The sequence below is a fragment of the Epargyreus clarus genome, unplaced genomic scaffold (genome assembly GCF_041222505.1).
Source record: "Epargyreus clarus isolate Ecla_fem2 unplaced genomic scaffold, WU_Ecla_fem_2.2 ptg000006l, whole genome shotgun sequence".
Lineage (NCBI taxonomy): Eukaryota > Metazoa > Arthropoda > Insecta > Lepidoptera > Hesperiidae > Epargyreus > Epargyreus clarus.
The window spans coordinates 13,250,911-13,395,089 of record NW_027332214.1 but is presented as its reverse complement, the minus strand read 5'-3'; the positions used below and the strand labels follow the sequence as shown (position 1 = coordinate 13,395,089).

General features: G+C 35.0%; 1 protein-coding gene across 1 annotated transcript; it reads left to right on the top strand.

Moving 5' to 3' along the window:
• Window positions 1–29,105: 29,105 nt before the first annotated feature.
• Window positions 29,106–114,012, top strand: LOC140742995 (neural cell adhesion molecule 1-A). The gene is made up of 17 exons (XM_073074119.1): window positions 29,106–29,596; window positions 69,554–69,686; window positions 79,228–79,436; window positions 82,974–83,084; window positions 86,703–86,906; window positions 87,476–87,627; window positions 92,751–92,892; window positions 93,512–93,642; window positions 95,589–95,748; window positions 96,801–96,957; window positions 98,232–98,371; window positions 98,799–98,935; window positions 99,821–99,980; window positions 104,791–104,935; window positions 110,416–110,579; window positions 110,712–110,803; window positions 111,513–114,012. The coding sequence occupies exons 1-17, from the start codon at window positions 29,449–29,451 to the stop codon at window positions 111,621–111,623; spliced, it is 2,496 nt and encodes an 831-aa protein (XP_072930220.1). The 5' UTR covers window positions 29,106–29,448; the 3' UTR covers window positions 111,624–114,012.
• The last annotated feature ends 30,167 nt before the right edge of the window (window positions 114,013–144,179 follow it).

The following is a 144,179-nucleotide window of genomic DNA, read 5'->3' as shown; positions in this document are numbered from 1 at the left end:
TAGAAAAACCTACCTCACCACCCGAACGATCCTTCCCGCATACCCCTCCTGCCGCACCTAACTTACCTCCTTCTCCGTCTTCACCAGTTTCTTCTTCATCTTCACCAGATTCTTCTCCATCTTCATCTGAACCTTCTTCACCACATCCTCCTTCGGCACCATCCAAAATTACCCGTTACGGACGAAAAGTCCGATTCCCTAATTTTTATCGCCCTTAGCCAGGTCTCTGGGGGGGAGTGATGTGGGCTATTCCCACATACACACATACATAATCACGACATAAATACATTTATACATACAAACATACTTACATACATACATACATACACATAAAGACATACACGTCATACATACCATGTGACGAAAATAATATTTAATAAATTCCCGATCGACCGGTTGCCGTGCGCTATGGAGCGGCGCACCTTAGGGTGTACCGTTATCCAAGTCACGTTGCAACCGGCCGCCGCTCGATGCATCCGAGGCGGCGCGCGCGCTGCAGTGGTCTTGTGTCGTTCGTCTATAACGCCCGCGCCGCTTTGCATAATCGCTTGCTATAATATATCGCCGCTTTATACGCTTTACTGAACTTTCTAGTATATAGTGCATTCTGTGAACTTTCTTCTGTGTGTGCCTTGTAACTCTAGTCTTCTATCTTGTGAACTATTGACTTTCTATCCTTCAATATCTATTACTATCGCTTGTACTATTCTCCTTCTTATTAGTGTAGTGTTTGTTGTGTGATTTGTGTGAGGACAATAAACTGTGTCCAAAGGTAATTGTTTCGGACTTATTGCGATATAACCTCAACCTCCACCACACACACCCATCTCCACAATGTTATTGAAGTAGTAAATGGATAGATGACGTGATAAATGTAGTCTACAACGCTTGGGAATCTGATATCAACTCTGAATAAATTAAGCAGTGGTACTCTAATACATTTCAAAAAGGGGTTGGCCACCTTAATATGTATCAAGTTTTGAAATAATTTGTTTTATTAAACCGCAGATCGTCTGACTCATAATAACAAAATAATTTATTTATAAAGAAAGTGTAAACTTTTTTTATCGAATAACTTTTATTTTCTAATAAGTCAAGTCAAGTAAATTAACAGGGCTGTGTTCATTTTTATGACTTATTGAAAACATAACTGTAATAACCTTTTATAACACCAAGAAAGACTGACATTTCTTAAGAAATTATTTCCTATTTTTTATTTACATAAAAAAAATATTTTGCAATATTATTATTTATCGCTCGCACTGCGACCGCCCACCGGTTCACTTTGTAATAGCTTCGTTGCTTCAGTATTGTTCCCATAATGCCGCTCTAGTTTTAAACTGGAACGGAACTAAGACTCCAATCCAGATTTATTGGCGTGGCTTATGCTACATACTGAATATTAATCGCATAAGTCCTCCAACTATTGCGCCAGTCGCGTGTAATGAGCATAAAAACGTTGATGAAACGTTGTCGTTGAAGGTTGCTTTTTGTTATTTTCAAGAGTCAAGCGGCTAATGGTTGTATTAAATGGTTTGATTTTTACATTTTCGAAATTCGCAATACTTTTTAGGTTCCATTTCTGGATATGGGTATTTTTATTGAACAGGGCATATCTGAAGGATGCAGTAAAGGATGCAGTAGTCCGGGGAAAAGTCAGCAGAGGGATGTACGAGGTATTATTATCGCCAATAAGACAGAGACGGTTTAATTACAGCTGTTACTTCATCTGCTCTAGGCTGACGATTAAACTCATGCAACTCCGGACAGCACTCGAGGGTGTTTAACTTTGTAGATCCGTTATGGTGCTCAAGATCTTCACTAAATGCAGTGCGCCGCGCTTTTCCTTTATATATATTTTCCACAAAAACAAATTAACTGACAAATAAAAGTTTAATGGAGTGCTGATAATTTCCGTCGTGGATGAGATATTACGGTGACCTGGTGAAACGACGCCAGATATATGAGCTAATTTTCAGCTTCATTGCTTCCATTACCTGTAGTTTATATGGAGGAAACTTAAGAGTTTATAATGAAAATTATCTTCTATCTGCCATCTTCCTTAAAATAAAACAACTTAAGTTTTTTATTACATTTAAAAAAGCAAATGTGCTTGCAGGTGATTTTATTAAGAGAGATAACTCTCACACATGGACATTTGTAATCAGCTCTTATTAGGATTGAATTCTAATTGGGTATTACATGAAATGTTAGATTCATATTAGTAGCGTTTTTCACTTTGGATTTTTTTCATAGTTGCTAAGAATGATACGAAGGTTTAATTACTTTGTTCATCACAACATATGCAACGTGTTTTAAAAAAATATTCAATTTACACAATTTTTGCCTCCCAAATGTTCAAATACTTTAGTAGCTATAGTCTATACTTTAGTAGCTACTAATTGATTATGATATGTCTTGTTACTCTAAAATATATAGAATTAACAAACATGTAGGTATGTGACAACGGCATGTTAGTAAACATGCCGTTTTCCATGTCGTTGGAGTTTTTACGATGAGTTTCATAACCTCATGTGAACCTGCGTTAAAATACGACAATAGCCAGTAAATTTTCCTATAAACTATCGTTTCATTAGAGCTCATTGGTTTATACATAATGTGTTTGCTTTAAATCCCATTAGGCTTTCGCATTTGAATATTTGCACCAACGTTTGTTGATTCAATGTATTTGTTAAGTACTGACCAATTTATTGTAATACTGGTTAATGGTAAATATTACAATTACAGTGGAATGAAATGGGATATTTGTAAAATTTTAGTAGGTCTATTTGATGATAAAGGTATAATTTTTGAAGGTGGTAGAACCCTTTGTGGTTCGACTACGGCGGCACCACCACCACACCTATTTCTACCTAATAACAGCAGTGTTAGGCGCTGCTGTGTTCCGTTTTGAAGGGTGTGGTAAGGGAGACAGAATTTTCCCAGGAATTCCAGCTTAGTCCTCAAGGGTAGCGGCGCATCTGTGGCCAACCTCAGGTAGGAATATCTAATCCTATCTGGGGCTGATTACAGATGTCCATGGGCGGCAGTAGCCACTTACCATCAGTTGGACTGCATGCTCGTCTGCTACTCCTATGTTATAAAAAAAATGATAATTCATTTACTCTGAAACATTTATATATTAGTTTAATTTATATATTAGTATTGTTTACTTATGCTGTAATTAAAATTTCACCGAGAATAAATATTTTCAATAATGAACGCCCGTAAATTATATTTGTGTATTTCGGTTAAGTTTGAAGTTAAATTTTATGCGCTTTGAAGATATTTCATATTCTGTTAGTGGTTAAAGGTTAAATGATGATGAACATTAAATTATTGTGATAAATTGCTGCAGGTACAATGGTATTTTATATTTTTAAATAATTAAAAATATCAAGAGGCTATTAGAAGATGATATTCAAGGTGGTAGAACCCTCTGTGGTTTGAATCCGGCGGCAACCACCGCCACCCCTAATTCTGCCTAGTTACAGCAGTGTTAAGCGCTGCTGTGTTCTAGTTTGAACGGTGTTGTAAGGGAGACATACTTATCCGAGGAGTTTCAACTAAGTCCTAAGGGATATCGGCGGTGCACCTGTGGCCGACCTCTGATAGAAAACGTTTCTTACCGCAGAGGTTGATTTCAGGTGGACTGGATACTCGTCACTTACCATCAGGTGGACTGCATACTCAAATGTTATGAAAAAGCAGGGTCCTATATTGTTTAAATTACCTACGTATATTAAATGTAATCAATCCACGATCAATGAACTTCAATTACTTTAATGTAGCGCAAGTAATGTTAAGTTGGAAATAAGTCATAGCGCATTTCTTATTTTTGGATGCTATGAATTTAAAGTAAGTTTTAGACATGTAGCTGGCCTTCAAGGCTTTCAAAACTAAGTTTTCTGAGTTGCAACGTTGTGCCAAAGGGGCAGTTGGCTGTTTTAGTGTGAACATCAGTGATGCACGCCTTGTTGTGTGCCAATCGGAATGGCAAGAAGTGCTCGTAAAATCACAGACGCGGAAGGCATTCTGAGTAGTACATTGCACAGAGTTAACAATAAACGATAAGAAAAGTAGAAAAATAATTTTCCACTTTCTTAAGACTGGAGTTTAAGCTCACGTAATAATAACTAGCTAACATGGTGACGACTTGATCGTAAGTGGCAACTGCTGCCCATGGACCTCTGCCATTTATCACAGATACGATTTGAATCCCACCTGAGGTCACAGATGTGCTGCTACCGGTGAAGACTAAGTTGGTACACCACGGATAAGAATGTCTGCCTTACCACACCCTTCTAACAAGAGAACAGCAGCGCTTAACACTACTGTTATTAAGCAGAAATAGGTGAGCCGGTGGTGCTCTGGAGTAGAACCACAAAGAATTCTACCACCTTCAAATTTATTGCAAAAACTTACTTGGCCTTCCGCCTTACACTGAATGTTCGGTACACTTATAATAGCTAATCTATGGCAGCACTCCAATCTTATGGGGTGGATTACACACGACCACTTAGTAGTGCATATTATCAGTAGAACTGCATGTTCGTTTGTTACTTTAAGACAAAATGAAATTTATACTACATGTCCTTTCTTTTCGCCATCTAGTCTATGGTTCCTGAGATAGAGATGTGAATTACTGTGCATTTTAGACAAAAGAGCTATTCTGTGGCGATGTGCTGTGTCGCTGTGCTTGTTATGTTATGCACTATTCAATTACTTCGCGTACAATAACTGTTGCCATATTATTTAGTTTATTTTGTGAAAGTACAATATACGAATGTAGTTTACCTGATGTTAAGTGGTCAATACATATAACATAGTACGTTATACCTTAGGATGGCAGAAGTAATTTAATTCTATGACTTCTGTCGTTTCATGAGAGCACTACTGATTGTATAGACGTCTTCGAAATTATTTATTAAATGTAATACAAGTAACACTTAGTAATAGTAGAAAGCATTTAGATTACCTCGTGGTAAGTGACCACTTCCAATTATCTATTATCAATTCCATACAATACATTTTCTAATATAAATACATAGATCACAGATGCTTTGCTTCCATTGTCCTATACTTAAAAATTAAATACATAAAAACTTAAGACATACTTTGAAGGTGGTAGAACCCTTTGCGGCTCGACTTCAGCGGCACCACCGGTACACCTATTTCTGCCTTATAATAACAGTATTAAGCGCTTCCGTATTCTGGTTTAAAGGGTGTGGTTCCAGCTTAGTCCTTAGGAATAGCGGCGTATCTCTGGCCGACCTCAGGTAGGAATTTATGTCCATGGGCGGCGGTAGCCGTGGACTGCATGCTTATCTGCTACTCCTATATAGAAAAGAAAATATGTATAAAAAATATTAATTAACGTATTATCAGATTATGATAAAATCTATTTATATTCAGATTATCTATTTACTGATCTTCTACGCTCTCAACGTCCGAAGTTCTTTGAGCGGTTCCCCGCAGTATCCTGTTAAATGCAGGCGTAACGGAGATTAAAATCGTTGCCTTCCTTTGAGACGCGTATCTAAACAAATTGTTTCCTTATTAATAGATAGCAACGAATATATAGATCCGAAGTGTTGTTGGAAATTTTTGCCTCATGTATATCGAAATATTTGTATCATAATAAAACCTATTGACGTTCATGCACAGTTCACTGGAACGAATGTTATGGTTTAATTTTTTATGGAAACTTATATTATCGCACTGCCAAATAATCGGTTTGATCATATTTCTATGCATAACATCATAACATCAACATAACATCGAAAATTCATAACATAACTTGAACTCTGAACTTCGGAAGTGAGACAGGGACATTTAATAACTCATATAATATGTATGTTAACTATATAAAGGGATAGTCACTATAAATTTGCATATTAATTTCGCAAGACTCATAAATGCGCAGGGTATGCGAAAATAGTATTCAATATACGGGTTAATGTCGTTTGCGTGACATTCATATTCTGTTTGAAAGTCCTAAACTTAGTTTATGTCTGTTTATAAACTGCAGAACAAGTTTTGAAGTTTCGAATAACGCATAATGTATCCAGTAGGTAACTTTGAGTATTATGGTTCTAGCAATGGAAATAATGTTTAAAAGCAAAGTTTAAATCTATATTAAGTTGTAGTAAGTATTTTAATGAGGACGGAACTTAGTAAACGAGCATACTGTGTTTGTGATGATAAGGCAAGCCTATTTCTACCTAATTACTGCAGTGTTGGCACTGCTGTGTTCCGGTTTGAAGGGTTCCAGCTTAGTCCTCAGGGGTAGCGGCGCATCTGTGGCCGACCTCAGGTAGGAATATCTATTCCTATCTGGGGTTGATTACAGATGTCCATGGGCGGCGGTAGCCATAAGGTGGACTGCATCGTCTGCTACTCCTATTTTATAAAAAAAGAACAAATAGTGATCACTTTTGCGGAAATTTGTAACTAAGTACATACATAATAAAAGAGGTTCTCATTTAGAACCTCTTTTATTACTTATTATTAGTCAATTACGTACATGTTGCTAATCTTGAAGATTAAAATGGTCGCTTCATGTATCAGTATACCGACATGCACACTAGAAATTGGTGGTACCCCTTTAATCGAACTCAACTGATTCTACCACCTCGCAACCTCGTTACAACCTACGGAAATGTGAAATCGACCTGAAATAACATAAAAGGTCTACGTGAGGTCAATCCATTGATGGACGCATCATTATGCATTGTTGCTCCTAAAGAGTAAATTAGAACGTCTCATAAAAGTAAAATATATGTGATAACGGGTAGGTAATTTACTTACCCCTAAAAACCGGTAAAACCGTAAAAATAGTAATTTACTTACCCCTTCATATCGAAGTCTACCCGTTTTTCAATGCTGATATAAAGCAGAAATATGTGTAGCGGTGCCTCTACACTTGAACCATATAGAGATAAGGTAAATCAAATTGGACTACTAACAAATTCTCGTTAACAATATTATAGCAACGTGCAACTACATTTAATAACGTATAACTCCAAACTTAGTAGTACAGCAAACAAAATGTAGGAGACACATCAATAACTTTATACGAGCCGGAATAATATTGTATGCGTGATATTTCTCAGCGCAAATGGATTGCGGCCATGAACCCAGCGATTTGTCACGCGAACTATATGGATGTGCTAGTAGTACGTATTCGAGAACCAACTGTGAGAAAATAAAATTTAACAAAAAAATACAACCGACTTCTATGTCACTACAAAGTAAAAAATAATTCAAATAAATGTTGGTTTAGTACATATTTCTGAAGTCGGCGCTCTATATATTTCGTTGGATAATGATGTAAACAGCGTGTCTAATATGAGCACCGACTTTTTTTCACCCTTTTTAGTGATGACATAATAAAATTTATATTAATACAATATAAAATTGTATAAACGTGATCATGAATTAAGGTATTTATTGGAACCTGAGGACTAGGATTTTTCATATATAAGTCACACCGGCATCCACACCTAGAAAAAGATGTGGTGTTGATACCTCCCCGGTTGTACCATACTGGTCCTATCATTTTTCTGATATTATAAATTATCTGATATATAAAAGGGTTTAAGACGATTGGTCATATTTACGTATCAGTCGGTTATATCCTTTGAATAATTAAAATCTCTCTCTAATTTTCCGTAGACGTTAGAGCCCGAGCGTACTTGGCACTAACGCAATACGTTACAAAGTATGTGATGCATCGAAATTCGTAGCATTCTGCAGTACAGTACACTAGGTACCTGCGCGTGTCACAGTTTCTACGCCATTTTCTTTCCTCCCTATGTAGCAAGTATATTCATTTTTGATAAAGTTGCTGATATGACCTACATACTGTTCACCAAAGAACAATAGATTATTTTAAAGATAGAAGATTGTAACGCTTTCTACGGTCGTAGCGCGATGTAGGATTTCACGTGTTTTGCTTTCGAAATCTTAATTAAAATCAAATAGACTTTTGATTTTAAAGACTTGTTACATTGTATAAGTATAAAAAGCGTGTTAAAAACACGTCAATCGAAAACAGTAAACTATTTAACTAACTCTCTTTAAGATTTTTCTAGTCTGTCAAACCCAGAACTCTGCTTGGTGTGGTGAGCGCTACGCGAAGCCATTTCATTTAACACTACTTGCATACTTAATAAACAAAGTTAAAAAATAATAAGTATCATTGATTCTACGTTAGTTAGTACTAACATTAAATTATTTTTGCATAGAAGAAAATATGTGAAAATAAAATACAATACTTTATTTTTTTGCAATAATTATGGACTAAGTATTGCATAATCTTAGTCCATAATTATTGCTATTAAGTATACTATTAAGTGGTTTCATGTGTAATAAATGTAATGATATTATAATATTCGATGGATGAACAATTTCATAAAATAAATTGAGCATTCCTGTACCATTCGACACTGGATACTGAACACAAATTAATCATCACAAAACAAAGTAAGTACATGTTTAAATATGCGGATTTTAATTATTCACTCTTACGTTATAAATTCCTACAATTTCCGACAATACCTGCTAATGGATTCCTGTTATGGAGTGCGTAGTGTTCAAAATGAAATATAATCATTGTTTTACGTGAAGGATAAAGAATAGTGTAGAGATGACTTTAGTATTATATGTACTTAAATTAAGTGTAGTAGAATCTATTATGGAATGTGGTTCAAACGGTCAATTTATACTAATTAATTAAATTTGAGTGTGATAAATGTAAATAATACATAGCTTCTTTTTTAAATGTTTTTATACGGCGCGTCCCAACTAATATTTTATGAGTAGCAACGAGACTTGTGACCTTCTTCAGGTAGAGCTCTAATTTTGTTTAGAGTTGATTTGGATGCCTTTACACCTTTCCACCAATTGAACTGTATAGTTTGTCAATTCATCAAAAGGCTAATATAAAAGAAAAATGAGAATGAGACAAAAGTAAATCATCTGCTACAATTGCCAAACTTTTAACCAAGTGCGGTGACTAACGCAAAATACTAGAGGTGGCCTGCATCAGGGCACATGTAAAGATGGATATATATGACAAGTTCCATTTCTAAGCGATATGTGATCTGTGGTTTCATGTACAGCAATCTCATCTCTGCGGAATTAATTACCTATAAAATAAGGCTAGGAACAGACGCTTACATTTAATGTAAATGTTACGTTTTGATAGTGTAAAATACATTATTTTAAATGATCAAAACGTCACATGAACAATTTACAATCTGATTAAATATTTGAAAATTAAAGAATATAAGTAGTACATTAGTAGGAATTTTTATCTGAATTAGGAGGGTAATGTTTTTCTTGCGTATGTATGTGTGTATGTATGTATGTCTCATTTTCCGGCGTGTCGTGCAGCCCAAATTGGCCTTAATTGTAGGACATAGACTATTTTCTTAAGCAGTCAGGTTGTTGTTTCTTTTTATAAAAAATCTTTAGTTAGCACCATTTGTGCTATCGTTATAACATCGAATTCTTTGGTTGCTAATTTTTATTATTAAGTTTTAGATTGAGATAATAATAAGATTTTTCTGGAATAAGTGTGGCAGTTAACAGGACATTTCTAAAAGCAAAAAACACATAGACCCAAAACCGGAATCTAAAGTAATTCGGGTATTAATTCTCGAAACAGCCTAGCGACTCGCCATAAATATTACCCGCTTTTTAGCACATTTTTTGCCATTTTACATAGAAATTCATTTAACCAACTTGAACGTCGTAATGGACCTTCACATTTCGTATCTTAGGAACAAGTTTGAATATATTATACAAGTATAATGGGGGGACTCATCCTTAAGGGATGCATACCCACTAAACACCTCCTTTAAGCTATAGTCCTAGGGGAAAACAAGTATAAAATAATATGCCTACTGCTTATATTTAGTAGAACTGACATAGTACCTACGTCTGGAACAGAGCACGAGTGGTTGTGGTTTCCGGTTTGCAGACCGTGTTCCGGTTTCAAGACGAAACTTTTGTAATTTCAGTCACCTCTACTTCAAGTGACCTCTATATCGTTATGCACTGTAAAGCTAAAATCTGTACATTAAATAAAATTGTGTATTTTTATAACTAAAAAGAAATAAAGACTTGTTGCTTTAACCGAAATTCTTTCAATTTCGATTTTCATCCAAATGTGATTCGTTTGCTTATACGAGTATACATAGAATCTTTATATTAAGTATGTTAAAAAGTAAATCAGGTTGGTTAAGTTGGGAGATATTAATATTGAGATACTTTAAGCGTAACTAAGACCTTATCAAGATCTCAAATATAAACGAACCTGATTTAGAAAAATATGCCATCCGTCCGTTTATTCGTTTGTCCCTCCGTCCACCTAGGTTCGTCCGTCTAGGTAACTAGTTGAAATTTTATGTAATGTGTGTATAAGATATAACATTAGCATTATATTTTAGTGCTTACACCATAAAACGTAGTTTTTCCAACATAACAAAAAGTTATTTTAACATATTTTTTTTAATTGTAAGTTGAAAGTATCTTTAACTAAATGATCATCTGAAACATATCCTAATCAATGATAGTATGGCTCCAATAGAGGGACAATATATTTACGTAAGAGAATGACATGTGTGTGGGTTGCATTGTTCAGCAAATTCAGTGGGGCTTCGAAATTCTATTCGTGATTATTGTTGGAGTGTGCGTGTGTGAGTGGACCTTTATCTTTGTAATGGAATTTACTCCATGGAATTTACTGAACCCTAGTTACATTATTTTGGAAGATGGTGGAATCCTTCGGGATGTATCTGCAGTGATATCCTAGTAGTAGGAATTTCGGCGTCTTACTTTTCTAATTTTTTTTCGTGTGTTAACCGAATTATAAAGTAATTAACATTTAGTTTTAAGACGATGGAAAACATTATAATGAAAGCAAGGAAGGAAGAAAAGGAAAACTATTTACGTGAGTGCCCTCTTTAAAAAAATCTGTGAAATTTGTGAATCAAAAGTTTGTGAAATTTACTAAACCGCGCTTGGCTACGGTAGTAGACTCTGGCGGAAACCTTCCCACTTGGGATAATAATGGCTTGATGATAAATTATGAAGATTGAAACAAAAGGCAGTATTGATGTTTAAAGTTCTATTAATTTGGGGTAAATAAAGTAAGTAGATCTTAGGGCAATTAGTAACCAACGAAAAATACCATTTCAAAACTGTGTTAGAAATGCAATGAATTTTGCAATCATTTTCATTTGGAGCTATAATTAAATTAAATAGACAAAAAATTAACTGTCTTTACAGATCGAATGGTGCTGAATTCTTATTTAAGCTCACTGAAGCATTTGCTATTATTCATAGCTCAGTAATAAACGTCTATGGACGTATTAATTCCTATTGCAAACGGAAATCTATAGAGGGATCCATACTATTGTATTCGTCCTCGAGAGAATGAAATCGTATTCAATTAGAGAAATCTAATTAATATTGAACACGAAATTTGCATTTATGATGTTGTTATATGAAAATTTGTTATGAGAGAAATAATGTGAATTTCGCACCCTCTAAACAAACTAAAGAAGTGGGTATGATAGTGTTAAATAAACAAAATTGATTCTAAATTGATTTTTTGAAGTTATTTACAGAAAAGGATGTGTTTGAACTTAGTTGCAGAGGCATGAATGCATTTGTGTTCCGAGGTAGAACTTCTAACTTGTTTGATGTCAGCTACGAATATTCTTAGACGCTGGTGACCACTAATGGTGGCAGCACGTTTTGCTGTTTCTATTAAAGAGAAAATAATTATCATTGAATGAATGTGTAGACGAATCAATGAACGACATGATGATGAATAAAAGTGTTTATTTTTTAAAGTTGTTATGCCGCTACAGGATTAAAAAAAACAAAAGGTATTATTATAATACCACATGCCGATACTACACTCACAAGACTCACATACGCCAAAGAATAGTTATGTTCAGCGTAAGAACACTATGTTAGGTTATGAGCCAAATAATTTATTTAAGATTGTATTGCGCTGTGAAAAAATATTTCCATCGGCGGCCCATTTTTGAGGTTTACTAGAAATTTAAGCGGTTTCAAGGCTTTAACGTGTCCTGAATAAATTTCCCCCGAACCTCTATTTACGCTCTTTGCAAAGGTCTAGAAATTTCCCAGACGTTGCCAATTCCTTCCAAACGAAAACCATGCCAAGTAGGCAATTTACAATTGAGGATAAAAACACATTTCTTATATCGTAAATGTCCTCTCTGATGTCCGAGTTTCTTAGAAGTGAAGCTTTGGCTTCGCAAATATTTACTTAATCTAGAGATGTAGAGACTATTCTTTGAGAGACTACCTGGGTACCACAGTCATAAGTATCTATATTCTATAGTATTAGTAAGCCAGCCGTTGCCAATTGTATAAAGCGCAGCTACTTTCTGATTAAAAAAATATGAAGACATTATATGAGACTTCTCATCTTCTTTTTTAGTTACAAAATAGAATTAGCAAACGAGCATGCAGTCCATCTGATGGCAAGTGCTGCTGTAAATGGCATTAACCCCAGGTAAAGTAATAGTGCAACCTGAGGCGGCCATACATGCGTTACTTCACTTGAGAACTAAGTTGGAACGTCTCGATTGAGTATGTCTCCTTTACCGCAACCTTCAAACCAGAACACAATAGCGCTTAACATAACGTTCTGCGAACTTTTACATCAGACGTAGCAATGCATTTGAAACATACAAGAAACCTTTCATGATCGTCTCTTAATTCTATCGCATAATGGAACTGCTGTGTTCTGGTTTGAATGGTTTGCTAAAACAGAAACGTAATACGAGGCATTCCAACCTAGTTTTCAAGATTAAGAACGCATCTGTGTCCGACCACAAGTAGAATTACAATCCAATTTCGAGCTAGTCACAAGTGTACTGCACAGACCCTTTAGATAAATAGCCAGTGTTGCCGATATCCCGACTAGATACAATATTTCAAAAAAAAAAACAATATTTTTTGACAAAAAAATACATTATTCTACTGACGAATTACAAATTCAAACCAGCCTCTATAAGATTCAATTACCTCTTATAATTGAATTGGTAGTACTTATTCACGACGCCATAAACACAGTGGATTTAAGTAATTGTGGCCATTTGAAAACTTATTTAAATCCAGGGAATTGTTCAAAGTCTGTAGGAAAATTAAATTCTTCGTAACACTGAACAAGAACGTTAGTTTGGTAAATATTGGCGCAGTAGTTAAGCGCAACGAGTTTATCGGCCGCCTTGTAATAGACTGTGTTTGAGTAGCTAAGTCGCTAGACCTATATTTCATACAAAACTGCTATTAATTATTACCTAGTTAGCTAGTTATTAGGTTGATCACATGGTATTAGTTGCATAGCATTTTGAGTGTGGTAGAACCCTTCGTGGTTCGAGTCCGGCGGCACCAACCCCACACCTATTTTTGCATTATAACAGCAGTGTTAAACGCTGCTGTGGTTCAAGGGTGTGGTAAGGGAGACATACTTTTCCGAGGCGTTCCAGCTTAGTCCTCGGGAATAGCGGCGCATCTGTGGCCGAACTCAGGTAGGAATATTTAATCCTAACTGGGGTTGATTACAAATGTCAATGGGCGGCAGTATCCACTTACCATCAGGAGGACTGTTGAAAAAAATTTGTTGAAAGATATTAAATCGCATCTTTACACTTTAATATTTTCTAAAATATGCAATATTTTTCGTAAATCTATACATTTTAACAAACTCTGTAAAATAAATTGAGTATTCGAAATCGTGACTTACTTTTTAAAGGAAGGAGGGAAAGTGTTGGTTTCTTCCAATCTGCGCGGTTCCTCTTGACTGTTAATCCGCCCGCCCAAGACGAAAATTCAACTTAAATGGTCATACTATTCATGTCTCACCGTTACGTAAGTGGTAAAATAGATGCGTTGCTAACCTTAAGGACTAAATTGAAATGCTTCGGTTAAATATTTCGCTCATACATCTATCAAATCGGGACACAACACAACATTATACAAATAGATGTGGCCGTGCCTTCGTAAAACCTGATTTGCCACTTGACGGTGACTTACCATATAAGTATTTTTCACTTACACACATACTTGTTCAGAGTATACCTATAAAATAAACAAATAGATATAAAAATGTAGAAGGCGTTTATTTATATAAACGGGTTTTATGGATGCTATGAACACATACAAAGACGAATACGCAAACACCCAGACTCAGAAAAGATATAAATTCAAAATTCAAATATCTGTCTGGCCGGGGATCGAACCCGGAACCCTTTGCGCATCAATCCTGTATGGTGACCGCTTCGCCCCGCGGGTATACCCATAAAAAGTTTAGCAGAATCTCAAATATTGAACTAGTATCTAGTATCATTGTAGCAAGTAGACGTGAGATGGGTAAATATTAGCGCGGCAGTTATGCTCGAGTTTGTCGGCGGAATTCAAAGCCAAGTGTTTGCGTTGATTCGCTAAGCACTTGCGATCGGTGAAGTGCCAGTTTGGCTTTCAATCTATTAGCAATAGCTTATCGTTCCGTCATTTGGCAGCGAAGTAGTTTATATTTTATCGTCATGACCTACATGGACATCTAATAAACCCAAATTAAGACGAGAGTTCAACCTGAGATTGGCTATAAATTAAATAAAAGATGATTAATAAAGTTAGTCTGCACTTATGCTTTACAATGTCTCTACAATATTATCCACGAGTATAATAGACATTAATGAAGAAAGTCAGAATTAAGAGCAAATAGTCTCATAATTACTATTTACTATACCTATTATTTTAGTGTTCATAACAGCAAATATTTACTGTTTTTCTTTAATTTTTTGTTAACTAAAACGATGTACATTGTACATCCGCTGAACGTGAAAATATTAAAATGTGGACAATATTGTAAGTACTTTTTAAAAATATGGCTGAATGCGATGTGTTTTCTTTAACGCTTGTGTATGAGTAATTACTTTTTTTAATTAATAACATGGTTTGACTTGGGGCTATTAAAGTGTTATATGTACAAAAGTATGTAGAGATAAATAAATGACCGAACATGATCTCCGGAAAATGTTGCAAATCTTTTTTTAAAGCAAGTTACTATGTAATCTGTTTGGAATGATGCAATTATACGAATAACTTTTTTTTATAATTTTGAAGTACGAAACAAGCACGCAGTTCAACTGATCATCCACGAGCATCTGTAATCGATCCTAGATATAATTGGAGTTCTTAGTTAACCACAGTTTGCTTGTACGGATTAAATTAGGACGTAATCGGCAGCGTTTAACATTGTTCTTTTGAGATAGAAATAGGCATGCCACATGACGGTATTGCCTTCGCAGCCAATTCTCGATAGAATCTGCTATCTTCCTTCTACCTTCGCATTTCCTTTTAATCACATAAAACACCAACATACACCTACCGTATATTTAGACCTAAACTTAGTTAACCTTATTATCCGGCGATTTCCTGTGAGGTTCGTTGAACCCTCTAAAGACTGTGGAGCGGCAGTAATTACGGGAACTCTTTAACTATTCATCTAACGCCGTGTTGTTGACTGTACGAGTGGGCAAGGGCTTAGTTAGTTTCACGTTAAAACATTATTTACTTGCAAATTGAATAAAAAGTTAGTGCATGCTTACGGTGTGTGGAGTTATGTTTGTTAAATATGTTATTTATGTTGTGTTACAGTTGGCAATTTAAAATATTTATGATAATTTCCGCCCTCAATAGGTGATAGAGTCGTTCATAATTTAACAATAATTATACAACCGCTTCACTTATTGCTGCCTTTTAAGAGCTATGTGCTAGAGCTAAATACTGCTATGTGTGGGTTAAAGGGGTTAGTACTTGGTGTTGGCACTTACGAGTACCTACACTCAGTCTTTATGTATAGTAGTTTTGTAGTTGTATCAGTTAGAGCTCCAAATCTATTCGGGTTTAATTACAAAGATGAACAGCAGTATCAATTAATTAATCAAATTAATAACCAGAAAATAATAAAAAAAAATCAGAAAATAATAAGAAGTTGTTTGCTTCTTCTATTATATACAAAAAACATCCCTTTTTCGTGTATTCATTTTATATACAAGCCATTATATATTAATTTTTTACGTGATCGGAATATTTTTGATGAAAAAATATAGATACTTTATATTATACAAGTAACGAACGAAAATGCAGACCACGTGATGTTAAGTGGCAATTGCCGCTTACGGGCAATTAAGCGAGTAATGAATCCAAAAAGTACGTAAATATTAGCTATGTGAATCATGATGGATTCAATGTATTTAATTAAACAAATATAATATCCCATTGCAGCAGTGCATATATTGCCTTGTTCTAGTCTGAAAGGTTGGTTAGCATTAAGCTAGGGACGGACAGCTGCCAAAGGCGCAACCTTCTAGCTAGAATTGCCGATTCAAATGAGAAAAATAAATTACCTATATAATCTATATTTAATAGCATTGGCGAAACAAAGGTCGTCACAATTTTTATTTCGAATGATATGAATGAATTAATTAAATCCTAGAAAAAGTCTCAGGTGGCGCAATATTGAAATGCCAGAGCCACTCATCACCCAGCTACGACTCTGTTGAAAAATAAACTGCCAAATTTTTGAACATATATCGTTTTAACGTAGTCAGTATTTACCGTTTGAGCTAACGATGCGAATACCTAAAATTAGTTATACGCCTAAATTAAAATTGAAGCCACGGGCTAGTGGGCTGTAAAAGTTGTTAATCAACCTAATAGCCCGCTGACGCATGATAAACTTATAGTTAAAAATAGAGCCTAATATTTTACACTATAAAATATATTATCTACAGATTACAATTATTTTCATGTATATGATAGGTTATAAGCTAATATCACTTAGCTTTATTATCGTTTGATCGTGTATTTAGGGTTAAATTATTACGATACGACGTCGCATCGTGACGCGTTGTATAGCGATGCGATGTTCTGTCAGGGAAATCTACGACGTACATATAAATAAAAAACGTATATACATATACTATACAAACAAATATACAAAATAAAATTTTTAACAAAAAATACAACCGACTTCTATGTCACTACAAAGTAAAAAATAATTCAAATAAATGTTGGTTCAGTACATATTTCTGAAGTGGGCGCTCTATACATTTCGTTGGATAACGATGTAAACAGCGTGTCTAATATGAGCACTGGGAGACAGACACTGGGGCTGTGTTCTGGTTGGAAAGTGTGAGATAAGGGAGACATCCTGTTCCGAAGCATTTAATAGCATTTTTGTATATAAAAAAATAATGGATTTGTATACACACGATGTTATAAATCATATTCACGTACATATTTTTTCATGAGAGCAATATTAAATTACTGCAGTGTGTCCAATGAAGTCGACATCTATTGACATATTCTAAAGGAACAGTTTACAAATCGATTGCTACTCCTCTTGTGTATCTAATCATCCTTCGAATAAGGCCACTGTATTACACTGCCCCAGTCAACCATGTACATCCAGTTCTATCAAATCGAGATATGGTTTAGGGTGTAACGCACTCACCCGTATGATGTCAATTAACTGTACATTTGGTATCTATAATCAACTCCGTTTGTATAACGGTTCCTATTGGAAATTGATTACAGGTGCGTAGCTATTTCTGAGGACTGAGATGCAACGCACGAATATTACATCTGTGTTTCACCCTTTAAACCCAAACACAAGTGGCATAGAACTATCGTGGCAAGCATATATCAAATTTCTATTGCGATCAATGTCTAAAATTAAGGGTATATAATTATACTTATGCCATTATTACATCTCTGCAAATATATTTATATCCTATTGCTGGGCACGGGCCTCTCCCCAAAACTGGGGAAGACCTGGAGCGTATTCAAATACTTTGCTTCAATGTGCGTAGTGGAGAGTGTAGGATTAGTGGCTCGAGTTAGACGTCCTCATCCGCCCACAAATCTTCCGATCAAGTATAAGGATGAATAAGTATAACAATGGGAACAGTGGATTCACGTACTTTTCGAAGCGTGCACGCGCGGAAGCTCGCATGGAATTAAGTCACTCATTCTTCCAACTCTCGATCGCAACAAAATGCCTAACAATGTTGATCGGTGGAGATATACACAAGTTGTGGGGATAGCCCCATGTCTATTCATGGTATGTATTTATATGGATAGATTTTAGGATTACAAATCTCATTAGTTAGTGTCAAGATTTAATCGACTCACGCAAGCATTAACCCAAAAAGTATTTATTGTATTATATTGTCACGATTTAAGTTACTTTACTGACCTAGTAATCGTTAATTGAATACATTTGTAATCGAAAATTTGACTAACACTTGAGTTATTTTATTTGTAATTTTAATACTTCTATTTGATACATTTAAATTATCGTAAAGTATGACAACGTAAGCTTAGAGCTGTATAGGTCTTATCTGTAAAATTACAAATCCTCAGGCGAGGTCGGGAATTAGATGGGTGACCGCTAGTGGTTTAAGTTCTTCGTGGAAAGTGTCCCGTTCCCAGCAATGCAACGTAAAAGGACACGTTACATCAATTCATTTACAACTAATGATTATTTAATTTTACACTCATAAAATATTAATGACTAGTCGGAGCAGTTACAAGCAGTTGGCCGTTCGAATTGATGATGAAATGAATAATTCAATAATAACATATCGCGTGACCGCGTCAATCGAATCGTAATTAAATTGGAACCAACAAACATGGTGCTTGTTCCTCCTTGGAAGATCCATGAGTGTACACATAACACAGTTGTTAATAATAGGCGGCGACAATCGGCGACAGTCTCCTGCGATCGCCGTCGACGTACTCGCGATTATCTGCGATGGTCGGCGTCCGTTGTCAGCATGTTGGCTGTCTCGCTCGTTTTAGTTGACTGTGATTCGTATGTTATCTCCCTTAGACCGGTATATTTTTTCCATCCAGCGTTTTTTCGCCGTCTTGAGGTCGCTACTTCAACAGGAGATTACTAATTACCTACATTACCAAGAACTTTTTTATCAAAAACACATCGTAATAATATGTCATCTTTTCATCAATTAAAAAGAAACACTCCTGTATATTTTATATTTTTTTAATCTTGAGTTTTTGTGCACTCGTTTGAGTATATGTTTTATGACACACAGAAAAAATCACAAAAAAACATTATTAATTCAGATGTGTGTCTAAGTAAACTGAATAATTTACTCTTAAGGAGCTCGTATCGAGAAGATTGTAAATAAAAATAAAGCATTTCACATGTAAACATGTTCGATTTTGCTTTGGTTAGATTTAGTCTAAAGTGTTTAATTATTTAACTAAAAGACATTAATTATCACTAATAGGTTTTTATTACATGACATAATGTAGCATTACACACTCACTATATTGATGACAAAATGTGTAATTTAATATGTTGCTTCATCCTGTCACTCAATGGCGTAATTAAATTCGTTGCGGTTCGAAATATCTTTGTAATGGAATTGTACACAGTATTTTTATGCCATATTGATGATATATGTTGTAAACTGCTGTAAAAAATTAAAAACAAAATTTATTTGTATTTTTTTGTTATTATTTTTATTTTGTTATTTTTACAAATTATACATTTTATAAGTGGTATTGGGACCCACCTGTTACCTATATTAGCTTTTCCAATATCATAAATTGAGCAAAACTATTACCTATAGTGCATACGCGTAGTATATAATACGCATCCCTTTATACATTTCCAGGTTGTCACATTCACAGGACTGAATTCAACACATTGCTTGAATTTTTGATATTAGTATAATTATGCTGAGAAATTTCTAGGATGACGCAGAGATAATGCCAAAATAACACAGTAGGTACCATAGACCACTGTTAAAAGGCAGAGATAGGTGTGATGGTGATACGTGAAATGTATATACGCAAATAGAAGATATAACCGTACATACCACCTATTGCTAAAGCCTATATATCTACCGTAGATTGATGACAAAATGAATAATTCAATAAACCGCGTATCTGCGTCAGTCGAATCGGCGTAATTAAATCCGGAGCGGCCATAACGCGGTGGAGTGTCTTTGTTGTGGCGTACAATATGCCTCGCTTTTATTTCATGTATATTTACAATAGTTTCAAAATAATATAGAATGGCGGTATAGTTGCTATTCTGTTTACATTTTTTTGGAACTGAAGTACGTGGTCACTATGTAGTCTGGTTGATTTTTAGTGGTCGCTGCTGTATGTGCACATGTTTTTACTTTTTATATTTTTTGTTGACCAGTGGGATATGATCGAAAGGTAATCCCACATAACCACGTGTCGTGTCGTTGTCGTAACACGAGAGCAACACGGGGTTATGTGGGATTTTTTAACGTACTAAAATCCCTACTAAATGAGGATGTCTATCCTCAACACTGCGGAGAACAATCCGGGATCCCCAAAGAAACGCAACCGAAGTCCTCTGAGCGCGTTGCCTCGTCGGGTTGCGCCTAGTTGATCTTGACTCTCGCCACACCATCCGATGTTTACGACGGCAAACGGTCACATGTCTAAATTACAATAACTATTATATATATGAAATTGGTCCTACAGGAAATTGACAACAAATATATTGCTTTGCGGAAGCTTTGAGGAAGCAGGAGCGCGCAAAGGCTGTCTGTCAAATGTCTGGGATAAATATCCTACTAATTTCAAACTAGCACACAGTAGGGGTTAGCACACATCAGGACTTTAAATACGACGAGCTTTATCAATTTAAAAATATATATTAAAGCTGCAAGAAGTACTCCTGGAAAATGCTGGAAGATTAAATTGTACTTATACAACCAACTTAACCTAACCTCACCGCATTTTTCAATAAGTCGCAATAGGTATTAGAAAAACGTATGTTTTGTTTATTTTATAACAAGACATAGCTGTTGTCTATAGTTATAATAAAGGATCATTAAGAATATAACATAAATAGAACGGAATATTAAGTAGGTTCTTCGAAATAAAAAAACAAGCGACAACAGATGAAAATGAGGAAAATATTAATTATTATTAAATGGTTCCGAGGATTTTCCGGGAAATGATGAATGGTGCTTTGTACCTATTATAAGAATTATAAAGTTATTGTGGTTATTGATTAAAATCACCATCACGGTGACTTAAAGTTGTAAAGGTTCAGGATTTAAAATATAAGTAGCTACGTATGTATAATATATTATTATTAATAAAATTGTAGTAGCGAACAAACAGTCGTAAGTGGTCGAAGGTGCTTATAGATATCAGTGGAGAATTCCATAGCGACAAGTGGCTACTAAAACTAATTACAGATGCCCAATATGTAAGTCATCTGTCATCTACACCCTTCAAACAAAACACAGACCAGTTTCATGCTAGAAATAGGTGTTGTAGTACCTCCCCGGTGGAACAATACGGGTTATATCACTTTACTGAATTATTTATTAATTATTATTAGGCAAAACATTGTGTGAAAAATAAATTTCATCGTGTTCCTTATAATCTAAGGTTTTGCGAAGTTTGTACCCTTTTACTTTTTATTTGAGTAAAGTATTACTTTTTACTTGAGTCGTCTTTGTCGAACTCGGTCACACCACCGCCACGCCTATTTCTGCATCATAACAGCAGCGTTAAGCGCTGCTGTGTTTTGGTTTGAAGGGTGTGGTAAGACATACTTTACCGAGGCGTTACAGATTAGTCCTCAGGGATAGCGGCGCATCTGTGTCCGACGTCAGGTAGGAATATTTCATCCTATCTGGGGTTGATTACAGATGTCGATGGGTGGCAGTAGCCACTTACCATCAAATGGAATGCATGCTCGTCTGCTACTCCTATGTTTTAAAAAAGTATCCATTTTATTTTGACTGGGCACCCGTGCCCAATAGTGCGACAGAAATGTGTAGCTAGTGATAACAAAAGTTAGCTGCCTACAACACGTGAGAACTTCCTCGCATCCTACCGGAATTAACCTCTCCTGTTCTTACGGAGCTACGGAGCTGAGATGAATACGAGATCACCTCGCCTTTCAATGTTTCCGTAAATATTCCGTAAATTTGACTGTGCAAGTATTTTTCGACATCCACTTTTTCTTTTTTTGATGGCAATCTGTTGAAACCAGTGTTTTAAATATTTTTTTTCAAAGGCATACTAATTCGACATGTATGTACCATTTATGCTTCTGTAATGCTATCGAATCGAAAAACCGACAAAGTGACTACAGATTTTTATATTTCGACAACGTAAATAATATATTAAGTAGATTCTAAAGATAGAGTGACAGGCAGAAAAAACCACAAACAGGCCGTACAATAACTAGTTACAATAATTAGTTAGTCATATACGTTTGAAGTATTTGTTTATTCCGGAAGTCTGTCTAAAAGTCTGCCGTAAATATTATTTTTAGTTTTATTATAAAAATATTCCTTTCAAAATTTGTTATCGTAAACAAAATAACATATTTACATGTTAAAATAATATTTATGTAAATGTATCACATGCCTCGTTCCCGAAAACAATTGTAACTTAAAGTTTACTATTAACTTGGCTGTTAAGCTTTTTGTAAGCTTTCAATATACTTGCTTTATTTGTTCGCACGAGTATGTATAAACTGTGAGAGCACAGACCTATGATCTATATCTTAATGTGAGAGTCATTTCTTGCCAGTGAATTTTAAACTACTTAACACTAAATGATTAAGCTGAAGTTTTGAATACTAGTTTGACTCGAGTGACAAGGCACGATTAATTTAGTGATGTTATTTTAAACCCAATATAGCGGAACAATTATGTTTTATACACGCCTAAGTTTACGCATAATGTTTTTTTATAAAAAGAATGCAAACAAAATGACTAAAAATATTTTTAATATATTGTTATATATTAAAAGTTATTATGTTTTATACAACTTATTATGTGGGTCATATACGGGTCAAATATTATTAACTACTTACTACTCGAATTACTTATGAGTTATGTAACTTCCATGACAATGCAATAACATGATCTATTGGGATCTGATTTTAGGAGTCACGCAACGCCTCAACCAAGCAAGATATACTCATCATGTACAGGGTTCGTTGGAATCTCGATATTCATCTTGATAGGTACCATTCAATTTATTATCTACATAAGATAAATAAAAGTTTATGAAAATATGAGAAAGAAAAATCTTATTGATATGACAATTTTGTATGAATTATTCAGAATAAAAGTAAAATTTCATACTAAAGCTACGACACATTGTACTTTATATTGAATTTCAGATAGAAAGGAACTAATCTCGTATTCTAAGCATCAAACCAACTGACGTAGGGAACATTAACCTCAGAATACGCTTATCCGAAACGACTGTCTAACACATTGTCAAGTTTTATAGCGATTCAGGAAAGATTCGTACGATGGAGTTTCTTTGGTGTTATGTTCTCGTGGAAAATATTCTCCGAAGCCTACTTACCTATTCTGGTAGCATGACTGCTATGACTATAAACTATAAACGCTTTCTACACTCACAGCTCCACACTAGGATTACCTGTGTCGTGGGTGCCATGGAGACACACATAGACAAATACATAAACACCTAGACCCAGAAACAGAAATCAAAATTCATCATTTAGATAACTGTTTGGCCCGGGATCAAACCCTTTGCGCGTCAGACCGGTATGGTAACCGCTCCCCTACGCGGGTCGGCAAGTCGTGTTCTGCCTTACAACAGCAGTGTTAAGCGCTGTTCAAAAAGTTCAGTGTGGTTGAAACACCACACATTCCAACTTAGTTCTAAGAAGACCGCGTCTGAGATTTTCATAAAATTGAAGTAAGGAACGATTATACAAACACCTTATATTAACTGGTTGTTGCCGCTCATGGACATCCGTAATCAATTCCGTATAAAGCAGGGGTTCTACCTGAAGCCGATCACAGATGAGTTACCTATTCCCGAGGACTAAGATGATTGCCTTATATTTAAGCTAGACGAACACCGAATTTAACCCTTATTCGGGGGTGGTTCATATCTCTGGGCGGCAATGACTACTACACACTACACAGGTGACCTGTTAGTATGGGGCTTCCAATAAAAGGTATTAGGCAAGTAACTTCTTAGTGATAACATAGCCTTAACCTTTATTGGTGAGTAATAACACTAAAAGCGACGTCAATTAACTTTTATTACCTCATTACTGTTGCTCTACACACGTTTCCCAAACTCTACATCACTTAATCTTACTGCAAAGCGACACTTACGGGAAGTCTACTTTAGAACTTCTTTGTAAGTGTTTTATGTAAGCACTTACGTAAATCGTGCTAGCTACAAAAATTTAAAGCAGTCTTAAATATTTTAAATTATGTTATATAGCAGATGCTTTGTAATGATTTCGAGCGCATTTATGTATGTATTTATAAATGTACATGTGTATTTTGTATTTTTAGTATGTCCAAACGGCTTGACGATTTTAATGTATGAGGTAATATTAGATTCATCTAAATTGTGAAAAAAAAGTCGGTTTATTTCTTTGAGTAGTCGGAGTTTTTGTTTTTACAATAATTCTCTAGTTTCGATATAAGTAAATATCTTAAATTACATAAATTTACACAAGCACTTTTGCCTTGATTGTTTTGGTGAATTATGTTAGTATTACAGTCAGGAATCACACGCACTCATGGCCTGAACCCTTATCATTCTGAGATAATACCCTTTTCTAAGATAGGATAAGAGATAAGTGGCGTGTGGGGCAGAAAATACTATTTTTCATCCTTGACGTAGTAGGGAAACAACATCGGAATATAAGCTAGTCTTTTTATTATACTGAAGTAAACTAGCATGCAGTAGATCTGATGGTAAATGAACAGCGTTATAGCCTTGCTGTACAGCAGGAGTGACGCAGTTTGCTCCTGCAACTAATCCAAAAAGGGGCCCTTTAAAACTTAAGCACTTTAAGCACTAACTTAGTCTTCAGGAGTAACAACGCATTTGTACCCGACCTCATCTAGTTGTAATCTTATCTGAGGTTGATGACTGACGTCTATGGTCCTCAGGATCCACTTACCATCAGGTGGAGAATGTTCGTTTGCTATTTCTGCATTGTAAAAATTCTAATACCGCACTGATGAAATTGCTATAAAATAATCCTTTATCGCCCCAATCCTTTTATTCCGAGCGCCTGCGCTTATGGTTTCGTTAAACTGAGGAAGAGCCTCATTAACTCGAGCTATACCTAGCACAATGGCTGCGAAGTCTAGGGTTATTCAATTCCACGATCAAAGATGCAGTGAGTGCTAGTTTAAATAGTTTCTGTTCTTGAGTCTGCAGTAAATCTATCTGAAGTTCTCACTAGCTGTGCATTTATATGTGACTCCAAAAGGATTGACTCTTGGAAATAAATTTGGCGACGTATTCTTGTGTCGTTTTGTTTTCTTATTTTTTTTATACTTACTTAAAGATAAATAATTTAAAGGTAAACTTTGTGGTTCGACTCCGTATGCAGTAAACATTTTACAGGGAATTCTAATTTAGTCATCAGTGGTTGCCTCGCTATTGTAGCCTTTAGTAGGATTCGAAGCCCACTTGGAGTTGATTAGAATGGACAATGGTCAGTGCCCATAACGGGCAGTGGTAATTTGCCATCAGATGGATTGCATGCTCGCTTGCTACGACTATATTATGTATAAAATGTAATCAATATTCATAAAGGATGCATTTCAATATAGCATTCCAAACTATTACCGAATCTTTTGTGCATTCCATTCCGTTCCAGTTCTAGGTAATTCGAGACTTTGAATATAGGTACATACTTTAGTTTATTAAAGTCGAACAAGTATGCAGTCCGTTTGATGTTCATTGGATGCAACCTTTACGATCGCATTTTATTTAAATAAGACAGTCGTTCTACTTAAGATTGATCACAAAAGCTATTAGAATATTCTTGTGAGTTTTTGTGCGAATCTTTAAAACTCGTATAAGACATGTACCGGTGATGGCGCAACCCTTAACGATCTCTAGCTTTTTGATTAAAATAAAATCAAATCTGAGATATTTACTGTGTGACGACTTACCTCTACTCGTCAAGAGATGGCGTCACGAGTATTCTGAATCACGCTATCGAAGTTTTCTCAGCATCACGGCCCGGCGGGAGATCTCCCTCTGTCAACACTGTATAGATTGCATATACTTGGAAACGTTTGGTGGAGACATCAGCTTACACCAGATTAAATAGATGACATCGCTAAATTGTAAAAATTCAACTTGCTAGACATTATTATATATATTTATGTGAATGGTAGAAGAGTTAATTATTTTAAAAAATTACATTCAAAACTTTCTTATTGAATTATGTAAACTCAACATTCGATGAAAATCTGTGGAGTAAAATTTTGTATAAAATTCCTATATCAGTACCAAGTGCAGACTAAGCGCAAAGCTAAGAGGGACGCAAGAGCTTTGACGGTGCGCAGAGCTTTATATTTGAGCTTTGACCTAAAAAATTTAAAGCACCGAATTCATAATTACTTACTTTCAATTTCATCTTCATGAAATGTGACGTAATAGTTTTGAAACGAGTTCAAAACTTAACAGATGAATATAATTGTAAGGCTTTTGTTTTTTTTTATTTCCTACATTACTCTGCATTTTATATTTAAAAGGATATTTGTGTGTCTATATGAAAAGGTTTCACTTCAAACCTACTCTTTTATTTTTATTTAAATATACATACTACGTAGTTAAGTACTGTTTTTTTTGTAATTTTAGAATTATCGCAATTTTAACTTTGTTATTAAGCATGAATGTAAAATATAAAAAGTATGTAATACGAGTATACATATGTATGATGTTGTATGGGAAAATAGTATGTATTTTTGAATCGTGACGAAAATCTTATGTTACGAAGATGTAACCCAGTAAACCCGAAAATCAATAATTAAGTCTTGCAGTAAAATCTGTTAAATGTTGAAGGCAGAAAATTCTAGAAGGTAGTAAATAAATGCACGGACAATAAGCCGAATAACCAAGAACATAATCCACGAACGATACATCAAGGCTAAGTTAAGTGGCCACGTGTAGAACACAATATATCACGGGTAAGCCGAGCGACCGAGCGCGGAACTTACCCAAGACAAGCGGCCGACTTGAGAACTCGCAATCAAATCGAGCTCAAATTATCTGGAGCTCACGAGTATAATCCACGAGCTCATTGCTTTGCGAGTTAAGCATATAGCGTACATGCACTTTGGTTTGCAGGCAGTTACTACATTGAAGCTAAAAGGAAACTTTGAGTTTGTATGGGATGTTCGTCTTTTGATTGGATAAAGGATGCCTTAATGGAGCCTTAACGTTGCTTTAAGATAATATTCCTTTTCCTGGAAATTGCAAATATTACAAGTAGCTCTAAGGGTCTAAAAAAATTTACGATAGTACTGAATAGATGGTAATTTTGGTATTATCTATTGGTGATTCGGTAATAGTACTTCTCGTATAAAATGTAAGATGTGATCTAGCTCACAGGATTTCAAGGTAAACTTCAAATATGTGTTTCTGCTCCGAAAGCCTGTTAAGACGTCTTGAGTGTCGTTACCAGGCTGGAGTTGTGTTTAGCATTGCTTTTATAAGGCAGAAATAGGTGAGTTGATGGTGATGCCGAGAGGTACCAACACCACATCTATTTCAAGCAGTTATTGCGTTTGGTTGAAAGGGTGAGGATGTAGGTTGATTTACATATGAGGCTCAGAAATGGCATAGTCCTCAGAAATGGCAACGCACCTGGGATCGGGTTAAGGTTGTTTTATATGGAGTTGGCTATAAAATGGGTGGCAATGATTGTGATAAGTATCAGGTGGGCTGCAAGCCCGTTTGCAACTTAAGCCTTATTAAAATAATAAAGATATAGTAGTTCTACCATAATTGGGTACTTGTATATAATTTCATGATTATTTATATGGAACAGTAGATCAGCTCAATGTAATGTTTTAAGCCAAAACAGAACACAATAATGAGCACAAAGACGCTTTTGTTTCATAACAAACGGGCACAGATAATGGCGTTGGATTTTTACCTTTATTCTGTGTTATGCCCGATAAATAATTAAATTTATTACCGTGTGAATATATACGCAATTATTGTATTACCGTAATGAGTTTTGGAGGTGATAATTAATAGGTTAGTTACCTATTTTGTATACCCCAATATTTTTTATACTATTTAAATTAAATTTTATGTCTACGGGATATTTATGTATACGAGAGTATTAAACACCATAATTTATGTTTGCACAGTGTGATACAGGTAGTAGGTTTCTTAGCCCTGATTTCAAATTAGGGGACAGTAGTTTCATATGCAGATGGATCTGAATTTATCCCCCAGGTAAAGCATTTAAATGATTTATGCAGATTTCAGTTTTTTAGATGATATTTATGTAATTCTGTATTTGTAAATACAGAATTACATAAATATCGTCATAGACTTAGACTAAAAGTGAAGGAAGGGAAGAAATATATGATTACAATACACATTGTACGTACAATAACCATAGGCAACTTATATTTCCCTATAATTTTTGTAGGGTTATTTGAATTAGTTGTGTCTATGAGAGTATGATAATTGAAGTCCGTTTGTAAAACAAAAACGGGAACGAACGTACTTGTATCTGAAAGCTAGAGGAATACCTTAATTAAATAATGTATTAAGGCTTCAAAATAATTAATTTCATTGAATGTGGCGTATTATATTGAAGTTGTATTCGAAGTTAAGTTTTTTAATTACCTTAAAAGTATGTTTTATATTGTATTTATATTGCGTTACTATTTAAATTTATTTTATAATATGGAACAAAAGAAATATACGTAAATATTTTAAATGCACCAAAAAAGCGGTTTGTGAAATCTGTATTTTTTCTCTCGTCCTTAATAATCGTTTTCGTGGCCAGTGGCGGCGCTACGCCGAAACCCGGCCGGGTGCTCATCCGTGATTGTTGGCGGAATAGAAATTACACTATTGCCACAGCCGACATGGTTTCAAATTTCGAATTTGGTAGTTGGATTTATTTTTCGAAGCGTTCCCCGCATATCGCTTTTCGATCAGTGCGCCCCGTGACGCTGAGAAGTACGCACGCCCGCGTCCGCTTTCGATCACGTGTTTATCAAGTCGATTTTGTTTACAGTTCACAAACACGTGCATTCCGCTTCGTGGATCGGCTATAACCGTTCAGAAAACATAACTAACTGAAGCATGTGCCCTTTAGTGTTATGTGACTGATTTTTAAGTTGATTTGAAAATCGAACCTGATTTGGATTTGCAGTGCAGATGTGTTGTGGTATCCTTAAATTTGAAATTAGAACACGGTATCCTATTTATTTTTTAATTAATTAATGAACTTAATAGTCTACGATAAATGTGTTTGCGGCCAATACGGAGACCGTGCGAAGTTGATGTGTTTATATGGAGCTTTCACTAAGTTTGCCTGTGAACTTTTCGCGGGCGAAGCCTGGAGGCGGACTTATGCATCTCTTAGTTTTCGTAGCGATGGCAGCCTTGAGTCAAGGGGTTGTTGAAACTGAAGAGTTCATTAGCGACCTCGACATGCCGAGTAAGTAGATTTAGTTATCATTTTGTACATGCTTCCTAAGAAATTAAGAAAAGGCCTAGATTTATCTATGACTGTACAGAAAAATATTATTAGGTTGAAGCATAGATTTATATTTTATTAATATATGTGCTGTAGCTAGCTAAATATAAACATAATTATGTGACCTCAATGAAAGGTCACATAATTTGATTGTTTGAATATTATTAATTTTATTATTAACATCTATAATTATTAGAAAAACTCCAGATAATTTACTTTGCATAAACATACATTTATTACTTTTATTTTTCTCAGTGTATTGGGTAATTCAATTGTGCTCTAATCAGTAGCGTAAAGTATGGTAAAGCCCTCCCTAACCGTAGGCCCCTTAAGCCCAACAGTGGGACAGAAAGGATTTCAGTTAACTATTATATTGCATTCTTAACCTTACTATGGTGCCTACAAAAGTATTAAATATAAGAGATGGGCAGCAGCATCTTCTCGTAACGTTATTCATCTACTTCGCTTACGGTCAGCAACAGGCAAAACCAAGTGGGCTATCTTCTCCTCTCTCCCTTTGGGGAAGGTCCACAAGTGCGTCCAAGGTGCTTCGGAGGGCTGATAAATCAATAAGTGTCTTATTCTCCAGGTAACTAGGTAAGTACCAGGTAAGTAAATAAATAATAAGTAATAATACAAGCATAATAATTTAGTGTAATAAGCTGCAGGATTTCATGTAAGTACGTACTAAATTTTAAGCTCATTTGTTTATACAGAGTCACACAGGGCTTAACAAGGTAACATTCTCCTTAAATAGGTTACGGTAAGAATACAGCCAAATGAATATAACACTGTACTATGTTGTATTGCGGTTATTATTTAGAAGCAATGCGTCTATGATCAATTTCAAGAAGAACAAAGACTTCTTTCCTATTGGAACACGACGATTCGCGTTGGCGACTACTTTGACCCTTCAAAACGGAACATAACCGCGCTTAACACTGCTGTTATGATGCAATAACATGGTGGTGCCCACGGATACGAACGACAGATGGTTAAACCTCCTTCAAATGTCACCTTTAGACGTGGCGACGAGCAGATGACTCTACCACCTAGATTTTTAGAGCTTTGACGTTCATCTACGGTGGTACCTATTTCTGTACAATTAGAAATACTTCAGCACTATTACGATCTTATTTGAGGGGCGTGGTAAAGTAAATTTAACTTTATTAGTCGTTCTATTTCAGTCTTTAGTCAAATGTTTTGACGCATTTAAAAAAAGGTAATTACTTGTCTTACAGGACATTTATTCTAAATGACCATAAACCGACACCACTTAAAATAAGTGAGTGTGTTCTTTTAATATTTGTAAATGATAAAAAAAACTGAAACTTAATTTGGCAGGGTAGTTAACTTTATTTTGACGACTTTCCTTATTTTAATGGAAACCTTTTACAGGAAGCCGTGAGATACGTGCCATTTCGTGTTTGTATTTACTTAATGTTTCAAATTTCAGTTTCACGGGAACGCGTTAAGTGTTTCAAATGAGGGTAGACGGTTACTGGGGTCCTGGGTCGAATAAAAGAGAGCTGTCGGTGCATCCGTGATTTACGTTTGTGCGAAGAAGGAAAACGTGAGGAAATTTATTTGCGTCTGTATTCTTTTCAAATTTGTGTGATGTCAGCCATAGTGGGTTATCACATAAACAGAGCAATCATATTATTATTCTTGGTTGGCCGCTTTTTTATTTAAATAATTTGCATGACATCAAATGTTTGTGGTTTTATGTTTTAAATCATTAGCCTTACAAATTTTAACTTTTTGTGTTCCAAGTACACGAACGAGACATACGGCACTCTTTGCTACTGCCCATAAAAGAACTAACTATGCCCAAAATTCGATTGTCAATAGGCTTCACAAAATCCTTACTAATCCTTACTAATATTATAAATCCGAAAGTAACTCCGTCTGTCTGTCTGTCTGTCTGTCTGGTTGTCTCTTCTTCACGCCCAAACCACTGAACCGATTTTAATTAAATTTTGTACAAAGATAGTCTGAGACCCAAGAAAGGACATAGGAATGTTTTTTATCCTGGAAATCCCACGGGTACTAGGGAGGGCGATCTAAGATCGATTAATCGGTGAATCGATCTTTTGCACCCAAAACATCGATTATTTTAATGGATATTAGTAAGAATTGAATCGTAAACTATGCATTTGATCAAGTTATGATCTTTAGCAAAGTTGAAGGTACGAATTTTCAGTTTTATGTATGTTAGTATGTTATAATATTTTCTTTTAAACGCGGGCGAAGCCGCGGGCAGAAACTAGTTTATAATAAAACATTTAATACAACTGATATCTTTCACTCTAGTAAAGCTTCATTCAAACGTGAAGTTGCCAAGGTACTCGTATTTTGTAAGAATTTTTCAAATTATAAACGAATGTAAAAACTTAAATAGTTGTAATACCATAAAGGCAAAAGAGTTTATATAGCAGGTACTTATTTGGATACATATACATTATATTATTATATTATAATTATAATTTTATTAACATCATGTTTATATTTATTTTAAAATATCGTTATATAATTAAACTTTGTTTCACGTTCACTCACTCACATACACACATACACACTCTTCCACGTTTAAAAAAAAAAATCTCGAGCGCTTTGTTTATTTATATATATGTTGAAATATATAAATATATATATATATATATATATATATATATATATATATATATGTATATATATATATATCTCATGCTTTTATTCTTAAGTAATGTGGTGAATACTATGTGACGTTTTTTAGCTTAATAAGTATATTGTAAATCCGTAATTGGCTTCAAGACCTATATTATAAGTTTAGATTGTAAATTTATTGTTACAAGCTGTGGATTTTGTGAATTAAATAAATAAATAAATAAATCATTAATAGCGGACGTTGTTTGTCCAGGATTTATGTTTTATTGTTGTTCGAGTTAATTAAAGCTAATGTTCAGATCATTCAAATAGAAAGTCACGTTGTTATGCGCGAAGTTTGCGGAAGTTTGCGAAGATGGAAATTTAACATTTAAGCTGTATGACTTCTTAGTCGAAACTGAGTGATTTCTATCGAATTTGTAAAAAATAATCCGACTGCTTATAATATAACCTATGCTACTCCCACGATTTAGGCGAGTTTAACGACACTTCATATGTTAAATTCGCTCAAGTTGTTTGGACTAGGGCTTGTCACAATAGAGACGTACATACAGTCGAAAAAAATAATAATGGCAGTAACTTAGAAGCCAACATAATATTACGAGTATAACAGAATTAGGTGTGACATTGACGCCTCCGCAAAATCCTAATATACGTTTAAATATCGACCTAGTAACAGATCATACAATAGCTTTGTAGTGACACACTGAGTTTCATGTAGGATTTCATTAAATAGTTCATGAGGTATATATGGCGGTATCCTTAGGCGGATTAGTAGCAGGCTATAGGCGTAACCCGGACAAGTGAGGTCGAAGTTCGAACATCATAGGTTCGTTAGCACATCCGGGAACGCTGGGACTCTGAATCGTAAATAGCTTTAGTTTCGCGAAGGACTAATGTTGCGGTGAAGGATATGATCTGCGGCTTGCCTTAGACAAACGTCATGTAATGCTTTTGGGGGAACAAAATAGTCTACCAACCAATATTGCAAATTTGATTTTAAGTTTTCTATACTAATATTATAAAGAGAAAAACTTTGTTTGTTTGTTTGTTTGGTTGTAATGAATATGCTCAAAAATACTGGACCGATTTTAAAAATTCTTTCACCATTCGAAAGCTACATTATCCACGAGTAACATAGGCTATATTTTATATTAAAAATATTTGATAAATAAAGATAAGATCGAGAGGCCGAGTTTCTTAACTGCACTAAACTTTAGATTAAGTGGGGTTAATTCAATTAGATGTCTTTAAATGAGAAAACTAAATCGTAACGGTCACTGAAAATAAACAGACTGAAACCAAGTCATGTTATTTATTAACATAATGGGCAGACAACTATAAATAAGAGCCTGACAAAGCCAGCTGAAAAAGTTATTATATTAAGTAGCCTAAAGGTTAAGCTTTAATCCTAAGAAATTTAATCTGACCTATTTGAGTACACCGAAGATATCTTTTTGCTAAATGTTGTATATATTTTCATTAAGATCTTGGGTATATTTTATTTATAATATTAATACTAATGTACCTAATGTAATGTCCAGCTAGTAACATATACAAAAGCTGCTATTTTTCATGACATTATTTACAAGTTGATCTCCCTGGTGTCACCCGGTTTTAAGAATGTAAATACTCTGTAGATTTTATGGTTCTTAATTTTGTTTCACGGAACCCTACTATTTTCCCTATAATACAAGTAGCCTAAGTTACTTCTTATTACGGCAGCTAGATGGAAGTCAAACTCCCATCAAAATCGGTGCAGCCGTTTGGGAGATAAGACGACCTAGAATCAGACGGACAGACAGACAGACAGACAGATAGACAGAAAAAAATATGAGAGTACCGAACATACTTTTACATTAATTTAGTAAATATGTATTATTTCGTCATTAAAAACAGAGACTTTAATTTTATTTATTTTTATTATAAAGTACAGATTAAGCAAATTTATACAAAAATGCTTGTTAAAATTACGTTATCGGATTTCCATTTAAGCGTGTCTACAGGTTTAAATATATTTTTATTCGCAATTACCAAAGTTAGGTTTGTAGGCTATTAGGATGGTATTGACAGTGATTCAGTGGTAAAGTTTGGACATCAAGCGGCCGTTAGCGCGTATCCGAGCACCGATCTGTGATACAAGATCGCGACATCAACTTATTCCAATAATTCCGTTCAATGTGTCATTAGAAATGTAGTACCATTTGGTACGTGACCAGTTTGATATTTTGTCGTCAACTCATTACTTTCCGACTGCTGGAGCAAGAGACCCATGCGTCTCTTCTCAGGGCTATAGTTTAACGCTGGTCGAGCGCGAATTGATATATTTCACAAACTTTTTTTAAGAACGTATTCTTCAACTTTTCTAAATCGGGAGCATGCTTGGCACATTTAATGCATGCATTTAATACATTTCACAAAATTATTGGTACTGAAAAAAAAAAAGTTGTCGGCTGTTGTTATCACAGGTGTTAGCTATCTAAGTCATGTGAGCCATTTATGAATATTATAAATTGTTATTTATTTCATTTTATCGGGAACATTTGTCTTGCCTGGTTTAAAGATAGGTGTAAACCAGGAGGAGTCTCGCCTCTAAAGTAGGTTTAAGCTATTTGGCAAACTCGTGTTCGTAGCTACATACGAATATCTTTGAGGACATTAAAGTGAACTCTCCCGATATATCTACTATCTTTGAAATGATAATTATGAATGAAATGAAATATATTTACTTTGTATAGGCCAACGGCGGCACTTACAAATTGTCTACAATATTTGAGATATTCTTACCTGAGGTAAATAATGACTTATTTCAAGTTTTAAAAACTGTTCAGCGATGTTAAGATCTATAATGGATACTTGAAAATAAAATAGAATGTCGGCACTCAAACCTCGTGAGATCGTCTGACCTATTAGTTTATAGCAAATCGATGCTATTTATGATATAACATGAAAAGTATTTTTATGTTCGCACAACAAGAGATATTTCGCACTAAGTAAAAAAGCACTTGAGCTGGGCCTTTTTATTTACAATATTTATTACTGACAATATCGTGAAATAGATTTTTTTACGCATCTCCTAGGGTAGGCATTTTTTGTATTGATTTCGTCTGAATTGCGCTCGAGTGGTTATATTTTTAAATAGTTGGATTTTGTTTTCATAATAATCGCTAGTTTTCGAGTACTAAAACAATATTTCGATTTGTTGTCTAATACAATAACAACATTTTTTGTTATACAAAAAATAATAACAGACTAAAAAAATAAGCATGCACAAAAAAGTGTTGCCTGGTTTAATTGTTCGAACGTCATTCAAAATTTTGGTACATATGAAAACTTTAATTACAAAACACGGCTAGTTCACCATGCATTTATAGTTTACAGTTACGAACAACTGTGCTCGCAGTTTTCAAATTTTACACAATATCGTACATGTTTTAGCCATACTCTGCTTTAGTGTCCAATCTGTTAGAAAAAAGTAAAAAAATAATTCGGGTTTCATGATTTTCGGTACAATTTTTTGTAAGTTGAAAAGATTTTTGAAAGTACGATGGATTTCTTCATGGTTTAAAGTGCCTTACAAAGTTTCTGTCTTATAGGTAATGGCATCATTAATTTTGCATTCTGATTAAAGATAGATTTAAGTCAAAATACCTCGTGTTTAGTTTTAATCTTAGTTTTTAACTTTAACTTAGTTATACTTAGTCTTAATGGATAGCAATGCATCTAAGGCCAATTTCAGGTCGACCGCCCATTCTATTTACCCTTTATTGTAGATAATCATTTTAAGTGATGTGGGCTGCAAGCTCGTTTACGATTTAAGATTAATAAAAAAGCTTTATTTTATTTTATTGTTTTTAATATAGTAAAAGGAGACGAGCCAGCAGTCCACCTGACGGTAGATGGCTACTGCCACCCACGGACATCTGCAATTAACCCCAGATAAGATAAGATTTCCACTTGAGGTCGGCCACAAATGCGCTGCTACCACTGAGGACTAAGCTGGTATGCCTCGGAAAAGTATGTCTCCCTTACTACACCTTTCAGACAAAGTGTAATACAGCAACAAATTATGAACGCATCAGTGCTTAACACTGCTGTTATTTGGCAGGAATAGGTGTGGCGATGGTCCTGCCGGTCGAACCACAGAGGGTTCTACCATCTTCAAAGTCATTTAGAAATTATAAACAGACATATAATTTTTTGTGACAATTGTTTCAACAAATACCTTTAATTATACCTCAGCGGGACGCAAAGGTCAAACATAACTATAGCTAACTAGTAAACACGGATTCTGTTCGCAGAGAACTATTCCCCTGTTTGTCTCTAGGGAACCGTAGAATAGCTAATTTTCACTTGGACGTGTGCTCAAACTAGGTAACTACATAACAGACTTATTGAAGCCTTAGCTCGTAAGTAGCTCTCTTATGAAGCTTTCAACACTTATATTATGTAATAGGTTCACTGTATCGAGTGCCATACACACACTGAGACGAGTTTGCGAACACCCAGGTGTCTAAGACCATAATGGTGTTTGCTTAGCGGAACCGAACCTGCGAACTTGACACTTATACATTTAATGAATATGATTATAATTTCATCTAGTTATTATTCTACAATGAGTTTGGGTGACAGTTAATACTTTTAGTATAAATTTAGTAATAAATTAGCATTCTTGTCTTTTCCTATAAGGTTCATGAAGTTGAAATAAATTAATATTCTTGGAATAAGAAGTTTTTTATACTGTAGGACACATAGCGCTTTAAAAGTAGGATAAATAGAAAGTCCATAAAAATCACCTCAGTATCCTTTAAAATCATTTGAGAGCGCAGCGATCATATTATCTGTCTCACACGCATTCTACTCGACTCATTAAAGATTTCTTTTTTGAGTATAAGTGTTGTATCTTTATGTTTATATGTGTCTATGATCCCCCAGAATAAGTTTAAGAGCGCTTTTCAGTATTGCACGACTCATGATGCGAAGCATCAGAGAGTGCTTTTAGATACTGATTTTTACATTACAAGCGACAAATTTTTTTTTTTTCTAACTTCCCTGCTGTCGAAGCTGTATAGTTATTGATAGTGCACAAAACGAACATTGTTTGTAACGTTTCTTTGTACGAAAGCAGTTCTTGGAAATCGCCCTATTAAGGCCCGTACCGTCTTTGTTCTCTCAGATGAATGGATGTGAGGCAGGTGGCCTTATTACATACGTGTCTCTGACATAACCCTGCATAGAATAACTTTCATAGTATGAAGTCTACTCTTATTTGTATAAGAGTAGACTTCATACTATGAATACTTTTTGTATTTATCTGATCAAAGTGATAATACTAAAGTAAAGTTACTTTTTCGTTTGAATGTGTGGGTTAGTATTGGAAGTGGTCAAAATGATTTTCATTGTTTTTTTTAAGCTAGACTTTACAGGATGTACTTTTACTCTGAAAGTTCAGGGTTATTTATGTTAGATTATAGTTCTGCAATATAACTTTAGTAATACTTACTAATACATCCTTACGTAAAAAATCTGGATAGAAAACAAAAAGTGACTTGAGAGAAGATATTACTTAATAAAAATCGATTTTTGTGTGTCATAGAGTTTCATTCCCTATTCCTTAATTCTTTTCCTTTAAAAAAACAAGTATGTTCGCTATATTATTTCGCTTATAGAAAACTATGCCCGTCAGTTTCAGTTGTACGTAGTCAATCAATGTTTTAAGAAGTGGATATTTTATTAATATTATCATGAAAAAATATTAATAACCTGATGGTATTTCCTCCTTCAGGATGAAGAATACTCGGCAGTAATCGTATCGAGATACAAGAATAACTTTTGCCCACCCCTATATACTAGGAAGCTAGAAAGGCAAGGAGGCAGGACGTCCTCGTAAACATAGCCGTTAAATCTTCTCGGAGGTCGACCGGTGGTTTAAAACTTTCTCCAGGCACTTTCTTACCAAATCCCGATGGGAGAAAGAATGAGTACGGTCCAACTTTGGGTGGATTTTTTATAATCCTCTATTAGCTTTCTTATGTCGTGTATTTTTCATTCCTAATCCTGAAGTACATCCCGACCATTTCTTATTTTTACTCGGCTGTGGAGGGTAAAGTTTTTCGTCCGTATCGTACGTGTATGAGTATGTATGTCACATTCTTTGACACGCTCTACTTCTTGACGGACTTTAACATAATGAGGTGTTTGGATTCGTCTAAATCGTGGCAATATTTTAAGCAGTCGTTTTTTTGTTTTTATAATAATTTCTACTTAAATTTGTTAGGGTCTTTATATACTTATAGTTTTTTTATATTAATGTTAGGCGTAGAATGTAACACTTTCTTTTAAATAGTCTATATTACACGACCGTATACATTTCATTATATATTTCACGAATTATTATATCATAAATAGAGATTATAAAAACATGTATGTTTTAAAATTATCATCCTGATATGTGATCGCGAACGAAGATGCGGGAAATAGCTACTCATTTATAACTTATAGACACCATTTTGATATTAAAGAGACTTCTTAGAGCGGCTAGTATTTATAAAGGCCGCTGGATGTTTTTATCCTCAGATCGATGGTGACCCAATTAATTTAATAACGGTGAAAGCCCTCAGTTCCCTGAATCAGAGATGAGATATCGGGATTCGGAAACAGAGCGCCTCTGATAAGACTTCGTTACGTATCATATATTGCGCTGATGGAAATCGGTGCCGTATGAAAGCTCTGCGCTAGGGCTGGCTCAGTAAAGTATTTTGTCTATACAAATTCGGACAAAATATATATTTATATAAGGACTTGTCCAAATTAACTGATTGATTGGCAAAGTCCAAACTACTCAAGCTAAAGTGTCAGTCAGGAGTTTAACTCGGGAGATTTTGAGGCTTTTATTCATTTTCACGGAACCCTTCAAACTTTATCTAAAATAATAGTAGCTAAAGTCATCAACTAACTTACAGGAAAACTCCTGTCAAAATTATTCGAACCGTTTCGTATTTTAGCCGGATGAAATAGACGGACAGACAAACAAACTTTTTAATAATTGCTTTTTTTGCAAACGCAATTTGGGAAATCGCAAGTTTTGGTAGGTATAATTTTACCCTCGTAACCCTCATTATTTTTTAAAACAAAGTAGCTTAAGTTACTACTTATAACATCAGCTAACTGCGAGTGAAAGTCCTCTAAAAATCGGTCCTGCCGTTTTGGAAATTAGCCAGAACATACAGACAGACAAAAATTGTAATAATTGTTTTTTATTTTAAGTACCATATATAGTTTTTATGCAATTAGTAAAAAGCTGTTATTGATATTGAAAAGAGAAACTTACATTTTATTTATTTGTATTCATAAATTATAGCCCCGGGAGATTCGAGTCACTCGAGTCCTAACTGCGCGTAACGAACGAATGATATCGGATACAGGCACTAGTTTACTTCTAACTTCCATTTGGTTCATGTTACAATCTAGAAAAATTGTGATAATAGACGAAATTTCTACTACTGAGCTATTTCTGCTTGATATTTTTTTCTTAATAATTCAGATGTTTGCTTAGATGTAGGACAGATTATACATATATCCATAATTACTCCATATTGTCAATTTATTTTGGTTTGTGTTCTTCATCGTTCGCGAGTGGATCCAGCCTGAATATCAGAAAGCTTTTACTCTTGTCTGTGATATGCATGATGATAAGCGAAATTACATATACTTGTCGTAGAACTGCATCAAATTGCGGTTCCCTGAAGAATGATGCTCTAATCAACCCGATGTAGAGAATAATACTGTGGGTTTGATTGTGAACAAGAAACAAAGTATATATAAAAGAAACTTGTGAATCAATTCGTTTTAAAGAAAACCTTTGCCATAATGTTCCCACGACTGTGTCAAGATTTTTTTTGAGCGACGGAGAATGACCGAGGTGATATTCCGCCATGCTGTTCGTGCAGATTAGTAGAATTAATTACTTTGGTAAGGTGTCTACACAGTTTTGAAAAAAAACGTGATTATATCGATATTGTTTATTCGTGAAACATAGTCAATTAATTCAGAAAATTTTCAAAGTTATACACGTGTTACAATGCGGCCTTAAAATTAAAGGTACATGTTTGGAATTGGATCCTTGGACCCCAGTGTGTTCTAAACTTAATATTATTAACTGAACTTAAACTTACACGTATGTACTCGTAAATTTCTCCGTAACTCAATTCGCTCGTACGAACCTACCGAGTTACCTACGTATTACCACGGGATTAACTATCTAAATCTTGCAGGATCACGAGTCTTGTACTCCCCCTTAACACTTTAGAATTTAATTTACGAGAATTTTTAATATTAAAGACCTATTATACTGAGTTTGGTAATATTGAATGGATAATATTGAAGCTCTAATTTTAAAGGCATTTTAATTACTTATTTGAAATCAGTCAAGTATAACTATTTATTAAAATACTTCTCTCATTTTAGTTTCTGAGAAACTATAAGTGTTTTGCGCGGTTAGGTTTTTAGCAAGTATCGATAAAACAATCGAGAACGAACTCGATAGTTTGAAAATATTCTATTCTTAAATATTGAACTGAAAAAATGTTACAACAAAAATGCGTTGAAACAAACTGAGATGTGTGTAAATTTCTAGCAAGTAGGCAGTTGGGCACTAAAAGTTCACGCGTGCTATATTCTAAGTGGGTTCTCAGCTCGGCGTTTACAGTGTTACCGCTAGTAACGCAACATGAAGACTATTATTGCAGGGTTGGGATAAATAAAAGGTGTAAACCGATTTACGCAAAAAGTTATATTAGTTTAAACTATCTTTGATAATTGTACAAAAAGAAAATAATAAATTTCATTTAGATTTTTTATTACATAGTATAAAAAATTGATACTTTATACGAATATTTTACGTGTGTTTTACAAACGTTTAGTATATTTATCCTATAAAATGTTATAAGATTTTGAATTTTGTTTGTATACATTATTTCTTCAAAGCTAACTTTATTAGTCGATTCAGTACGCAACTGCCGTAATCGAGCGACATTTCCGTTACTCGCTTTAAATACTCGGATCAATTCCTTCTTAAGTTAAAAATAAAACTTCAAAAATATTAAGGTAGTGTTTTACTAGAAATTAATGTCTTTACAATGTATGGGTACCATAAAGTTTCCGTGGAATATATTCCAACTGGGTCTGTATGGATGAATCATGAGGGATTAGAAATATTTGTGAGACTTAAGTATCTTTGCATACAATTAACGAGCAAAATCTGGTTGAATGGAATATTTCACCGCAAAATTTTACTCAAACCCCCTATAAAATATTAAGTACTACAATTTACTATAAAATATTAATTTTCATGTAATTGTTAACTAATATTCTCTTTGTAAATTAAATTAAATTAAATGCATGTTTATATTCCTAACCTTAGTATAAAGTTGACGCTTAACATTTCTAAGTGGCTCCTAAGCCGAGCTTCACACTATTATGACTTGATGCAAGTATGTTACCACGCGCTAAGACAATCTTACAGGCTTAAATAAAGACTTTGATATTTGTAATCCTATTGTAGTGGGGAGATGCGAGCAGTACTTTATTTTATTTTTGTCTTCAAGTAAATACTAATCTCTTAGGGCGTTCAGCCCACGCAATGTTAAAAGGTCACTTCAGATGGAGGCTTATCGATGTTCAATACGTTGCTATGTCTTACTTTAGGATTTATTTATACCAGAAATCTCAAATTAGTAATTAATATTAATGTATGGTAAGGATATACACATACATATAAATGATTCCAACTTAGTTATAATAGGAACGCATCTGTAGCCGATATAAGATAGGACTCTCAAATCATCTGGCAATAACCACTTACCATCTGTTCAGTATTTAGAACTGGTCGAGATACTGATTAGAAATAAAAGGAGTAAATTCAAAATTTAAAAGGTTGACGTTTCTGTCATAACACACATTGTACATACAGTCGGTATTCAGATTTCGTCACGGGACGTATAATATAATTTATATTTATTACGGGGGTCCTGGGGACCTATTTGGAAGTCGCGAGTGTGTGTGCATCACGGTCGATCGGTCGCCGAAGGGAGCACCGCACAGTTCTACGGTATTTATACATTTATTCACCTACATTATTGTTTCTAGCGCACAAGGGTTCCAAATTATATCTCGGATTAGAAACCAGCGACCTAAAACTCTACATTTTGGTCCTTCGAGCCGGATTCGGGTTTCCGTGCTCGCAAGTATATTCTTGTGTGTTGGTGAACAGTAGTGTAGACATCGGCACACGTCCACGTCGTTTGTAAATACTTTGCCGGATCATAAGTATTTACAGCGGCTGGACAAATTCAAAAAACTGTGTACTCTACAATTATTACGTAGGGATACACGTATTTATTTCGGTTACTATTTTATTTATGTACATCGGGTACTACAAGAAACGTCAACGGTTTTAGGCGTTTTTTTGGATTATTATTAGTGTTTCGGTCGGGCTTGTATTGAGCATTCTCCTGTTTCGGGTTGTGTCGGTTGAAGGTGGTAGAACTCTACGTGGTTCGACTCCGGCAGCACCACCGCCACATCTATTTCTGCCATTACAGCAGTGTTTGGAGCTGCTGTATTTTGGTTTGAAAAAGGTGTGGTAAGGGTAAGATATACTTAATCGAGGCGTTCCAACTTAGTCCTCAAGAGTAACAGCGCACGTGTGGTCATTATACCAGGTGGAGGTGGACTGCATGGTCGTTGGCTACTCTATTATTTCGGTCGGTTTTATTTCGGTTTAGATTTTTATTATTGCGGATTATAATTTACATTCGGTAATATTTTGTGCTTTCATATTTGTAAATTCGGTTGACATATAATTTTGTGACAGCGTTCTATCGGTTTAAATTTAATTTAATTTTTTTCTTATTTCATTTTTTTGAAATGGCTCCTAAATCTAAACAAAGGTTGAATAAATTAAAATACGATTTAGCAATTCATAATTTGGATTCTATTTACGATCTTTCTCAGCGGGAACCTAAATCTGAAATAGATAAAAATAATTTTAAAATACGGTATCATGATTTGGATCGTAATTATGAAGAGTTTACGTCGATGTTTTTGGAACTGCAATCGGAATTGGATGAAGGCTCTGATGTGGATTATTCGGACGATTTTAAAAAATATAATGGAATATATTATGATATCAAGAGGAAGTTTTTGGAAATATCATCTTCGGAGACTGAACATGGTTCGGAGTTCAGGTCAATGGATGATGGTGACAAGCGGAAGCGGGTGGTTTTACCACGGATACAGATTCCTACATTTTCGGGAAAAATAGAAGAATTTGTTTCATTTATGGATTTATTTAATTCTTTGATATGTGAAGATAATGCTTTATCTGATTCGGAGAAAATGTATTATTTATTAGGTTCATTGGCTGGAGAACCAAAGGTTTTATTGCAACACTTATCTATTTCGGGAGATAATTTTTCGGTTGCTATGGATCTATTGAACAATAGATATAATAATAAAAGATTGTTAGCAGATAAACTATTTTATAATTTGTTTTATATTTCACATGTCACCAAACATTTAAGTTCTATTAAATTATTTTTAAATACATTATTAGAAAATACGAAAGCGCTAGAAAAGATGAATTTTCCGGTTGATCAGTGGACTAATTTATTATTTTACATTAATTTTCAAAAATTAGATAATAGTCTAAAAAAAGGTTTTGAAGAAAGGTTTACAGGAAAGGAGTTTCCGGAATTTAAGGATTTAATAAAGTTTTTGGAGAACGAACTTAGGATTTTGGAGTCAAGTGGTGATTCACATCGGACATGTGGCACTACTAAAACTCATGAGGCATTTCAGGAAAGTAGGCAGGTAGGCTGCAAATGTTGTAAAAAGGGAATAATACATCATCTTTCCAAATGTAATAAATTTTTATCTTTAAGGGTGGGTCTTAGGAAAGACTTTATTAAAGAAAATAAACTATGTTTTAGATGTTTTAACTCTCATAAGATAGCGGACTGTCAATCTTCATGGGTTTGCTTGAAGTGTAAGTCACCTAAGCATCATCATCTTATTCACATGGATTTACCTCACTACCAGACAGCATCGGGCAGTGCAAGGTCGGCGGCGACACCTACTGTGACCGGTAACAGTAGGGCACATGCTACTAATGTTGTCACGGATAGGGTGGAGGATAATCCATGTTCTGCATCTGTTAGCGGATCTAACAGGGCAAATATTACGGTTTCGAATCAAGGTGGTGCTTCGTTGACTTCTAATATGATTGAAGGTAACATGTTTAATCGTACGGTTCTTTTGTCTACGGCCATGGTGCATATTAAGGATGAACATGGTCACTATCAAGAAGCGCGTGCGTTATTGGACAACGGTAGTCAAGGTAGTTTTATTTCGGAGGGTTGTGCCAATAGATTAGGTTTGAGGCGGTTTAATACGAATGCTTCTACAGTCACGGGACTGAGTGGCATACCAGTGGATAGTGGTAGAAATGGGGTTAATTTAACGCTTCGACCGCGGTTTTCACGTCGACCGTTATTGGTATCTACCGCTACTATTTTAAATAAAATAACTAATCAGTTGCCTACTTTCAATTTACCTCAAGAGATTTGTAGTCATTACAAAGGACTACCTCTTGCGGATGAATATTTTTACCTTAGTCGGGAGGTTGATATTTTAATCGGTGCGGATTTATTAGGAGAGGTTATGCTCGGGGATATTGTTAAAATAAATAATAATTTGCCTCACGCTATACAAACTATTTTTGGTTATGTATTGTCCGGGCCTTTTTCATACGCGGTAAATAATGATAAAGGTGCCCAGAATATTAACGTTTGCCAAACTTTCACGAATATAAAATCGGATAATTTTGTACATAAGATTAGGGACACTAACGACAATTCTAGTGCCATTGCGGATTGGAGACATTTGGATCAAAAAATTTATAATAAAAATAATCATCAACGGGATGATACACGGCGATATGCGGTAGGTTCGCCATATTTACCAGATACGTTTACGGTAAATAGTTCTTTTTCATCGGTGAGAAAACGGTTCTCTATCATGGATAGACGACGTACGGTTAATAAATTTCGGAAAAAGATATTAATTTGATTTAGCGGTTTTACGGTTTTATTTTAGTTATATTTTTTATGGCTTTAGTTCTATTATTATTTTTTATTGGGAAAGGTCTATTGTTTTCATTGTAGAATATTTTGTTTTTTGGTCAAATGGATTGACACATTTAATGGTTTCGTTACCTACGGATAGGGTGAATGCCACCGGGCTATTTCAAACGGATTTTGCTTTTCTTTATTTTAAAGATTTTCTTTTATTATTGGGGTTTCGCGGTTAAGGAATCCTAAAGCCTTATGGTGTATATCTTTTTGAGTTTTTCTTTGTTCTTGTGCAAAGGTTGTACAATGAACATTAAGTGTCAACGATTTGACGAAGGAAGCCTTTCTTGTAGCATTAACTACATTTACTTCTCGGCGGAGTCTTTCACATGTCATTCGGTTCGACTGTGGGACAAATTATACAGCTGAAAGAAAATAATAGATTGAAGAGATGTTAATTGGTGCAAGCTCTTTATCAAAGATTTCGGAGAAGACTGAGTAGTATATATCTTCACTTGCTTCAAACTAGAAGTAAAAGGACTTAACCTGGAGGATCACCTAAAATTGGAGATTTAGTTTTATTAAAAGAAGAAAACTTGCCTTCTTTAAATCGGAAAATAGATCGGTTTTTGGAGTTACTGCCTGAGAAAGATGGTATTATTCGGATAGTTAAACTGAAAACAACATCGGTTATATTTATTCGGCCTATGGTTAAGTTTTGTGGGCTGCCTTTGGAATAGGGTTGTCACAAACTTGTTTGTGGTAATTTATGTTTATTATATGTTCGGTGTAAGCCTTTATTTTTTTGGATTTTGGTTGATAAAGGCTTGGCCTTTCTCGGGCGGGGGTATGTTCAGTATTTAGAACTGGTCGAGATACTGATTAGAAATAAAAGGAGTAAATTCAAAATTTAAAAGGTTGACGTTTCTGTCATAACACACATTGTACATACAGTCGGTATTCAGATTTCGTCACGGGACGTATAATATAATTTATATTTATTACGGGGGTCCTGGGGACCTATTTGGAAGTCGCGAGTGTGTGTGCATCACGGTCGATCGGTCGCCGAAGGGAGCACCGCACAGTTCTACGGTATTTATACATTTATTCACCTACACTATCGTCACTAGCGCACAAGGGTTCCAAATTATATCTCGGATTAGAAACCAGCGACCTAAAACTCTACACCATCAATCTGCATGCTCGTTTGCAACTTCCATGTAAGTAACAAAACAAAAACTATCTTTTCGCTTATTTTTATATTCGGAGCATACATAAAATTTTGCAGTTCATATATTATGATTGAGTGAAAACTGAAAATTGTAGGTATGGTCGAAAGTTAAGCCTCGCAAACTATTCTTGGTATTTCGTTATGTGACACATATCGCAATGATAAAATTCCTAGACGAACTGACTATCACGTAGCTTTGCAAATTAACAGGTTGAAGTCACACTTGTCTTGTTACAATCGATGCCAGATTTGGAAGCCACTCCATGGAAAGAATTGCCCTGAATTCTTGTTCATGCCTGAAGTCAATCTGAGTATAAATTGTATTCACATTATCTTCAAGGCTTCGCTTACCTTGGAAGGGAAACTTAATTAAAAGATGATTCATTATTTAATATTTATATCTAGAAAATTATTATAAATACAAAAAATCCAGTGCTTAAACTATGGTCTATGTCATACTCACAATTTAGAAGAACCCAACAACACCTCGGGTTAAAATCCAGAAAGCAATTTTGGCTGCAAAAGAATAAGACATACGCTCAAAAATTATTACCTGGCAGACAATTTATCATCAAACTAATTATTACTTTATTTTTTTCATAATCTTCATCAATCCATGACTCTACAGCTATTGATTCATTTACACGGCGAAAAGTTATTAATATCCCATCCTGGCCAATTACGAAGAGAGTTCTCAGGATTGTATGTTGATCTATATTAGAACAGTAATTAATTTAAAACAGCTCTAATAAATTATATTGTTTTCGAAAAAATTGAGACGTTGAGGCCTTCGATTTAAACCAAGATACTAACAAAGAATGTCGATGTAATATCATACATTATAATTAATTTATAAAACATCAATAAATGCATACTTCGAACGGGCGTTATACTTAAATATTATAGATACTTACATAAAGGTATTATCGTCAAACAGTAATATTACTTTTTCTAAGCCTCCTCAAAGATATTTCTTAGAAAGTTACTCGTAACTTTTATAAGCATTTACTGGGAAAACCAATATCCAAAACCCACTATTCACTAGCCTTTGCTATAGAAACGTTGACAACATGTAACTAGGAATAAATCTTACTCATTCTGAACGTTTCTTGTAGCATATTAAGTATCTCTGGGAAAACGTCTGTAACATGTTTAAAAAGCGAGATTTATGGAGATGATGAAATAGTATTGAGAACATGGAAACGAAACTAACATTATTATTGGCATTTAAAAATCTAAACTTAAAACCATTAAAAATAGAAAAATAACATTAGGCCCAATATTTTTTTTCTAAAAGCTCCTCGTATTAAGAGATTGTATCTTAAGAAATGCCAAAAAAGCCGAATTACAAGCTTCTAAGCCTAGTCTAGAAATCGTTTTATGGTAGTGTAGGTATATCGTATTCTAAGAGAATTGTCTCGTTAGCGTTAAGGGTACAACACGATAACATTGCACATTAATTGCCGCCCGACTCGTATGTATTGCGTCTGGCTCAAGAGCCTTAATCCCGCAGGATTAGGAGCAGAGAACTAAGAGGATTCCACTACTTGGGCTTTTAGTACATAGCAACATAGGAATCTTAATGAAAAATACTGATTTGGCAACAACGAAACAAATCACATTGTATTCGATAAAAACCAAGATGATAATTGAGATACAGATAATGAATGTTAATTGTACGATCTCAAGGAAGCGTGTGATATATAACCAGTTTGTCTACAATTAAATAAACTACAGTAACGTTGGAGTAAAATTTGTGTGGTGAGTATATTTACGCACTAATTGCGATTCGCGTACTGCCTCTGGCTTGGAAGTCGTTATCCTCCGGGATTAAGAAGACGAAGGGCTCGAGAATGTTCAGTACAAAGGCTTTTAGTGCGACTAAATGTCGATATTACTATGTGGGAAGGATTAAACCTGATGTTCATAGTTACTTGCGTGTTGTTGTGTTTGTAAAGTTTCATTGACTTGGTAGAATTTTATTGATTTCTGAATTAGACTTAAATAAATTAATAAATAACTCTCGTGCTAATTTTTTTTTTCAGTCAGTCATTGGTTCAAATTAGTTCTTGAACATATGTGGCCAATCCTTCATGCTGTTTAAGATTGATAATAGCAGCATTGACCATTTACCATCCAATTGACAGCACAATAATTTACTGTTTTCATTTCACAAAAAAAAAATGTCTGACATACCTTGTAATAAAACGTCAATCAAATACCAGCCTATGAAATTCGTTTACTATTCACTGAACTACGATATGAAATTCATCGACTATTATTTTTTTAGTATAGCTTTGGATACATGGCGTCATAACTGCAACACCGATGATCTTATCGTAACAAATTTGTAAACAATAAAATAGTATAGTTCTCTTCGTCGGTATATTTTAGTAACGATTTAATTATTTTCAACACAGCTCAACTTTTGCCGGCCGTCTTACTTCAGTTACTTCTTTCAACAAATGGCGCACTTTTGTCAGCTTTTGTCGGAGCTAATCAATGTACAGTCTTACGATCGTCTGTTGATCTTGTTGAAGATCTTAAAGTTGGTGCTTAACTTATTCATTTTGAAATTATAACCTAAGGATTCTATTTTTACGTTTTTGCCATATTCGATTCCTAGGTATGAAAATTCTCACGTTCTAAAAAGGCATTCACGGTGTCGCTGAAAGGACGCGGCGAGATAACGATGCACACTAATTACGAGCCGTGCACCACAGTTGCTCGTATCCTATTTCATACGTGAGGCCTGATCCTGTTAAAGGCTGCCTATTTCATGTGCAGCGCTTGATACTGTTAGGATAAGGTGAGCTATTTCATACTCGGGGCTTGACACTGTTGGTTTAAGGTGATCCATTTTGCACGTGTGCTTGATGCTGTTAGTATAGGTGTCTAGTTCATAAACATATATATTGAAGGTGGTAGAACCCTTTGCGGTTCGATTCCGGCGGTACCATCTCCACACCTATTTCTGCCTGTGTTAGGCACTGCTGTGTTCCGTTTTGAAGGATGTGGTAAGGGAGACATTCTTTTCCCAGGCATTCCAGCTTAGTCCGCATCTGTGGCCGACTTCTGGTAGCAATATCTAATCCTATCTGGGGTTGATTACAGAGGTCCATGGGCGGCAGTAGCCACTTACCATCAGGTGGGCTGCATGCTCGTCTGTTACTCCTCTATTATAAAAAAAACTTACTTTATGTTCTGTTTTTGATCATTTCTTACGCGATATTTTTAATTCTAGATAACCCATCTAATACGCTATACCAATAATCTTAATACCGATAGACAACCAGCGCTGTTTCGAATAGAATACATGGTATAACTACGGCGAATCTTCTGGAAGAGTAGCGTTCCAAGGGCTGATTGTTTGAGAGTACATTTTATGAACAGTTACTTAAAATAAATAAACTGTTTGCTGTTAAAATTTCTTGGCTATAGCTCATAATGAAATGTATCACAATTCTAGGCACGTAGCTCATTGGTTTTATCTTGTTGATCAACATTAACACTTGGTCAAATATATCACAAGGCTATCTTATTCAAAGAATTAAACTTTCTGATGAAGTATCTATTTATCTTTTCAGATGAAGTTAATTTGTAAATGAAGTTATTGTTAATAACTATCAAATTATCTAAACTGATTGGATTACTCGTAGGCATGACATAACATACAGGACTCAGTCAGGATCATATGATTGTCCTGAATTAATTCTTTGTAGACAAAAATTATCCATTTTTGCACTATAATACTATGTCGATTAGTAGACGAATAACTTGGCAGAAAACCGTTGTCTTCTTCCCTGGGTTGTATGTCTTAGTCCTTGGAAAACTTAATAACAATTAAACAAAATGACGAAGCAATAGAAATAAAAAAAAAAACAAGTATTATGGTAGTGTTGATTACGACTGGGCCGCTGTTGTCCAATTGGTGTTTGCAATATTCCGTGGCAAGAATAATAGGGCATTCCGCCATTGCCTTTCCTATTTCACACACCGAGAGACTATGAATTATTGATGAAGTGTTCCGATTTCGATGCTTCCTTTTTCTTTGCCGGAAGCAAGTGATGAATACGTATAAAGAAAATCTATGTAAACATTTCTTTTTTAATAAATATGAATCAGTAATTTCGACCTGTGTTTGGTTGAAACTAACTAGTACGCAGCTACACTTTATGTCCTTTATGTTTTTTTTTAATTTTTCTTATAGTTTATTTTTAACCGACTTCCCAAAGGAAGAGAGGTTATCTATTGGATACGTTTTTTTATGTATGACCAGCGATTTTTTCGCGATGCCGCGACCCATCGACATGATTCAAACGCCATTGTGTGCGGCTAGTTTCACAGGGGGTCCCATTTCGTGGAAATTTGAAAATTTTTGCCAGTTTTCCCGGACAATTGGAATAACACGATTTCTTAAAAACTTAAATCTCTCGAGTATTTCTTAACCAATTTCATTTTTCTTTTTTTCATATGATTCATATGATCAAGGGTGTTTCATTGCGGTACTTTCCTACCTTGATACAATGATGATCTGATGATTAGAACTTTGAGTTATGGGATGGAACTCATCATCACTACCCCTATTCTTTACAAATTTTATGATAACTTACCTCCTAGCCACCCTATTCTCATGAAACTTAAGATTAACATTGAGTATCTAGATTAACATGATATGATGGAAAATTTGACCTTCAACTCTTCAACCCTGATAATGCAGAGGTGCCTCCTGCCTCAACCATACAAGATAGGCATTTGGAGCTTACGAATATTTAATAAAGTTGATAAGCAGAGATATATGATGGAAAATTCGACCTTCAACTCTTCAACACTGATAATGCAGAGGTGCCTCCTGCCTCAACCACAGAAGTAAGACATTTGGAGCTTAGGAATATGTAATAAGGTCCTTGTATGAAAACATATGATGGAAAATATGACCTTCAAATCTTCAAGCCTGATGATGCAGAGGTGCCTCCCATGTAAAGTATATAGATTAGACATTTGTTGTAAAGAAATTGTTAGACAGAGACATATGATGACAAATTTGTCCTTCAACTCTTAAGATCTCATGATGCAAAGGTATCTCCAGCCTAAACCACATGAATAAGCCATTTAGTGCTTTCACACATATTTTATAGTTCCTAAGCAAATACATGTAATGAAAAAAAATTACCTTCAACTCTTTCACAGGAGTTTCATAGGAGTTAGCCATTTTGTGCTTTCATATATGTATTAACGTGACTACAAGCAGACACAAAGGATGAAAATTTTAACCTTCAAGGTCTTAATCCTGATAAAGTAAGGTTACTTCTCGCCTAAACCGTATGAGTTATACATTTGATGCTTTCGGATATTTATAAAAAGTATCAAAGCCAGACTTTGTAGTGACATATGATATAAATTTTGACCTTCAAATCTACAATCCTACTGATGCAGGGACACTGCTGGTCTAAAGCACAGTAACTTGACAATTACTTCTTACAAATATAAAATATGGTAAACGTATACGTTATAGTTTTTCTTCGTGAATTGGACCTATTCACTCGCAGAGTTTTACCACTTCGTTTGATTTATTTACTTTTCTGTTTCAACCTAACCTAGCCAGTAATATCGTATTTCATAAAGCCTTACCTATAGTGTTTCGTATTGAATTGGTTAGGTTAGGTTGGAACATATAAGACAATATAAAACTAAGCTCGCGGGGCGCGGCAGCGCCCTGCGAGCGGGTGGGTTCAGTCCAGACCTTACCTTTATTCATGATCACGTTTATACAATTTTATATTATATTAATCGACTTTAGTATGCCGATTAATCGACTTTATTAGTAGTAGGTTTTATTTTTTTGTTAAAATTTTTTTTGACTCCACGAAGCACCACCGTTACACCTGTTTCTGCCTAATAACTGTGATCTACTTTGGGGTGTGGTAAGGGAGTCCCAAATATTTGTTTGAGGCATTCCAATTTAATCTTTAAGCAAGTCGGCAAAAATTCTCTTCAATTTTATAACTACGCTGAAAAAGTTTTAGTAAGAAGTGAAAAATGTTACTTCAAACTTTATAGAAAAATGTTAGATTTCAAACGTGACATGTTTGTTGTTGGTCTTTAGGCAAATTTATAGCGGAGGGTGCGGACTTAAAAAGTGTCCGTTTTAGGATTTATTTTTATACGCCGCTAGTGTATTTATGTATGCTTTTACGTCCATATGTCTTCTCTCTAAATGTTTATACTTCTTGTAAACCGCCCCTCAAGTCTCCGGCTGTTTTCACCCCTTTTATTCTCTATTCTTGTTTAAATTTTAACCGATATTTGGATTCTGAATTACAAACATGTAAATAAATGTAAATTGGCTCGAATTTTTTACTTAAAGTTGTTTTCTAATTAAGTGTTTTTATATATTTTTTATACTGAAGTTCTCTCGAAATACAAACTGAGTCCCAAGAAATCGTGGCAAGTCCAGCCACGATTTCAGCCAGCCATTTTCAGCCAGCAAGTTACATATTATACGTCATTGGGAAAAGTCACCACTTTAAATCAAACGATGTCTACTACTACGATAAACAGACAGAAATACACAAAAACATGAAAATTGACACATAAAATATTTTGGTTTAGTTTCGTTCAGATCGCAGTTATCCTTCTCAAACCACAGACACAAACATGCTAAAGTTTATTTGAATATTGTTTTTTCTAGTAAAATTTTTGAAGCGTTTCTTTTGTCGGGGTGAGTACGACAGCGTATAATACATCACGTTCACATGTAGATTGCCGGAGACGAGCACAATAGTGGGAGCGTGCGACTTATTATCGAATACCTATTGGAGTGGATTTGAATTGCTTCTGTAATTCTGTGCAGAGTTTGCTATTTGGATTTATTACCCAGCTGCTGTATTATATTTTTCTAGCGTATATATGTATGTCTCATTCTTTGACACCCTACGGTCCAAATGGTTTGACGAATTTTATAAGAAGTCATTGGTCTTGTACATTGTGGGAATTTGGTTTTTATAATAATTATGATCATTATCGTATGTTCTTCTCGGTAGTAACGTCACACTTATTGCTGCTACTCGTAGCAGCAATGTAGCGTTGGAATGAAATAAGTAGCAAATGTACGTCAGGAGTGATTTTAAATTTACGAAATTTTTTTTTGGAAAATCATTATTGTATTAAATTGCTTTTTGGTACAATTATTATTGGTACTATTAGTTCTATAACTGAATTGTTAGTATTCTAGTAACTATTAATTTCAAATGGATACTTGGAAGCTGAGTGAATTTTAATTGGCCAGTGATTGTTTTGTGAAATATTTGGACCTGTTCTATTAATATAATTATAAATAACAAAGCTTGTTTGTTTGTTCATTTCGCTTTGATGGCTAAACTAAACTTGTTAATAACTTCTGCCTGAAATTTGGTGCTTTAGTTACTTTTGATTCCGATTAATTATACAGTCAAAATATCCGAGCTAGGGATGATCACGGTATTTGAACACGCTAAGGGCTTTGAGTTCGATTACCGGCCAAGCATATCTAAATAGTAAATTTAGATTTCTGTTTGTGTTTAGATTTTGAATCTTAGTCTTGGTTTATGTTCTTGGCAGTACAGTATGAGTGTAGAAAGCGTTATTTTACTTATACATACTTAAAGTTATTGAGCTACTCGCTTGAGTACTTTATTTTTTATTTTATTTGATATTGGTTTCAATTTACATTGCTTTGTTTCTAATAACTCACAGTTTGTTTCGTTACGAAAGTGGAATATTGAAAAGTGAAATTCGGCAGCCCTAGGTACTGTCAACTGATAGCAGTCGCATAGTATCGTGTTCACGAAGTTTCCTGAGTCTATATTTGATCCAATCATTATTCGATACTAACTGTGCCCGCGGCCTCGTCTATGTGAACTTTGAGGCGGGAATATTATTATTAAACTTCTGTAAGGAATTTATAAATAAGTTCACAAAAAAGTATCGCTTATTTTCTCTTTGTGCTTAAAGGTTCAGTTTTTACGTAAATCATCGAACACAGGAATCATTTTTCGACACTGCCAAAACACATACAAAAGTATAAAAACAGTAAGTGGGTAATAAAATATTTCGTATCCTTCATACATACTAACTTAACACAAATTTTCATATAATTTATAAAATTTGATTAAAATTCGGTCAGATGTAAAATTGGGGTTAAGTTCGCATTCAACGGGAATCATCCGAGTTTCTTCGGGATTACCTACCTATTACGATTACTAATAGCTCAATGGTTTTTGAGTTCCAATTTGGTCTAGGACAAAATGTCTAACACATGCGACAAACTCCCTGTGTTATAATAAAATTGCTTTTATTTGTTATAGGGAACAATTATAGGGCAGAGGGGTGACTGTAACTGGTGCAGCTATTATTAGCTTGTGAAGTGGAACGACAAAGGGATACCGCAAAACTTCCATTGTTAACTTTACTATGACCTAGATTCACTTGTGACTTAGTTTTATATGACTTTGAATTATTGTTTGTGACATTGCGTTTTTACAAATTAATAAAGGGTGCTAACACACGTCGCCCATCGCCAGCAACAGTCGTAACCCGTCGTCGGCAACCACGATCGCTGACGTAAAGCGACAAACGACAATCGTCCGTCGCGGCCTGTCGTCAGCTGCCGCCGTTCGTTGCCAGCGATCAGCGACACAAACTATCAATTTTGTATTAGTACGCTCCTATCCTTTGTTGTCCTCCCATATAGGAATGAAAAGACGTGTCGTGAAAATGATTTCTTGCAAACTCCTATATTAAAATGCTCTTATGTCGTGCTAAATGGCAAGACGTTCAGAATATACAAATTAACCACACCATCAAATTATTTACAAAGATATATTATATGGCATTTTGGTATACAAATCGTGTATATGCCAAAAAGTATTTTAGTAACATGGAACTTTCCAACTTAATTCTCAAGGGTGGCAATGTTCGTACATTAGGCGGAACTTCTGATTTATTTGGGGTAGAAGTCCGAGGGCTGTGGAGACCACTTTAATAGGTCGCTTGTTTGACACTTAATTATAGAAGGGTTTGCCTTTCCGCTGAGACTATAAAGGAAAAACGCGGTATGTATGAATGAATGCTTCGTCTATATCTATAAAGGGAAGCACCGAAATATTAAGGGTCGCTTTGAGCCTTAAGAGATTTCACAATAACTGGTTTGTCTATTTAAGATTTTTGTTGTTAAAAATATTGCTTTTGATTAAAATTGAGTTTGGTCTCCAGAATGGAAAACTTTTAGACTCTATTACTTTTCTTAAGACGTAGACCATAGATTAGTAAAGATTACTCACTCCTAACAAGAAAATGTAACCAGTTAACAAATGAAATTATCACTGTCATCTATTTTCATGTTTGAAATATATTAAATGAAAGTAGTTTTTAGATCATTTACGAATTAAGCGATACTTCTCCGCACTTTTCTTCGATTTCGTGCTTTTGCACCACTTAACTGCACATGTCGGCATTGTTCCGCGTAAATTACACCATGACAGCCATTAAATGAATGACACATTTGTCAGCCGTTTAAACCATTTAATGGCTTCCTTCGGCGGTGAGATATCTATACTTATGTATGGCGTAGACTTGCATATTTTCGAAATTTCGGACAGATATTCCTGAAAATGTCTTTGATATTGATTCTCAAATGAAGTGACCATATTTTTCTATTTTTAAATCAAAAATGGATTTTAATATTGAATCTCGGACCACAATGCAATGTGTTCTAATTCCACTTACGAATTCCACCCTTTGAAATTCTTGAAATTGTTACGAAGGTAGATCCAATTCAGTTTAAGCTGGATACAAATAATAAGCCTTGAATGGTACCAGAATTGGAGGTGCGCGTATTCAGAGGAATTTACAAAGGCTATCGGATCAGGACGGAAGCTGCGTCCAATTCGTGTGGAACCTTCGTTTCGTTGTTATTGCGATGCTTCCTGTTGGATAGTGTAATTAAAGGTGCAAATGGAATTTCAGGTTCGGAAATGGAATGATAATGTATTTATTTTACAGTAATTTGTTTTAGGTTGTTGGTGAGTATGTGAATTTTTAAGTTTTTACAATCTCTATCTCAGGTCTGGATTTGAAGGTGGTTCTACCATAATACATTTTCATGCGGTACAAAACTCAGTTAAAGAGCACTTTAGCCGATTTGTTCTTCTATAGTTAATATTATACTATTTTGTATTTTTTTTTAATATAGGAGTAGCAGACGAGCATGCAGTCCACCTCATGGCAAGTGGCTACTGCCGCCCATGGACATCTGTAATCAACTCTAGGTGGGATAATATATTCCTACCTGAGGTCATGCGCTGCTACCCTTGAGGACTAAGCTGGAACGCCTCGGAAAAGTATGTCTCCCTTACCACACCCTTCAAAACGGAACACAGTAGCGCCTAACATTATGCTGTTATTAGGCAGAAATAGGTGTGGCGGTGGTGCCGCCGGAGTCGACTTCCACAAAGGGTTCTACCACGTTTATGTACCATTCGGTTATTTTAACACTCATATACGCCAGTTGTTAATAATCTATCAAATGTTGAGTAGATTGACAAATATTGAAAACGGGGATAGTCAACTAACGGTAGACAATGTTTTGCCTAACAAGATGAAAATTAGACAATTTGTGTTTTAGACATTGTGAAATTTCTATGTTTGGTAGGCGAAAATTGTATTGACTGATGTTATTAATAACATAAATGTGCTGACACCTAAGGCCTAACATTGTTCAGTCACTTCGCACTGTGTCGGTTGGCAGGGTTACCGCCTTTATCTATCGAGAAGCGTCAAGTGTACCGTGAAGACTTGAAGAGGTATTTGACCTGTGACCCAAATGTTAGTAGATTGGTCAGTATCAATATGTAATATTACTAGTATAAGTAAACCATATTTATAATAGTGTCTACACGGAGCAGGTAAGAAGAAGAAAGAGGCACAGGACAGAAGATCTTAAATGCGTCCACTCATAATTTAAGTTCATGAGTTGCTATGCTCTGACTTTAAATCCGACTATACTTTATTCTTGATTTTAGTATTTTTATTGTAGCAACTATTATTAATTGAGAAATTATAAAATGTCTACTTGTTATAATGAAAATGCTAAAATGTACCTACTCGTTTTTATCCATAGGTACTCATACATAAACCTTTTTAACGTTTTTCTATTTTGTACCTATTTGTTTTATAGCAGCCATATTAATACATTTTTTCTCTTGTGGAAGTGACGAATCTATTGCCCCTTCTTAGATATTATTGCAAACGTATTTGCGCGATTCTGCACGTGCACGAGTGGCGGACTTAACAACAGGTGGATCTCTTTTGCCAGTAAATTTTATAAAAAAGTGGTATTGATTATCTTAATAATACGCACAGTGTTCATAAATATATTATTGTCCTACTGCTGACCACGGGTAATCTTTCAAAGTGAGTAATATTAAGGCCATTGCCCACCGATTTGGCCCCTCGACTCAGAGGCCGAATTTCACCAGGCTATCATTGCTTATTCTTATATTCACTTGTATTTAATTCACAGCCGGGTAAAAAGCCGTATAATGGAACACACAGTAGTTGAAATATATAATAGAATAACCATACCGTATACATAATATTATTTTGCCTGTTCATGTTTTATACAGGTTCCACTGAATGATAATAACGAACACGACCGCGACCGCGACACTACCGTTCCGCAAGCTCTTATGAAAGTTGATTTTACAATTAAGTGGAACTTGTGCGGTAAGTATCACTTTTAACAGTACCTGTGATATTTAAACTTTCTGTGAACTGCTGGTATTTTTATTTTATGAAAAACACACAAATATTCGTATGTAAAGGAAAAAAAAACATTTAGTAAATAATTCTTAGTAAATAGTTTTAAACCTATTTGAAGAAAAATATATGATTTAAAACGTTTTCTAAATGTATAAATAGTTCACTGGAACAACTACTTATCTACAGTTCGGTTGAATTTTATCTCGATGTTGACGATACAGTTTTAACAAATTGTAATATTACAAATATTATATTTTCTTTTATATTTTCAATCGTCCATGTTTTCATTTTATTATTTTCTCAGTTTTCTCTGTTAAAGATTAATTTTCTCCGTCAAAGGAAGCGACAGTTAATTTATACGCCTCGAAATTGTTTAGATACGAATTCGGGTCAAATACAGAGTCGGCTTACTTACTGCTGGGCTATCTGCTAAAGTTTAGTATATTAAAGTAATTCTAGGCATAGCAAGTGTACATAATAACAGATGAATAAGACGTGGTCCCATACTCCATAGATGAGACGCCAGATATGAATAGAATGTGTAGCTCTGAGCGTATTAGAATTAGGGTTGCCAACTTTACTATTATATAAATAGTATATATTACAAGCTTACAGTATGTATACAGGTAAAAAAGCCATATGTAACACAAAAACATTATATTTTAGTTATTAAGATTTTTTATTACATAACATAAACATTTGCTATAGTAAGAAACCTCTCTTGGGTGCGAAAAGTGCAAAAAAATATGTTTCATAAAATATTTGTAATTAACATGTTTTGTCTTTTTGATATTTTTCATAAATGCTATATTTTGTTGGAGAGATACGAAATTCCAAAAAAAATATGGCTTACGTTGAGAAATACTACAATCGACGTAAAAATTGGCAACCCTAATTAGACATCTCCCGTCTCCCTCGCACGCTTACCATTGTTTTGAGCACGCTACTGAGCTTTAGGAATATCCCCATCGACCCAAATTGGGCCTTATCTGACTAGTAATTGGGCTGATTCTATACTAGTGATACCATTCGAGCGATCCAATCAAAGTTTGGAAATTCGGGACCATCCGAATGCTTGGTCGTTGGTGCCGAAAATATGTGAATATTACCGCCATTTTCCCTAATAAACTTTGATTTTTTCAGCGAAAATTACAAGGAAGTTTTTCCTAAATATGTCGAGAAAATGATCGGAAATCTCGTTGATTTTTAATTTTGAACGATGGGAGCCGATTTATATTTACGAATTTACCATTATTTTTGATAATTAGTACAGCTCAATAATTTTGATGAAAATTGGTAAACGGGTTAATTCGATGTCGAATGTTTGTGGTTTAAAGAGGCATTTCGGCTTTCGCAAATCGGATTTACAAAATGGCACAGAATATTTGGATAAAATAATGATTATATACAGTACATATAGACATACAGTATACGATAACATACAATATAGTATGTGGAAAGGGAGACATACTTTTCCGAGGCATTCCAGGTTAGCCTACAGGGGTAGCGGCGCATCTGTAGCGAACCGACGAACGAAAGCGTTCGTCCTATGCCGCGGCGTGACTTCGCCGCTTGGCGCAGGGTCTACGGGCCTCGAGGGATCCCTCCTTACCCGGGCAATCTCCTCAGTGGGTTCACTGCCCACCGGTGTTGTGAGCTGCCGTGAGGCAGTGGTGCAGCGGTCGGTCCTAACGTGACCTGTGCTAGGCTGCGTGTGCAGATTTTTAGTCCTCCAGATGGTCGGAGGACACCTGCCCCTCGAGTTCACGAGGGAGCGGGCGACCGTCGGGGGGTCGAGCGTGAAGGGGCGCGAAACCTCTCAGATGGGCATGTGGCCCATTGTCGGCGCATGCGTACATACGATGCGCCAACCTGGCCACAAACCTGTCCACGGTCGGAACCTTGAGGTCGCGCTCCAACACGTCGACCGTAGCGAACCTCAGGTAGGAATGTAATAGTTAATTGTATCGGGCGTTACTTTGCGGAAATCCATGCTATTAATGCTGTTAATATTAATACTACTGCGCAACAATCCGCTATACATATACAGGGTGAATTTTTCAAATGGGCCTTCAGGGTCAAATCCGAAACTATAAGGATTAGCGAAAAATGCTGAAAGGAGTTACGAGGCCGATTTTGATGAAAACTAAAACTGCATCATTACTTTTTTAAAATAACTTTTTCCCTAGCCGGGAATCGAACGAGTTCATTTTGAAAATAATTACACCCTCTATATTATTCCACTATCTGATAGTGTTGCTTATAAGGATCAAAATCTGGGAAGTAATGATAAATGACAAACTTAAGGAAAAGCCTCAATTTTAAGAAAATACATATTTTTTCATATTAATTTGGCCGTTAAGTTCCCGCCATTCATCAATTTAAACATCTCCCGTATTAACAATATTTTTGGCTCAATGTATCAAGTCATTTGAAAGCGGATGTTTTGTTCTCCAAGAATTTAAATTTTTATGTCCGACTTAGTTAAGGTTATTTTTAGGACCATTATAATAGATTTCACTTGCTATGAGCGGAGTTTCGTTTAATACAAATGTAAAGTTGACAATTTGCGAGAATGACTTTTTCGAATCAAATCTGAGTGATTACTAAACAAAGAGATATAGAAAATCTTATTGAACGTTGAAACGAAGTTGTAAACAACAAACAATAAGAATTTACTATTTAATCAGTGATCCATTTTTATTAAAAAATAAATCCTAAAAACGGCGGTAACTTATTTGTCATAACATCGAATAATTAGTTGATTAACCGACAAATTCTTCAATGGTATGACTTATGTATGTTTCTAGAGAATTATACATAAATCATTTATTATGTATAATCCTTATAAATTAGTATGCCAATGTATGAAAAAATATGTATTTTCTTAAAAAAAATCCTTTTCCTTTAATTTGTCACATAACATTACTTCCCAGAATTTGATCCTTATAAGCGACACTATCAGATGGTGGAATAATATAGAGGGTGTAATTTTTTTCAAAATGAACTCGTTCGATTCCCGGCTAGGGAAAAATATATTTTAAAAAACTAATGATGCAGTTTTAGTTTTTATCAAAATCGGCCTCGTAACTCCTTTCAGCATTTTTCGCTAATCCTTATAGTTTTGGATTTGGCCCTGAAGGCCCGTTTTAAAAATTCACCCTGTATATGGTGGTATATATTTTAAACCATGCACCATGTACCATCCTCCCTCCCACAAAGGATGCGTGCAGATGCAAAAAATTAAAAATATACACCACCATACATACCACCACCTATTAATCTAATGTTACTTGGGATTCATTAGAGATGTCCATGGACGGCAGTAGCCACTTACTATCAGGTGGATTGCATGCTCCTTTATTATGAAACGTCTTTTGGTAGTTTAGGCTATTGGCTCAACGTCGGCCAAGTGCGTGCTTGTGAAGTTAAAAAGGCTTGTAGAATATAAAGAGTTTTCTTGGAACGCATTCAATTGGATTCCTCTAGTAGCAGTGTCCAATGAACAGCTTGTAACAGTTCATTGAACAAACGCTGCTTTATTAAAGAATTGCAACAAAGAGAGAAGAAAATAAGAGATTACACTTTCTTAAAGAAAATCTTTAAAGAAATCTCCTTAAATAAAATTCCTAACTGACGTTAAAGAAACATTATGTATACTAGATTTTTTTATAAAACAAAAAACCGCATAAAATATATCGTATGTTAGTTACTCACTCACAATGTAGAATCCAATAACATATCATAAGTTAAATTCCATCAAGCCATTTGGGCCGTAGGTTCAATTAATGAGCCATAAGTACATACGCTGGAAAACACATTACCCTCCACGGCTGGGTAAAAATATGTATGCGAACCTGACACAAGCTATATGGTTACTAAAAAAATATAGCTATTGTTTTTGTTATAACTTTACCTCTAATAGTTAAAATAATAAAAATATAACAACGCTGCAGCTAAATCCCAGATATACAATTCTACAATCTGACTTTTAATGCTGTTTATGTGTAAGAATGACATATGCTTTGTTTTCCTTCTATTGTCCGAGAAAGCGTCTTCAGAATAATGCTAGAGGAAATGTTTTCTCTTTTTAGGTGACACGGTTTATGGAGACTTCACGTGAAAAATCGTGGAGTCAAATGTAATGGCAAACTGATGCTTACAAATTCTTACTGTTGTTATATGAGCAATACGGACAAAGCGGTGATAGTGATTTGGCTTTAAATTCGGCTTTCAATCGGGAGGTTTTTTTTTTTAAAATAACGATTAACGGTGAAGAAGGTAAACGTCGTTAGGGAACCTACATGTCTGAGAGTTTTTATAAATAAAGTTCTTTGAGGTGTGTGATGTCTACTAATTCGTACTTGCAAGCGCAGTGGTCTTTGTCCTAAACATCTCTCGGTCGGAGAGGAAACCCATGCCCAGAAGTGGGGGAGGTAGAGGTTGACGATGAATAAGTAATCAATGTATGGATGTGGAAGTCATATTTCAACTGTGGTGATACTACACCTACATTTACTAATAGTGTTAAGTACTGTTCTATTCTAGATTTACGTGTCTGGTAAGGCAGACACATTTACAGAAAAAATCCACCAAGGCTTCAGAGGTTCACGCACGTATATTCAAAGAAAAAATGCTTTGACAACCGTCACGTCATGTCATGTTGTACTAACAAGATAACATGATAGTAGGTAAGAGTTTTGGAAGGATATATGTCTAATAATGCGGGCCAAATTTTGAAAACTTCATCATCCCGCATGAAAGTGACTGAGGACTGTCATCTTGAATTTGTCTTTAAGCATATACATATTGTCTAATCTGATAAATCTAGGAGATCTCTTACAAGGGAATACATGTTGATAAATAAAATAAATAAATAAAATAAAAAGCCGTTTATTCCTTACATTAATATTATATAAAATTTATTATTTATTTCATTGTTTTGTTATTAATAGTTTTTATTTACGTTCAGCGTTCAACGACAGTAGATATGTAGATATGTAGATAAACTGAGTACGACATTCACGAAAGTGTTTTTGTAAGAGAACTCCATTTAATGAAATAAATGAGACCATCCACGACACGTGTTTTGTCAGAGGAAAGACATCATCACTTTATGTCGGTTAACCGTTAAGATAAAATAATTCGTTTTATTGATTACAAGCTCACCTGTCCGGTGTGGAAGGACAGTGGATATTGCTATTTAAAAATCTATACTGTAATATATATATATATATATTATAACAAGAGTCTGGATAACGTCGTTTAATCAAAAATAAGCTACCTTTGCTCGGTATTTTATTTTTGATGAAACGACGTTATTATAAAAATGAAATTTGGCTAGATCGATTTATCGCCTCCGAAATGCCCTGCACTTTAAATTTCATGAAAATCGTTGGAGCCGTTTCTAAGATTCAGGCTATATATTATATAAGTGAATTTTCCGTTTGAAGGTATTAGATTATTTCCACAAAGTAAAGCTTCGTACTAAAAATCGCTTTCACACGGACCGTACTTCGCCGGAAAGCGATCATTAATTCGCCGTGTCTAATCGACGAATGTCTGTTTGCTGTTCGGGCGACGTTTACTGCTCGATTCGCGTTAGCTTAACTGTGTACATTTTTAACTACTGCTTCCTTAATAAACCGTTTGTTTTGATGTGCTACGGTTGCAGGCGTGTATATCTTTGCGTAACGATGTTCGTTATAATTCATTATGATTTGTTATAAAAATATAGACGAAAGGAGCAGGCAGTTCATCTGAAGGGAATTGTCCACTGGCGTGGATAGGCCATATGTTATTATTCCCAAATAGGGCTAGGGTCCTGAGGTGGACCTCAGGTGTGTTGTTATCCTTAAATTGGAACGCTCCGCTCTCGAAATATGTCTTACTTACTATACCAATCAAAACAGTGCTTAACATTGTTATTAGGTAGAAATAATGGTAATCAAGTGGGGACCATCTAAGGAAGAACAGGATGCTCCAAACCAGGTAGATTGACCACTACAAGAATACTAAGAAAAAAAATAATAAGATTAGTTGGTGTTTAGTTTTTATTTATTCAAATTTGTTGTATCACTTTTGTTTCTAATAAATAATTCAAATTAAATTTTTAATAGTAGAATCGAATTTAACACTTCTTGTGTTTACTATGGATTGCAGTGAGTACTTTCTGCTTCACGCGAACAAATATACTGCAGAAACTAATATTTTACAAAATTTCAATTCGTGTAAGCTTTGTTGATACACCAAATATTAGTTTGATATGCATGAAATAACCATTACGGGGAAACCGCTAAAAGCAAAGGTTTTAGCAATTCATTGCTACTCTTAAATATAAATGGATATTGCCTGATTTATAGGTGGTAATATTTTTGCAAATGGCTTTGCGCTTTTTGTGGTTTAATTTTTGAACAGAACGTTGTACGTACCGGTCTATTAGGTACGTTACGTAATGCAAATGGTACCCGTGGGAACTAAGTTGGAATGCCTTTTGTGCCATTTCGTACCCCTTTCAAAATAGAGCTGTTATAAGAATACATTATGTTCACAATTAGTACGGATAAACCGCAAAAAAAATAGTGACAATGAAAGTGGGTGTGATTCCGAGTAATGCATTCTAGTACAAACATTTAAAAATAATTTTAGTTATAATTTAAGGTCCAATTTTTATGATACATTTTTAATTATGTAGAGACCACAGATGTGGTAGAGACCTTTTAAAGCCGCACATTAAGGTGCATGTATGTGTATACAAGAGTACTTATCTATAAATATTTGTAGCGCTGGTTTCCTTAGAAGTTTTTCTAAGAAACGGTTTTCTTCGATGTAAAGTCAGGATATATACTAAGCTAACAGAAATTTATTGAAAACCGTATTCCTTACGCAAGGTTCCCTTACACCGTAAGGACATAACAAGCATTTATATTCAAACAGATTTTGCCCGTATGTCGTTTAAGTTAAAGGCGATTATTGCTTGGAATAAATGGGAACAAGAATTGGCAGAAGATCTAAGATTAAGGATTCAAATGTGTTTTCGTGTTCTGAAATCTGTGCAAATGAATAAAATTGAAGTGTCGATCGACCTCAGATAGGAATCTTCTATTTGGGGCCGGGTACAAATATCCACGGGTGGCAGTATTACTACAGTACTACTTACTACCACGTGGGCTGTTGTTACTAACGTTGAATGCTGGTTGTGTGTATGTGTATGTGTGTGTGTGTGCGTGTGTGTGTGTATGTGTGGCTGTTTTCATCTTTCTTAATTTACGTCCAACGCTGAATGACTAACAACATTCGAAGGTGGTAGAACCCTTTGTGGTTCGACTCCGGCGGCACCACCGCCACACCTATTTCTACCTAATAACAGCAGTGTTAGGCACTGCTGTGTTCCGGTTTGAAGGGTGTGGTAAGGGAGACAGACTTTTCAGAGGCGTTCCAACGTAGTCCTCAGGGGTAGCGGCGCATCTGTGGCCGACCTCAGGTAGGAATATCTAATCCTATCTGGGTTCATTACAGATGTCCATGGGCGGCAGTAGCCACTTACCATCAGGTGGACTGCATGCTCGTCTGCTACTCTAATATTATAAAAAAAAAAAAAAAAAAAAAAAAACGCACTTCAATCAATGGATCTCAAAGCAACATATTATTTTCTACCGAAGTTCTTTAAATAGAGTAGATGAGCACCACTATTTAATGCTCTTGAATGAAATTTATTACATTTCATCCTCTTACAGAATTAAATAGTTTCTTTACATTAAATAGTCCGGTAAAATTCTTTAATTTCATCCTCTTACGACATTTAATAGGAGCATAAAATTGAAAATATTTTCACTCATAAACATTTTCACAGATTATTTTTCAACGCCAGTAAATATGCTACCAGCGCTTCTCGAGGCGTTCGTTTTAGAAGTAGCGTAAAACTCCATAACACCTGTCTTCTCTGTAAAAAAAAAATAATTATGGTGTTATTATCAACATTGAAATTGTCGATTCACAGGTCTGGTAATGGATTCATGCACCGACTTGGGAATCGCAAATGTAAACAATACGTTTGGTCCAATTTATAAGCGATACCGGGTAATGTGAATTTGGATTAATTTTCGATCTCAGATGCATAGCTGCGTAAGATTATTTATTTCCGTATCTTATGACCACTCTCTACATATGTTATTATTGTAGCACTACACTAGTGACATTTATATAAAAGGTGTAGTAGAAAATATCACGGTTTATGTTACTGGACTCTGAAGGAATTTACGAAAGGAGTAAAAATAAACTTTAATGAAAAATTGCCAAATTGATATTCATTATAAAGTGTGAATGTGGCTATCTTATTGATTTTACTTTTATGCTTAAAAATAAGATTTGCCTGTATTTTTAAAATACATATAGAAGTAAATACATAAATCCGTATATACGTATAGGTAAGTTTTGTACAATTTTCCACTTTATAAAACCAAATAACATTATTTGTTTCTATAAATGGCTATATTTATTAATTTTTCATCCAAATTTACCTGTCAGTAATGCCTTTCGGTACACCGGAGTGTTCATTACAAATACGATATAATACATCTTCCGTGAAATGTCTGTCACAGTTAAACCCAATACCGAGCGAGGGCTTAAATGACATCGCCGGAAAAGTAAACAATATCCCACCAGTCGTTTGCAATGCAATAAATTGTAATTATCCTGTAACGAGTCTACGTGATACGCATTTTAAAATTGCCTATATTTCGTTATTCGGACATTAATAACCTTGCTTTTTAACAAATGTAGAAAATTGTTATTTTGCACCAACGCACAGATTATCATAATACCATTGAATAATTCTATATATTTTTAGATTGTTAATGCTAGATTTATTTTAATCTGCTTATTTGTTTTGGGTGTAATTTTCTAAAGAAATCCTACTCCTCGGGAAAATATTAGGTTACGCTATGTTTTTACTACTAAATTGAAAGATCCGGGATTTACTAAGGAAAGCTCGTCGCATCTTTTGATAGGTATTGCGTGTTTTTAGTTTTGTATTAAGGTGGTAATCATATTTTGCTCATTAGGTGTATCTCAGGCTTCGATTTAATAAAATTGTGTTCAATTTGTTGGTACAAAAAAATAATAATTTAAAGTACAATAAAGTTTTCAAATAAATTTTATATTATATCTACACATTAAAATCATACATAAAATAAATGAGCCAAATCGCTGTTCCGTGAATGTGTGCTCAAGATACTAGCAGCATTACCTCATTATGTCATATTTTCTCTGAGATAACTCACAAATTCTAAAAGCAGTTACCTGTGTCTTGTTCCAAGCTGTAGCTCAGTAAACATTCTCGGTCAGTGTTTCTAACTGGCTGCAGTCGTACGATCTTACTGCAGCTGTTTGCGATGGAACCGTCGCGACCAATGAACATTTGTAAAGCATAATTGTAATGTAAACGTTTAAAGGGATGTAGAAAGATAGGAAAATTAAATATTTCATGACTTTCCTCTACTAACAGCTATTTCGAAGAATTTTATTTCACGAAGAATTCTCTAATACCTTTATCCTTATTTATTTTGGCATTAAAGCAGGTAGCCAACTAGCATGTAGTCCAACTAATAATACGTATTCACTGCTCATGGATAATTATAGTAAATTCCAGATAGATTAGATTAGAACCTAATTGGAATACCTCCTGTGCCTCTCCCTTTTCACACTCTCCAAACCAGAACACAAAGCGTCTAACACGGCTATTAACAGGCAGTAATAAATGTTTAGAAACAAAATTTCATTAATAAAACAAGCAAGCGTTAAGCAGTCTTCATAAAATTAGTATTGAGCGATACCTTACTAAATTATTATTGATGAGTAACTTGAATATATTGTTTTCACCTTCGTTATACTCAGAGAGGTGAATGACTCCATAAGTGTTACATAGCAACACACTTATAACGAACTTGATACAGTTAGCAACTATACATCGAATTATTATCTCTACAAGTATCATGCTTCGATAAATAACAAACGTAATTATTTTGAACAAGTTTATGATTAGGTTTCAGGTTAACAAGTTCGGAGTCAAGTTTAGATGGAAAAGTTGTGCCAAGATCGAGCTTTTGTGTATTGAGTATTTGTTATAGAAAATTAAAAGTTTAAAAAATACACTTCAATGAACAGTTCTCTAAGCACAAACACTAAGGCACAGAAATCTTAATTCTTAATTTTGATGTCTGCTTGGTCGGAGACAGAATTTGGAACCCTCTGCGCGATAGAGTAGTATGATGACCGCTTCATCTCATAGAACACCTATGAGATGAAACGGTCATCACACTACTCTATCGTTAAAAGTGTGTTAAAGTGTCGTTCAATACATTTTTTCTTACATTTCTGATTATTACATCAAAATTATAATAAAACCAGGTCCATATTGGAAATAAAATTTAAAACCTATAATATACTTTAAAAATCATATAAATTCTATACTTTGCTGAGTCTGTTCCATCAATTGCTGAATCCTATCAGTGAAACCAGGCGACAACCTATAATATCCAATCGTGGTCTGATTCCCAGAGACAGGTGTCACCCGATCTCGTGAGAGGTTCCGGTCCGGCGCGCGTCAGGCTTTGCTGGCTGCGAAAGGTTGATTGATCTCGCTTTAGGTGATCTGGGTATAAAAATAGAAATTCAACGACCTTAGCGATATTTATATGACAACTAAATGAAGCACGTGGAGTTTTCCTCTCATTGCAATTTATTGTTATAATGTAGGAGTAGCAGACGAGCATGTAATCGATCTTATGGTAAGTGGCTACTGCCATCCGTAGTAATTTGTAATCCACCCCAGATAGGATTAGATATTCCTACCTGAGGTTGGCCGCAGTAGGCAGGTTAGGTAGGCACTAGCCACTTACCATCAGGTCTGCACGTCTGCTACTCATATATTAAAATAAAGCTCTTCGAATGCGCAACGCTAGTTAAAAGTCTGCCTTTTAGTAATAGAAACGCACATGCGACTGTTATAAACAGAAGTATTTAGGTGGAGCAGAAATAATGCAACAGTCAAACTTCAAATTCTATCCTTCTTTATTTTCTTTCCATTCTTCTCCAACTGTCTCTTGTCCGCAGTACCGACCGCGCACGTGGCGGGCGTGGTGGGCAAGAAGGCGGCCCTGCCCTGCGACACTCAACCCTTGGCCGCTGACGACCGCGCCGCCATGGTGCTCTGGTTCAAGGAGGCTGATTGGGAACCGCTGTACAGGTCAGTATCGACAGTATAGCACTGGAGGCGGTTAAATATAATAGATAAATCTAAGCTGATTCATTAGCTAATGAAACGAGTGTTAGTAAATTTTAATAAAAAATCCTTCCTTCCGTTTTTGTTCACACAACCTTTTGATTTTTACCAAGCATATTTATAAAATTTATACTTTAATTGTAAATATATTTTTTAATCTGCTATTTTATTTAAATCTATTTTTTCCATAAACATATTTATTATAAAAACAAACCACACTGACCACACTGATTAAAAACAAAGCTTTTGTCATTTTCACAATTTCGATGAATTCAACGACACCTTATCCTTATCCTTATTAATATTATCAATCCGAAAGTAACTCTGTCTGTCTGTCTGGTTGTTTCTTCTTCACGCCTAAACCACTGAACCGATTTTAATGAAATTTGGTACAAATATAGTCTGAGACCCGAGAACGGACATAGGATAGTTTTTATCCCAGAAATCCCACGGGAACTAGGGATGGCGATCGAAGATCGATTAATCGAAGAAACGTACTTTTGGACCAAATAAATCGATTATTTTAATCGGTATTAGCCCACGAAGGTTTCAGAGTTGTTACGACCAATTTTCGCCAGATGGCGCTACTGTCATTCCAATGAAGGTACGAATGTTTAGTTTTATGTATGTTACTATGTCATATTACTTTATTCTAAACGCGGGCGAAGCCGCGGGCAAAAACTTGTACAAAATACGTCAATATCTGACAGGGCGTTTGAGCTGCACGGGTCCGAAAATTAAGCAGACATACATTAGTCCATTGAAGTGTTACAATTTAAGGACCGAATATTGCATTTTTTAGAGGACACAATTTTATTTATGGAAAATATTTGTGGGGGGTCAATAGAAGCTTAACCTCAAGTTTGAGGGGTCACCACCCTTGTGCCCCTGCCGCCATCTTGGAAAAAGGGGTGAAAACACTTTTTTGCGATATCTCGGAAACTATGCGTCTTACTTAAAAATTGTAGTCATAATTTGTAGCAAATTGTTTTACTAGATATGTCTATATAACTCTTTGCCCTAAATAAAAAATTATGACTTTATAAATTTTGTGGTGTGTTTTGTGTGTGGGGGACACATGTCCCAAAAATAAAATTGCATCCTCTAAAAAATGCAAAGCTCATGTAACAATTTCAATTTCAATGGTCCATGCTCCCGAAAAACATTACCGTCTGTAGTCAGATAAAAATATGCTATAAAGGGTAACGCTTCTATATCATCATCAACCCATTACTGTCTCACTGCTGGGCACGGGTCTCCTCTCAGAATGAGAAGGCTTAGGCCATAGTCCACCGCGCTGGCCAAGTGCTTATTGGTAGACTTCACACACCTTTGAGATTTTTTTTTATGAATCTCTCACGTGTGCAGGTTTCCTCACGATGTTTTTCTTCACCGTTTAAGTAAGTGTTCATTAATTTATTATTTTCTAATACGCACATAACTTTGAGAAATCAGAGGTGCGTTCCTGGGATTTGAACCTCCCCCTCGATCGAGAGGCCGAGTTTCTTAGCCACTAGGCTTACACTGCTTTTTTTCGCTTTGATATTCTACACCTAAATAAGAAACTAACATACATTTTCATGCGTAAAGTTCCAAAAGTTCCAAATATTCCCCTTCGCTAAGTTTTGTGAAAGGTTACAAGACAAAGTGGCGATACGTATTAATTAAGCGGTACCAATCAAGTGGGTTCGGCGTTACAAAAGAGAACTTGCACAAAGATCGTTAATTGATGTTCGCAGCGCCGAAGTAATGGTGGTTTTATATGTACTAGCTGGTGCCCGCAACTTCGTGTAACATAATGTTACATAAACATTCAACCTCTATTTTAGTCCCTTAGGGGTTGATTCCAAAAACGTTGAAACAGGTGTTTAATTATTTGAAATTTGGCAGATTTTCAAACAAACTTTCACCTCCTTTCACGTATTTAAGTCCCTCAGTACCTATATTATATTATGTACAATGAATCCGTAATTCAAATTAAAATAAATGTACGTAAAGAAAATAAAGAACAGTATATAAAAATTAAAAAAGCTACAGTCATCCTCATATATAAGCAACGTTCATTTCAACCTTACTAACGATTATACAAAATTAGATTTTGCCCGCGGCTTCGCCCGCGTTAAAAATAAAATAATATGAAATACTAACATACATAATACTGAAAATTCGTACCTCCATTTGAATGACAGTGGCGCCATCTGGCGAATATTGGTCGTACCAACTCTGAAACCTTTGTAGGCTCATGGACAACAACTTTGCTAAAGATCATCACTTGATCAAATGCATAGTTTACGATTCAATTCTTACTAATATCGATTAAAATAATCGATTTTTTGGTCCAAAAGATCGATTCTTCGATTAATCGATCGTAGATCGCCATCCTTAATTCCCGTGGGATTTTCGGGATAAAAACTAACCTATGTCCTTTCTCGGGTCTCAGACAATTTTTATATAAAAGTTCATTAAAAGCGGTTCAGTGGTTTAGGCGTGAAGAAGAGACATACAGACAGACAAACAGACAGAGTTCCTTTCGAAATTATAATATTAGTAAGGATTAGTAAGGATAACGTCAAACTAAGTTTGATTTCTTATTGTATAGTTCTATTTAGCAAATTAAAATAAAACAACAAACTCCGACCAATAGTTATTTTTGTAAAATGCTTAAAGATCGCAAGTAAATTATTGATTTTGTCATTATGTCACAACGACGGGTACATAGAGGAGTCGGGCTAGGAGAACAAATATTTATCCGCCACAACGTTTGTTCCGGCCGGAAATTGAACCCGGACTCTATTGCAGGCGGCAGGAGGTAGTGTATGTTGCGGGTTAAGCGTTCAATGAGGCTTTATATGAACTCACTGGTATAGTTGAAAAACTGACATTGTTTAACGTAACCTACAAAACGTTATATGTTACGAAATAATCTGCAATAAAAGTAGACATGAACAATGTACTCGTAGCTCATCTGGATTCAGATCTTCAATCAATTACGCATTGGCTTGTTGTTCTGCCTGGGGTTTTACCACTAATGATGTGCCGAGTCGGCCATTTTTGGTATTCGAGTACTTTAGTACTCACAAAAAATGATCGAGTTAGGACTATTCGAGTCCAGAATATTCACAATTAAGGTACTCGAGTCAGCATGAAGTATTCGGGTACTTTGTAACACACAGTCCCAAATAGTACAAAGTCCAAAAAAGGTCACTCACTAAACAAAATTAAACAAGTTTTAACTTGCACAAATCCAGCTGTTTTTACTCGTTTACCTATATAAGGTACCTAAGACTCGAGTCTGTGTACCTTTAGTATTCGAGTATCACTGGTACTCGTGTGATTATTTATTAGTACTCGAGTATGCGAGTTTATGTAAGTACTCGAATACTGACTCGAGTCTACCTGACTCGGCACATCTCTACTTACCATCCAGAGGTTTGTAGTTTGCGATAAACTCCAACCGTGCGGCATGACATTTATATTTTTAAGAACAACTTGTCAATCTAGAGAAGAAATATGTCTAGAGAAATAATATACGAGTAATATCTAGGTTGAAGAAGAAAACGATTGCTATGGCTATGACATAAAATTGTATTCAAAATAATCGTTTTAACTCTTGCTTCTCGGTGAAGGAAAAAATGTGAATGTTACCAGTCAGTCAGTGTCAGTGGACTCTACACTCTGATAGTCAGTTGGTGAGCTGGACACCTTGATGGACTAACTCAAATATTTATAGTTAGAACCTTGGCACAAAAGTGGGATAATAATCTGATGACGATAACTAAAAGGTTTAGAGTCAAATGGAAATGTTCATAAACCCTTTAAAGTCTCAGCTTAATTTAAATCCAATACCTGTCTGGAGTAAACATAAATTGGACTAACGGCGAGATCTCTTTATCTTCCTCTAAATTGTAGAGCAGCTGACAAAGACAGCTGTAGTTAATAGTTTCAGGCATTAGTTTGCGGATATCCATTCTATAAAGTTAGGATAAAATATTTCGCAATAGTACAGTAACATATGTGAATATTAAACTATGCAGTATGCACTCTGATTCCCACATACGATACGTACGTAAATGAAAAAAATGGATACGAGTACGAACATGTGTTACAGTCCATGTTGTGGGGTTGAAATATATACTATCATACATCTTTGAACATGTGTGGCAATATTTATCCGAGGCATTCCAAGTTAGTCCTCAGGGTCAACCTCAAGTAAGGATCTACTCTTATCTGGGGTTGATTACAGATGTTCATAAGGAGCGGTAGCCATTGTGTTCTCGTTTGCTACTTTATTATTATAAAAAAATGTTAGTAGCGGAATTTTGTGGTGTATTTTTTTCCTAACTTTAGAGATTCTTACGAAATGTTTTTAGTTAAGGAAATCCTGTGTAGCATCAAAACAAATAAGTTTAATCAGGCATTCTATGTTGCCGTCTAACTTTAAAATTAGTCATCACGCCAATTTCCAAATACAATACGAGACGTGGCGTTCATGAATTAGTTATTATGCAATTAGACATAGTGCTAGTTTTCGTATTCTAGTCCATTGTTTGTACAATAAATTCATCACAGTCTGCTTCTCTGTGTCAGTATATTGGATTAACTCAGATTCAAGTTAGAATTCTTCATAGTTCGATCACGACAGCTCCACCGCTACATCTATTTGCACCAAAATTTTTATCTTATAACAGTTGAAGTGCTTCTGTGTTCTGGTTTAAAGGATATGACTAGAGAATGATTATAACAAGGACACACCGACTGTTTCAAAATATAGCCTATGTCACTGCCGTAATTTAGAGAAATCAAATGGCATTTTGCTTTTTCAAATCGGCCAAATTATTTGGGCTAGGGTGTGCCAAAGAATGTGACATATGTACAAAATAATTACATATGTATAATTGTACATATGTAAATATAATTGTATAATGTTCTTCGAGCACAGGTATATCCTGTGCTCGAAGAACATTACGTTCCGCAGACAGGTAATAAAGTAAGGTTACGATGTATCTGTGGTAGACTTTAGGTAGGATTCCTGTTATTTTTGGGCTTGGCTTTGGATTCATTATACATGTTGATGGATGACAATAACCAGTTATCAACATCCCAACATGATCATGATGATTGTGCTATTTCCATTTCATAAAAAAATAATGCGGTGCAAAATCATAATTCACACAAAGGATAACTTCATGAACCTTAATTAAAAGTTGTTAAACTTACATAATTGCGTACTAAGGTCGCGAAGGTGAGTACTTCAGAGGTCAAGGGCCCAGGCTTGAACATTATGGGTGAATAGTTTAGCCGCTAACAGCTGCTGCGTGTGACCTCTGCTTCGCAATTTTGTACCCCCTTCAGGCTAATTGTTATTGACGGCTCTCGGCTGTCTTTGAAGTTTTTTGAATCTGTGTGGTATTAAAAACTGTAGACTTTAGATTTTCTTTAGTACTATTTTATATTACTTTGTAGATATCATGTAGTATTACCATGCTCAGTCAGCACTATAATGGTTGCGTACGGTTCGATTTGTTCCATACTAACTACTTATATTAACTTATATATAAACGTCGTTCATGCCTATAATTGGCACTCATACGAGCCTTATTATTATGAAGGTTCCGTACTATATAATGTATTGTGTGTGTTGCTGTTGGCATGTAAATAAATAATTCAAATAAATAAATAAATGTGGTAATCTATCGTGAAAATAGCAATTTATGATCAACGTTAAATGAACACAAAAATAGTTTCCAAATGATATTTAGTAATTCAAAATATTTTTGTGATAAAAGTATTTGTGATTTGAATATAATATGCTCAATAGTTTTGAAAATTTCATACTAGCTTAAATATGCGAGTTATATATAAATTAAATACATACGATAAGTGATGCGATACAGATAAATTAAAAACTCAATAAATAATATTCATAATATATAATAGACAAAATAAAATTGCAATGTTGAAATGCTTTAAGCGTTAAAATTAATAACTGCTCGAAAACACTCGTTATTTATATGTATAATACATTTCAGAGAGGAAAACTTTTAAACTAAAGATTTAATATAGAAGGAATCTCTTAACAAAATACTTAGACTGAAGTTTAAATCTTATGTCTTTTGGGAATGCTTGACTTCTCAAGTTCTTTGTTCTTTGATGTCAAGAGTATGACATTCGTGCTCGTTCACGAATTTCCAAGATATAATTTGAGATTATAGAGTATGTGCCGATTAGAAATGTCTAAGCGGTGATTATGGAAAGAAATTTTATAAATATATATTGATTTTAAAGTGGGTAAGGCTGCAATCCTTATTTTATCTGGGTGTGATCTTCATCTGGCAATTGAGAAAGGCCGTACTGTCAGTCTGCTTTATGAAAAAAGTACGAAATAGAGACCAGTAGCATTACCATGAGTTGGCATAGAAACGCCACTATAGAAATGGTAAATAGAAAACTATTGTCATTTTGCTAGTGAATAACATAACTACTATCGTTACGGTATTTCTTGACAACGTCTGTCAAATTAATGACTCATGGGACCGAATTTGTATGGCAATAGATCATAATGACATTCGCTAGCGATTTGATTTCGATAGGTTTTTTACGTATCGAGTTACGTCACTACGGATTTTAGTTCTACGAGTAACCACCAGAGGCGCTGTACAATTTTTCATACATTTATTTTACGCAGTCGCTAGCGAGTAATACTTTTATAAACTCATGGTAGTCCTACAGGCCACATCCGTAAAACAAATTAAATTAAAATAATTTCATAAACTTAATATGATTATGTACGTATTTCTTTCAGATGTCCAAGATTTAAGTACCTACGTAATGTTTACGTTGATGACTTTGATTAACCGACTTCAAAAAGGAGGTGGTTATCAATTCGGCCGGTATCTTTTTTTTTTATGTATGTACACGAATTACTCCGCCGTTAGTGGACCGATTACAATAATTCTTTTTTTATTGTATAGAGACGAGCTGGAAGTTGGTCCCATTTAAATATGGTTAGGATCCATCGATGGGTTCTAGAGAAAATGAGGGGAACTCCTCCATCCATGTAAATATAACAGCCATAACTTCGCCGTTTATGAACCTATTTTAATGCCTTTAATTTCGTGTGTGTACAATTGCTACAAGTTGGTCCCATTTAAATATGATGAGGATCAGAGTGGGTTCTGGAGACAAAATATGTAACTCCTCAACCGATGGGTATAATTGAGTTTTGTTTGAAGTTATTTGGTGTAGGTTCTAATAAAATTGCGAAACCAGTTTATAATTGACTATTTAAGGCTCTGATAATGTGGCTCAGAGTCAAAATATGTAACACCTCAACCGATAGGAATAATTGAGTTGTGTTTGAAGATATTTGGTGTAGGTTCTAATGAAATTACAAAGCCAGTTCATCATTGACTATTTAAGTGTCTGATAATGTTGCTCGGAGACAAAATATGTAACTCCTCAGCCGATGGGAATAATTGAGTTATGTTTTAAGATATTTGGTGTAGGTTCTAATGAAATTGCAAAGCCAGTTCATCATTGACTATTTAGATAGGTTAGGTTGGAACATATAAGACAATATAAAACTAAGCGAACAGGGCGCGGTAGCTCCCTGCGAGCGGGCGGTTCCAATCAATGTAAACTCAGACCTTACCTTCATTCATGATCACGTTTTTTACAATTTTATATTGTATTAATATAAATGTTAGTATGTCATCACTAAAATGGGTGAAAAAATTTTTACTTTGTAGTGACATAGAAGTCGGTTATATTTTTTTTGTTAATTTTTCTTTTAAGTTTCGTAACTTTATTCCTATCTCTAATAAAACAAAAATATCGGTAAGTAAGAAGGTAATATCCTTCTAAGTAAAATTTACTAAAATTACAAATATACTGCTAATATTGAGGATTAAGTTGGAACGCCTTATAAAACTTTATATACTGCATAAGGTAGAAAATGATTTTTTTTATGACAAAGGAGGAAATAAAAAAGTAAGTATGCAGCTACCTGAATAATATCGTTGCCCCCATGGAAATCTCTAACCAAATCCATAAACATAGATGGGTAAATTAGGATAATCACACGTGTGGTGCTACTTTAGAGGACTGAGAAAAAAATGCTTCGAAGAAGTGAATCAGCCTTACTACCCCCTTTCCACGCAAATACAGCAACACAAAAATATTACTATTAAGCATCTGGCATCATCAGTTTATTGCTAAGCTAGTTATTTTATCAAGAGCCAATGCCGAAGAAATAGTAGACATAAGCAAGACAACTTAACTGCAGTTTGTAATATTACAGATAATTCTGTTAAATTACTCGCTCAGTAACTTTAAGCAACTGTAAAATCCATTAGCACACCACGATGAGTTTTCTCACGAGCGCGCTCTAAAGAAAATAAACAGTCAGAAGTTATGATGTGAATCAACGGCTGATCATTAAAAATTTCAATTTACGAAGTTTTGTACGTGGAGTGGTTTCTACGAATCACGAGTACTGTAAAAGCTATTTGAAAAGGGATGTAAGAAAAGTGTGATCCATATATAGATAAAATTTAATTATATCATATTTTTTCGATGAAATCCATTTCAGCCGCCAGGAAAAAATACTTTAAATTTTGATGGCTCGAAATTTAGATCGCAATGTACTCCCAATATTACACACACACTGTTATTTACAGCGCAAAACCACGTTATACTCAAAGTTCGGTTTAAAAACTTCGTTCGTGTACCATCTTGTCCTGAAAAGAGCACGATATCTTTAAAGTTTCTATCATACACGTTGTTTACGGATTGTTGCGAAGAATTTTTATTCAAACTTTGGATTTGGCTGCAACTCTTTTTATATTCCACTGCTGAACCAAAAACTGGGGAAGGCCTGAAACTGCCTGAACTAATGGAGAAAGTCACAGGCGAGTGGCCAACTCATGTCATCGATACTATATCATTAGCAATACCTTTTGAAGGTGGTAGAACCCTTTGTGGTTCGACTCCGGCGGCACCACCGCCACACCTATTTCTACCTAATAACAGCAATGTTAGGCGCTGCTGTGTTCCGGTTTGAAGGGTGTGGTAAGGGAGACAGACTTTTCCGAGGCGTTCCAGCTTAGTTCTCAGGGGTAGCGGCGCATCTGTGGCCGACCTCACGTAGGAATATCTAATCCTATCTGAGGTTGATTGCAGATGTCCATGGGCGGCAGTAGCCACTTACCATCAGGTGGACTGCATGCTCGTCTGCTACTCCTATATTATAAAAAAAAAAAAAAAAAAACCTCTTACGAGAATCCATGATTGCAATCGAATGGTAACAATTGGGATTGGCGGCTGCACGTGCTCGTTTGGAAGCATGTAAGGCTGCACGTTTGGAAGCATGTAAGAAATTTGCCTACTAGCGATCAGCTATCCAACATCCAACCACGTTTGACATTGATTGAGATTTACACAATCTACAGTGTTCCCGCAAGCTTCAATTTAGAATTGCGATCTTTAACACTTACTTCTTCCACAGTTATGACGTCCGCGGTCGCACAGCCAACCAGCCGAAGCTCTGGTCTTCTCCGACGGGGTTTGGGTCCCGGGCGTACTTCAGGGCAACTGCATCACCCGCCACTCTCCTCATCGATAACGTCAGCACGGATGACACCGGCGTCTACCGCTGCAGGGTCGACTTCAGAAACTCCCCTACTAGGAACTTAAGGATCAACTTTACTGTCATAAGTAAGTTCCGTGAATTCTGATAGTCTAAAAAATCGACTACGGGGTTACGATCATACTATACCTAATTTAGCAGCATTTGTAACTCATTCTTCTAGTTAGGATGTAGGACGTAGGTTATTTAAAACATTATTATTTAATCTTACACATAATTGTAATTCACTTTTGCTTTATTCAGACTTTGTAATAAAGTCCATGATAGGCTGCTTTGTTTTAAGTAAAGTTAACAACACTTATTTATGTAAAATTCAGAATCCGACCAAGCGTACATAATACAAAAACCAATCAACAGTTGCTTATGAATTGGCTACGTCGTTGGAAAACTTCATCAAAAGTAACAATATAATTTCCGAAATCACCTCGAAGCAATCGCTACCGGAAGAAATACAAAAGAAAATGATTCGGCACTTCTAATTTAATAAAGGACGTTAAAAATAGAGCGGGGACTGTAGAGCGAAACGAAAACCAATCAGCAGACGGAACGGGATTCGAAATTCGAAATTCTTGCTAGGGTTCCATGTTTAAAAGGTCAAATCGAATTGTGCTGCTATACAGTGATCGGCCCTTTTTGTAACTAGCAAAACTATCAAAGATTATCTTTATTTACAATATAAAAGGAGTTATAATATAATTAATTTCAACTAGAGTATGTACGTGATAACAGTTCATTAGATTGAATGACAAGATGATAAAGGTAAAAAAGATTTTGATAATAAATTGAATAGGACTCAAATTAATTAATTTAATTAATAACTTAATTTAATTTATTTAAATCAAATTAAATTAAGTGTTGTAACTCATATTGTTAATTCTGAAACCGTTGACATTACGGTCAAAAATTCCCTAAAAATGTATACGGTTACACCAGTATTTGAAACTAAAAAACTAAGAATACATCTTGTACGCGTAAATACTGTTCAGCCGTTCAGGTTTTATCATGACAATTTAATGGGCAGCTAGTGTTTAAAATATATTTAATAAATTATTTACATGTTTCTATTTTAATGCTGATTTATGTTAAAACTTTGGCAAGATAAACATGCATTATTATTACTGTTTATAGTCTACTATTGGATCAGAACTATGTGAAGATCTACTGAATATGCAGCAACATCACCCCCTCACACTTTGAAATAATAAAAATTTACCAAAAGGAAGAAGTAGTATTTGTAGTATAGTAGTAGATTTTCTTCAGCCATAACATAGAACAGTCATATAAAGGCGATCGCACCTACTAATCGGACCATGCCCAATCGATAGCTGAGGCACGTTTTGGATGATATTCTAACAAAATTAGTTCGTGAGCGTTACGAACCATCGGAACGTTAGAAATGTGATCATAAAATAAACGTTACAATTTTTTCCACGCTTCAATTTCTTTCATTCGCTCGTTTTAAAATTTATTGTCAGTTTGTGCTAAATGGCTGGGTATTTTTTGGGGATTGGTTTCACAAAAATGTTTCTGTAATGGAGGAGGCTGTGAGTAACTTTGAATTGTTTGAACTAGATTCAGGGATCGAATCTAAAATTCTTTTCATAGTAAATTCGTTAATTGTTTTGTGGAGGTCGTTTGTTTCGCTTTACGTTTCAATTGATGTCGGAGTAATCACAAGGTATGAACTAGAACGACTACAAAACAATGTCGTAACAGTTATCATTTTTTCGAGCGACGGATTAAACATCAAACATCGTTTCATGAATTATGTAAATAACTACAATAACTTAAGCATATAAATTATGAAAATTTTATAATAAACCTACAATGACAAGTATTACATTGGCTTATGTATAACTAGTGGTTTAAAGAAATAATATGACATACATAAAACAAATAAGATAATTCTAGTGTAATTTAAAAATTTAATCATATTTAGAAGATTAAATAAAGCATCGCTCGTAAACTGTATTTTTTCGTTTTATCATTCACTAATAAACAAGTCTTGATTATTTTATTGTTGTTATAATGAAAAAGGGATAAATAATGAATTATTGGTAATTCTAAGATTCGATTATGGTTTCTTACGAATGGTTTGAAGTCGCGAGCTCTAGTGGTCACGTGGTCGTAAACTCCCTACTAAAAAGTTAGTTTAAAACATTATTGACATTAGGATGACATGTGTCAAAATGGGCCTATAGAATTGTGACGACTATATGCACGAATTAAAAATTTATTAAAAAAACCTTTTCCCACGGACTAAATTGTGTATCTAAACCATTCTCAAGTCCCCTTGAACACACAGAACAAATTTCATCAAAATCATTCCAGTCGTTTAGGAGTTCAGTGACATACACACGCACATAAGAAATATATATATATATAAAGATATCTCAACAAGTCTCTCTACTCAGTCTACGAGTATGTTGCTAACCAACCTCATATAAAATCACATGTTTTCATACAATTTTTACTATTTATTGTACCAGACCCAACGTATATTTATTTACTTAAAGTTTTTACGTTACGCAAAAAGCAAGTTCAAAAATTAATTCGTCTTTAAATCCGACAAGGGCACTTTATCTCGGCTCGGCGGCTCAACCACAAAACATTGGAGAGAATCGGGAAATAGGTCACTACGGTTACAGGGAATAGATAGGTACTTAGATCTCAGCGACCTACCGATGTAATAGAAAAGTGTTTTAAAAACATTTATTTATATTTTGTTGTTAAGCTTAAAGTAGTACAGGTAATTCTCCTCTACTGTGATTCAATTTGAAATGGTGTTTGAAAGTAAGTTTAGAAGCTAATCCGTTTCAAAGATTTCTAGACAGGTCATAAGGTCTCCGACAAGGTTTTACGATTGCTATCCATTTTTTTAATTGTATGAAGTACCAAATGAGTAATAAGGTATAGTTCTCGCCAAACTGCTAGTCCTAATACAATATAGTCTAATTTAAGGTTAATGAGTAATCCTAGGCAACAATCTGCTAATAAACTGCATAATGAAGGTGGCGTCCTCTGTTTTACTTTGTTTTATCACATTGTTCTTCTGTTCTATAATGTTCACTTATTACTATTTCACTATCACTACGCTGTGTCATGTCGCTAGCTCAAAGGGCAAAATGCCATCCAATGCTATCGAATTTAACTATTAGCGGCCACCCATGTAAATCGCTCTCCAGACCGGACCGTTCTCGTTCCATAAATAGAAATGCAACTGATCGTGGAAACAAACTTCAATAGGTGGCAATATTATAATGTAATAAATATATCTAAAATCATAGACCACTATTAGAATTCCATATTACACACCAGTGTTAGTAGTTATAAAGGAGACATAGGTGTGTCAATGGTGCCAACGGAATCGAACAACAAAGGGTACTTATATTTTCTGAATATACCATCATGTAATGGATGCTATGAACACACGCACAAACGAGAACTACACATACAAATCGAGAATAAAAATGTTAATTTATCTTTCAGCCGGGGATTAAAGGTATACAATATCATTATCTGTTTGTTTAAATCCTCCACAATAGCGAATCCAATATAAATTCCAATGAAGGTATAAAAGGTAAAAATATCTTTCTTTTATTCAGCTCCACCTAATCGCCCAGTTATTATGGATGCGAAGACCAGGGACCATACTCGTCTGTTGGAGCCGTATGATGAAGGAGATACCCTCGAGCTGCTATGTGAAGTGTACGGGGGTAAGTAATCTGATTATTTATTTTTTTTCAATGTAAGCCTTAAAATCTTTTTTTAGGAGCGATCATGTTATCCACCTTTTTTATTATATAGGAGTAGCAGACTAGCATGTAGTCCACCTGTTTTTTTTTTTGTTTACGAGGGGGAAACCTTCAAAAGGTCCCCGACGACGTGGGAGCGACGCCGGGTTATGTGGGATTTTTACCGCACTAAAACCCCCCCGGTGGCCGTCCTCAACGCTTGTTCGAGAACTCCGGGATCTCCGAGGGAACACAACCGGAGTCCTCCAAGCGCGATGCCCCGATCGGGCTCTGCCCTGGGGGAGCACATTTGGCTCCTCCCACACCATCTGGTGTTTACGACGGTATGCGACCACACATACCGCTCCCACTCTTGCCGTCCGCAACCCCGGAAGCCCCCTTTTAGTCGCCTCTTACGACAGGAAGGGAATACCGTAGCCCTATTCTATTCCCGAGACTACAGGGACGAATGTAAGTGGCTACTGCCACCCATGGATATCTGTAACCAACCCCAGATAGGATTAGATATTCATACCTGAGGTCGGCCACAGATGCGCCGCTACCCCTGAGGACTAAGCTGGAACGCCTCGTAAAAGTATGTCTCTCTTACCACACTCTTCAAAACGGAACACAGCAGCTCCTAACACTGCTGTTATTATACAGAAATAGGTGTGGCGGTGGTGCCACCGGAGTCGAACCACAAAGGGTTCTACCATGTTTACAGATGGCATTTAGCTATTGCCGCCGTGGACATCTGTAATTTAGCCCAGATTTGAGTTCAACTCTTTGTATGTCCGTTATTGTGAAGTACATGGGTAGTAGTAGATAATTATGTGTGTGCCTTTATCTCACTTACATAGATTCTAAAAAATTGTAAGTCCATGGGGACTTACAATTTTTTACGACGCATGGTAGCAATCTTTTATGTTCGTCCTATGTCCTGACATGAAGATTGTGGTAAGTGAGATCAAGGCACTTTCATGGTACTTGCTATTCTATTATATGTTTTTAAGAACGAACACTTTAGAATACTTTTTCTCTTTTTATATTAAAATATAATTCTACTCCTCTTCGTTAATATTTATTTTAGACCCGATAAAGGATTAAGTGTTCATAACAAAACAAATTAGTCGTTCAATCCAATATAATTTACGGATGATCCGAAGTAAAAAAATCTTTTACGGTTCTTAATTACTAGATTTAATCCTATAGGGACAGGTTACACAGCCGGCGAGGTGCGAGATAAGCGAACTAAAACTCAATAATATGAATGTAATGTAAATACAAAATAGTGTTAAGAAACTTTGCATTATTATGTTTTGATCACTTATGGGTTATGATACAGTTAATTTCAGAAATGATTCGGTGATTATTAAACTAAGCATTAAAATTTACCTAGATCGAAAGCTTCAATCAAATAATTATAAATTAAATACTTATTACTTAATTTGAATAACTGTACTAATAAGGCTGTATGATTTTTTTTAAACATGTAACATTACTTTGAGTACTTCCAAGTAGACCTCTGATAGAATTCTAATCTTATCTGGAATTGCCTACGTATGTCCATGGGCGGTAGCCAATTAGGTGGACTGTATGCTCATTTGTTATTTCTATATTATTAAAAAATGTCTCATTTGGAATATTAATTAATGAAAAAAATCGGTTATCTATCGTTCAATCTCCATGTGTCAAACACTAGGTTACCGGGCGTCGGGCTGTATAGCGTCACCCGGTGCCTCCCTACAATAATACCTACTATCGAAAACACATTACGTTCACTCGAAGCGTACGTTGCAGCCAATTATATGTTTAAATATTTTATTTAACATTTCTCGGAATGAAGTTACGTTTTTATCGGGCTTTGTTTAATTGTTCACTTTGTAGGGCTTCTGTTATTAACGTATTCCACGTTTTGTAAAGGATAAATATAATAACATGTTACAATGACACGTCTGGTCTAGGTGGTCTACTTGAATGGGTGACCGCTAGTAAATTTTAAATTAGATGTCTACAGACGTTCAAAATGTGGGCCATCATACTATAGTACTTAGTGTCTTCTATGTAAGTGAGATAAAGGCACATACACATAATTATCTACTCTTAGAATAACCTAAGATTTGAAAAAAAATAATGGAATGAAATTAAAGGAATCGAAATAAAACGACACGACACGAAATGTTAATAATTTACAGTAACGCAAACAACTTGTTTGTAGATCTTGTTTTACATATTGTCGCATTTCCCTATGCTATGCCTACTTATAAATTAGGTGCAGGGAACAGTCGCGCTCCTATATCATGTGAATGTTCAAACGCATTGTTCCGACAAGCTGTAGTTTGTAACAAGTATACCTTTTTTATAATATAGGAGTAGCAGATGAGCATGCAGTCCACCTGATGGTAAGTGGCTACTGTCGCCCATGGACATCTGAAATCAACCCCTGATAGCATTAGATATCCTGAGACAACCTGAGGTCGGCCACGGGAGTGCCGCTACCCCTGAAGACTTAGATGTCTCGGAAAAGAATGTCTCCCTTACTACACACTTTTAACTAGAACACAGCAGCATTTAATACAATTATGAAGCATAAATGACAGCAGATATGAGACAGAAATAACATCAAAACTAATACCTATAAGGGTTTTATCATAGCGATCTACAAGCATGTTGTAGTACAGTGAGCTTACCGCAACAGCGACATCGTTACAGAGTAGTGTTTTATCATCGGAATCCTGTAACCTACTGTCCAAAATTCGAATTGCATTTCACCTGCGCGCCTCACCGCTTCCCTGGAAACACGTTTGCAAATCGCCGGAGAATATTATAAAGGCTCCAACCCTTTTATGTCCCAGTTGCCAGGAACTGGGGAAAGCCGGGACGATACTCTATCCCTCTCACCGTGCTCCAATTTGGTTAATAATTTTTAGGCATATAGATTTTTAAGATTTACTTTTAAAGTGATATATTCAATATCAAAATTTTAAAAAGGCATGTGTCGTACCCGACACCAACAGAATAAAAATACTTACAATATAGTTGTACTTTCGTCTTCTCACGTTTAAGTTCCGTGGTTCAAATATTAAGTATGTTTGATACTTTGATGTCTCTGAAATAACAAAGAAGCTCTCAAAGGTGCATGACGTCTAGCTACCAATTTGTACTTGGCAAGCGAGCCCCAAAAGGATCTCGGTCTGATAAATTATCTTTGCCTAGAAGTTGGATCTAAATTAGTCGATGTATTGATTGTCATCCGTATGTGACGATTTTATATAATATAAGAGTAGCAGATGAGCCATGGCCGTGGCCGTGGTAACTTACCATCAGATGGACTGTATGTCCACGTGACGGTAAGTGGCCACTGGCGCCCATGGACATCTGTAACAACCCCATATACGATTAGACATTCTTACCTGAGGTAGGCCACGGATACGCCGCTACCCTGACGACAAAGCTGAAACAGCGTTTAACACTGCTGTTATGATGCAGAGATAAAAGTGGCGGTGGTGCTGCCAGAGTCGAACCAAAAAGGGTTCTACCACCTGTAACAGATTTATTTGCTTATTGTTTTGTGCATTTTTTAATAAAATGTTTCTACAGGTGATCCCCGTCCCCGAGTGACCTGGTACCTGGAGAACACAGTGATCGATGACTCGTACGAGCAGCGGTCAGACGGCGTGACGGTGAACACGCTGACCTTCCCCAGCGTCGGGCGGCAGCACCTCAACGCGCGGCTGGTCTGCCAGGCCTCCAATACAAACCTGGCCCCACCTCAGACCAAGCTTCTCATATTGGATATTAATTGTGAGTACAGAGGCTTGAACGTTCTTCTTGTTTACTTTGCTTCAGTCTTTTGTACTTACTTTCGTGTTTTTGTGCTGTGTGTGTCGATATAAAGGTCCAATTTAATCCGGCTGGAGTTTGCAGCGTCAGTGCTGTTGACCAAAATTTCCTTCTATTCGATTTTCGTAGTGTATCCTTTTAAGACAGAATAGTCGTGTCAAATTCTCGTTCCTGAAACGAAACGAATGAGGTAGAATGACAGACTTATTTTTCGCTATGCTCTCAATGCACGAATGGCTATTATGGAAAGCTTATTTCGTACCATTTTTAAGAGTTTTATCTGAGAAAGTGTTTATAAACCTTTTGCAAAAAAACAATTCTAAGTTAAGTCTTCGTGTGACTGTGGTACCAGCCATATATATTTAGGACCCTTTAAAATGAATGTATTTTGGTAGTTTAAGAGGATACTTATAAATATTCAGTTTCAAAATTTTTCCTCGGATGAGGAATTGAAAAGACAAGATACTTAACTGGTTTATTTTTCTTAGTTGTTCTCAACCATGTTTTCTGGAACTAGCTTACTGTTGCAGTAAGGCCACTGACGGTCCAGATCCTGAACAAGAACAGGCAGCTGTCAGCTGATCGGAGCTACGATGTGCGCTGCAAGACCACTGGTTCCCGGCCTGAGGCGCAGGTCACCTGGTGGAAGGGCACGAAACCCCTCAAAAAGGATGTTAAAAACGTACGTTGGTAATACTATCTGCACGTTTCGAATTCATGTACCCTATCGCCGTCGACTTCATTATCGTTCACTTTATAAAGCTAGTAAATTTGGAACTCGTTTTAAGTTGACAGAACTTTTTTGGGTTGGCGTCAACATCACCACACCGGCTTCAATCTTTTTAACGGTATTTTTATCTTTATACTGGTATTACGAGGGCTATGTATTCATTTGGAATGGGTGGCAAGGAACGAAGTATTTCAAATTAGTCTTTATAGATTACATTAAGGAATGTGACCGACCTCAAAGAGTACTCCAATTCTATTTGGGGTTGATTTCATTTTATGTCAAGTAATTAAGTTAAGTAATTACTATTATGTAACGGGTACTCACGATATGCGTTTTTTATTGCCGATATTTCGACCCAGTTGCATGGATCGTGGTCACGGCGAAACTGAGGTGGAGGGGAGAAACCGTTGACAAGTACTAGTGGTAGATTAATCTATCTACCCTACGTCTAGTTCGTTTTTCTTTTCTAGGTTTCATATCACGACACACAACACTGACAATATCCTTACGCACCGTACTTTGCACTATTTGTGACTTGCATAAACTAACCACTGGATTCCACGTTTGGGCTAATTTAAAACCATCTTCTCTATTGATCCATGCAACTGGGTCGAAATATCGGCAATAAAAAACGCATATCGTGAGTACCCGTTACATAATAAAATGTCTCAATTCCGCGATAATTTTAGTCTAAAATCATATAAGTAATTACTGCAGCCAAATTTAAATGAAAATGAAAGCATCTTTTCAACGCGCAAATACAAAGCTAGTTTAAAGATTCACCTTAAGGAGGAAATAGGGCGGAGCGTCAAAGGTCGGCCTACTTATCAATGAAACAAAGAGACGTTTTAAGGCCTCGTTTAGGTAACTAAGCATTACTTTGCAAAATTACATACAACAATAAATAATGATTTTGAGCTCGCAACATAAGTAAAAGTAATGTACTCGTATGTAAGTACTAATAGGCACAAAGATTTACTTCATCAAGATAGAAAATTTCGAACCATTAGTCATCTGCTATTTGGTTTCCTTTGTTTGTCTGTGTGTCACGTTCGATATTTTAAAACTCAGCTTTGCAGAAATTCTATTTTCTTTATTGGCATCGCACACAAAATATATTCTAAATTTTTAATTAAAGAATCAGCAAATTGTGTAATAAAACATTCAGAAACTACTTAGGCGCGTGTAACTCTCAGACATCACAGCGTAATTGGAAACACTACAAATTGATTAATTTTGTAATATTAAACCTAGAAAGTCCCTTTCTAATGAGAAACAAAAATAATCACATCAGTGTTAATTATATTTTCATTCGATTAAATAAAATACATGAACAATTAGACTGGTGTGGGTGAAGTGCCCACATCACTGGTGGTAATATAGGCACCGCGGTTGGTAAGAAAGTGTTAGAATAAAAGCAGTGTTAAGCGCTTCTGTGTTACACTTTAAAGGGTGTGATAATGGAGACATATTTATGTAGACATATTTACATATGAGACGTTCCAACTTAGTAATCTGGAGTCTCTATGCATCTGTGGCCAACCTCAGGCGGGATTCTAATCTTATCCGGGATTAAATACGAATGTTTGAGGTTGGCAGTACCCACTTATCATCTGGTGGATTGCACACTTTTATGTTCTATGTTATAAATGGTACATATTTCTGTGTTACGTAAAACCCAATTAAGGGCTTTAAAACTTAAATTCAGGCACAAATACTAACAAAATCGGTCGATATCAAATAGAAATGTAATTAAATTAGATATTAAATGTGAAATTCGGGGAATATCTCAAATTTCCAAGAATTACTGAACAGTAGAGCCTGAGGTTGACCTCGGCAATCGAGTATCGGAATACATAAATTTATCTGAAACCATTTGAATGTTTTACTATTCAAACGGTAAAATGTAAACAAAATAAAATTGAATCATCGATGAGTTCTCCGAATAAAAAACAAGAAATACGAAACATATTTTTATCGGGAATTTCCAATAAATCGTCTGGATTGTTTGTGGGCGTGTGAAGTGTTTTATATTGCAATTTGTGATGACCAGTGAAGCGAGAATTAGGAATTCTAAAGCGCATAGGCATATAGTAGTAAAGATTACTCGCTCCTGACAAGAAAATGTAACCTTTTGACAATTGCCACTGTCATCTATTTTCGTGTTTGAAACGATATTTCTTCGCACTTTTTCTTCGATTTAGTGTCTTAACTACACATGTCAGCATTGTTCCGCGTAAATTACCATGTCAGCCATTAAACGGCTGGCGGAAACGTCAGATATCTATACTTATCTATGCGCATAGGACTCCGGGTTGGATCCGGCCAGGTACACGTCAAAATGACTAGAGTTCTGTTCTCAGTTTATGTTGTTGGCTTTGTGTTTTTCCACGGTAGGTAGGAATTCCTAGCATGAGACTATTGTTTTCGTTTATTCATATTATACAAGTGCGGCAATTAGTTGGCGATACTTATGATAAGTTGTTGTGTACGATTACCCCATAGGAGATATTTTTTGTGGAATACACAAATCTTGCAGAAGTATATTTGAAACCATTAAAACGCTTTTTATATCGTCATAAATACTCCAAATATTTCTGGGACGATTTCAATAATATTTTTAATAACAAACAGGCTAGCTTACGATATTTATATATAAGTCCAAATTTAACATATTATTGTTTATACTATTTCTGACGATTCGTATAAATAAAATGTCAGATTAACCAGAAATGTAACACTAAACAGTACATTACGATACGAGTGGCTTAAGTTTTCTATTCAATCTTCAATCAATGACACTGAATACTTTGTCATTTGAACCTTTATTTGATTTTCATACGATGTAAAAAATACTAATTAGATTACGGACAAGAGTGGCTGTGGTTTAGGTCACATAGTAAATATAGATAAATATGTATTGAGTTGCCTTAGTAATATTAAATGTACTTCTTTAATCCCTTAGGGTACCTTGTAAAGCCTGGAAACCTAGTTATAATTTATAAACAATAAACAAATAAATGATAGCCTGACGCACTGATAGCCTAGTGGTTAAGAGACTCGGCCTCTTGATCGAGTGGTCCTAGGTTCGAATTCTATGCACACACTGCTGAATTTTAAAAGTTATGTGCGTAATATACATTAATTATTACTTACTTTAAACGGTAAGAGAAAACATCGTAAGGAAACCTGCATACCTGAGAAATGTTAAAAAAAAGTTTTCAAAGGTGCGTTAAGTCTACCAATTCGTACTCGGCCAGCGCGGTGAATTATGGCTTAATCCTTCTCATTCTGAGAGGAGACCCATGTCCAGCAGAGGGACAGTAATGGGTAGTTGATGATAATGAACCAAATGAATAAATAGTTATTGTAAGACGAGTTCTACACACGCGTATTTTCAATAATCTGAGACGTGTCTTAAAATTGAAAAACAATAACAGGAAACGTCAGAGCTGCCGTATTGACGGGCTAGATTAAAATATATTTCGTTTTACATACCCGATGTTTAATTAAGACACGGCCCATGTTTGAAATCGCTCCATCAATGTAGGAGTACTGACCGATTTGTTGATAAAAGAGGAATTTGTTTTGGATATTTTGGTTGTACTTGTACTAAACGGACTGTGACTGAGTGAAAAAAACGATTGCTTTCATTTTAACCGAGTAATCAATTATTACACATTTTAAGATACACTTTAAGATATATTTTGAAAATATACAGAACTAGAGAATTATTATAAAAACAATTTGAAGGTAGAACCCTTTGTGCTTCGACTCCGGTGGCACCACCGCCACACTTATTTCTGCCTCATAACAGCAGTATTAAGCGCTACTGTGTTTTGGTTTGAAGGGTGTGGCAAGGGATACTTTTCTGAGGCGTCCAAGCTTAGTCTTCAGGGATAGCAGCGTATTTGTGGCCTCAGGTTGGAATAAATCCTATCCTAATCCTATCTGGGATTGATTACAGATGTCTATAGGTGGCAGTAGCTACAAACCATCAGATGGACTGCATGCTCGTCTGCTACTCCTACATTATTTATTTATTATTAGGTACATCATATTCACTAACATTACATGAATGCCTAATTTGTTAGTAAATGTAGTCCAATACATATATTATTCATTACTTGTAATATTCACATAAATATAAATATAGCCTATGTTACACCCTAAAAATAATAAGATACTTGTACCATTTCTTTATTGTTCTTAACTATACGAGTAAAACGTTTCAAGTCTATTTCCAGAAATAACATAGATATCTATAGATAGACACGTACCTACAATTAAAGTTTGTACTTAAATTGAACAATGTTTAATTAAGATGGTCGATTTGTTTGAGATCACTCCTCCATTTTAGGAGTATTGACCGATTTGTTGATGAAGGGCGGTTATTTGTTTGTTAAGGAGTATTTTCGGTCTCGTCCTGGGCGAGGGAATGTTCGACGAAATGAGGTGTTTACAAATAAGTGTTTGTAACTTAAGTACTGATAGGCTAGTGGTTGTAATGCGGCCTGTCTATCTACATGTCCGAGGTTCGAATCCCAGGTTCATCTATTATTTTTTTTTAAAGTTGTGTTTATATAATACCTATTTGTTTAAAATTTTGTCAAGATTCACAGCACCTCTTCAACCACGATAGAGATAAACCATCCAACTCCTGAAGGACGATCCTGACGATGTTTAACTATATAGATCGTTACAAGCCGCGCGGTGCGAGTTGACTGGATTTTTGAATTGAAACCTTCTTTAGCGGCGTTGTGTAATTTTTGTGATAGGTAAAAAATGTTAAACTCGCGTCAAGGTCACCTGTCATGATCGAAAATTTAACACCGCAACTACGAGCTGCACTGAGTCAAGTGTCATTCGGTGTCTGCATAGAAATATAGAAATATATGTCAATGGTTGTCAGTTTAATTTTTGATTTATTATATAATATTTTATTATTCAGGTTAATTTTCCAGTATTGACTTTTGCCGCCACTCCCGGGTACAACCCGATTTTCTTTTTAATCGACTTCCCAAAGAACAGAGGTTATTTTTATTAATTAACTCTAATCCTTTCTCTTCCACCAGTTTTCCGACACAAACACGACGACCAGCGTCCTCTCGTTCACACCAGAAGCGGAAGACCACGAGACGGCGCTTGTGTGCCGCGCTAATAACCCTAGAGTTGCTGATGGCATCATAGAGGACACGTGGAGGCTGAATGTGCATTGTAAGTAGAGACGATAGCGATTGTGGTTTTCTTTTCTAATCCCGGAATTTGGAAATTCTCTAGAAATCCCGGGATCCCGGGACAGTCCCGGGATCGTAAAGAGTTAATGAAAATTAGAGCAATAAATAAATATCACGTTTTAATTATCTTATTACTTTCAATTCACAAACTGTATTATTTAGTTATTTTATTAAATATTAAATTTTGGAAACTACATCATTCATTTATCTTTCGTTACTTCTATTATGCATTGTTACAATATTTGATCATTCGTATGAAGGTTATAAATTTTATATTCATTTACAAGTCATCTATTCATTATTTTGGTGATTCATTCATTCTTCAGTTACTCAATCATTTATACAATCACTAATACATTCATTTTTTTATTCCTTTAAAATTATTAAAATTAACTAGACGTTTAGTATTTCTGATAATTGGTTTTCCGATATATTTCTTGACTTAAAGAGAGAGGGAATTTTGAATTCCAAAAGGACCCCCAGAGTTACATACGAAGTTTCAATGACATTATTAACTCTTACAAATTTCGTTAGTGCACTAAAAACTGTTGAAATTTTGATATATTCCGAACTGGAACTAAAGCAATTGAAACTTTCAGACGTCCCTATAGTAACGTTGAAGATGGGATCGAACCTCAACCCCGGCCATATAAAGGAGGGGGATGACGTGTACTTCGAGTGCGAGGTGCGCGCCAACCCTAAAGCTGATAGACTGGCTTGGTTTAAAGGGGTGAGTACTTTAAATGTAATTTAAATAATATGATTGAGTGAGTAGAAATGTTTATAACTTTGAGTATAAACTGAGTAAAAAACCATGTCTAGTATTTAATTGGCGAAAAGCTGCGGTCCGACATGAAAAATTGTGTAAAGAAATATTAAACACAAAATGTAATCGACTTTGGTATCACTTAAAAGTAAAAATATATAGACATATTTGAAAATAATGTTATTTTTGTAGTTAGTTCTGAAGTCGATATTCAACAAACATTTAGCTTAAGATTATGATATATAAAGATATAACACACGACACGAACTAAATATTTATTTATTTGGATGATAATTGAACACGGAACCATCCGTGTGAGGCCCGTGTGATACTGCGCCACGCGTGTTACCACTGCACTTATTTTTAAAATGTACTTTAATCTAAATATTTATTTACATTTACATGTTAGTTCAAGTCTGAAATGCAAACATTTATTTGTATTTAATGTAGCGATTAGATTAGTCATATTTCGGCCCATTTGCACGGATCGTGGTCTACACTATTTACTGATGGTTAATTAATATACATCAATAATGAAAATACGCTAATGTGATTGCATAATGTATTCTGATTGATATATCTCTAATATTAACTGACAGATAACATAAAGCTTAAATACAGATGCGTGTAAAAGTGTAAAAATTATGCTTTTATATTTTCGTAATCTTGCATTGGAGTTCAATATGTCACAGGCTTGCACAAGAGATGTCTTTAGAAAATTTGTCCCCTAAGGGATAGAATGAATGGTTATACGTTTAAAAATGTGTTCCCTAAAGGATATTAATTCTTAAACTGGGCGGATTTTAATGTCCTATAAAATCATATGTAAATCTACAACAGCCTAACCTATATCCTCTTTAAATTACAAGTATAATATTTTAAAACTTTAAAGGACATTAGGCAAATATACAAAAACATGTTATACATTGACATCCACTGAGCGGTTTCAAAACCACGAACGAACAGTAACATGTAACTTAATATAGCAGTAAAAGTTATGACAGTTTTATTTTAAGTATATATATTTTATTTTTTATATAACATAGGAGTGCCAGACAAGCATGCAGTCCACCTGATGGTAAGTGTCTACTGCCGCCCGCGGACAACTGTAATAAACCCCAGACAGAAATAGATATTCGTACCGGAGGTCGGCCAAAGATACGCCCCTACTTCTGAAGACTAAGCTGGAACGCCTCGGAAAAGTATGTCTCCCTTACCACATTACATAGGTGTGGCGGTGGTGACGCCGTAGTCGAACCACAAAGGGTTATTCACCTTCAAATACAATACAAAGCACGAAGTGTTTTGAGTATGTATTCAATACGTGCTTTCATAAAATATTGGCTACGTTATTACAAGCCGATCTGTGATTTGGTTATTGACATTTACTACATGTCCGAATGCTCTACACGGTGTAATCGGTTTGATATATTTGTGACACTCAAAATAAATACAAAAGCGCTTTATTTACTTGTTGAGGTACAAAATACGCGTTTAATTAAAAACGACCAATACAAACATTTGTGGCACACTTTCTATATAGGATTATTTTATTTTAGTATTAGTTCTGCGAATTCTTTTACAATATAATCATACTCCTAATTACGAGTACTGCCCAAGAGTACTGTTATAAACGCCGTAGTTTGTAGGGTGTATTTTTTATTGAAATTGAACTGAGATTGTTAACGAGCACTTGAAATTAAATCTCTTCTGTAAACATCTTACCAGGCAAAGAGGTTCCTGAGGATTTTCATCGTCATACGTTTTAATGCCTTGTGCAAGTATCTAAGTAAGTAATAAGTAAACAAGAACGTAGCAGCACTCAACGTAAGGAAGAAATAAATATTAATACCTACCACTTCAGTGGAATAACGGAGAGTTCTACCTCTCTTACAAGTTACGTACTTTAGACAGTGGAGATCCAGCACAACGCGAGCTCGGGCGTCATCCTCAGCGACCACAGCCTGGTCATCCAAAACGTGAACAGATCTTCTGCCGGGGACTACAGTTGCCTCGCTCACAACCTCGAGGGTTCCTCTACCAGCAACCCAGTGTCTCTGCAAATCATATGTAAGTATTGCTGATGTAGGTTGTATGGACAGACATCCGCGGATTTTTATACATAACAGTAATCTCATTGAGGCGTATAGACATCTATACACGAGGTCTGCCTGAAGGCGATCAGATATGTTGCCACTTCATAGGAATGAAGTAATCGTCTCATAAAAGTAAATCAGTCGGTATATATCCAAGCAATTGTGAGCGGTGAGCAGTGAGCAATTGGGTGGATGACCGCTAGTGGGTAAATAAGTGCCCTTCACTACTTTAGTGGGCATCTTAAGCCATCGGTCCCGATTACCATTATTTAGCTGCTCAGAAATAGTTTTAAGCAAATGCTTAAACAAATTTATAAAACAGGTTAAGTGGTCTTCAACGAAATATTCTAAAGTCATGTAGAGTGGTTGAATTTACTTTGGTAAGAATTGTAATGAATGAAAACATTTCAATTTCAAAAGAGACTTGTTTAAGAATTTTGGATAACTGACATTTTGAAATTTAAATTTTAAGAGCACTAGCTGAATGAGGACTGTGATGTTTAACACTTTAAGGCAAGATTTAAGTCAGCATATTAATGAGCCCAAAAAGTACTATCTGTAAATAAAAAAAAATTGTTCTCAATGTGTTATAGACTTCATATTTTTACATAAAAGAGTCTGATTCGTGATTTATTTTTATCTGAAAGAATTATCAAAAAGCTTGACGTCCACGTCAGTGGTCTCTGTCACCCATAGACATCGGTAACCCGTCTAATAGAATATGGGTAATACTTGAAATCTTCTCTTAAAATGACAAGAATTTGGGCATGGTCAATTGCGCTAGCCAAATGCGGATTGGTAGACTTCACCTACCTTTTTTACTTTTTTAAATATATCTTAGTTATGCAGGTTTTCATTACAATGTTTTCCTTCATTAAACAAGTGATAGTTAATTTATAACATGCATATATGTGGAACATCAGAGGCCTGGGATTTGAAGCTCAGACCTCCGATTGAAAGGCCTTGTTTCAACCATTAGGTTATCATTGCTTCTACCAAACGCTATAATTAATTTTATTTTCGCAGATGCACCAATATGTTCAACTTCCCATGACGGTCAAGTCTATGGTGCGATGAAGCAAGAAATTATTCTATTGCATTGTGTAGTCGATTCAAATCCACCACCGTCCACCTTCCTATGGACTTTTAATAGCTCCGGGGAATACACTGAGTTACCACCTAGGTAAGTAAAGGTGAAATGATCATCATTAATTTCTTTAATTTTACTATCATTATTATAACCATTGATATCATTATCATTTTCGCTATCACCATTAATACCATTACAATTTTCGTTGTTATCAATATAAACTATATAAGTGTCGAAATTGTTCAATTGACATTATTACACCTAGAAAACTTGGTAAAAACTTTTTATGTTTCGACGGCGGTGGCAGTTGTATGTTTCGTTATTTCAGCTTTAGTGCCATAAAAACGATCCATATGTTATATTCATTAATAAATAAGTGTGAGCAAAATATGACTGTATTTTTTACCAACATTCTGCAGACAGTTGAGTCATAAATATAGTCAATGTCAACGTACTAAGTAATTTAAAACCGATCTTTCATTTTCGACTTGAAAATATATCCAAATTTGAAATCTCGCAGAAAAATAATATTTTGTCTCTAGAGACGGCGGTCAAGGTTATCTTCGTGATCATTTAGTTAATAAGTTGGGAGACTGCCATCAAAATGTTATGGCACGTGAAAGAGCCCACGAGTATATTGTAACTTTACTAACTCTAAGCGGAGTTTTTATGGCAGTTACTGATGTCTTAACCAAGGCATTGAAGGCTGTTTTGAATAACATGTCTATTAAAGAAATCCCTTTAGAAAGAAATCTTTATTAAAATATATATACGCTATTAATATTTCAATTAAATATTTGATTGATTAGCAATTCGTTTTAATTATACATCTACAATTATTAAAATAGTCGGAGAAAATTAATTGCTCATTTGATCCACATTGATTTTCGTAGCAACATTATTATAATTACAAATTATTTCAGACTCATTATTAAAATTAATTTACCCCGCATTTTATATAAATTTGACTTATTAATTCACTTTTGTCTTGTTTACAATAATGTAATGTTTACAATAAAATTATATGTTTCCATAAAATACTTCAAAAATCTTTATACATTTTGAGGTGAAATTGAAGTTAGTTAAGGATGCGTTACTCTCCAGGAGTAAGCTGGGACGTCATGTGTCTCTTCTTCAAATCAGAATACAGCATAAACAAGAAATAGGCAGTGATGCCGTAATCAAATATCGAAGGATTCCTCCATTTAGGGTATAAAGAGTAAGTCAAGTCAAACCAAACGAAAACTTTTATTCGCATAAAAATTATTCCAAGATGTCGTACAGTCAGGTGGTACAGTCACGTCTATGTTCCTGGTCCTACTTATATCTTACAGTTCCTGGTTTGTAAATGTTGTTTATTTTGCCAGTTCGTATACATCGACGGGTTACACGTCGACCCTGCGGTACACGCCCAGCTCGGATGTGGACTTCGGCTCCATATCCTGCTTAGCCATCAACGTTGTCGGGAGACAGGAGATACCGTGCTTGTATAGGCTTGTTGCTGCTGGTGAGTGCAGTAAATTTTATCCATCATGTATTATCATTGTTCTGCATATGAATGGTTTAGGCCTCAAATCCTCAAATCTGATTGAATGTTGTTTGAACTTCTTCTTCTTCTTTAATTCTTAATTTTTAATATAGGGAGCCGTCTTTCAGACTGCTTTTTCTTAATTTTAACGTAAAAGTTAATCAAATTTCTAAGTTGATAATTACATTTTTGTCAATACACATAACCTAGGTATATTTTATTTAAAATATTTTAATGTACTTACTTCTTAGTTGATAAATATTCTCACTAGTACTTTTTTATGAAAATAATGCAGCATTTAATTAAAGTTTTAAATAAGATTTTGTAAAAATTTGTGGATGTTTGGTGGAAAGTCTAGTGATTATTAAGTGAATAAAGAGTTATTCATTTATTTGTTTTTATATAGATCTACCATCAGCGCCTCGGAACTGTTCGGTTCTGAACCAAAGCAACGATGCCTTGCAAGTGGACTGTAGCGAAGGCTTCGACGGTGGATTGCCACAGACCTTCTACATGGAGGTGCTTGAGTTGCCGTCCATGATTGTAAGTATATTTCTTTTTTTTCATAATATTTCAATTGTTTATTCATCTATACTAATATTATACAGAGGAAAACTTTGTTTGTTTGTTTGATTGTAATGAATGGGCTCAAAAACTAATGGACCGATAATATGAATTTAAAATTCGATTTTTAAAATAAGAGTGTTTCACGTATAATGCGGCATTTTCAATTACTACTGTTAGAAAACAAATATACTTTCGCAAACACTTCTTTATTTGACAGTTTATTGCTCTTCCGTATTTTCTAACTTTTTTCCGAACTTGTTGCTTGTTGCCAGGCGCGTAATCTGAGTATGTATCTTCCTCGAGATTTTAACCGACTACGGAGGTTATGTTTTTCGAGCACTTATTTTTGGCACGACCTATACCTACATCTACACGAAATTTGTCTAAATTGTGGGATTAATGTAATTTTGCCTGAATGCCTAAAAACCCGATTGCTTAAAATACTTCAGGCAATTAGGTTTTTGTTTTTATCGTAATTCATCACCATCAGTCAGTTAATTTTATTCTTAAACAGGCAGGTTTTACGTTTTTAAAATTATACTTCTTTAGGCGCGTTATGAAAAAATGATGAGAGTGAAATTTTAAGATTCATCACACGATAGTAACAGTATGAAGTTGCAGCGGTTGCAGTCTTGAAACAAAAGCTACCAACAAAATAGAAATAGAACCTCTATTGGTCGCGCAAGTTGGCAACATCGTCGCCTCTGTTCACTGTTTTAATATTTATAGTATTTATCCACATGTTTCTAGTGTCTACGTTCAAACACGTGTTTCAGTTTCATATAAGTGCGATTTATATATGTGCTGATAAATTATTATGATAATCAATAGTGGCTGTTCTAAAATTGACATTTGTTCCAGCTCCGCTTAAACGTGACGAACAGCACGCCCACATTCGAGGCGGTGCGAGTGAGCAGCAGAGCGAGTTACTTGCTCAACGTGTACGCGGTGAACGCGAAGGGCCGGAGCGAGGCGGCCACGCTCTACCCCATCGCGTTACGACCGCCTGATAAATATACCAGTAAGTAGCTGAATTGTAATATAAAAAAATAAAGTAATATATATTTTTTTTTTATTACACTTTATTGACCAATAAAAATGTAGTGGTACAATAGGCGGACTTAATGCTATGTAGCATTTTCTACCAGTCAACCTTAAGGATGTGCAGAAAATATAAAGGCGGCGCAAGATACCTGTTAATGTTAATAATTGAAAGAAGAGAAAGAGAAAAATAATAATAATAAAAAAAAAAGAATAGAAGGATAGAAAGATAAAGTCAAACATGAGAATATAAAGAAAAGAGAGAGAAAAAAAAAGGACATGTAAATAGATATATAACAATTAAATAGTTAACTATGATAAACAAAGAGCAAATATAAAATGTAATTATTTAAGTTTTTTAAAGAAATGAGCAATAACTTTCTTTTTAAACGTGTATTTGGAGCACACTTTTCTTACTTCCTCAGGAAGAGCGTTCCAAAGCCGTGTTGATTGAATCGTGAAAGAGTTGGAGAGAAACCCAGAGCGATGGGGTGGAAAAGACAAAGCAAGGGAGTCCGAGGAACGGAGCTCCCGATCATGGAAATCACGGAGATACTGAAATTTACGTTTTAAGTACTCCGGTGCAACGGGATCAAAAAGTATTGTAAAAAGAGAATTAAGCAAGTGAAGTTGTCTACGTTCACGAATTGGAAGCCAATTAAGCTGGCGACGATACGAGGAAATGTGGTCGAACTTACGTAGACAGAATATGAAACGTATGGAATAATTAACAAGACGTTCAAGTTCAAAATTCCCTTATTTCAGGCAACTAAAGACCCATATGTGTTTAGTAGATTACTTAGAAGCTATAATGATGGCCTAATGATGGCTTCTGTGTGGTGAAGTCCGGAGTTAAGTTTCGTCCCATTGATTTTTCATGGTAATGGTATTATAATTAATTATTATGTGATTGATATTGAGCTTTCTTTGTTCGAAATGGAAAATATCGTGACAAGGTCTGCGAATACTCTAATAAAAGACACCAAAGTTGTGTCCAATCCGCCCTGGATCAGCGTGATGAACAATGGCCCTTTTTTTAAAAGAGAAGATTTCAGAAATCTTCCAGATTTCGGAGAACAAGTTAAACTCGAGCTCATGATATCAAGGCATTGTAACTTTTTAGGTGCCTTGAGATTTACTAATCGCTATTTTTCACTGCGATTGAGACGTGTAAATACATTCTAAGCATATAAATATCCACATTGTTTTTTCATTCATATTATTTTGTACCTTAATGGGTCTTTTAAAGACGCGGCATAATCATTCTTATAATTATTTTGGAATAAGTAATTATTTATTAAAGTTATTCGTAATAGCAGCCTCGAACTCCGAACCTTACTTAGCTATCCTAATTAAAATTCCTACAGAACTATACATTTTTTGATACTCGCAGTAAATCTCTATTTAAAATAGTTAAAACAACTCAAAATTATCCGCAACCACGTTGTTACGCACGTGGTTTGCAAACAGGGCGGCAAACTGTAAGTTTATAATTGGACAAATTATCCCCGCTAATGTTGCATATTGTTACTCTGGACGTTTTAGTTTAAGCTGGTTAGCAAGTTGGGGTTCAAGTTAAGTTAACAGTGTGTTCGAAACACGATTTACTTGGCGTATTAAAAATCGGCCAAGTGTGAGTTGGGCTCGCAAAAACGGTTCCGTACTACCAATAGACACTTGTGTGTATGGTCATCTAAAAAAACATGTCTGTTAAACTAAAGATGCCTGGGAGTTGAATGACGGACCTCCACTTAGATATCAATATCCTGATTTTTGGGTTATACAATATTAAAATTCGTACCATCAGACAATATCATTTTAAACACTCGTAGTAAACACAATATGTAAAATAGTTAAAACAACTCAAAATTATCCAAACAAGTTACCCGCAACCACATTACTATGCACGTGGTTTGCAAACAGGGCGGCAAACTGTAAGTTTATAATTGGACTAATCATCCCCGCTAATGTTGCATATTGTTATCTTAGACGTTTTGGTTTGAGCTGGTTAGGAAGTTCGGGCTTAAGTTAGAGTTAACAGTATGTTCTAAGCATTTACTTAGCGTATTAAAAATCGGCCCAGTGCGTGTCGTTACAAGGTTACACGTTATTAATATTTCTATTATTAATATCGAGCAAAAGTAGCTAAAAAAGTCAAAAATACATTTTAAGTAAAATTGGGTACTAAACCCTAAAAATAGGACAACATCATTAGTGACAAATTTTCATACAATATTCCAAGAAATATTTTTTGTCTAATGATACTCACATTGGTGGCATTGCCTAAAATCCCCATATTCATGTTAATATGTATCTTAATTTATATATTTCTCTGTTTATATATTTTATAAATGAATCGAAAAATATCCTGAGGAAACCCACACCTTTACACTTTTATTCTCCTTTGTTCACAAGTGGGTCGATCAGGAATATCAGAATTTCCTTTTACTCTTGTATGTCCCGTGATATGTAAGATCAAAAGCGAAATTACAAAGGCTAGTCGTGAAGTTTTGAGTCATAGTTCCGTATCCAGTCGCGGTCCTGTAATGCTCTAATGGACCTTGGTATAGAATAATACCACCTCGGAAATGAAAAACAGGAATAAAAGTAAAAGTGTATAGTATAGTAGTGTATAAGCAAATAAACAAAGTATAGAATCGGTTCGTTTTAATAAAAAATCCACACGACTGAGAATCATATAAAAAATGTTTTCAAAGGTGTGTCAAAAATTCTGGCCCGCATAATAGACTATAGTCTCAACCATTGTCATTATCAAAAAACTCATGTACAATATTGAATCACTTTCATGATGATGAATCTTAATTTAACCAGAGCTTACAGGTGTTGTTTCATAGTAAAACGTACTCTGAATACGAATTTACACTTCAGCGTAACGAATAATTAGAACAATGTAGCACATTATTGCCCAGTTATCTATTGTAGGTATGGTTTAGTTTAAACTGCTTAAAACATAACGTCCTCTGGTTTCCACAACTTTGCTCCAAATTGTTAGTAACACTTTATTAACGAGATGGTTGTTGTTATTGCATGTTTTTGTTATTGTGTTACGTTCTATTACAACAAATCGCGTTTGGACTTAGCCTGGCCTATCGATAATGAAAAGTTAAACTTCAAACTCAAGGTTTTCCGACCACCAAGTTTGCACATAGTGTTTATTTGTAGTATTTCATCTCATATCGGGCAAAATATTGCATGTATTATGAAAATTTGAGCTGCGTATCTAATACGGTTCAATAAATAAAGCCAAATAGCCGAAATTGTATTTTGAACTATTTTAATTTTTTTGTTATAACGGTTACCATTATATATACACTGTAAAAATATGAAATGTCTATGAATAACGGTTAAAGAGATAGAGCACTGTACTGCACAGACAGACAGACAGTGAAGGCTCAGTAACAGGGTACGGTTATTTCAACAATAGCCGAATTCGAGTTACACTCGTGCATTCATAGTTTCGTATTACCAGTTTTGATAGTTTTACATTTGCTGTGTATTCTTTGTTATTTGTAAACTGAAAATTGTATTGTTTTTCATTTACTTTAGGAACTTTAGTTGAGTTGGAGTTTGGCTGTTGTGATTTTATTTGGTCCTACATTAAAGCTAGTACAATAATGACATCAAGAGTGATGTGTGCGTACAGTTACGGAATCGTTCGTAACATTAAACAGTTAACATATAACGCGTATCTAATTTTACGCCACAAGACACAAGTATGTAAATATAAACAATGACAGTTTCACATGAAGCTTTGTTTCGCTCATTGTAAAGAAGTAACAATCAACATAAGGCTCAGACCACACGAAGCGTTTTTCTGCTGCGTCAGAGCGCGGACATGGAGTAACTGTTTTTTGATTTGTAATATTATAATGTAGATAAAAGATAGTATTCATTTTCAACGCAAAAGGCGGCTTCCACGGAGGCGGAAGAAAAACGCTCCATGAGTTTTCACTCTACAGTAATTGCGCATAGCAGAAAAAACAGGAGTCGCGAACGAAAGTTTGTTTCACACGTTTTTGTTTTGGTCTCGTATTCATATTTCGTTTGTTTCATGTCGTCCAACTATATAGTGAAATGAAACTAGTTTTACTCTGGCATTTTAGTTCGGTATAGTAATTAAAATTCATTGACTTGTAAACTAAAATTTTGTTAGTGTGTATGACAGTTAAAAATGTTTAACTGTTTTGTTATAGTATTTTAAATAGTTTAAAATTATCATTTTTTGAATGTATGTAAGGTCGATAGAATATAACGTTAAACATTTTTTTTTATAAGATTTTTTATAAATATAATAAGTAAACAAGCAAGGTGCTTTACTGATGGTAAAAAAATCTGTAGCGTTCATAGAGATTATAATATAATATCTAAGGAGGACTATGTTTAAATGCATAGTCTTAACTATTTCTAGCCTAACCTTCCAAATAATTTTGATTTATATTGCCAATATGAAGGTGGTAGAACCCTTTGTGATTCGGCTCCGGCGGCACCACCGCCATACCTATTTCTGCCTCATAACAGTAGCGTTAAGCGTCGCTGTGTTCTGGTTTGAAGGGTGTGGTAAGGGAGACATAGTTTTCCGAGACGTGCCAGCTTAGTCCTCAAGGGTAGCGGCGCATCTTTGGCCGACCTCAGGTGGGAATATCCAATCCTATCTGGGGTTGATTACAGATGTCCACGAGCGGGCTGGAGCCACTTACCATTTGGTGGACTGCATGTTCGTCTGCTACACCTATATTATAAAAAAATATATATTGTACGTTTCCCACTAGGTGGCAGCACGATCTCGGTGTCGCCGATGCTGGTGGCGCTGCTGGCGCTCGCCGCGCTGCTGAGCGCCGCCGTGTGCGCCGTGCTCGCGGCCGTCTACCGCCGCCACTTCAGCAACAGACATGGACGGAAACATCCCGCCTCCACGTAAGTACTTGAAGGATTGTTGTGTTAAACTTATTTAAAAATTTGCTCTACAAACCACTTTTTAGATACCTCCTTTTTGTATGAAACTCCCTAGTTTAGAGAGGTCAATCTCGGAGTTATATTGGAGACTTATTGCATTCGTTTAAAAAAACTTATTTTAATCATTAATTTATTGTCTATGTTACTTGAGGTTAAATTACCTAACATATTAAAAAAAGATTTATTCAAATCGAACCAGTAGCTTCGAACTCTATTCAATGCAAACAAACAAACAATCGAATCTTTCCTCTCTTTATAATAAGTATTAGTATAAATAACAGAGTTAGCTTCAGGAACCTATACCTACAATCTACACCTACAATCTACATGCTTTTTTTTTTTAATTGCACAAGAAAACGATCACGCAGTCTACTGCTGGTGACAACTACCCCCCCCCCCCCCCCCAGATACGGTTAGGGTCCTGCATGAGGTCGCCCACAGATGTGTTACTACACCTTACGGCGTCCTAAGTTGCACCGTCTCGGATAAGTACATACTTAGGGAGAAATCTCCCTTACCTTATATTTACGTACGTCAGTCGTTTGGACAGAAAAAAATATAATCATAATAGGTAATTACATCATTAAGTGAGCAAATATAAGTTAACATTACAGAAAAAGTTTAGATTCACATAATCTATGAAACATTTATATGCGTTTTGTTTATACGCGTTTATATTGTTATATAGTTCTATCCGTTATTGTATTTTCCCTTCCAAATTGATGTAAACTGTTATTAATTAGTTGGCTTAAAGTACAAATTAACGTTATTAGATTAATTCTAATTTGAAACTAAATCCAAATTATTATCTGCTAATTACATACAATAACTATTACCCTAATATTGATGCTAATTTGTGTAATTAATTAATTATAGTTTGTTCAACCTAAATTTGGTTACTATATTTGCTTTATGAGCTGTACCTCACTGGGCAGAAATGTCGACGTCGCTACCTAGCCAAATTATTAAAATTGAAATTTATAGATAATCGGCAATGACAGCCTAGGGCCTCATGATCGAGGGGTCCGAGGTTCCAATACCACGCACGCTACCCTACCATTTTGGTAATACATCGTCCTTTAAGGTTCTAATTGATATGGTATGTAGCCTCGTGACGAATTTTAATTCCTATATCTATTAATGAATCCTATGTCTATCAATGATTCCGTCTATATGAAAATAGCACATTTATCCGACTGCAACTGTCTGTAAAGATTTTCGAGCGTATGTATATCTCGTTCTTTAACATCTCCTACAACCCAAACGGATTGACAGAATTTAACATACGATGTATTCTCGGATTCGTTTAAGTTGTGGAAGTGACATAGGCTATATTTAAAGCAGTCAGGTTTTTTTTATATACTAAGTCTTTAGTTGTTGCCTTTCTTGTGAACATAGATCACAGTGCAAATCCAAACTTTGCAATAACAAACAAACAGTTCAAATTAATTTATATTATTTAAACACAAACAGCGCAGTTGTACGTATAAATAAATAAATTACACAAACAATTGTGCGGTCAGTTTGTTTAAGTTCAACATCAATTTAGCGTCACAAAAGAATGCTCTGCTGAGGGAGTATTGCTGTGATTTTCAATTTAGCTCCCGAACAAATAGCTAGTTTTTATCCTTTTTATTTACTGCTAAAACCAATTGTGTCTAGGGAACGGCTGGGTCACAATTTCTTTTTAGTTTTTCTGTAGCTAGATGTGTAGAAAATTTAAATGGGATGAATCAACAGTACAAGAGCCGCCATCTGTTATTGTGTGTCGAAGTTGCTGCATCTTCGCACAACCTTCACACTTCTGGGTAAGAGTTTCTTCTCAGACAAAAGGGTAAGGCCATACCGGTCTACCGCGCTGGTCAACTGCGTATTAGTAGACTTCACGTACCTTTAAGAACATTTTTTAAAGATCTCTCAGGAATGTAAATTTCCTCACGAGGATCCTTCACAGTTAAAGAAAGGTATAGTTAATTTCTAATGCGCATATATGCTTGAAAAATCAGAGGTAGAAAATACAATACTTAAATAAATCAAATTTAGTGTCTGATTATTTCAAAAATCTTGCTTAGGAATTCTTAATCTTAATTTGATGTTTGAAAAATTTCAAACCGTTAAAATCCGTAATGTTTTTTTACACTTTTAATGAGATTTTCAGGAAAACATGATATTTTTAAAGCTTTTTTTTGTTTTGATAATATTTTTGCGATAAACTGATGTACACGAGCAGCGCCTGGTGTAGACGCTAGCTTACAACGCAACTGCCTCACAAATAGTTTCCCTTGTCTTTTATTTACTGCAAAAGCCAATTGCGCCTGGGGAGCGACCGTGCTCCGATTTATCTTTAGTTTGGAGTTTGTGTAAGCGGGGAAACTTCAATATGTGATATAACAACAATACACGTGACGACATCTATTAGAAATTACAAGGTTGCCCGGAAAAAACAATCATTAGGTATACGGTTCGCTAATCAGAGATCCCGCAGTTCTTCAACAAGCGTTGAGGACGGTCACCGGGGGGGTTTTATTGCGGTAAAAATCCCACATAACCCGGCGTCGCTCCCACGTCGTCGGGTACCTTTTGAAGGTTTCCCCCTCGATAAGAAAAGAAAGGCATGCGGTTCATTAACACAAATGGATACATAAATAAAATATTTAAAACCTATTTAACCGTTCTTAGTAACAGCATTGTTTTTGTATTCTTCTTAGAAAACCCTTTCAGCTGATATTGGCTACATTGGGGTGCATAAAATATCCTAGGTCCTCGATAAGGGGGCATCCGCCATTTTGGATGTAGAAAGACGTCACTAATCTTATATTGCTTTGTCAATCATTTCTTAGCAGAGATAGCCTAGTGGTTAAGAAACTCGACCTCTCGATCGAGGGGTCCGAGGTTCAAATCCCAGGCAGGCACCTCTGACTTTTCAAAGTTATGTGCGTATTAGAAATTAATTATCACATGCTATACGATGAAGGAAAACATCGTGAGGAAACCTGCATACCTGAGAGATTTTATAAAAAAAATCTCAAAGGTGTGTGAAGTCTACTAATACGCATTTGGCCAGCGCGGTCGACTATGGCCTAATCCTTCTCATTCTGAGAGGAGACCCGTGCCCAGCAGTGGAACAATAATGGGTTGATGATGATGATGATGCGTTGTCATTCATACCAAGCGTGTACCAATGGAAATTCTCGTTCATATTAAGATTTCAGTTTAATTTGGCATTAACTGGTTTCAAATACTGTTGCAATATTTGATCCTCACATACGTACGAACTAACAAAGCAAGTTAAATAAAGGCTTGTAATAATTAATAATGTTTTTTTAATTGAATTAATCGTACATACATATGTTTATATTTAATATTAACAAAATGTACATTCCCAAAACTACATTAATTAATATATCATCTACCTAAATATTAACTACTAGCTGACAAACTTTGTACCGCTTCAAAATCCATTTATGAGATATATTTATACTAATATTATAAAGTGGAAAACATTGTTTGTTTGTTTGATTGTAATGAATAGGCTCAAAAACTACTGGACCGATTTTAAATAATCTTTCACCATTCGAAAGCTACATTATCCACGAGTAACGTAGGCTATATTTTATATTATTTTTATACTTGTGGATAATGTAGCTTCCGAATGGTGAAATAATTTTTAAAATTGGTCCAGTAGTTTTTGAGCCTATTCATTAGAACCAAACAAACAAACAAAGTTTTCCACTTTATAATTACATTTCAACATAATTTGTGCTCTAATTTATGTAAGAGAAACTAATTTCAAAATAAAATAAATTTATCCGTTATTTTGTTCTTGTAATATGTATTGGACATCTATGACCACCTTCATATAGAAACGGAGTTCTGGTTTAAACCGATCATAGATACATTGCCACGTCTGTAATGATCCCTACATTAGTCCTCAGTAGTCGTCCAGGAACTTTAACCAAAACGCAAGAACTGCTTTACCCTTAAAATGAGTAGTAGTCCAGTGAGTGGTAGGACCCTGGTACCTTTCAAAATTAGCATTGTTATAGATTATACATCACAAATTATAACGAAATAATTATATTTCAAAGAGAACCAGTAAAAATGGATATAATTCAATCCGTGTAAAATACATGTTTATTGCATCTGTATTTTTCCAGTTTGATTATGTAAAACAAATATTTTGGTGACATTAACTTTCTGTTAATAAAAACGTATTTTATCCTAATTTAACCAATAAATATTTTAGAGAATGCTTTATAATATTAGTTTAGATTTATTGGCAATCTAAAAGCAATCGTTTTATCGTGAAAGCGAAATGTGAACCGTAAATTATATTTCAAATTGGAGCAAATAATTGATTCGGTATCGGAATTCAACAAATGCTCCCAAATTGATGGTGCATTTCACTGTAAATAGAAACAAGTCAGTCGGAGTTAATACAATATGTCAATATGCATTGCGTAAAATAGAATATCGATTCATTTAAAAGGTGGTAGAACCCTTTGTGGTTCGACTCCGGCGGCACCACCGCCACACCTATTTCTACCTAATAACAGCAGTGTTAAGCGCTGCTGTGTTCCAGTTTGAAGGGTGTGGTAAGGGAGACAGACTTTTCCGAGGCGTTCCAGCTTAGTCCTCAGGGGTAGCGGCGCATCTGTGGCCGACCTGAGGTAGGAATATCTAATCCTATCTGGTGTTGATTACAGATGTCCATGGGCGGCAGTAGCCACTTACCATCAGGTGGACTGCATGCTCGTCTGCTACTCTTATATTATAAAAAAAAAAAATTACAAAACACGTGTTGTGGATGGGCTTTTTGGTATATAAGAGTAGCGAATATGTTCTGATATTAAGTGGTGACAGCTGCTAATGGATAACTGTAACAAACTACTGTACTGTAATTCTAATATTACAGACCTTTTACAATACAAATACAGGTCTGCGTTTAATATAGTGAAATACACTACATACGATCAGATAGGCGAAGATAAAAGTGTTAGAATCTTCATAGTTTGTAGCAACTCGAGTATTTGCCAATTGTAAGTGCTAATATGTTCTACTTGGAGTATTTCATGGGCCCATGGGTTGTAGGAATGAGGTGTTCCAAGTTAGTCATCAAGTGTAGCAACATATGTATATGAACGGGCTTACTTCTTTCTGCTGCTGTGTTCTGGTTTTAAGGGTGTGATAAGGGAGACATACTTTTCCGAGGCGTTCCAACTTAGTCCTCAGGAGTAACGGCACATCAATGGCCGACCCCAGGTAGGAATATCTAATCCTATCTGGGGTTGATTACAGATGTCGATGGGCGGCAGTAGCCACTTACCATCAGGTGGACTGCATGCTCGTCTGCTTCTCTTATATTATATAAAAAATACTCGCAGCTTTAGATCAGATAAACATTTTGATAGTAAGGAATTTCTATTTCTTTTTCCAACTAGGAATGCGCTGTACTCCGAAGATAGCGTAGACTCATTCCCAAAGCGTGACAACGTGAACACGTACGCAGCGTCCCCGAAGGTGGACTACAGCAGCCAGTACGAGCTGAAGGTGGACTGCGAAGAAATAGAAGACACGGACCCTGATATTATAGCGGTGCACTATGGTAACTGTATTAAGTAAACTAAGTTTCAAATACTTATCGGAAGTTTTTCACAATTCCAGTGTCGTTATACTTAGTACAGATTTGATTGAATCTAAATTTTGCTGTTGTTTCTATATTTATGTATTGTTTTAGAGAAGAAACCAATGCAAGACTACACAAAATCTCCTTTGACGCCAGAAAGCGATCACTTGAATATTTATAGTGACCATTCGCTGCCATGCACTGTAAGTATATATAATTTCTTATGTACTAAACATTTCATGTTTTGTAGTTGAAAGTCATTTGGTCATTAAGATGTTCTTGTCGTCTTCATCTTCGTCTTCTTGTGTTGGTTACATTTTGTCTCTTCATTTTCTTTGTCTGTCTATATTTTAATATATTCTATATATTTTAATCTTCGGTAGTTATTAGTATTGAGTTCCTGTCTAATCCATTTTTTTTTGTGTCCTGTATTCTCTTTTAACTTTCTTCTGTATTTTACTTCTACTTATCTTTGAAATTGATTTCTTCTTGTTATTTTGTCTTCATTTATTTCTTCTGGAACGCCACCCGGTGCGCATGCAACGTGATGCACACGCGCCCCGGCATGGCAGGGTCGCCATGTAGTGATGTCGCAGGCAGGTTCTTAGTTAAAGGCGTGTTGATAGGATGAAGGCTTTATTGTAACTAACTTAATACTAAGCTAATCCTAACTTATATAATGAGGAGTTTTACGCACACTAGAAACCTGGACAAGTAGATTATCGTATTCTCTTAAGCATAAAAACGTACATAATAGTTTAGCCACAGTTTCAAAGTTCATAGTTAAGCCACTCATTCAAATTCCGATAGCATTTGAAGTTACTTAACATTATAGATCTGTTTCGATCTAAACAATCCGTTTAGATATACGAATCATATTATAAAATACATTAATGTGATATTTCCCCACAGAATATGTTAATAAACAGAGGAGTCACAGCAAGAAGCGCTGACATCGCGGCGGCGCGGCCGAGACTAGAAATAGTTACCGCCACTAGGAAAGTACGCGAGAGTTGCATATAAGTTTGTTTAAATTTAGCTACATTATCAACATCATATCCTTACATACAAATTAGTTAATAAATTCACTTGCACATATTAAATAAGTTCTATCCATTGATTTACTAAGTTTACTTTGGGTCGAACACTAAATTTATGAAAAATAATTCGCGAAGAAAATATTATTTCATCAAAATATAATTTTATTTCATGTTTTTGTTTCTATACTTAGTGTAATTTTGGCATACTTTTATTTCACGAAACGGAATTATTCATAGACATTGCATAGCTGGACCGGCCACCTTTTTTTTTTGTTTTTGGCTTTAAATTCGGTCATATTTCCAACCTTTTTTTAGACCCGAAGACTTGGTACGTCAATGGTCGTATCTACGTTTTTTTATTCTAAAAATCTTCAATTTAAACAGTTGACAAAAACTTACCAAATTATAAGGTTATATAATATGCACTAAGTGTAAAATCCTAATTTGAAAAGGTTTAAGAGCTTTAAAATTTATTTCAAAAATAAAAAAAAAACGATATCAAATTGTTAAAATTTGTGTTTGAATGTAATATGTTGCTATTTTCGCGCAAATATATAATGTTACTAAGTATATATCATATTAAAATATGTTACACATTTTTAAAGTGTATAAAGTTAGTGAGACTAAAAAATAATGAATAAAACTCAGAGGGATGTGGATTTGATTAGCTTTTAACTCTGAAAGTCGAGAAAAAAATTATAGAGAAAATAATAAAATTTAAATAATTTCGCTCTATACGAAATGGCTGCAAAAATCAAGCGGCATGGATAGCGTCACCAAATTCTAGTTTAATATAACATTTTTGTTGTCTTTTGCATAGATGTTATAAATGATTTGCATTGATGTTATAAGCTTAAGCTTAATCCTGTTTCATATCCGGACATGCATATCCTTTTAGAACGAGCCATAGTCCATCACGCAGGACCACGCTGGTCATGTGCGAAATAAAAAACTTGAAACGATTTAAAAATGATAATATGAGCATGAGATAACTAAAGATTTGAAATTAATGACACGATTATACATTGTACAAGGTCTGGATTCATTTGCAATATGCGTATGAATACATTTTTTTCGTTAGCAATGGGTTTAAGTACAAACTTGTAGCTGTTAATAATAGTTTATATTATTTCAAGCTCTTATTAGTAAGGCTAAGATTTCACAACATCTACTGCGGCAAGTCGGTCATAATTTACATATTTTGTATATTTGAAAACCAGATTACAGACTTAATTAATTCCCGAATACTTCGTAGGAATAATACTAATATTGACTTAATTTCATGTGGATAGGTAATGTTATGGCCACAAACTCAACTGTAACAATATTTATATGTCAATATTATATTTAGAACCCTTCGTAGTTCGAGACACCGCCATTACACCAACTTCTATTTTATAACAACAGTGGTAATGTTGTTGTTATGGTAAGGATATGGTAAGAAACAAACATGTCTACTCGTATAAGACGAACAAATTCAGACCTCACACGAAAAACAACAGCTGAAATCTTAGATGGGGCTTAGCAGATGACAACGGATAATTAATTTTAAAGATACCTGGTGTAATTCAGTCTCTCAATTGTGAAGTCCTGGGTCTGTAAGGTGTTTAACCCGCACTTGATCAGCGAGGTGGACTATGGCCTTAACCCTGTTTACATTAAGAGAAAATGCGTGCCCAGCAATGGAAAAATTACAATAATTTGAATAAAATGAAGTGAAGTGCTCATTAATTTGTGGTATTGGCGAATTGCAAGTAAACCGCAGTAGCAACTGCAGATATAATGAGATGAATAGTGGCAAATTATCATTAGAATTATATTGCTAAGAGGTTATATATTTATCTAGTACATATCTGGCAGCTTACTGATAACAGTGGCAGTAACCAGGGTGTCTGAATCGTAACTCGGGTATTCATCTATACGTTTAGCTGTTATTTTGAATAAATATTTGCGAAACTGCTCTTAAAATTATGCTAATGATTTAGCACCTCTCTGTATATTATTATATAGTAAAATATTTTAGCTAGTTAGATAAATTATAAATAAATATGAAAATAAGATTGTGAAATGTGAAAATCGACGTTTATACACACTTTTGGCTGAAAAATGTTTATATTGTTTTAACTGTTTGTCAAAAATATTCAAAGTGTTATTTATTTAAAGACCAATATTATAGGAATGCACTTCCATATAACCATGTATATAATGAATATGATTAAAATTTGAAACTATATTATAGTTAGGATTTTTTAATACAAATAGTTGCAGGTATTCATAGGAATGCTGTCAATTATTTAGAATAAAATTATATAAATAGTATAAAGTGTATGTAATAAGTGACTTTTAATTTAACACAAGACAAGCAAAATATTTAATTTCAATCTTAATTCCTTTGTTCGTTCGTATTGTTCGTTACTAGATGGCATTGTATTTCATAATGCCATCTTCTTTCTCTAATTTTTTTCAATGTTTCACCTGTGTCCTTCATGTGTAAATAAGACTTAGAGGGTAAGGATTTACTTTCAGGAGGATGGCTGTTAAACTAAGGGCCTGGAGACCTACTTGTTTACCATATTTATTGTGACATATCAGGTACATAACCAGCATTATTGCATGACACTACACGAATAAGCTATGTTAACTAAACAGGTTAAGTTCCGCTGTTTCCTTTAGTTTTATTATATTTAATCAGGGTACAGACCATACAATATTGAACACTATCACGTGATCTAAGTGACTTATGACATGGAGGATTTTTCTTCAGATCAGAGTACCCTTACCATGAGTTTTTACGTTCTGATCTGAAGAAAAATCCTCCATGTCCGTATCATGTAAGTTTATGTGCACTATCTCGCTCTGTTGCTGTATAGTTCTACATTTACACTTATTATATTACTTATCAAAACAGAAATCTTGGCTTGAATACTTTTGAAAGTCACATTAAATAAGTATAGTATTGTAACTGCCAGTTTTGTAATAAATGTGAAAATTGTTGGTTGTTGAAAATAAGACGTTAATTTTAGGCAAAATCGACTGACTGTTCTACGAGTTTAGTGATAAAGATGATTGTGAATTGAATAAATTATTGAATTTACGTGTGGCTTTGTTTTCATGATGTTCTTTCTTTTACTGTGTTCCTTCTTTTTTGAAGGTGGTAGAACCCTTTGTGGTTCGACTCCGGCGGCACCACCGCAACACCTATTTCTGCCTAATAACAGCAGTGTTAGGCGCTGATGTGTTCCGTTTTGAAGGGTGTGGTAAGGGAGACATACTTTTCCGAGGCGTTCCAGCTTAGTCCTCAAGGGTAGCGGTGCATCCGTGGCTGACCTCAGGTAGGAATATCTAATCCTATCTGGGTTTGATTGCATATGTCCATGGGTGGCGGTAGCCACTTACCATCGGATGGACTGCATGCTCGTCTGCTATAATCAATGAAAAAAAAATCGATGAAAGAATGTGTATGTCAGCTGCCTTTCACATAGGCGACCTTATCTTAGTCCTTAGGAGTGTCAACACTGTCATGGCTTTAGGTACAAGTAGAACCCCTATTTTACATGGCGTTACTTAGATGTCCATGGGAAGCAAAGGTTACTTGGACTTCGAGTATTCGACTGTTACTACAATATTATAAATAAATATAGTTCAAAAAACTTAAAAACACGCTTTTATGATAAAATCAACTAAAAAGTAGAAAATAATTTTCAATCTAAGAATCAATTAAGGAACAGCAAATAGTGGAAAACGCGTGGGGTGCTCCATTTATCAGGTTCGAAAAGCGCCCCACACTTTTTCCACAGTTCCGTTACTCTGTTACATACATACATACATACAACCCAAGCTAGTAAAAGCGTGTTAAAAAAATGAAATACTTGTACTAGCAAACACTACACAATTATTTTATTATTATTAAAACGCGCATTTAGAATAACTGCTATACAGTTAACTTAATAAGTAAACTTTACAACATTTAACCTTACGTTAAAGGCTCAATCTCTGACTTCAATAGCCAAGGTTACCTCACCCTGACATTTAAATCTAAAGGAATTACGCTTTGATGAGTTCGTAAGGGTGTAAAAGATTAAAGCTATTGCTTTCAAAAAGGTGTTTAAAGTCAGTATTTAATTTAGTCCCTCAATTAAATTGCTAGAGTGGGGTTTGAACAAAGGAGGCCATTACGCTCACTTATAAAATGCAAAAATATATTTAATGGTCTGCGGTTAGATTGTTATGGATCTAATTGAAAAATCTCCTAGGTGAAGTAGTAAACACGTCTTTTTATATGAGTAGCAAAAGATCACGCAGCCTATTTGGTGGTAAGAGGTAACTGACATTTCTAAATATTTCTGATTAACACCAAATAGGATTAGGTTTCTAACCGAAGTCGTACACACCTTTGAGAAATAAGTTGAAACACTTGGTTTGAGTGTCTTCTTCACCATGCTCTCCAAACAAGAACGAAGCAGCACGAAATATGTTTTTCAACCTATAAAGAATAACTAACAGATACAAGTATTTTATAGGGTTTAAGGCAATATTCGAATCGAGTTGGAAGTTTTCGAAGCCCTCATAAGGCCTCAACTTGCAGAAGTTAAAATACAAGTGTGGCATATTGCATAAACTTCTAACATAATTTTCAAACTTTTTAACAAACGTTTAAACGATTTCACAGTGTATGCAAGTAAATACAATATAATTTAAGACGTTGTTAAAATATAAATTTCATACTTAAATAAGTACTAATAATTCAACTGTCTTATCCACATGTGTATATGAGCTCCGACAGCAATCACGGTTTAATATCCAGTTGTCGGTCACCTCGGGCGTCGTCTGCGGTGTCATTACCGTGCAACATCGCGCAATGAAGGGTTGTGTTAATATGACATGTTAGGTCGCTTTTCCCATCGCGCGTGTTAACGCTGGCACACGCATGGGACGCACGCGTGCCTCTTGCATTCCATATTTATATGCAGACGCATGTTTGAAGAACGTTTTAATGAATTCACAAAGTATGTAAGTTAACACAATATACATAATTTGAGACATTGCCCAACGGTCTTATCCATATATTTAGATGAGTTCCAGCAATCACGGTTTAATATCCAGTTGTCGGTCACCTCGGGCGTCGTCTGCAGTGTCATTTCCGTGCGACATCGCGCAGTGAAGGGTTGTATTATATGACATGTTATAACGATATAACGTTGTAACGCACGCGTTCCTCTTGCATCCCATATTTACACGCAGACGCATTTGTAGAGCGTGTGCGGGCGTAACACGCCACAGTAAAAGTCTTCTTATTGTAACCAAAAATGTTAAGTGTATGTAATCTAAGGTAATATAAATTAGTACATGATATACTTCAGTCTTTTCAATCATGTCTCATGAACATGAAGATTTGGCATTTCTTTGAAATCCACTAGCATCTTGAGTCACATCTAGAGAAATCTAAATGTCTATTTTTCCTGAAGTTGAACCTGAGACGCAACTTGCCAGACACTTTTGGTGGACCGCTTCATAAAGCCAGCGGCTTTATAAGATTTCATAAATCTTTTGGAACATTTTCTTTATTGTTATAGCAATTGATTAATTAATCTGTATCAAATCAGCATGATGGCGTACACTCTAAAGCTTTTCCTGTTAGAAGAAGAGTTAAAAAACGAATTGCAATTAACGCAGAGACCTCTCTATCATAACGTGAAAGGCCGAATTACAAGCCACTGGCATATTACTGGTTTCCGTCGATTCCTTACCGTTTCTAATTACTATGCATTAAAAATCAATCCCGTGCCAGACAGCGTTGTCATTCCGAAGGGGAAATAGCCACGACGTCACCAATTAACGTCAAAGGGGTGGCGGTGTCGACGCGTTTCAACGTCACTCATAATCGCTTTGAGGTTTTCAATAGAGGTTACATAACTATAGGCTATTGGATTTATTGATTCAGTTTCCTATTAAGGTGAGTCACTCTTAATTATTTTAAAGGTGGGTAAAATATTTGACGTGAAGCCACGATTTATAGATATTTTTTTGTTGTGTAGAGACACTGTGTTCCTGTTTAGTGGGTATCTGTAAGCTAAGTCCTCTGTACACATAAAGCATATACGATCATAGGTAAGACTTTTAATCCTATTCGATACTTATTACAACTACAAGAAGAAAGGGAGTGGTCCCTACCTAATGTTCATTTCCACGACAGAGATTTCATGTAGTAAAAAAACATTCCTTCCTTCCAGAGGCTTCCGCACCACATACATTATTCTCTATTTCAGTCTAGCTATTTTTTTTTACTTATTTTTATTATTTTCAACAAAACTTAGTAATGTGATACAATAATAGATGGCGTTGGGGTGATGATGAATGGTACGTAAATAACGGATAATAAAATTAAAATATGTTTTACCGGAGATATAGCCCTGTGACAGACGGACAGACGGGCAGACAACGAAGTTTTAGTAAAAGGGTTCCGTTTGTACCCTTTGGGTACGGAACCCTAAAAATCAATTTATTATCTGATGTAATAAGATTACAATTGTGTACAAGGACATCAATTTATTCAATGACATGTAATGTCTTCTTTGTACACGCATGGCATGGGTAATACATCTATGCATAGCATGCAACAAGCCGTCAATTCAATTTTAAATGATCACTGCCGCCCATGAACATAATTAACCCCCACCAATTCTGAACAAACATTTTTAAATTACCTGCATGAAATAATTAGGTATATATTATCTCGGTAGCTACATTACTTAACTTTTAGTAGCGAGTAAAATAATGTTCCAGCTACATTGTGTTTAAAACATGCAGACACCAGACATCTGTATTAAAACTTCGTTGAAATATGAAAATGTGAGAGGATTTTAAAAACATTGTATTTCGAAAAACATGTAGCTACTTTATAAAAGATCTTTTTAATATGAGACTGAGAGTGGAATTTTTCAAATTCACATTTTAGATGAAGTAATATTTAGTGAAATGCAAATGCAGTGCATCCGGTGTTATGCGGTCACTAGATTTGTGGACACCTTTGAATAAGAATGTTCAGGTTGGTTACCTATTTTTCTGTATAACTGAATGAACTGAAGCAAATGAATTTAGTAGTCTCCCTGCTTTGTCTTTTGAAGGTGGTAGAACCCTTTGTGGTTCGACTCCGGCGGTACCACCGCCACACCTATTTCTACCTAATAACAGCAGTGTTACGCGGTGCTGTGTTCTGTTTTGAAGGGTGTGGTAAGGGAGACAGACTTTTCGGAGGCGTTCCAGCTTAGTCCTCAGGGGTAGCGGCGCATCCGTAGCCACTTACCATCAGGTGGACTGCATGCTTCTCTGCTACTACTATATTATAAAAAAGTCTCCCTGCTATTAAGTGGCTTATAACACATGTGCTACCAAATCTATATAGAACAGTAGTATTACTTGATTACGAGAACATATGTGTTATCACTTCTGAGAAATAAGATAAGTTGCTTCAAAAAATAGAATCACTTTAAAAATAAACAATTATTCGAACCGAGTACTGTCGCTCATGGACATCTGTAATCAACCTCAGATAAAATTTAGTCAGCCACAAATGCGTTCCTCCTCCTAAGGAATAAGTTGAAACGGCTCGAAAAAGTGAGTCCTTCTTACCACATTCAAGTATTAAGACAGTAAGGCACATACAACATTTTGCAAATAAACCTGCTTAAATAAATTCGACTTAATGTCACCAACAGTCGGGTGACAAATGGTCGCACGACGTGACGTCACGTCACGGGACGCGCTGAAATAATATAGTGTATGAGATTTTAATGCAATTCGAGGCGCTTTATAAAGAGAGCACTTTTTACAAAAATGCAGGCGTGAAAAGAATATTAATCTGTTGGGTTGGTCACAATGTTGATACGAATGAAATTAAGTAAAATATTATTATGAGTAGTATGATTTGCGTTTTTGATTTGCAGTGAAATACATAATTAAACTAGCATAAATTGTAAGTTAATATGACCAATGGAAAACTGTAACCAACTCTATATAGTATAGAGGTCATCTCTGAAGCCGATCACAAATGCACTACCACTCCTGAGGATAAAGATGGTTACCTCATATGTAAGTCAGCCGGCGTCCACACCCTTTCACCAAAACATAAGAACTGCTTTACGCTAAAATTACACATGACGATGATATTATGCCGGTGGAGCCACATTGGTTCTACCACCTATATTTTATTTTACTCGCTTTGTAAGTTCGTATGTTTGTGAGAGTAAAATTTTGCAAGTTAAATTTAACCCACTTCTCGATATCTGATTCAGCTGACATTTTGCCACACGTTTGGTTTGCATTGTATGTGCATGATTAAATTTGTTACGTTATACGAAATCCAATATGGTGGACGCTGCAATATGACATGCCATTATTTTTATCCTAAAAGCAAGCTGACGTAAATAATCACGACGTATAGCCTTTTTATTTTTTTAACACGCTTTTATTAGCTTGGGTTGTATGTATGAATGTATGTATGTACGTAACAGTAACGGAATCTTTGATCCCGATTTCTATCAACTTTAAACGTCCAGTTTAATTTAAAAAATTGAAAAATTATCAAAAACCTATGACAATACACGATTTTAATAATTTTGTACCATTGTCCTTATCAACATCGTCAGAATTAACGATTTTCGAGGCAAGAGAAAGCGCCTTAGGGAGAGTTCAGGCAAAGTTACTAGATTGATTTTTAGTTTTGAAAAATAATAATGTTATTCCCTATAACTCAAATGTACTGAAACATATTTTTAGGATTCCGTACTCAAAGTATAAAACGAAACCCTCCGCTGTCTGTTCGTGAGTCACAGGGCTTCATCTCTTAAACCGTAATAGATAGACACTTGATTTCTTTAGAGACGATGCATAATCATGATCGCTATAACAACAAATACTAAAAATTAATAAAATAAATATAGGTAGTTCAAAAAACTAAAATACGCTTTTATGATAAAATCAACTAAAAAGTAGAAAATAATTTTCAATCTAGGAATCAATTAAGGAACAGTAAATTGTATAATTGTGAAAAAAGCGTGGAGTGCTCAACTTATCAATTTTCGAAAAGCACCTCATACTTTTTCCACACCTATACAATTTACTGTTCCTTAATTGATTAATTGAAAAGCGTGTTTTTTAGTTTTTTGAACTATATTTATTGTTATTCTTATTGCGAGGCACGAATGCTCCATTTAATCCAGTATAGTCTACAATGCTGGCCTAATAGCCAAGGAATACTAAATCTAACTGGAGCCAAACAAAGGAAGTACCCACAACAAAGGGTGCGCATAAATTTTATTGGAATATATTTCAATTTTCATATTTGTAAAGTCAGTTTCAATGACAAATGGATGCGCGACGTGACGTCACGTGTCGTGTCCATATAATTCATTTATTATTGCGGAGAAAATAGAAATGTCCCCGTGGATCTATAAATAACAGGTCAAAGAATGGTGTAAAAATATCAGTGGTTTTTAAGTGTGTTTTTTTAAGTTGTTAGCCCATGTTATCCACATGGGTTCTTAGAAATTTTAAAAGGATAAGTCTATTGGCCTTATTCCGAACAATGTATGAACAGGAATTCTACTATCTGGTGTGGATTTTGTCTTGTAGTTGAGACATTGAGAATCGTTCCAACTTAGTCCTCGGGTGTCGCAACGCTTCTGCAGCGGACCTCCGATAGGAAACTTAAATAATCTAGGCTTAAACCATAGATTAGTAAAGATTACTCACTCCTAACAAGAAAATGTAACCAGTTTTGACAATTAAAATTGTCACTGTCATATATTTTCGTGTTTGAAAAATATTAAAAACAAATTAGGTTTTTAGATCATTTAGGAATGAAACGATATTTCTCTTCTTTTTCTTCGATTTCGTGTTTTTGCGCCACTTAACTGCACATGTCGGCATTGTTCCGCATAAATTCCACCATGACAGCCATTAAACAGCTGACACATTGTAAGCTGTTTAAGCCATTTAAGGGCTTCTTCAATTACAAGGCGGTGAGATATCTATACTTATCTATGGCTTTAACATAAATATCAACGGGTAGCCGTAGCCATCACGAGGATTGCAGGTTCATTTAGTAATCTTATGTTATAAAAAAAACTTAAATTAAAGTTTGGAGTGGAGCATAATATTAAGTTATTCTGCGAGATCACTCGTATCATTGCTTTATCTTCTTCAAAGAAATGTCAACACAACGTTTATAAAATAATTATTATGTATACAAACAATGTTAATTAACAATACCAATATGATATCTTATTGAGGACTGTTGTTCAAATATTCGAAAATATCAGCAATAATTTAAATTAATTTCGAATATGTCAGGAATAATTTTAATGAAAATTTATTTAAACCTCAGAACAATAACTAACATTTAAACTATTAAGTTAAGATTAAAACTACTTCGTAACAATCCGCTACAAATATGTAGGATGGTATATATTTTAAACCATGCAGTATGTACCATCCCTCAAAGGATGCGTGCACATGCAAAAATTAAAAATATACACCACCATGTCCACCATACATACCACCACCAACACGTGTTTCGTTCCAAAACGGAGCATCATCATTGGTAACCTGAACAAGCGCGGTTCATATGTTTATTTATTGTCAATTAAATAAACAAACTCCGATTTTGTCTTCATCAAGCTATCCTTGTTTGTAGAACACATAAACCTGAAAATGATACATAGATATTATTAATGTTTTCATTTTCATGTTCTTTCATTTTCATTTGGTACTTTTATCCACACAACATTTAAATGTACATTCAAGATATATAACAAAGTGGATAATGCCGGTAGCCACTTCGCCCCAGAAAATCTTCTTTGTACGTCAATCAGAGTCAGCTATGAAAATATGAGTATACAAAGGAAGGGACGAAAGTGACGTGGAACGGAAATTAAAAGAAAAATATTGTAAGCTCTGTCGTTTTGTGTTGTTTGACGCTATTTTGTGCTCGTAATGTGTTTCTTGAACTCTACTTGGAGTAGTCGTAATGTACATGGTGTTGGGTTCGATTCTATACCACCTTTTTTTTTTTTAAATACAGAAGTAACAAACGAGTCCAACTGATAGCAAGTGGCTTTTTATGTGAATCTATAATCAACCTCAGGTAAGATTACCATTGAGGACTAATTCTGAACGCCTCGAATAGGTATGTTCCCCTTGTTACACCTTTTAAACCGAGAACCAGCAGCACACACAGTTGCTAACGTACTTGCAGAATAATTAGTAGGTAGTTGCAGGAATAGTCCAGAATCTTCAGAGGTACAGTCAGGTTGATGGAGAAGGTTGTGACGTTCACGTATTGGGGTCGGTGGGTCTTCGCGCTCGTGTACCAGCGGTGGGTGACCTGCTGGGCCAGCGACCTGTCTGATGACATGAAATGGTGTAGCACGGTCTTGGTTACATGGAAGATGTCTCCATACTGATTTTTACTCCACGAGTCATCGCCAGTGTCCTGATTTAAATGGTATACGCCATACGGTGTGCGGTAAAGCACGATTGATAAGATGTAGTTTTCCTACTAGATTCATGAAGACAGAGACATTTTGCAGTTTATATTTTTTTACTGCAAAAGGTTTGTAGCCTCTGTCACAAAAAATATAATTGTAAGAATAAAAAAACAAGACGAGACTTATGTAGGTGTATGTAAATTAGAGATATTTGTAGTAAATTATAGATACATGCGTTTTAACTCAGCTTAGCTTAGTTATTCATGAACCCTTGACTCTTCATTCTCTACATAAACTATAAACATCAAATAGTTATACAACTATCATCTTACTACAACGATATTTCGGAATTGTATGTAATCCTTTGGAGTACCCTCAATATATATTATATGTTTGGCCCAGAGGCAAAGTACATGAGGATCCAATAATAGCTCAATCGTTATTAATGACCTCTATAATTAATTAAGCAGCAGTTTGTTCTCCTGCTACATAATTAAACGTTTTTTCAGGAAAAATATGCGAAATATTTCCACTCACAAAGTTTTAAGCGACGGCATCTGGGAACATATTTTGAGGAAAAAAAGCTCGTCAGATTTTTGAAACTGAATTCTGAATGAAAATGTGACTATGTGGTCCAGTCCGTTTATTTCAATAAAATGTCAATAAATGTTCAAAAATATTAATTATAACTACTCTGATTTCAGATTTGGTTGTATTTGAAAAATTATTTCAATTATGCAACCAATAATTTTATTTATCGGTCTCATAAGTTCAATATAAACTAACCATACAATGGGTGGCTCATCCATTATTCTTTTGCGCGTGTTGGTATTCAACGAATAATTTCATAGAAAAATGCTGCTATTCATATCTTAGACATATTCGTTTAGTAGTCTACGTGAGGAGAGGATGTTCTTAGATGATAAGCAGATCACATTACAAACTAAACTTAATCTATCCATCTATCTAAAACCTTTAAACGAGCAATTCTTGTTTGTATATATAATATCAACGATCTCGGAAACGGCTCCAATCATTTTCTTAAAATTTTGTATTCAGGGGGTTTCGGGGACGATAAATCGATCTTGCTAGGTTTTATTTTCAGATTATTAGAAAAATTTCGCCACCATTTACGAAGATAAAATAGCTTGGCCGGGAAATCGGGCGCCTCAAAACGCAGGAACCCGGGTTGTTCAAATCTCGGGCCGATTGTTTATTTTATTTTATCTCTTTTTTCGAGTTCCTTCTTTTTCTGAGACACCGAGCGAAGCTCGGTGTACTAGCATTCAAATGACTAACCTGATATAGGAAAATCAAAGACCAGCCGCTTGGCTAGATGTAATACTAAACGGTCGCAAATTTTCTTTGTCTTAGCAGCAGCATTACACAACATCCAAACCATATATAAAGACCTGGCCTCACGCCATAACATAAATATAATTATGTTCCAGCCCTGAAAATAATTACAATCATTTATTTACTTAATTTTAAAAAGTATGTTTCATCTGTTTTTTTTTTAATATAGGAGTAGACGAGCATGCAGTCTAACGGATGTGGCTACTGCCGTCCATGGACAATGGACATCTGTAATTAACCCCAAATAAAATTATATTCGCACCTGAGGTCATCCTCAGATGCGCCGTTTCCCCTGATGACTAAGCTGAAATGCTCAGGAACAGTATGTCTCCCTTATCACACTATTTAAATCAGAATACAGCAGCGCCTACCTGCTGTAAGGCAGTTAGGCGCTGCTGTGTTCTGTTATAAGGTAGAAATAGGTGTCGCCGTAGTCGAACCACAAAGAACACATCATCATCTACAACTGAAATCAATATATACTTACTGCATCAGGGATTAAGAAAATGATTACAGCGTAGGCGATACTGGTGAATAAAGTCATGCCAATCATCAGTAAGATCTGAAAAAATAATAAATAATATGAAATGCGGAAGATAAATGAAAGCACATAAATCTCACATGAATGATGAATGAGATGAGAAGAAGGTCTTAAAACGAATAAATTTTATCTTCTATAATTCTACAATATTGGTATATGACAAGGTATCAAGTTTATTAAAACAAATAAACATGTTGTTGTCACCAATTTTGTATATGATTATGACTCCTAAAATAAGTGCTGAAATAACACTTTAATGCATAAGTAAGATACGTGTAATAACCGGGTTGAGTATATTGAGATCGCCCACAGGCCTTGCAATAATGTATTAGATTCTTGTAATGTATAAGGTAGGGAAGGCCATCAGGCATTAAGTTTGCCCTGTTGTACTTTATCTTTGTGTCACTGTTACAATAAATATATAAATAAATAAATAGCTTTGATTTTAAATCCAACAGCTGATATCAAATCAGTTACGATTTACTTTGTATAGTTACTTTAGGTTATAGGCGCTCCAATTTATGAAGCTTACAATAAAACACTGTGTTATTTTTGCCTCAACTATACAAATAACATAGTTCTTCAATATAAAGTGATTGTTGATACACAAAATAAAAGAAAACACACTTACCTTGATACTGGATTCTTCTTTGAAATAAGTGGCTGAAGCTAACACATGTCTGTATACCCTTGCTCCGTAGCTCGGAGCCACATTTTCCAACGACGCCAATCTCAAGTTAAATCCATTTATCAACAAGGAACAAAACGCCATTTCAGAGTCATGAGCGGAATACGCCATCGTCATCATCAGAATTGATGTGGGCGATAGACCAGCTGAGTACATACCGATAACATCGAATAAAATCGACATAATAGTCATAATAGTGGTTTTATTCACTTTGTACCTCATTGATGAGAAGTATTCGTCGCAATCAACGCATTTTTCGTCTAACCTCTTGATAGCTTCAAACACTTTTGTTTGAATCCTCGAAATGCACATAATGTACGCGGCTTCAATTCCAATTATGAATTGGAATATAATTTGATATATATTGATGGTTGGTATGCTAGTGACGTCGTAAATGATGGCGCTACTGACGAATATGAAGCAAACTGTGAAGATAATGTTACAGAAGAGTCTATATCCCTTGCTATGGATTAGAAAGGATCTGTTAATACAAAAGAAACTTTGCAAAATTATAATGTTTTGAATATTACAAATAGTCTCATGGCGGCACATTGTTACCACACACTACAAATAAATGGTACAAACTGGCTTGATTAATTCGATAAAATTAATAAACTTTGTACGGAGATATGTTTGTATTACAATTAGTTTTTAATTACGTTAAACGTAGCCCAGGGACCAATTTAATAACTATTATATAACTTCAATGGATCTGATGGTTCGACCTATTATAATTTAAATAATTGATGCTGATTTGTTTATTTATGGTTTTCATTTCTGATTGCTTGTTAATTATGTTGAATATGGAGGGGCTATTAATTTGGTTGAATTTAATTGTGTATATGTTAAGCGATATCTGTTGTTTAAATATGCAACATTTACACTCGTATGTAACGGAGGATACTTGCATAATAAGGAAAAATATATGATGAAAAATTATTATTGAGAAACCTCAGTTTTTTTAAATTAATATTTAAAAGTATAACATACTACAAAGTTAAAAAAAAAACATTGAAATATAATTTTGATATTATTGAATTCAAATTATAATAGGTTCCGTTTGTAATGTATTTACGAAATATATTGTATAAGACCTTTCTCAGAAACTAAAACACGAAGCAAAAAGTAAATAAAATAACAAAGGAAAACTTTCTAAACCTCTACAACTACCGCGGTCCGCGCTGAAAGGAGAAAATAAACACGAAACATCAAAATTAGCATAATGCCAGTTTGAGTGTACAACAAAATGTTGTTCGATTGTTACGACACTTTGATGTAATATGAGTTAAGTTTCCGCGACACTTGCTTGACCCTTTGCAAACTTACAAGTACGGTTATGGACAAGGAAGGATGAATATAAGTTATGATTTTCACTTTTCATTCTGTGTAGTATGTGTTACCACTTTTATGTGTTAAGAAAAAAATGAATTTTATTTTAGATGCGTGTTCTTGTGAAATATGCTATAATCGTGTATAAATTGAAGCCATTTATTATTGATCTATGCCTGTCATTCTATTTGTATATTTATATAGATGTTTTACACTTCAAATTCTATACAAATAACATCTCCAGTCCATATTCAACAAATAAGTTACATCAGGTCATATGAGATTACACAGGTTTTGTGGGAATTAATCAAAAAGATATTAAATTTTTGTTATGAAGTGTTAATAAATTGAAGAGTATACTTAAATACCGATGCACTTGCTTCACACTTGAAAACCCAAGCAGCTACGAGCAACTAAGCGTCTGCTAAATTCCGAAGCATGTTGAAAGAGCGCCGCAACGCGCTTCGGCTGAAGTGAGGGATTTGCATCACAAAAGCTGTTTATCTGTCTGTCCGCTCCACTCGTGATTTGCACAAAAATGTGTTTATATCTTTATCCGTGAGTTGTGATGCAAATTTTTATATTCATAAGCAATTTATCTTGCAATTTTAATTTGGGAATAAGTATTTATTTTTATAAGTTGTATTAATCATTCTAAGTAATATACCTCGTTATACTTCGTGATTACAAGTTTAGAGGTACATTGCATAAAGGAAAACATTGATACAATATTTCGAGTAGATATTAATTTTATGTACACACAGATGCAAAATTTAAAACCGCGTTACTTATCATTTAGCAGACAAGTAACTAAACATCTGCTAAATATTCCGAAGTGTGTTGAAAGAGCTGCTTTCCAAGCGCTTCGGCTAAGGGATTTGCATCACAAAGACTGTTTATGCGTCTGCCTGTCCGTGCTGTGCTATGCGGTTCTTTATGGATGTGTGTAAGTAAGTATGTATGTAAGTTGGTAAGAACGGATTTTTAAAGATAATATTGATTAAATCTTTACATTGGAAAATAATTATATTATGCAATGTTGAAGTTATAATTCTATAGGCTTGTTGATGAAGAAATAATTAAATGGCACGATGCGCTAAGAAGTAAAGTTGTTTAGCGTACTGTCAATGTTTTTTTTTAATTTTGTAGTGTCAATTGTTATAAATAGCGGCATAACTGTTTTAGTATATCGCAATTTTATACAATAAACGGTTTTAATTATTAATATAATGCAATTTAATTGAATAAATAATAATGTGATAAAAAATATTCAAGAATTTGTGGATATAAATATGATGTTTTGGAATATAATAAAAGATTGTAATTATAAATATATTATCCATCTATGTAATAGTAATAATACATTAGTATTATTATTTATATATATTTATATTATTTATAATTACAATATTTTCGTTTTATTACAAAATTGAAGTTATAATATTTTTATTATGCTAAGAAAATATTTGCATGTTATATAATACAATAGGGTTGTGATATTTTGTATATTATTTTTTACTTTCAGGGAACGATACTGTAAATATAAAGAGAGGCTTAAAGGCAGCGTAACCTCTCGAGTGGATTCAGAAAATTTGCATTTTTATAATGTTTTCTTTTTTCTACAAACCCAATTTATTATGAATAAGATACTGCTCCGATTTATCAATACCAATTGAATTTCTACCTTAGAACTTCAACTGCAAAGGTTATTATAGAGCTAGTGGAGCTGGTTGGGACATTAAGAATAAGGGATAAGGCGACGGAATTGCTGGTTTTAAGGGTATTTTTCAGGGCAGTTTTAGTTCATGGTTGATCCCACAAAAAATAACCGATCTACTTAGTTAAGCATAACTTGACCAGAATAGTTCAACTGAAAGCTGGGTGAGTAACCGATTATTTTTAAATATCATCAGCAACACTACTTCTAAAAGATCTTTGTAAGGTTTGTCCTTTGATTAATAGCATTAACTTACTCGCCTTATCAGTATTAGAACATCGTGGTAAGTGGTGAAGCTCCAGTTCTTCTTTCGTGGTAGACAGACTCATTCCCAGAAGTAAGACATGAAAAGGATTACTGCCGAAAATAATTATTGTACCTATATAAATAAATGTTTCTAAATACGTTAGCTAAAAAGTTAGTTAACTATAAATACAAATACACAAAAATAAAGAAACAATTTTTAAGAGAGAAATCAAATAAATTAAAAGAGTCATTCCTAGCTCAAACGTCACTTGCCGCCATATTGGAAGCTTTTCAGAGGGACGTTTCACGGAATATCGCTCGCTTTTCCAAAGTTCGAGCTAAAAAAGCTTCCGGTGAATTAAGTTCGAAATTGCTGAGGGCTTTGAGGAGTCCTTCACGCGTTTCTTATGGAAAATTAAGGCTTTTCAGGTGAAAATTGCAAGGCACCAGGGCGGATAGTGAGTGAAATTTAATCACGGGTAATGGGTGCGCTTTGACGTGAATGGATGTCGTGAGGTCGGTGTCGTAACGATTAGTGTAAAGTGGATTCGGGACTTGTTTCACGTCACTATTGTGAAACAGTTTGTAGTTGTGAGGCTTTTTAACACTTAAATAAGTTTGAAATTTTGATTTCGACCTTTTGTAACAGAAGAATTAATTTTAATTTATATAATTAAAGCCAAGGTTACTCCTCATACTTATAAAATGTTAGTATAATTCGATATTTATTAGGTAACTACAAAGAAATAAATGCTCACAATTAAATGGCGTCGGTGATACCGAATCCCGTATCGAAATTTTTAATATTGCCGCCAAGAATAATAACAATGGCTCGTTAGAACTAATATCCCAAAATTTGATAAGGTAGCGAACGGCTTTTTTCAATATAACGTTCACAGATTTTATTTTACAAATCATTCCTTCCAGCTGTTAGATGTTAAAAATTAATCGTTTTGCAATTATTAAGAACAATTTGTACACATTTTTCCAATAGGCTTTAAAATATTTTATTGTAGACGAAACTGTTATTTTTATTTCGATCAAGTGCCGTGTCGTAGTCGTAAGATGTAATAAGGGCACAATTTAACGGGTTTTCAACGTCGAAAATAATAACGTTGGAGGGAAGACTCAAATGAAATTGATTTAAATTTTGACTTTAAAATTATTTATGTGTTTAAATTACGTTTCACTGTATGAATTTGAGGAAAAGGTCACACATGGATATCTGTCATTAATCCTGTAATTAAAATTAATTAATTAAATATTATAATATAATTGTGTATTATTGTTATGATCTACAGAAGTACAGAATATATCTATCTATCTATATATCTAAATAAGACAACAATTTTTACAACTCGGTGTCGGAAACACTGAGCTTGAAAAGTATTTTTTTATATTGAAGTAGAAAACGAGTATGAAATCCACCTGATGATAGGTTGCTACCCCCTGTAGTTCCGGAACTAGAATAGGGCTACGGTATCCCCTGCCTGTCGTAAGAGGCGACTAAAAGGGGGCTTTCGGGGTTGTGGGCGGCAAGAGTGGGAGCTCAAACCGTCCAGTAAGCGACACCGGGAAGGACGGCGGTATGTGTGGCATACCGTCGTAAACACTACATGGTGTGGGAGGAGCGAAATCTGCTCCCCCAGCGTAGAGCCCGATAGGGGCATAGCGCTTGGAGGGCTCCGGTTGTGTTCGGTCAGAGATCCCGGAGTTCTCCAACAAGCGTTGAGGACGGCCACCGGGGTCTTAGTGCGGTAAAAATCCCACATAACCCGGCGTCGCTGCCAAGTCATCGGGTACCTTTTGTAGATTTCTCCCTCCCAAAAAAAAGGATGCTACCGCCATCTATAGTCGTATATAATCAACCCCAGATAAGATTAGATTCCCAACCGAGATAGCCCACAGTGAAGTGTGTGTATTATATTTGATATCTTGAAGTTTAATTGAAGAATCTAAGAAAATTCTCAATAAATTTGTTCAGTTTGAAGTGGAAATATGAAGCCGCTCTTAGATAATTAAATTAGAATTTATACAGCTTATGTGTGTGGTTTGAGTATGAACAGAGTAGCGTTTTAAAATAATATTTTCTGAAAATCATCATTTGTAAGAATCAAATACAAAAATCTATAATGCATGTTTTACTATGGAATAGTGTAAATTTTGAGTAGTTTGAGTAGTAAATAAAATTAAATTATAATTAATAATAAAATTATATTAACAAAATTAATACGTCATCCAAGACTCCTATTTGTGGCATGGTGCCCAGAACGCTGGTAGCGCTACCTCGCTGTGCAGCGAAAAAAAAGAAAAAAAATTTTTGAGTAGTATATTGATATATGTGTCAAGGTTTGTGTTATACAAATGGGGGATTCTAGTCTCGTAATATGTACCAGAAACTGATTATTGATTGTTGTGATTTTTCATAACGAAGTGCTTCTATTCATTATTTTTTTAATTAATTGTGTTTTAAGCATAATCATATTGACAACTTACAATTTATTATATTAAAATCTATGGAAATAAGTAAATAGATAGACAAAGCGTTTTCATTTGGTTCAATTATTTTTTTAGATAAAACGAAAACCCGCTATCGCTTATGACTTATCGCGAAAAAAATAGCAACATTGCTCTCTAGATTTTCTGTGCGTCTTAAGGATAATTGTCGAGGAAATTAAGGTCCTTTCATGCACAACGCGCCTCGGGCGAGTAATTTCAGAATTCGGCCCAGCACGCTGGATGTAGGGAACTGTTCAACCGTTAACGAGCAGCGACCTAAACATACTGCATATCATGGTTCAGAACAGGAATACTCACGGGTTCTTGATTTTAATGATATTATATTTCTTAAATTATCGCTATTTGCTTTAATGATTAAGAAAAGTATTGTGACGTAACTGGCATCACAGTTCTCCGCCAAAATGTATAAATTAAACATTGTAACGTTTAACTGATATAACGCTATGGCGTTCCAACGAATTAATTTGCTAACGTTACAAAAACGTTATGATGATTTTTTTTTATCCCAGATTTAATTAGCGTATTATACTCAAAGGCTTACATCTTTTTGTCTTTCAGAAATAATGAATACAGGCATCATTCTTATTCGGACAATAAATATATCCAAAATCTTGCATATCTTCGATCGATATTTGAGAATTTCATACTAGACATTGTCAATTTTTGGTTGGCAAAAGTTGAATATATTGATTCCGGGTGATAAGAAATAATTTTGACAATAGCAAGTCGTTCATTAATTATATTATAATAAGACACATGTCTAACTACATATTTATTTTACTTTCTATTATGAGAATGTTTATTTCATAATATTTATCTCTCGGCTGGATTTAATTTGCATTTGTTGCCCGGTGTCCTCGTGTTTTATTACAAACTGCCGGCTTATAATAAGTGGCAGATGATGAGCTTGACAATGTGTTTGTAAATGAATATCATATCGTTTGTTAACCTTATAAAAATATAATTTATAAAGGAATTACTTCCTATTAAAACTAAAAGAGATGTAAAACCTAATTTGAAGGCGGTAACTCTTTGCTGGAATGCTCTCTTTGCCTGCTGTTTCAGCAGTGCTAGGCTAGTGGTTAAGAAACTAGGCCTCTCTATCGAAGGGTCCTAGGTTGAAATACTAGGCACGCACCCTGATTTTTAAAAGTTATGTGCGTATTAAAATTAATTATCACTTGCTTAAAACGGCGAAGAAAAAATCGTGAGGAAACATGCATACCTGAGATATTTATAAAAAAATATCTCAAAGGTGTGAAGTCTACAAACACGCACGTGTCCAGCGCGGTGGACCTTGACCTAATTCTTCTCATTCAGAGAGGGGACCTGTGCCCAGCAGTGAGACAATGAGTTGATGATGATGATGATGATAATACTTTGTAGCTTGACTCCGGAGGACCGCATCAATTAACCTATTTCTGTCTAATAACAGCGGAAGCGCTCCTGTTCTGCTTTGAAAGGTGTGGTAAGGAAGACTAATTATCTGAAGCGTTTCAACTGAGTTCTTACGTGTAGCAAGTTATGCATCGCCGACCTACGGTGGGAGTGTAATCTCATCAGGGATCCATTGGATATCCATGAGCGGCAGTAGCCTCTAGTCCCTTCAGATGGACTGCATGCCCGTTCGTTATTATTTTTATTACATAGGAGTAGCAGACGAGCATGCAGTCTACCACATGGTAAGTAGTTACTGTCGCCCATGGACATCTGTAATCAGCCCCAGATAGGATTAGATATTCCTACCTGAGGTCGGCCACAGATGCGTCGCTACCCCTGACGACTAAGCTGGAACGCCTCGGAAAAGTATGTCTCCCTTAACACACCCTTCAAAACGGAACACAACAGCGCCTAACAGTGCTGTTATTAGGCAGAATTAGGTGTGTTGGTGGTGCCGCCGGAGTCGAAACACAAAGGGTTCTACCACCTTCAAATTTATTCATTAGTTATTTCTGTGTAATAAGGAAGAACATTTTCCAAGTGAATTTCTTACTAATCCTATAACACTCTTTGCCTACAGTAAAAGTTCAATCAAAATCTAGTAACACCAAAACTAGCCATACATCTGTAGTTGAATATCACAATGCACCAAATTCAGAGCCGAATTCGAAAAAGGGACCAAAACACCCGGTCAGTAGCTGACGTCACATCTTCGTTATGTCACCCTTTGCAGTGCATCAACAAGGGAAAAAATGCACCAATTTGCAGTATTTCGAAAGAACACAGGCATTCAGAAAGCAATTAACGAACATCAAGTGGGGCTGCTATGTTTCAGCATTTTAGAGGAATTAAGGTAGTCATCCAATGATAGATATACTATCTTTCAAAGAAGCGGCAGTTGATATATAGTGGTAGGACTGTTTATAGTCCCTGCAGTTCCGGGACTAGAATAGGGCTACGGTATCCCCTGCCTGTCAGGAGGCAACTAAGAGAGGGCTTCCGGGTTTGCGGGCGGCAAGAGTGGGAGCTCGAACCGACTCCGGGAAGGACGGCGGTATGTGTGGTCGCATACCATCGTAAACACCAGACGGTGTGGAGAGCGCCTGGGCTCACCTGGGCGGAGCCTGATGGGGCAACACGTTCAGAGGACTTCGGTTGCGTTCCGTTGGAGATCCCAGAGTCCTCTTCGTAGCGCTGAGGATGGCCACCGGAGGGGTTTTAGTGCGGTAAAAATCCCACATAACCCCTTGTCGCTACCACGACACTGGGTACCTTTTGAAGGTTTCGCCCCTCGTTCATAAAAAAAGGACTGATTTATAATAGCAGAATAGTAAAGCTGTGTTAGCGTAGTGTTTTAAAAACTCAGTCTCACATGGGGATCCTGCGTTTGAATCCCAGGAACGTACCCTTTATTTTTTCAAATTTATTTGAATATTACAGATGAATTATCATTCACTACAATGGGGAAGAAAATTATCGTGAGAAAACCTGCACGCCTGCTTCATAAAATAGAAAATTAAAATATATATATATATTTGTATCATGTTATAATTAGTTTATGCAAAAGGAACTAGATTCACAATTAATTTGCGTCCGTTTCCATTAAATAGCGATGATATAGAAATAATAAATGTTATGCGGTAATAGATTTGCGAATTGATGATAAACAATAGGACAAGTTTTCGCGGAACATCATCTGATTTTTAATTTAAATAGATATTCATAATTCTAGAATAAATTACAGGAAACGGCTTACGACTTTTATTTTTTGTATAAAAGGGTGTTGTGAAGTATGAAGTATTGAAGAATTGAATGTTTGTTGTGAAGTGTGTACGTAGGTAAAAAAATATTACTGGAGTCTGAAAGATGTGTTTATTTGCAATATTATTATCAGATAAATATTGTTATATTGTATTGTTGTATTGTTGTATTAAGACAGTTAATATTAGTAATACTTGGTTTAAGTAATACAGTAGTTCCTTTCTTGTATGATATTAAATATTTAATAAATTAATTAAAACTTCTGTTCTGAGATGAAACTCGAATCCAAAGGAAGTTAGTTATAAGTTTACGGCGATGAGAGAAAAATAGCATCGTCCCAACTGGACATCGACCCTTAAACTACAACGGCAAGACGCCCCAAAAATTCTGGCAGCCATTTTAAAACACACAATAACGACGATTTTATGCGACATAAATACTGGGAAATGGCCTTAAATTGCTCCACGTGCCCCGAGAAAAAAATAATAACAGCTGTAGCACGGTGTGAAACATCTGTCAAAGGTCTGTACGCAATTTTACCCCGCATCTGGACCGGAAAATTGTGTGAAATTTGTCGAATACTTCGGCTGAAAAGTTTTTGACTTAGAATAATAATATATAAAAATGTCGACATAGAAAAATGTATAAAACTTTTTAGTTTTCATTTGTTTGTTTAAGCGACCAAAGTTAAGCCAATCTTGAGTTACCTTTACGATTCAAAACCATTTCAAAATGAAATCATAAGACTCGTAAAACATCGTTTGGAATATGGCAAATTAAACTAGACCTCTCTAAAGTAAAAGGTCACATACACGCGAGAGATCAAATAAAATTGACATTATTTTTAGTGCTAAAGTTTCGTACAAACGAAACTAGATGGCACCACACACATGATATACAACTCTCTGATAAATTAGTCATTGGACTAGCTTATTTATTTATTTATTTATATAATATTACATTTATATGCTTAACAAACATTACAGATAGATGTCCAATGCGTTTATTTAGCAAGAAAGAGTTTGAACAAATTTGCCGGCCGTACTACGAAATACGGCAGGTGCTGAGAAAAACATGTCTAGGCTGGGATTTGAAATCAAAATACCATTGAGTAACTTCAGTACACGAACTAAAGGCGATTCACTTACCAATACCAATCTACAGCCAGGAATATGAAATAATTTATACCTACAGACCCTAACGGTCTTACTAGGAACATTAAATGATATAAGAGCTAGCACTGAAGGGTTATGTATATTAGATAGATAGATAGATAGATAGATTATTTATTTCAAGAACTTAAGCAACAACAACAAATTATAACACACAATAAACAATGAAATCCAAAAATACACATATGGAAACACAAACTTAATTATGAACTTATTGACTAAATTTTTTTAAGAAATAAAATTACACAAAATATTAAAAAAAAAAAAAACTGAAAATAATAAAGTAAATTAAAAAATAAAAACAAACAAAATACATAATCGAGTGTTGCAGCTAAAGTCTGTGAAAAAGGTTCCGGAGCTCAGAAAAAAACCGAGATTGGATCTCGGCAACTGATTTTCAGCCCGGACCGTATGCGAACGTTGCTCGGAAGGCTGTGCAGTATACATCGTGCCAAGTGTTGTAAACGGGAGAAAAAAAGAAAAAAATCTTCTACCCTTTTTTTTATTAATTTTATATTAACCTACTATAAACATTGTGATGCTCAATAAGTGCCGTTTTGTGTTACAAAAGTGAACTAATATTAAGAAAATTACGATTACGTGTAAGAACGAGTATGTTAAACGAAAAGTTAGTATATCTGTTATCTACGTTCTATTAGAGTATTTAATTTAACCTTGTATTATATGTAGTTTAATTTTTTAAGGTGCCGAAGCGTAAGGAAGGATGCTGGAACATGCTATGTGCGAATAATAAAGTATAACCTACAATTGAACAGATTACCGTCGGTTACCCAGCTGCTGGAAATCAGGAGTTTAGGAACAACGCCAACCACTCATTAGCAACACCGAGTAGGTAAGTAGATCAACAGGTTAATTAATAATAATTAATAAACGTATTGCAAATTACTTTAACGAGATATATACCTTTATCTACCCTAAATATACGTAAAATTAATAGTATAATTAAATAACTACAGTTGTAATATAAATTGTAATGTATTAAGATATGTAATATGTATTAAGATATGTAATAATGTATGTATGTAATTGTAATGTATAAAATATTACCTCTAATCAATTTATAAAAATATTCAATAAGTGACAGATTACGTCTAACTTCGAGGGATTCATATCCTAGCATTCCAAGTAGAAATAAACTCGGATATATATGCGGATATCCCACGAAATAACCGTACTGTTTATGGTAAAGCCACCTTAAGAACTTCTTTTGGAGTTTCTCCAACATGAGCTTGTATTCAAATTCATGCTGACTTCAGATAACTTTCTAAATACTCTATTCTGGTATTTGCATAACAATAAATGAAAATATGATTTTATAAACAGGGTACCTACAAATACAAAAAAATAATAAAACTTTATTGAAACGTTGTTATTATGTAAGATAAATTTCTACCGTTATTACGATTTACAATTTGATTTAATTATGGTGGTATTAAATGTTTATTGAATAATTTTCCACTGTTTACTCGAGTACAGATTAATAAAATATACTTCACTTCTCTCAATAACAAATGTAGCATACCTAATTCTTCGGTAAGTTCAAGATCCAACAGATTTTCCGAACAAATTTTAAGATTACCAATTACCAGTACTCGCATCAATATTCTTAAGTTATACAGAGCAGCTATGTCCCTTGCTACCGACATACCCGCGAGTGGTAAATCGAAAAACTTTAAATGGGTCCAATTTCCACCCCTCCCCCTCCGAGACGTGGGGCAATTCTTTTAATTGAGACGATTCGGTTCGAAGACTGTGGGTACGTACGGGATGTTATTCGCGGCTGTGACGCTCTGACTCATATTTGCTGAAACGGTTTTTAGGTATGCCCCACTGCGTGGTACGTGACTCTTTCTACAAGTTTCAGGTTAGAGCATAGTCCGCTATACCATTCTAATGTAGGTTGGTTTTGTTATAGAAGTTTCTGATTGCTTATTGATAACGTCTTGACGACTTGAATATGGGTGATAAAATATAAGTGACAGAGTCTTCGTATGTTGTATTTTACAGCTTTAAAACTGTTTTGGGTACGTAGGCCAGAAATTTTGATGAAATTTGGAAATTTAGATGTCTAATCAATTCTGGACACAGTACGTACTACTCTCAATGCCGTTGATATATAATATGGAGTTGTATGTAGCATAGGGCTTTGGGTGTAGAAACCATTAAAAGTCTTCCTAGACCCAACAAAAAACTCAAAATACCTTCATTTTGTAACGACGTTTCGTTACACAATAAATTCCCGTGTGATTCATCCCGGAGATTCCGCTCAGTGCTCCCGGTAGGTCCCTTGTTCAACATCGTTACAGGAATTAAGCCTCCGAGTGTTACGTGAAACACCTTTAATTAGTAGGAAAAAACACCCAACGCCGATGTTGTTTGTATAATTGTATGAATGTTTCTATTTGACTTTGTTTTTTCTGTAAATAATTTAAGGATTAAATGAGCGTGTAGTGTACCTGATGGGATGATGTCACTATCTCACCATAGCTCAAGGACATCTGTACCCTTACCATGAGTTTTCAAAACATCCTGTCCATTATTCTGTTCCGTTTGCTTCAGTAGACTGAGTAAACGTAACAATAAGTAAGTGCTCAAGTCTTTTTGTCTGCCATGTTGGCAAAAAAGAGAGACAAAACATAAAGCGCCATTTTGTCAATTAAGACATTTAATGACACTATAGTTCTCATACAATCCGCTAGGGGCGCTGATTGGAAATTTTATAAGCAAATACGTAAACAAATACTAAAACAGTCATATTTGTCAAAACTCATGGTAAGAGTATTGTAATTAACTAAGAGTTACATTTAGTTTTACGAGTAGGTACGTTAAAACAATTTAATGTTTGATTTTCATGAAAATAGCACCTTCTAATATAAATTCAAAGTAATGTCAGTAATTTTTGCTGTAAAAATTGTAATTAGCGTAAATTGCTTTCATTACGATCTTCCATTTGCATTTTTATTGTTTCTTAGTTTGAACATTTATTTTCCCGTTGAATTTATCAATTTTTTTTGTTACAGATTACAGTTATGTAACTTTATTGTGGTCCAAAATATCTGTATGCTCGTTTGCAAATCGTTTAAAAAATGTCTCTCCCTTACTATGAATCCTATCCTTTACCTAGAAGTCACATCATTACTTAACACTGCTATTTTAAGGCTGAACTAAGTGTGATGATGTAGCCTACGAAGTCAAATCGCATACAATTGAAATTCATACAAAATTAAAAAAAAAACAGATGTCCCTGAGATATCCAAACCTTTTCTCTTTAGATATTTGCGTTTATATCGTAAAACATTTACCTAAAACTCCATATAGACTGAAGTCTGATAAGATAAACGTAAATTATTGCGTAAAAACCAATTTCGAACCCGAGACTGTTGGTATAAAGTGCCCATAATAAGGGTCTCAATTGGGCCGACTGTAGTTTACGTATTTTGTTTTGTATAAAAGAATTCGCCATTTTAACACGTCGTTTAAATTCACAAGCGTTCGTGTTGTTTGGTCCAAGTTGGAAGTGGTGGCGTTTTGTTATTTTAATAAGAGGCGTAATTATACTTGAGAAAAATATTTAAATTATGAGAAGGAAATATTTGACTCAATGGTTATATTATAAAATAAAGCGTTCCATTTGGTATTTATTTAGGGCTACACCTAGCAGTTTTTGAATATATATGGAATAATAATGAAATAAAATTTACATTGCCTAAAAATTGTCGCGAATAACTAACTAAAAATGCATGAACCACAAAATTCTGTAAGGGTTTTTTATCAGTAATAGTAAAAGAGAGAGCATTCTTACTTTCTTTTTCCGCTGATAAATTAAAAAGCATAATAGCAAAATGTGTTCGATGTAAGAATTGGTTAAAGAATTCATGGCTGTACATCTCTTATTAAATGTATTAATAAAAAAAATTGAAGATTGCTGTAATTTTGAACCACAACACATATAACTTGCGCCAAACAACAAAACGTCTTAGACGCGAAAACAACATTAACCCTAATTTAGGCCCTATTGGTTATGCATACAAAGGCCGGGAAAAATCCAACCTTCCACACTATAAGACGATTGGGCCCGAATATAAAAAAGGGAGTAATTTTGAATAGGATCGGCTTAAAAATATCTTTTTGTAATGCTCAACACAATTCCAGGAGTTGGTGCCTAAGTAGGAATAACCCTTTATACCTAATAATAATCTATACCTTTTGCTGCCTAGGGTCTTACCCTTTGCCCTCTTTTTACATGGTGCAGTGAGAGCCACACATAGTTATGTGGGATTCTTACCGCACGAACCCCCCCGGAGTCCCCTTAGGGCTCCGGCATAGCGTCTCCCAGGGTGACCATTCTTTCGACAACCGTCAACCGTACGGAACGTATTTTGAAAATTAGGTCGTGACATGGATCCTAAAAAGAAGTGTGCACTTTTGTTATTGCTTAAGAGATACAGGAAAGAGTAACAAAGAAAATTTTGGGTTCATCCATTTATCATATATCATTTATTTTATATTTAGTTTCCCAAAGAACAGGGCGCTCCTCAATCAGTTATATATACAGGGTGTCCCGTAAGTACCACGACAAACTTGGGGAGAACATAGGTGAGGGTCTGACCTCTCTGGGAAAAAAAAAATACCTTAGTAAAAGTGTCACCGTTTTTGCACTATCAATTGTTTTAGATTTTTTGAGAAATTCAGCCCTCTTCATCTTCTTTCGTTAACTGCGTGTACAAATTTGGTGATGCAGTGTTTATTTTGTCTGTTAAATACTATCAGATAGTTGGTCTATCATATTGAAATGTAAATTGGTTAAAAGATGTAAAGGAACCATGAAAAAAATAGGGCTATTTTTAGATTTTAATTTTTTTACTATTTTTCCCTCAACTTTGAGTCGTTGCGGTAAAAAAAAAATGTACTGGTCTATAAGTGTACGTTACGCCAAAAAATATGTCCAGTTAATAGAAATTTCAAAAAGGTACCACACTTACTATTAAAAGTTGAAAAAAAAAAGTTAAGGCCGTTTTTACATGAAAGGGACTGAAACCAACTAAAACGTAATGATCGAGTTTTTATTTAAATTACGGTTTCTACCGACTCACAACGTGTCAGGCAGTACTAAATCACATTATTACCTAGTTACACACTTAAAAATATCATTCTTCATTTGTAAAAAAACAATTTAGTAACTAACTAGCAAACAAAGTATTACAATTTATTAAGTCAATTTTTACCTACTTTGAACTGTCGTTTCGAAGTCAAACTTCGTACATGTATGTAATTTGAATGACAATACCATAATTTGACATCTTGGAACAGATCTGATGATGGAGCCAGGATATGGATGGTAGATTTCTTACCAATTTAGCCTAAATTCGAGGGATTTACTAAGAAATGAACCATGCACCTGCTGGCTCCATCATCAGATCTGTTCCAAGATGTCAAATTATGGTATTGTCATTCAAATTACATACATGTACGAAGTTTTACTTCGAAACGACAGTTCAAAGTAGGTAAAAATTGACTTAATAAGTTGTAATACTTTGTTTGCTAGTTAGTTACTAAATTGTTTTTTTTACAAATGAAGAATGATATTTTTAAGTGTGTAACTAAGTAATAATGTGATTTAGTACTGCCTGACACGTTGTGAGTCGGTAGAAACCGTAATTTAAATAAAAACTCGATCATTACGTTTTAGTTGGTTTCAGTCCCTTTCATGCAAAAACGGCCTTAACTTTTTTTTTTCAACTTTAAATAGTAAGTGTGGTACCTTTTTGAAATCTCTATTAACTGGACATATTTTTTGGTGCAACGTACACTTATAGTCCAGTACATTTTTTTTTCACCGCGACGAGTCAAAGTTGAGGGAAAAATAGTAAAAAAATTAAAATCTAAAAAATATCCCTATTTTTTTCATGGTCCCTTTACATCTTTTAACCAATTTACTTTTCAATATGATAGACCAACTATCTGATAGTATTTAACAGAAAAAAATAAACACTGCATCACCAAATTTGTACACGCAGTTAACGAAAGAAGATGAAGAGGGCTGAATTTCTCAAAAAATCTAAAACAATTGATAGTGCAAAAACGGTGACACTTTTACTAAGGTAATTTTTTTTTCCCAGAGAGGTCAGACCCTCACCTATGTTCTCCCCAAGTTTGTCGTGGTACTTACGGGACACCCTGTATATATATAAAAGTCCACGACGTACTTTGTCATTTTTTTACATTAAAGTATACGTCTTCCCACCCAACAAATACAGGTCTGTACGTCTTCCCCACACGCTGTCTCAGAACGAACTAAAAATGGCGTCAACAAGTGTGACGAAACATCGCAGGAATGTGCGATGCGAATTGATTCGCAAGTTCTTGCGATGCGTCGAGGGAGCTCGCAGATTTTTACGATGCGACGTCGCATCGCAGTTTTGTGTACGAGCCCTTAGGGCGTTGCCCCGCGCGGGCTCCGACCAGGTGAGCATGACGCCCGCCGCACCGTCTGGTGTGTACGCCGGTACGCGACCACACATACCGCCGTCCTTGCCAGGGCCGCTGGCCGGGCGGTTCGAGCTCCCAATCTTGCTGTCTGCAAACCCGGAAGCTCCCATTCATCCGCCTCTTACGACAGTCAGGGGATTCCGTAGCCCTATTCTGATGCCGGAACTACAGACACCTAACTTAAGATCCACCCCTTATGGTTTCATCGTTCAATCGCGGTGGCAGTACCGTCGCAAGTCATGGTTTAACTTTGTATGTTGATTTTTTTTATTTTCTTTGGAATTTTCTGGCATTGTCTACTTCGTTATTCACAAGTACGTATATTGCCACCCGTCTCGTCAAATCGTGATGCTAAATTTCAAGGCAACGAGCGACAGAGAACTTTTGGACGGATGAGAAACTTCGTTGACGGATGTACAGAATAAATTTTCTGTCGTATACAAAATACAATTGTAACATATTACAATTGTATTTTGTATACGACAGAAAATTTATTATTTAGTGTCACTTTACAATTGGGCGATACAATACTTCACATATACTCTTTAATCGCTTCGATATTTTTTCAATCATAAATTGTGTCCTTCTATTATTGCGAATTTTATATTAGCCGTAGAGTCTATCGTAATAGGGTAATGCATATCAGATTAATATCTTAAGTATTGGTTTTAAGTCCTCTGTGATGAGAAAACCTTTTATCATTTAATCATTTATTTGCCATGAATATTAGTCATTACAGGTCTTACAATATATACATTTGTATCATATTCAGCTATATTCATTTAATAGCATGCAAATATTACAATTCAATTTCAATATAATTAAATACAATTAATTCAACAAAGATTTAACATTACATTGTATATTATTACTATATTAAATGTTAACTAATTTATATTAAATGTCTGGAGCTAATCTTTACAAACCTGTAATGACCACAATTATTCTATATTGTGTTTCAAAGCAGTAGATTGAAAAGCATTAGGAAGCAAGAAATAATTTAATCGAAAAAAATTTTTCATCTAACTCCTCTCAGTTTTCTAGGAAAATCGTGTCAATTTACTAGATTTCCTTCCATACTCGGGAAGGTAGTAATAGTACTACTACCTTCCCGAGAAAAGTAATTCCTTTGTGTAATAAAAACTAAATCAGTCCATTATTTCTATCGTCCTTTATTATGAAACAAGTAGGGAAAAGTGTGTACAGCAATTTATTTAATTTCCACGTAAATCTGCATTTACATGTAAATGGAAGGCAGACGTAACGGGCGACGCTGTCTACTGTATTAAATTCTAATTCCCTATCGATGCACAGTGGGCCGAATGAATATTTAGTAGCAAAGGGATTTTAAATAATTCCAAGTTTAATAATGTTTTTATTTGTGGTACGAAGAAGCATTTTTTGTAACTTTGGAAGTACCACCTTTAAAATAATGTGTACGTATGATGACAGAGTGAAGCAGTGTTGTATTGATTTGAAGCGGGCATCCGTGGCCTAGCTCAGAAAGAACTTTAATTCTAGTTAGTTTAAGTACTTACATATATTAATTAGTGGAAAAGACATCAATAAACTGCCAACAGATGTAGTTTTTGTAAGATAGATATTCATTTAATAAGAATTAAAAATACGATACAGAAAAATGTTCTGAGCTAAGAACGACCACTACCGATCGTAGCGTGACACGAGATTAAGTTCAGAAAGTGCATGACTTATCTACTTTTTCACTAGTGGTAGGTATATCAATGACATTTTTATGTTTATTTGAATGTCTTC

Excerpts from the sequence above, each read along its gene's own strand:
- LOC140742995 (XM_073074119.1), top strand. The coding sequence starts at position 29,449 with ATGGAGCTTTCACTAAGTTTGCCTGTGAACTTTTCGCGGGCGAAGCCT. Across the intron at positions 69,687-79,227 it reads GATTGGGAACCGCTGTACAG|TTATGACGTCCGCGGTCGCA; the intron begins GTCAGTATCGAC and ends CTTCTTCCACAG. Across the intron at positions 104,936-110,415 it reads CGGAAACATCCCGCCTCCAC|GAATGCGCTGTACTCCGAAG; the intron begins GTAAGTACTTGA and ends TTTTCCAACTAG.